General features: G+C 42.5%; 1 protein-coding gene, 1 long non-coding RNA gene, 5 other non-coding genes and 1 pseudogene across 7 annotated transcripts; 1 reads left to right on the top strand and 7 right to left on the bottom strand.

The window, feature by feature from the left end:
• Window positions 1-2,555: 2,555 nt before the first annotated feature.
• TEX14 (testis expressed 14, intercellular bridge forming factor) lies at window positions 2,556-90,405 on the bottom strand. The gene is given in 33 exon segments (XM_038589063.1): window positions 2,556-2,914; window positions 3,356-3,407; window positions 4,984-5,093; window positions 6,994-7,086; window positions 10,343-10,442; window positions 11,179-11,253; window positions 14,117-14,191; window positions 15,632-15,725; window positions 16,788-16,993; window positions 17,596-17,723; window positions 18,228-18,290; window positions 23,134-23,215; window positions 26,268-26,334; window positions 27,977-28,014; window positions 28,017-28,095; window positions 29,997-30,097; window positions 30,929-31,210; window positions 32,323-32,411; window positions 32,587-32,712; window positions 35,199-35,305; window positions 38,118-39,022; window positions 40,220-40,370; window positions 40,932-41,122; window positions 42,873-43,024; window positions 48,044-48,222; window positions 50,482-50,605; window positions 51,636-51,749; window positions 53,101-53,231; window positions 54,321-54,402; window positions 58,467-58,603; window positions 60,081-60,246; window positions 64,681-64,795; window positions 90,270-90,405. Coding segments are annotated over 33 exon segments (4,587 nt in total). The 3' UTR covers window positions 2,556-2,877.
• On the bottom strand, window positions 65,106-65,319 carry LOC119873514. The gene has a single exon (XR_005386897.1). It is a non-coding gene; the product is annotated as a small nucleolar RNA U3 (small nucleolar RNA).
• On the top strand, window positions 65,621-78,538 carry LOC119878438. Its single transcript, XR_005386894.1, has 3 exons — window positions 65,621-65,702; window positions 75,381-75,460; window positions 77,997-78,538. It is a non-coding gene; the product is annotated as an uncharacterized LOC119878438 (long non-coding RNA).
• LOC119873518 lies at window positions 73,343-73,517 on the bottom strand (annotated as a pseudogene).
• LOC119873515 lies at window positions 80,130-80,344 on the bottom strand. The gene has a single exon (XR_005386898.1). It is a non-coding gene; the product is annotated as a small nucleolar RNA U3 (small nucleolar RNA).
• Window positions 85,220-85,434, bottom strand: LOC119873516. Its single transcript, XR_005386899.1, has one exon. It is a non-coding gene; the product is annotated as a small nucleolar RNA U3 (small nucleolar RNA).
• Window positions 90,406-93,603: 3,198 nt separating the features above from the next.
• Window positions 93,604-93,767, bottom strand: LOC119873452. The gene has a single exon (XR_005386895.1). It is a non-coding gene; the product is annotated as a U1 spliceosomal RNA (small nuclear RNA).
• Window positions 93,768-99,464: 5,697 nt separating this feature from the next.
• On the bottom strand, window positions 99,465-99,627 carry LOC119873474. The gene has a single exon (XR_005386896.1). It is a non-coding gene; the product is annotated as a U1 spliceosomal RNA (small nuclear RNA).
• Window positions 99,628-103,649: the final 4,022 nt, after the last annotated feature.

Below are 103,649 nucleotides of genomic sequence, written 5' to 3'. Positions count from 1 at the left end.
CCCCAGGTTTCCATTTTGATGTGAATACCATATTCTGTTAATTATTGCAGCTTTATACTATGCCTTTGTATCTGGTAGGATACACCCTCCTCCTTACTGTACTTTTTCAGGTTATTTCCACATATCTGTTAGGTCACACATTTTTAGAAGGTCCTTTAATTTTACTCCACTATATAATTAATCATATTCAGTAGGAGAGTGAATTTTACTTATATAACTACCAGAAGACCAACGTATTTCTAAGCTCATGGGAGACACCTCACTAAAATCCACTTCTCTTATTTATTTTTATTTTTTTAAAGATTTTATTAATTTATTCATGAGAGACACAGAGAGGCAGAGACATAGGCAGAGGGAGAAGCAGGCTCCATGCAGGGAGCCCGACGCGGGACTCAATCCCGGGACTCTAAGATCACACCCTGGGCCCAAAGGCAGGCACTAAACCGCTGAGCCACCCAAGCATCCCCCACTTCTTCTTTTAAAGTTTATTTATGGGGATCCCTGGGTGGCGCAGCGGTTTAGCGCCTGCCTTTGGCCCAGGGCGCGATCCTGGAGACCCGGGATCGAATCTCACGTCGGGCTCCCGGTGCATGGAGCCTGCTTCTCCCTCTGCCTGTGTCTCTGCCTCTCTCTCTCTGTGTGTGTGTGACTATAATAAATAAATAAAAATTAAAAAAAATAAAAATAAAGTTATTTATGTAAGTAATCTCAGCACCCAATGTGGGGCTCAAACTCAGGACCCTGAGTTCAAGAGTTGTGTTCTCTTCTGACTGATCCAGCCTGGTGCCACTGAAACCCACTTCTAATAGCAACACATACAACAGTACAATTAGCATTCATAAAAAGGCCAAAGGTAGTGTACTTGAAAAAAAACTGAAATATGATCTAGAAATTTCTAATAATCCAATTTTCCAAGGTAACATTTCACTCAATAGTGAACCAACATTAACCATCTACTATGTGTCTGGAACTGTTTACATATTTATTCTCTGCTTCTGCATACTGAGGAAAAGTAAAGGACTCAGTATACTCCAAAAACTCAGCACCAAACCAAAGAACAGATGTGAGGATGGGAACTAAGTTCATAAAGGATATATGACCATCAGTTTTAACCTAAAGTTAGCTCTTGTGGGGACACCTGGGTGGCTCGGTGGTTGAGCATCTGCCTTTGGCTCTGAGGCATGATCCTGGGGTCCTTGGATCGAGTCCCGCATCAGGCTCCCCACAGGAAGCCTGCTTCTCCCTCTGCCTGTGTTTCTGCCTCTCTTTGTCTCCATGAATAAATAAATATTTAAAATCTAAAAATAAAGTTAGCTCTTGGCTCACCTCCACAATCCTTATACTTTGCTCAGGGCACTCTTTAACTACAATCTCAGGGAAAGCTATGTTTTACTGTAAGTATACAAATATGTTGCTCCAGTATGATCTTGGGTAGGTCATGGAACCCTGGCACCTAACCGTTGCTAGTTGTAAACATTATCTACCAACATTATTATTGTTAATGTTGGCCAGTATTACAGTCACTGGCCAGCTATTAGAGTCTATTCTACTAGCATTGTAGACAAAATATTACAATCATATCAGTGGGAGTTTATGTAGGGTTGTAGCCTTTATGAATACTAACAGATAATGCTGTAATATCACAACTCACTATTTATCATGATATGTCTGCTATCAGTCCTTATATTTTTATGTATATTGGCTTTGTCTCACCAATTAAAGGTTTTTTGAGAGGAGGGACTAAATATATCATAAGTCTCTGGTATTCTCCAAGTTTCTTAAAGTTTTATTTATAAAGTAATTTGGTTTTCCTCTGGTTACAGTGACAAGCAACTGTTTTTTGCTTCAAATGGTCAAATAGATTTGTACCTTCCTACTTTATTTGTATGGGGTAAAATTCTGTGGTGCTATTAAGAATAGTATGAATATGACCATCCTCAACAGGAATGATTCAGTTTTCACAAACAAAAGACCTATTATTTATTCGCTAAGAATAAAATGTTAACTGGCTCGTACTGCACAAGAGCACACAGCTTCCAAGAATAGGTTTTTATTCATATGTGAAGGCTCAAATTTGAGAGCGATGAAGGTATCAATCCTCTAAAAACCAGGCTAGACACCTGGTTCTATGCATTGTACCTGGTGTATGCATCTGGCCAGTAGTCAGTAGAGGCTAAATTAGAAAAAAAGGTTGTGATCTTCATCTTATCACAATTTCATTCCTCTAACGCACTAATGATGTGAGATATACAACGTGAAATATACAGAAATGATGTTCACCCTAAAGAGTTTAAAATATCTTGGGCTTTTATTCCTGCCTATATTATCATTATGTAAGTTAATTCTCGCTGGAATGGGAATATGGCAATCCTGGTCCAGAGGAGGTCAGTATTTCTGTTGTAAAATACAAATGAATGGTGCCGGTTTATATTAGAGGTGGTAGCAGCAGCTGCTTATTTGTCAAACTTTAAACAGAAATTGAAGCCCCTAGAGGTGGCAGTTCCTTTCCCAATAACTGAAACACAGAAATATCTCTTACACAGCTAAAACCTAAATGGTATTAAAAGTAAACATTTTATTATATAACAAGAGTTAAAGTTTTCAAAAATCTGAATCAACAAAACCAAAAGCCATTCTGGAAACATTGAGAAAGTTTACAACAAAAGCTACCTTTCACTTTTCAGAAATCTGAACTAAAAACAAATTGTTAAATGTGCTACAAACAGGACCAGTGGTTCTGTCTATTGTGGCAGCTGAACAAAGCATGAGCTACAGAATCACTGCCCTGATGGTGACTGAAGTAGATGAGGAGAGACAGGAGCTCACAAGCAGGATGCTCAAACTCTGGCCAGGAGTCCACCTATGATCCAATTCCCATCAATCTGACAAGTCACTCTGATCCAGCACGATTATCCTGTGTGTGTATATTTAAACAACAACAAAAAAAGGAGTACATGTTGGTGTACATGTTTTTTAAAGATAACAAACAGCAGTTTCTTTATATTCAACTGAATTCAAGGGAAAGGGATTTTGATCTTTATAGTCAAAGGAGATAATAGTGTATCACAGAAACGCACAGTGACTGCAAAAAAATTGATAGGAGCATCTTGTCCTCCCTCTGTCTAAAACTGCTCTTGTGCTAACTCTATTGACTACTTCATCAAAATTAGAATGAATTTCACCTTATATTTTAAATAACTTTAAACATTAACATAAAAAATTGAGTCATCATTTCAATAACTTTATCAATAACTTTATCATTACTGTTTGTTTAGATGCTGGTAAATGTTTAAAGCCTGTTCATGTGGTCTACTGACAGTGAACTCTGACCTACAAGCATACGCCAACTCATTACCTGGATGGTTCAGACCAACCCAGTCGCTTCCAAAAACAGGGTTTTAGTTCCTCTTGATGAAATATAGAAAGAAGAAAACACAACTGGATTACTTTCTGGGTAAAAGGGTACCAGTATTTAGAAGTCACATTAGTGATCTCTCTCTAGTTTAGGATAGACTGTTTTACCAACAGTTTTCTTATACAGAGAGAGACTCTTTCTAAAATCACATTTAATAGGCTTCCCCTCCTAACATTCTACAGCTCCCAGTCACAGCAATGGACACTAATGATGCTAATTCACAAAGTCCCTGCATTATGTTCTCAGTGAATTCAACACTAGCTAAATGTTCACACATTCTGGGCCCTGTGCCAATCAGGGTCCCAGAAGAAATCAAATGCACTTCCCTTTAACACAGTGGCTACTTACATAGGTATAGTTAAGGGAGTTAAGGAAGCCAACAAAGGATGGCAAGGCATCAAGTGACTAGCAGCAGTGGGAAGCCATTATCACTCCTAAGTCTAAAGGGACTGGGGTGGCAGTAGCGTAGAACAGTTACTGGAACCCAGTAAGAGCTGTGCTTCTGGAGGTATACCACTACTATGCAGAGATGAGGTGTTGAAGCATGCAGGCAGGGGAAATATTACTCCAACTACTCTTCTGCCTTCTTTTCACTGACAAATGGAAAGACTGCCGGCCAGGAAGCCCAAGAGATACAGTCCACAAAGCATAATACAGGGCAAAGAAAATAGCAGAATGAGAATGAACCAGGGAAGAAATGCAAGGGATACCAGATATTCTGAAAGAGCTAATATTTCTAACTTTCTAAGTAGGGGGAATTTAAATATAGGGGGTATCTTTTGTGAATGATGCCTAAAGCTCTGTCGAAATAGTTTTGAAATAAGATTACACCTTTCACATTACTTGTAGACTCTACTTAAATTCCAAAGTTTAGGATTTCTTATCAGATTCTACAGCCTCTGTGTGAGCTAAATTTGGAACTCTTTTGAAGACACTAGACAATTAGAAGCAAAATATCTTTCCAGACAGTGTGCAAGATGATGAAGCTGGCCAAAGGCTTGCTTTGCAAATAGAACTGGATGTTTTTACAGGGTTTTTTTTTAAGATTTTATTTATTCAGGAGAGACACAGAGAGAGAGGCAGAGGGAGAAGCAGGCTCCATGTAGGGAGCCCAACGTGGGACTCGATCCTGGGTCTCCAGGATCAGGCCCTGGGCTGAAGGCAGCGCTAAACCGCTGAGCCACTCAGGCGTCCCTTTTTTTTTTTTTTTTTAAATATTTTATTTATTTATTCATGAGAGAGAGAGAGAGAGAGAGAGAGAAGCAGAGACACAGGCAGAGGGAGAAGCAGGCTCCATGCAGGGAGCCCGACATGGGACTTGATCCCAGGTCTCCAGGATCAGGCCCTGGGCCGAAGGCAGGGGCTAAACCGCTGAGCCACCCAGGCTGCCCTTTTTACAGTTTTGTGATGAAGACATGATTGGCAATTAACAGAAAACCTGGACTGAGCTACAGGAGAAAAGCATAGAAGGATTATGTATGGTATCTGGGAAATAATTCTAAATAACTCTGATGCTCATCACAGTCCAAGGACTCCAGGCTACATTATAAACAATCATTCATTCATACCTTCTTCAGAAGTTCCTAAAAAGCTGTCTGACTTCCCTCTCTCTGATTTGATCTTTTCTTCCCCTTTTCTCTTCTTTTCACCAGCTTCTTGATCCTTGATATTTGCCTCCCTTCAATGAAAATGATTTTGAGCAAATCAAACCATATGCGCAATGGCCAGGAGAACAGGACTGCTCCAAAAGAATCATAATAGGTAGCACTAATAGCCAGGCATTGGCTTGTGTGCTACAATGTGCATTAACTCATTTAATCCTTATTACAACCATATGAGGTAGTTACCTTTACCATTACCATCCCCACTAAGTGATAAGGAAACTGAAGCACAGAGAGGTTAAGTTATAGGCCTTGTAAATCCTAGAATTGGGATCTGACCCAAGCAGTCTGTCTCAGACTCTGCTCTCAACCTTCAGGCTATATTATCCACCCTTGCCAACAAAGCATTTCACTTATGTTCTAATTGGTGTCCTTTTTATAACCACCACTTATTTTATTACCTTATTTTATTTCCTGAAACTCTCTCTGAAGTACCTCTAATTGAAGTATCTAATGATTTAAGACCATGTTTGCCAAACTGGTAAGCAGAAAGCATCTCCCCCACTAAACTGTAAGCTCCTTAAGGGAAGAAACATCCTATCCCTTGTTTTTCCAGCATAGCACTTGGCTCACGGTCAGCGCTCAACAGATTCTGGCTCAACCAATTTGACACTGTTTAGAGATTTTTCTTGTTTTCATTTGCTAAATATTCAAAACAAAATATGTAAAACAAGAGAGAAAATAAAGCCAGCTAGAGCAAAAACAACTTTTTTCCTCCTAACCTCTCATCATTAATAGAATCATAGGCTCTAGAATTAAAGGAAGCCTTCAGGGTCTCTTCCACCTCCAACCAAATGCCCAGGCCCAGTGATGTCTAGCCTGTGCTTGAGTGGGAGGAATTATTAGTCAAGTAAGCATAAAGACAGCTATTTTCTCTATCAGATAGCTATGGCTCTTAGAAAGCATGTGCTTTACTGAATAAAAATACCTAGCTCTATGGTTTCTAGTTACCCGCTTTGTTCTTTGGGGCAGAAGAAAGTAAGCAGACTCTCTTCACTTTACAATATATCAGGTATTTGAATGCAGCTATCAAATTCTCCACCCCATCTGTGCTTTTCGGGCTGAGCCTCTCCAGCTCTTTCAGCTGTTCTCATAAGACAGGGTTTCCAGACCTCTGATTGTTCTATGGCCACCCTCTTCTGTTTGTCAACACCTCTTTAAAAATATGGCACCCATTAAGACACCTCACACTGTCCTAGGAGTCCTCTCTCTAGTGTGAGACTCACCTTGCCCTGAACAATACGTCTCTGTTCAGCATTAATGCTGCATTGACCTTTTTATTAGCAACTGCATCAGACTGAGACCTCATGGAGTTGCTATTTATGCCCTCTTCAAGAAAAATTTCTTAAATTCTTAGCATGCCTCAAAATGCATACTAAATGCTAAGCATCTAAGAATAAGACATACTTCCTCCCTTCAACAAAACTACAGTAAGGAGGAGCTTCCAATCAAAAATTCTCCATTAGGTCAGATCCCTCCCATTCTACACATCTAAATGTTTACTTTCATCTTTTAGAGGACTCTAACATTTCTACCTGTCAAGACCATTTGAATCCACAGTCTATCACCTATCACATTAGCATTCATTCTTAGATTTGTGTTATCTAAAAATTTGATAAGCATGCCTTTCCTGATTTAGTTCTAATGGCTAATGAAAATGTTGAAGGTGACAGGGCCAAGGTACAGCAATCTTAGAGGCCTCTCTGTATACTGATATCAATCTGCTAATCAATATCTTGACCACTGTTGGTGGTTGGAGAAGAGAGGCAGACAGAAGTTAAGGCTGGCTTAACAACAGCAATTAAATGACATCACCAGACACTCATTCTTCAAGAAGTTGAGGTGTTTTTTAAATCTGAAATCTAGCCCTCCCTCCTGAAAAAGAAGAAAATGATCCCCCGATGGGAGAACAATAACCTTGTAGAGCCTGTGGGGAGATCTTGTAGCTCCTTGCTGTCCTCAGGTGGCTGTAGCCATCTTTCTAGGTCCTCATCGAGAGTAGAGTGAGCTCTGTCCAAGGGCAAGCAAAGAGAATTGAGACAATTTTTGTCCCATGACAAGAAGGCACAGTATTTGGAGTCAGAAAGGCCCTTCAAACTCGTGCTTTCACTATACACATGAGAAAATGAGAGCTCGGTGAGATCATATCTAGAGTAGCAGAGGTCACCTAGATCTGATTTAAATGCACATCAAAACTCTTCTTTAGCTCCTTGACAAGAAGCCTCAGCACCCATGAGAATAGCTACCTCCCAAAATTCAATGCTAGACTCCATCTCAATTCTAGGTCATTAAGTCAATTTCCAACTGAGGCTAGAACTATACACTCATTCCTTCAACTTTTTTGGATGAAGAACTGCCTCTGAGGCTAAGGGATGCAGAGAATGTTTTTAGAAAGCCTGAAAAGTCTCACTGTGGGCATCTATCTGTGCCCCTCACAGCCAGCCCTTTTGGAAAACAGTAATAATAGCTCACTTTTGATCACAAACAAAGTACTTTATACACCCAAATTCAACTTGGCCTCCTTGAGCTAAGCTTCTTTTGCTTGAATAATGGTGTACATTTTTCCTGAAGGTGTTTTGGGGAAATGGAAGGGCTGGAGTTACATCATACATTATAGAAAAAAGATTTCTAAAACTTTAAAAAGTAGTTATCTTCCTCTCCCTTTGCCTCTTTGTCTTTTCTGTCTCCCCAGGACCTTCCTTGCAGGTCCCAGGGCCCCAGTCTCCTCATCCCCTTCCCAAACCTTCCTTTCCAGGTCTCTTTCTTTTCCTTCTTCATAGAAAATAATTTAGCACTTGAAGAGTGTGACAGAAAGTGGATTCACTACCTAAAAGTTATGCATAGCACTCTTCTCCCTTGCCCTCCTCTTCTACAGCAGGTAAAAACCTACAAACTCAACTTCTGGTCTCCCTTGCAACTGAGGGTGGTCATGCATCACATTTGGCCAGTGAGATATAAGTGGGAATTGGTGGGGAAATTTCTGGGAAAGTTTCTGCTTTCCAGATAAAAAGGGGCAGAGTCCGAATACTCCTTTGCCCCACCCTTTTATTTCTGCCTGGTGTGTGGATAGCAAGCCATCTTGCAACCAGGAGCTGATAATTCTGGAAATAAAGGCCAACATATTAAATAAGGTGGCAAAGTAGGAATATCCAAAGAGTCTAAGTCCCTGGTCGCATCACTGAGTTGCTACACCAGGCATGCCCTGCCAACCAGTGGACTGCCTCTTGATGTGTGAGACAAATTCATCTAAGTACAATAGGGGAGTTTTCTATCGTTATGCAGCTGAAAGAATTCTGCAGGCTACCCTAAGGATCCACAGGACTGGGATTAGGATAAAGTAAGTGGTACAAGGGCAGATGCAGGTCCTCTTTCTCCTCAAAATTTAGAGATTTTGTTCATTGTGGATTTTTTGGCATCAATTTTCATTTTTTAAAATATTGCATTAAAATAATTTATCTTAGGATGCCTGAGTGGCTCAGTGGTTGAGCATCTGCCTTTGGCTCAGGGTGTGATCCCGGAGTCCCGGGATCGAGTCCTGCATCGGGCTTCCTGCATGGAGCCTGCTTCTCCTTCTGCCTATGTCTCTGCCTCTCTGTCTCTCTCATGAATAAATAAATAAAATCTTTACCAAAAAAATTTATCTTGACTCCTGTGTTTTTTGGTGCCTCCTTCAATTTTGTGCCCAAGGAGTGTGTGCATCTCATTCACCTCATACCAGTCCTGGCCCCGAATGACAGTTAGGACAAGGCAAGAGAAGTCAGAAGATACAGGAGGTGAGCTGAAGTGGTTTATCTTATAGCACAAGTCAAAGGAGAGTTCTGAGTCAGGAAGAGAATTGGGTTTCTTGAGGCAAACTTGCATTTTTAGACTCAACTGTCTGGATGATTGCCCCCATTTTTTTAAATTTGGCTACAAATATCTAAAAATTCTCTTCCAAGGCCTTTAATTGAAACATTTTTAAAAGAAGCTGAAACCTATGTTTGCCTCACAAAATGAAGTAAAAACAAACAAAAACAAAAAACTTAGGAAAAATATCCTATTAAAAATGGGCAAAGGACTTGAATAGTTATTTCTCTAAAGAAAATATACAAACGGCCATAGACATATGAAAAGGCGCTCAACATCACTTATCACTGGGGAAATGCAAGTTAAAACCTCAATGAGATATTACCTCATATTCATTCTTTTAGAGTGGCTACTATAAAAAAAAAAAAAAAAAAAAAAAACAGAAAATACCAAGTATTGGCAAGGATATAAAGAAACTGGAGCCTGTGTGCACTGTTGGTAGGAATGTAAAATGGTGCAGCTGCTGTGGAAAACAGTATGGTATTTCCTCAAAAAATTAAAAATAGATTTACCATGTGATCCAGCAATACCACTTCAGGGTACATATCCAAAATAATTTAAAGCAAGATGTCCAGAAGAGATATTTGTATAGAAGCATTATTCACAATAGGAAAAAGGTGGAGTCAACTTAGTGTCTACCACAAAATGAATGAATTGATAAACAAAATGTCACACACACAGGCATGAGCTGGAATTCAGTCTTAAAAAAGAAGGAAATTCTGACATGTTCCATGGATGAACCTCAAGGATATTATGCTAAGTGAAATAAACCAATTACAAAAAGAAAAATACTGTATGACTTCACTTATATGAGGTAACAAGAGGAGTCAAACTCATAGAAACAGAAAGTAGAATAGTGGTTGCTAGGAACTGAGGAAAGGGGGGAATGGGCAGTTGGGGTTTTTCTAATTTTTTTTAAAGATTTTATTTATTTATTAATGAGAGAGAGAGAGAGAGAGAGAGCGTGGCAGAGGGAGAAGCAGGCTCCATGCAGGGAGCCTGACGTGAGACTCTTATCTTGGGTCTCCAGGATCAGGCCCTGGGCTGAAGGCAGCACTAAACCGCTGAGCCACCTGGGCTGCCCATGGGCAGTTGGTTTTTAATGAATATAGAACTTCAGTTTTGTAAGATGAAAAAGTCAGGAGATTGATTGTACAATAATTGAATATACTTAACACTACGGAACTGTACACTGGAAAATTTTATGTTATTATGTATCTTATCACAATTACAATTAAAAAATCTTTTAGGAATAGGGGCTGTTAGGATAATATGAAGAGAGACCTTTTTCCCATCTATTTTGTCAATATCAGAAGAGAAACTAATACAAACTAATACAGTATATTAAATACTTTTAGAAGTCTAGCTTTTTTTTTTTTTTTTTTTTTTTTTTTTTTGAAGTCTAGCTTTTTTATGTTACCTTTCTGTGTCCTCTCCTAGATCCTGAGTTTCTCTGGTCCAAAGCATACTACTATCTTCTTTTTTACTGTTAGCTTCTTGGTCTTCTAAATGCCTTTCATCTAAAAACAGTTGAAAGCCTTAACTTTATTAGAACAACATCAAAAAACAATTGAGAAAGCCTGCCTTAAAATGGAGTGCAAAAATTAACACTAATCAGTAGTCCCTGAAGTATGCATTGTACTACTTCTTCCCAGGAGAGCCAGGGATCAGGTGGCAGTCTCAGGGTTCTTGCATTCACAGCAGCTGCTTGTGGGGTCTTGGGAGCTCTCTGGTGCCAGGTGACAGGAAACCTGACCTGTGCCAAGACTCAAGAGAGACAGAGGAAGCAAAGGAAAGAAAGGGCACATAAAAGAGAAAGCAGGAGACCCTTGAAACAAATTGTACAGGTTTACTTTGGGGGATTACCCTGTTCTCACTTGTTAGAATTTCTAGGTTGGAGCCCCAAGGAAGGAATTTGGGTGGGGAAGGGTAGTACCCTTTAATGTATACCAGGCATTTCATAATGCTATCTCATTTCATCCTGCCAGCAGTCCTATGAAGGGAAGGTCTATTCAATATCTTACAATGTACCAGGCACTGTACACAGAGCTACTGCATACATCAGGAGTTAGGAATTATCCCCATTTTACAGATGAGGATGACTGAGGCTCAGAGACATTAAACAATACAAAAGTGGCAACTGAGGTGGAATTGGGCCTGACTTTAAGGTCCATAGTCCCCTAAATATACCAATGTGCTGCCAAGGACAGTGTTACAGCAAGGACCTGATGAAAAAGATCTGGGTAGTTGGCTTACCATTTGCAGTGATGCCCAGATGACTTGCTGTGTTCTCCCCCAACATTGTGGATGTGGCCTGCTGCTTCAAGTGCTCTGTCACAATAACACAAAAGCAAAAGGCAACTTACTCTTCCTTTACATGTCACACCATTCTCTAGGGCAGTGGTTCTCAAAGAGTAGCCCTTGGATCAGCAACCTCAGTATACTCAGTTATACTCAGATATGCAAATTCTCAGGCCTCATCCCAGACTTATTGAGTCAGAAACTCTGGGGGGAGGGTCCAGCACTCATATTTTACAAGCTCTCCAGGTGACTCTGACAGCTGATAAAGTTTTGAGAACCCTTGGTCCTATGGCGCCAATTCAATCCCCTCCAACTCTAAAAATAAAAATAAAAATGATAACAATGATAGGTCACATTTGCAGAGCCCTAAGTGGCAGGTACTGTTTTTAACTTACACACATTCATTCAAGATTCATGTTTGCAATCTTCACAACAACCTTATAAGATTGATCATATGATTGCCTTTCCTGTTTAGCAGATGAAGAAATGAAGGTAAAGAAAGGTTGAGGACCTTGCCTGGAATCCCACAGAGTCAGATGCAGAACTGGGATTTGAACTCGGGTGGTCCAGCTCTAAGATCTATGCTCTTCCTCTTTATTTTATACTCTCTCAAAAAGTGTGGAATAACATCAAAACAACCTCCAATTTTCCCCATCTCTGTGGTCCATATTTCGTATTTTTTTACCTAGTTTATAAAAAGGCAGAAGCCAAAGAATATCTATAATTTCCAGGTCTTAAAGAATTGACCAAGGGACTAAGACAAGCATCTGCTAAAACCCGCATACTGCTTTGCATTTGTTAGCTGCACAGTATGCTTCAAGTGCTCCCCACAGCAGAGCAGGGAGACAACTGGAAGGCAACGCACACAGGGACCCAGGGTTCCTTGGTGCAGTCCTGCTGTGCACAGGCACAGGGCTCCCTCCTCCTGCAGGCCAGGAAGCAAGCCCTTCCTAGTAGCTCCTGGGCATCATGAGGCCCTATATATTTCAAATAATTTGAAATTTAAAAATCCATTTTTATCCTTGTTAAAAGTAGTCCCTTGTTGATCTCAAAGTATCACCTATATCCTAGGGTTCTAAAGAATCTTTCCCTTTAGGCCCTTTTCAGAAGCCTAGACCTTTGGATGTGGGCCCTCCAAAACAGTAGGTGTCAGCACCAGGTCACTCCCTAAAACTCTCTTGAGGTAGAACAACAGAATGACAACATACAGGAATTATGTGGCAGTGCCCATTATTAGGAGAAACTACCCAAGTGCCATCTCACTTTTGTCTTTCTAGGAAACTACTGACCCATGTCAAAGTACAGACATCACCTAGAAACTTGGTCCAGATAATTCCCATAAGTAAAATGAGGGAGGGTTTCTGCAGTGTGCTGGGATACAGCTGTGCCAGGAGGCTGGAGCCCAGGAGGAAGACTGCTAACAAATGGGGGATCCATATGGTGACAGAGAGACAAGACAGCAGGATCTGGAGGAAGTGTATCACTAAGGTCAAACTTCAAAGGAGCCTACAAATACTGCCTTACATCATGACCAAGGAACAAATGACCCTAAGAATTTACCTGAGCTGGATATGTGTGGGTGACCTCTACTCTCATAAGCAGCAGTTCTCTTGCCGATACTAAGAAGTGCAACTGGAGAGGAGGAATTTGTAAAGACTCCCTGGGGAGTTTTAGAGAAGGAGAGCCAGTTTCAGGATGGGAGCCCTAAGAGTTTAAACCAACAACCCTGTGCCACTGGGGGAGAGGTGTGATGAGGTAAAAAGGACCTATGAGTAAAGAAAAAGAAACTAGGAAGGTTCTGGCAGCTCTGACTGGCTCCACCCTAGTCCTTCAGTCCAACATACAGGGGCTCAGGGTTGTAATAGCTCCATTGAGTCAGATCACATAAATCTTCATTTACCTCCCTCTTCCTGAGGAGACATTAAACGTCAGAGACCCTGAAAACCAGTTGGTGCGTCTCAGGAAATTCTCTAGAGGCCCATACCAAGAACTGATGGAATGATCTGATAAGATGCGTCCTCTCAGGGTAAGGGACTGGTCAGCAGAGAAGAAGAGAACAAGAAGTACAATCAGGTCTTTCCTGGATAAGGGAAACTACCTGGCCCAATGCTTCCATTTACTTCCAGCATTGGCTCTGCTGGGCAGGGCCAGCCAATGCAGCTACAACTAAAACTGAGCTGGTATAGCTGGGTCTCTGCCTGAAATAGAAAATTCTGGTCTCATTAGGTCATGTGCCACTGACATCTCTGCCCCTGGGAAAGTGATTTGTCCATGACGCCAACACCTTTAAAACGTCCTGCTAATGGCTAAAGTGAAACTACAGGATGTCTTGACCTCAGAAGCCAGACTTTAGGCCCCCAAGATGTGGCTGGTTTGGTTCAAAAAGGAAGTGAAATTTTCCTTTAATAAAAAAATTTCATCATAATAAACCACTCAAATGTTGTTATTTATCTTAGAATCATTACCATAGACCCTTTAAGTAACAAAACGACAACAGGGCAGCCCGGGTGGCTCAGCGGTTGAGCGTCTGCCTTCAGCCCAGGGCCTGATCCTGTAGACCCGGGATTGAGTCCCGCATTGGGCTCCCTGCATGGAGCCTGCTTCTCCCTCTGCCTGTGTCTCTGCCTCTCTCTCTGTGTCTCTCATGAATAAATAAATTCTTAAAAAAAAAAAAAAAAGACAACAGACATAAGCTTATTATCCTGGCCAGGTTTCAGTAATAGCATGAGGCCCATTTTATTAGAAAGCTGCTCCTTCCTGATTATGTACATTCATTCAGACCTTCTGAGGGCCTTCTGTACTAGCGCTTACACCTGAGACAAAGAACCATACTGTGGTCAGTAACCATAACTATCAAGGCCATGGAGTGCATTCAGTGTTGAACATCCCTTACCAATCTCGTCAAGCAGCTCCTGAGATGGTGGTGGTAGCTCATCAATGTGACGCTGTGAAATGGCTTCTACTAGTGCTTAAAAAAGATAAAGGGGGAAATGACTTAACACCTTACTGGCCCTGAAATGGATTTTTGCGGCTTCCACATGGGACTTGACTTGGGACTTCTCAACAATAAAACAAACTAAGGCAGGGAGACAGCCTCTCACATTAGCAGTCCTAGTTGAGACGTCCTAACATGTGAATGGTTTTACTCCCCGTTTTACTCTGAACCCTTTGCTACTTTGCCCCTTACCTCAGTGCTGCTTGATCCGTGTCCCTCCCTCCCCAAGAAGATTGGGGTAGGTGAGGTACAAATTCTTACTAAGAGGCTGGGAGCCCAATCTGGACCCGGGCTCCTGGAGGGATACAGAGGCTCCGAACCAGTCAAAATGAAAACAAACAAACCATAAAGTGGAAGGTCTTTCTCTATATAGATTCTCAGGCCAGGGAAATCCAGAAGCAACCATTCTTTGGACCTTCCCCTAAGTGCTCAGTTATAACACCAACCAAAACCCCTCAGCATAATTCATAAAATCTAAGAACTGCACCAAAACATAAGGCATTAAGATTAATATAGCAAAGGCAATATGCCTCAAGAGCTGTTAATATTCTCACACCCTTTGATTTGAAAACCATCTCCTAAGAATCTATCCTAAGAAAGGGATCAGAGCTACAGATAAAGATTCTTATACCAAAAAAAAAAAAAATTCTTATACCAAGAGCAAAAATTAGAAAACAATATAAATTTTCAACATAAGCAACATGGTTAAGCAACATATGTAGAATGGAGTATTATGAAGCCATTACATCTATTTACAATAACTTCCACTAAGAAGAAATCCTCAAAATATAGCATCAAAGAAAAAAAAAAAAGGCCAGAGCTGACACACAGTTATGATCTCAACTATGTTAAAAATATATACATTTTTGTATATTTCTAGAAATATGAAAGAGAGAGGTGCCTGGCTGGTTTAGTCGGTAGAGCATGCAACTCTTAATCTCAGGGTCATGAGTCTGAGCTCCACATTGGGCAGAGTTTACTTTAAAAAAATGAAAAAGATACATACCAAAATAGTACAAGAAGTTAAAAACTGGTGGTGGAATTAAAGGGTAGTTTTTTAAAAAGCTCTTTTTAATTTTCCAAGTTTAATGAGTATGTTTCACTTTTATAATTAGAGGGAAAACAGCATTTTTGTTTGAATCTAATGTAGCATCAAACTTGGCTATTATTTTTTTTTAAGATTTTATTTATTTACTTGAGAGAGAATGAGGGGGTGGGGGTGGTGGGCAAAGGAAGAGACAGAGAGAGAACCAGACTACCTGCTGAGCAGGAAACCCTATGCAGAACTCCATCCCGGACTCCAAGATCATGACCTGAGTCAAAGGCAGACACTTAACCGACTGAGCCACCCAGGCACCCCAGCTTACTATTATTTTGTATTTTGGTTGTATTTTGATATTAGACACAGAGTACCTTTAGGCAAGCTCCTCTGGGTGGCATGGGATGATGTGTCAGGTAACTTAGCAATGCTGGAGGAACTGGCCCCAGTAAATGCAGACCATCTTTTCTACAAGTAATACATAAACATGGTAATTAACACATGTTTTGAGCTCAAAAAGCCCATGCAGTTCAATCATTTCCAAGAGTAAGCCTGTATTTCACTTATGGAAGAGGCCACTTGTTTTGTTGATTGAGGTAAACTCATTCAAATGTCCTCTCCTCTGCAATCCCTTCTCACTCCTCTGCCTCTGCAGTCCCCAGTACTTACTTCTGTGTTGGATCACACCAGCCTCTCTCACTAGATGGGTAGATCCTCTGGGGCAGGGTCTAGGTCTATGTTATTCCTATTTGGATGCCTGGAAGAGGGCCTAGCAGGCTACCTGGCACTTAGAACCTGCCCAATTAACAGATGGTTGAATAAAGCATCTTTATCTCCCTACTTCAAGTAGACCTTCTATAAGTCATATGCCCAAGGAAGATGACAGTTGATTTTTAAGTGAGGGCCAAAGCAAGTAATCAATTTGCCTATAAAATGGTCAACATATTTTTTTTTTGAAAGGTCAACAGATTTTTAATGAGGAGTGTCAAGTAAGCAATTTGTAGTTTTCTTGAAGAGACTATACTATATGAAATATGAGGGAGAGAGGAGAGAAAAAAAGGAGGACAGCAGGGGGAGAAAAAAGAGGAGAGGAGAAGGTAATATGCAAATATGTGTTTTTATCATAGACTATTAGTTCAGGAGTTCAGAGAAGGTGGAGATCCATCAAAACTCTCATGGATTGAAGCAGAGGAGGCATCAAAAAGGAAGCAGAACTCAAGCCTCCTCTAGTAAGCAAATTATGTGTAGACTAAAAGTACAGTGCAGGCGAAGGTAGCATTATAAGCTGTGGTAGTTTGGCTCTTTAAAGAAACTGCCAGACATTGATTGGGTGGGGGGGAGCAGGCATAAAAACCCAAGATCTATCCTACAATATACAGACTCATAGAGACACACCAGGGAGGCCTAGGGAAGATCTAACTTATTTTTTGCTTTCTTTAGAAAATGGATTTGGAGAAATCTTGGCACTTGGGATCCCCAAGGTTTTGGGGCTGACTCCAATAGTATGGAAAGCGGGGTTGATATACTTACAAGACTGGTCAATTTTGAAGGGATAGTTTCAGAGGAAGTAAGAAAGGAATCTAGGCTCTTTGCTTTCTCTCGAACAGTTGTAAATCTATCAGACGAAGTTTGAACAGATTCCTGACTGTTCCAGCATGAGGTAGACCCTGTTTTAATCTGAAATGTGATATTTTCAAGGCAGTCTTTATACCCACTGGCAGGTGAAGAACTTGACCCTGTTGCAGAAAAGAGGGCAATTAGTGTCCAAATTCTTTACGTTATTTAAAAACAAAAACACAGAACTCTGTCTATACCAAGAATTCTCCAAATTGTTAATAACCAAAATAACCGCTGATATGAGACATAGCTCCTCAATATAAAAAAAATGATAGTCTCTAAACTTGGCCATCAAAATAAAAGGAAATTATTTGAACCACAAATATACGAGAACTAAGGACACCAGAGAGAGGCTATTTGATGCTGGCTGTTGGGGTTGCAGGACTGAAAACTATGTATCCTTAAGCACAATAGGTTTTAAGTTACAAACTAGAAAATCCAACATATTTGCACTAAATTCAGTAGCGCTAGAGTATAAAGTAGTTTGTATTTGTGTGTCTCTACCACCAAAGTCAAAAATCTACCTATAGCTGCTTAATAACCACCACCACCAACAACCCCTACTTGGCCCCTCATGGGATTATCTTCATCAGCTCTGGTGCTAAAGAGACAACTCTGTACTATGAAGAAACACCTGCCAGTCTGTTCTCACGGTCTGATTTCCCAAAAGTCAATGGGATAGGAACTGTTCTCTCCAAACACTCCTCCCTGTAGTGATTACCTGGGCTGAGCGGAGTGCTGACACTGGTAGGTGCATGGTTTACTTTGGGTGTTTTACATGAGACTTTCTTAAAAGAACTATCTTGTTCACAGGAGATACTAGACAGGTCTTGAATGTCTGTCAGTGATCTAAGAAATTAAAAACACAAAGTAATTAGGAGATGTCTAGAAAAATCAAACAATATATTCCTGATGGGTGCTTTTAAAGGATGTTCTTGACAACAATCTTTATTTGGCAGTAGGCCAGAATTAAAGACTATCTTAGAATATTTTACGTATCTTAAAGAGAATATTAGAGAATATCCTAAAAAAAGAGATACTAACTTGAAACACAGCAGCTAAAAATAACTATTTCCATGGATGAAAGTATATTTATGTGGAAAACAGATCTCATCTACTTCAAGTTTACACTTATTAATATCATCATCATTACCACTATATTTCCTTGATTACAAGATGCTATTAATTTAGATCACATCATCATAACAGCTTTTTGGTGAAAGAAGAAACAGGCTCACTTTAAATGTATACATAAAAATGGGAAGAAATTATTCTCTTACAAATAAGGAAATACTATTCTCCTAAAACCAAGACTTTACACAACATCCTCAGGCAACCCTTTGGTGGCCCTACATGTCTTTGTCTTTCAGCTCCTTTGGTGATTCCTTTAATGTCTCCTCTTGTTCACCTTCAGTACTGTAAGAGAGAAAGTGAAAAAATTACATGAATCCCCTGTTAGCAGAGTGCACTAATCTAGTACAAGAGACCGGGTAATCAGCCCAGTGTGAGAAGCAGCAGGAAGGGTACTTCCTGAAGCTCAGAAATGTAAAGTAAGGGGATGCTTGGGTGGCTCAGTGGCTAAGCATCTGCCTTTGGCTCAGATCATGATCCCTGGGATTCAGTCCTACATTGGGCTCCCTGCGGAGAGCCTGCTTCTCCCTCTGCCTGTTTCTACCTTGCTCTCTGTGTCTCTCATGAATAATTTATTTTTTTTTAAGATTTTTATTTATTCATGAGAGACTCAGAGAGAGAGGCAGAGACACAGGCAGAGGGAGAAGCAGGCTCCATGCAGGAAGCCCGATGTGGGACTCGATCCCAGGTCTCCAGGATCATACCCTGGGCTGAAGGCAGCACTAAACCACTGGGCCACCAGGGCTGCCCTCTCATGAATAATTTTTTTAAAAAATGGAGAGTAGGGATCCCTGGGTGGCGCAGCGGTTTGGCGCCTGCCTTTGGCCCAGGGCGCGATCCTGGAGACCCGGGATCGAATCCCACGTCGGGCTCCCGGTGCATGGAGCCTGCTTCTCCCTCTGCCTGTGTCTCTGCCCCTCTCTCTCTCTCTGTGTGACTATCATAAATAAATGAAAAAAAAAATTAAAAAAAAAAAATGGAGAGTAGGTTCTGGTCCTGGCTCTGCTAATGACTAGCCACGTATTCTCAGGCATGTCTGGGCCTGGCTCTGGGCCTCAGATTCTTTTCCAGAGATTGAATAAATACCCTCTAAGGGTCAGCCCATCTGAAATCAGCCGGTGATACTATATGACAGTGAGCAAGTTCCTGAGGAAATCAACAGAGCACAGGAAATCTGCCGGAGATGGAGGCTGGGGCAAAGGGCAGAGCCATGGGGCTTTACTACCTGTGAGACAGCTTCCTGCATGGATAATCAGGCAAGGCCAAGAGAGACTTATGCCAAAAAATGAGCAGAAAAGAATACTGAAAACAAACTTGACCTGTTTATATTCTAACCACTATCTAGGATTCAATTTCAATATCTGTTAAATACAAACTACAAGCCAGATCCTATGCTAAATTCTTCCATATGTTTTCATGTTTTTAAGCTTTACAACAATCCTATGAGACCAACGGTACAAAAGGAAGAGCATGGATTTTAGATAGAGTTGTAACTTTATTAATTCTGTTCACTAGAGTATTTGTTTCTCTTCTAAGCATACAGTAGGAGAGCATTTTTTTTTTGGCTCTCCTGGTTTATATAAATGGTTGCATGACTTGTTTTAACTAGTGAAATATAAATGAAAGTGATGTGAGTCACTTTTGGGCAGAAACCTTAAGGACAGTCCACAATTCATGCTCCCTTTTTCCTGCCTCAGCAACCAAGTACAAGGATGGAGTCTCCCTCAGCCTGGCTCTTGGACAGAAGGTAATATAGCACAGAACACTTCTAGCGAACCAACGATGGACATGGAGTCTGAGCAAAAAAAATAATAAATTTTTGCTGTTTTAAGCCACTAAAATCTGGAAGTTGTTATACAGCATAGCCTAGGCTATCCTGACTGACACAGCCACTTACTAACTGCAGCCTTAGAAAAAAATGCTTAACAAAAACAGACACATAGATCAATGGAACAGAATAGAGAACCCAGAAGTGGACCCTGAACTTTATGGTCAACTAATATTCGATAAAGGAGGAAAGACTATCCCCTGGAAGAAAGACAGTCTCTTCTATAAATGGTGCTGGGAAAATTGGACATCCACATGCAGAAGAATGAAACTAGACCACTCTCTTTCACCATATACAAAGATAAACTCAAAATGGATGAAAGATCTAAATGTGAGACAAGATTCCATCAAATTCTAGAGGAGAACACAGGCAACACCCTTTTTGAACTCGGCTACAGTAACTTCTTGCAAGATACATCCACGAAGGCAAAAGAAACAAAAGCAAAAATGAACCATTGGGACTTCATCAAGATAAGAAGCTTTTGCACAGCAAAGGATACAGTCAACAAAACTAAAAGACAACCTACAGAATGGGAGAAGATATTTGCAAATGACGTATCAGATAAAGGGCTAGTTTCCAAGATCTATAAAGAACTTATTAACCTCAACACCAAAGAAACAAACAATCCAATCATGAAATGGGCAAAAGACATGAAGAGAAATCTCACAGAGGAAGACATAGACATGGCCAACACGCACATGAAAAAATGCTGCGCATCACTTGCCATCAGGGAAATACAAATCAAAACCACAATGAGATACCACCTCACACCAGTGAGAATGGGGAGAATTAACAAGGCAGGAAACCACAAATGTTGGAGAGGATGCAGAGAAAAGGGAACCCTCTTACACTGTTGGTGGGAATGTGAACTGGTGCAGCCACTCTGGAGGCTCCACCTCTGTGTGGAGGTTCCTCAAAGAGTTGAAAATAGACCTGCCCTACCACCCAGCAATTGCACTGTTGGGGATTTACCCCAAAGATACAGAGGCAATGAAACGCCAGGACACCTGCACCCCAATGTTTATAGCAGCAATGTCCACAATAGCCAAACTGTGGAAGGAGCCTTGGTGTCCATTGAAAGATGAATGGATAAAGAAGATGTGGTTTATGTATACAATGGAATATTACTCAGCCATTAGAAACGACAAATACCCACCATTTGCTTCAACGTGGATGGAACTGGAGGGTATTATGCTGAATGAAGTAAGTCAATCGGAGAAGGACAAACATTATATGTTCTCATTCATTTGGGGAATATAAATAATAGTGAAAGGGAATATAAGGGAAGGGAGAAGAAATGTGTGGGAAATATCAGAAAGGGAGACAGAACATAAAGACTCCTAACTCTGGGAAACGAACTAGGGGTGGTAGAAGGGGAGGAGGGCGGGGGGGTGGGGGTGAATGGGTGACGGGCATTGAGGGGGGCACTTGACGGGATGAGCACTGGGTGTTATTCTGTATGTTGGTAAATTGAACACCAATAAAAAATAAATTTATTTAAAAAAATGCTTAAACTGTCTGAACTTCACTTGCCTTATTCGCAAGATGGAGATAACAGTATATACCTCAGAGGACTGTTACGTGAATTAAATCTGAGAAAACTGAGTACCTGGTATATGGTAGCTGTTCAGGAAATAGTAGCTATAATTATTATAGATAAAGAAGCTGAGGCCTAGAAAGAGGGAAAGTAAATTGAATGTTATTGTACCAGGCACTTTACATTATAGGGTTTTTTTTAAAGATTGATTGATTGATTTGAGAGAAAGGGAGAGAGAGTGCAAGCAAGTACACAGAGGAAGAGGGAAAAGGAGAAACACTCCCCTCTGATCTTGGGGCCCAAAGAAGCAGGGCTCAATTCCAGGACCCTGAGATCATGACCTGACCCGAAGGCAGACTCTTAACCAAGTGAGCCACCCAGGCACCCCTACTACTAGTTTTTTAAATCAGACTTTTTATTTTGAAGTCACTGCATATTCACATCAAGTTTAAAGAAACATACTTTACCCATGTTTCTCTGAATGGTAACATCTTACAAATCTTTTTTTTTTTTTTAAGATTTTATTTATTTATTCTTGAGAGACAGAGAGAGAGGCAGAGACACAGGCAGAGAAAGAAGCAGGCTCCATGCGGGGAGCCTGATGTGGGACTTGATCCCGGGACTCTAGGATCACGCCCTGGGCTGAAGGCAGGCACTCAACCGCTAAATCACCCAGGCGTCCCACATCTTGCAAATCTATAGAACAATATCACAACCAAGATATCAACATTGATACAGTCAAGATACAAAACATTTCCACCACCACAGGGATCCCTCATGCTGCCCTTTTATAGGCATATCTACTTCTCTCCTACTGCGTACCTCTTCCTTATCCCCTGGAAATCACTCATTTGTTCTTAATTTCTATAATTTCATAATTTTAAGAATGTTATATAAATGAAATCATATAGTAAATAACTGGGGGATTGCTCATTCCACCCAGCACAATTCTCTGGAGATTTATCCAGGTTGTTGCATGTATCAATAATAGTGCATTCTTTTTCATTGCTGAGAAGTATTGCACAGTATGGATGTACCAGTCTGTTAAATCACTGACTCGTTTGATGACATTTGGGTTTCCAATTTCTGGTTATTACAAATAAAGTTGCAAAACTAAAATAAATAAATAAAGTTGCTATAAACATTCATGTATTTGGGTTTTTTTTTTTTTTAAAGATTTATTTATTTATTTATTTGAGAGAGAGTGAGAGAAAGCTTGAGCACAAGCAGGAGAGGCAAAGGGACAGGGAGAGAGAATTCCCAGCAGACTCCAAGCTGAGCGTGGAGCCTGACCAGGGACTCGATCTCAAGATCCTCACAACCTGAGTGGAAAGCAAGAGTCAGATGCTCAATCAACTGCACCACCTAGGTGCCCCTATATATGTGGTTTATATGAACATTTCTCTGCATTAAATGCCAGGAGTTATGTTATTACTTTCAATTTCTATGTCAGCACTCTCTGTAAGTATTCTTGTTCCTGGAATCTTACAAATGGAGAAACAGAAGAGAGGGGTTGAGAAACCTGACCAAGGTTACAGAGATGGAAAGGCAGAGTCAAGATCTGAATACAGATAATGACTCCTTTTCACAATCCTTCACAATCTTGCTGAACAAATCCTAAGAAAGCTATGCTGCCCAAAGCTCATTTTTATGACATGGTAGCTAAGACATTTGAGGACAAGCAATATATAAATATAGGATATTATCATCATTTAACATTACTTCTGTGAGGCTGAAACTACAAATAAAATACTAGCACATACCTTTGTATAGGTTGGAATTGAGACCTAGTCAAAATCTCAGCATTCCTTCCAAGGTTTTTTCTCATTTGGAAATTTTCTTCACCTTAAACAATAAAGTAAATACATTTTTTAACTGAATTTTTGCCAACCCAGATTATTACTTTCATTTCCTAGAATTTCCCTTGGTCTGGTCCAGAATAAGAAATAATCTAGATAAACAAAGTACTTCCTAATTAGGTTTGGATTGAGTGCTGAAGGAGATTGCTCTGAAAGTTTATTTTCCTTGCTCAGAAGGGGTAACTATATTCTGACTCTCAGAATACAATCAAGCCATTTACTGGCTTTTCAGTCATAACCACTCGGTTATTTCTGGAGACAAATGTTGTTTTGTCTTTTCAGGAAGGCAAACTGACCTGGTTCCTGTCAACAGACACCAGGGGGCGTTGAAACCAAGAACTGTTTGTTCATTAAAGATCCAAATAGAAAAGACCATTAGCTGGGCATTCCCAGGATGTTAACTGTGCCTCTTGGCTAACAGACTCCACTTAAGGGGGGCGGGGGGGGGGGGCTATTTCAACTATGCTCTGTTTCCCCTGACATCAAGTGTCTGAAGATATTCCCCACCAGTTCTCAGTAAGATACTTTGCAGACCTTCGGGCAGACAGAGCCACTATCCATTTTCCTTCCCACCACTATACTGCTCTGGTTTATAGAGAAGGGGACAGATAGAGCAGCCTGGCTTCTTGGCAAATGCACATGATCCCTCTGCCATTCCTTAGGAACACATAGTCTGGTGGGCAAAGGGGAGGCCCACCAAAGCAATGTCATCTTTAGCAGGTACCAAGAACATCTGAAACCCCAACAGTAGAGAAAAATTGGGGTTCTTCTTTTCATGACTTTCTTTCAAATATCTAGAAAGCATAAAGGAATTCCTAATAAGCACAATTAGAGCTGGAGGAAAACTTAGAGATTTTAGAGTCTCTCTCCTTTATTTTATACAAAGGAAGAGCAGGGCTCTGGGGTGAAATGACTTGCCCAAGGTAATGCAAGGGAGGTGCGGGAAATCAGTGGCAGAACTGGGTTTGAACCCAGCATGGGTCCAATTGGTACCTGTGGCAACACCTGGTATTGAAGGAGTATATGTTAGAGCCCTAATGGAAAAGGGGGAAAAAGGCTCAAAGCAGGAAATGAGTAAATCAGAGGCTTCTTCATGTATTTCGGATATCTGTATCAAACTTAGCCCTAGGTTTTTTACCTATCTGCCCCATAACTTCTCTATCCTACTCTACCCTCTTCCAAACAGAAGTGAAATGGCTATACATAGGCCAGGTTCACACAGAAAATGATCATGGGCAGAGGTTCCACAGAAGGAAGTGGATAACCTAAGACCCAGGTCTGGGGACTTTTAATACATGTTGTCCTGAGAATTTAACTGTTCATCTAAAAGCTTATTGCTTCTTAAAATGCTCTTGACTGTGACAGGGGCATGAATCAAGTTAGAGGTGGAAGACAGAGCATCCAGCAGGAGGAAGGGAATAAAGTTCAGAACTCAAGCCCACTATGCCTGGGTTCAGAATGCTGAGACATGAAAACAGACAGCTACATGGCTCAATAAGTGGGTAACTCTGGCTTTAAAATAGATGGTTGTATACCTTAAAAGAGTAAAAGTGTACAATTTTTAAAATGTCTATATCAGAACCAGTGGTTCACTTCTATCTTATCTTATGCCACACCCGGGCTATTGATCCAAAGTTAATTTCTGGGCAGCCCTGGTGGCGCAGCAGTTTGGCGCTGCCTGCAGCCTGGGGTGTGATCCTGGAGACCTGGGATCGAGTCCCACGTCGGGTTCCCTGCATGGAGCCTGCTTCTCCCTCTGCCTGTGTCTCTGCCTCTCTCTCTGTGTGTGTGTGTGTGTGTGTGTGTGTGTGTGTCTCTCATGAATAAATAAATAAAATATTTTTAAAAAAAGTTAATTTCTCATGTAACAGAAAGCAGCTGCTGTGTTATATAGAACCCAAGACCTCCCAAGGGAAGGATGTTATGTTGACTATGCTCTATCGGCTGTTATTAACTCTTTGACAAGATGCTAAGCAAGCAAAGGAAAATGCCTTTTGGAGTAGAAAAGGACATGAAGAGCAAGTTCCAGTTTTTGTTGTGCCAATAACCAGTCGTATGGCCTGAGCAAATCCTTCAATTCAGCTCAGTGAAGATAACCAAGCATCTGCTATGTGCCACAAAGGGGTGAGAAATCTAACGAAAGACTAGAGGGAAGAGCAGCCTGGGTGGCTCAGAGGTTCAGCACCACCTTCAGCCCAGGGCCTGATCTGGAGACCCGGGATCAAGTCCCACATCGGGCTCTCTGCAAGGAGCCTGCTTCTCCCTCTGCCTGTGTCTCTGCCTCTCTCTGTGTGTGTCTCTCATGAATAAATAAATAAAATATTTTTTAAAAAGACTAGAGGGGGGAAAAAAAAGAGGAGGAGAGAAAGAAGTGGGAAAGGAGGAGCAGCAGCAGCAACCACTAAACATATGCTCTAAGAATGCAAGGCAAGGGCAGCCTGGGTGGTTCAGCGGTTTTGCGCTGCTTTTAGCCTGGGGCGTGATCTTGGAGACCCGGGATCGAGTCCCACGTCGGGCTCCCTGCATGGAGCCTGTTTCTGTCTCTGCCTCTGTGTGTGTGTGTGTCTCATGAATAAATAAATAAAATCTTAAAAAAAAAAAAAAAAGAATGCAAGGCAAGTACAGATAACATGATATGTGGATGTCAGGAGGCTGGTGAGGGGCAGGAGATTCATTCTAATGAGGGGAAATCCCTGAGCCCTCATCTGTAAAAATCAAAGCCCTGGAGGAGGTTATCTCTAAGGACTGTTCCAGCTCTAAAGATCTGTCATCCAATAGAAAGTGAAAGCAAGTAAAAAGGAATCTGCCTTAAGAGTTTATTACCAGGGCAGCCCGGGTGGCTCGGTGGTTTAGTGCCGGCTTCGGCCCAGGGCGTGATCCTGGAGACCCAGGATCGAGTCCCATGTCAGACTCCCTGCATGGAGCCTGCTTCTCCCTCTGCCTGTGTCTCTGCCCCTCTCTCTCTGTGTCTCTCATGAATAAATAAAAGAAAAAAGCTTGAATTATCTTAAAAAAAAAAAAAAGAAAGAGCTTATTACCAGAGCCTGGAGGTTGGGCAAATACATCTTGTATTCCTTCAAAGTCCTCTTCTATGGGACTGGAGGTCTACATAAGAATAAAAGAGCAAAGAAAGCAGGGTCACTGGAGGCTGACATATAATCAGAAGGTAGAAGGAGAATCTCTTGATGTTCTTAAACCTTGAAAATCCTTGTAAGGTTCTTGCATCTTTTATAGAAAAAGAATAAACCTGTTTCAAAGACACTAAGTACTCATTTGTACTTTATGTTCCTCCTCAACATGGCTTCCCCTGCCTCCCACTGTGAGGAGGAACTATGTGACTTTTCCCTCCTTTATTTCATTATCCCTTCCTCTCCAACCTTCCAACAAAGATGTTTTGATTCCTAGGACCTTCATCAGAAAAGCAAAAAAAGGTTGGGGGGCACTTTGATGGCTCAGTTGTTTACATCTGCCTTCAGCTCAGGTCATGGTCTCAGTGTCCTAGAATCCAGCCCCACATGGAGCTCCCTACTCAGCGGTGAGTCTGCTTCTCCCTCTCCCTTTGCCCCTCCCCCTCTGTGCTCTCCCTTCCTCTCGCTCAAATAAATGAATAAAATCATTAAATAAATTAATTAATTAAATAAGGGGAAAAAAAGAAAAAGAAAAGCCAAAGAAGTTTGGAAAAATGGCCCAGACTGCAAAGTTACTTTCTGGGGTGAGAATTCAAAACACTGGTTCATTTGAGAGGGTGCAGTGACTGGGAGGAGGAGGCCTAGGAGGTCTTCTGGAGGACAGATGACATTCTGCTTCTTGATCTTGGTGCTAGTTACATGAACATGTTCAATCTGTGCAAGTCCATGAGCTGCACACTTAAGAGCTGTGTACTTTTCTCTATGTTACATTTTATATATGTATATATATACATATACATATGTACATAGTATGTGTGTGTATGTGTGTGTGTATATATATATATATACATATACTTTTATCTTTTTATTAAAGATTTTCTTAACATTCCAGTCTGCTCACAGTAAAATCAAGAATAGTTGAAAGATTAATAATGAAAAACTGCTCTGAGTTATCAGAAGTACAGAATAGTGGAAATGATGCTTCTGTTGTATCACTGAATTCTTGTCAGTCAAATGTTGTGTTTGAGACATATAACCCTCCTCCCTTTCCTCCACCCCATCTTCCGTATTGGTAAAAGGTCCAAAAAAGGTGGCAGGTTAGCAGGAAGGTGAGGTAGAAATTCTATAAATAAGGAAATCCAAGCAGCTTCATTTTATAACTGAAAATACTCTGTACAAATAGGTGATTGTCAAAGCTAGGCCAGTTCCTGAGAAAGCCCCATGCACTGCTCAACCTCACAATCATGCTGAGCCCTGGCCTCTGATGCTGGCTCTCCTGCTATTGACGCTTGGCAGGCCAGGGCTAATTCCCTACCACTTCTTCACACAGAGGAATAACAGCAGGCCTTCTTCTCTTCTCCAAAGGAACGATATGTGAATTAGGTAGCATGAAGAAAAGTGTTTTGAAAAAAAGTACAAAGTCCTGTACAAATGCAGGAACCGCAGTGTTGGGAGAAACTGCATATGACCTTCCATTTTCAAAACTCTTTATTTTTCAGATGTCTTTTCAAAACACATGAAAACACTGCTAAGTCAATATTATACACTTAAGCTATTTTAAAAGGAGTAAGGCAATAGAGAAAGCTGAAAAATACTTTACCCTACACTGTGGTTTTTACCTCTAGAGCTAAGTTTTCTTCAGCAGTCGAGGAATAAAATATTCATGTTCTGGAGTTAAAAATTCATCTGTTATGTCCTCAGAAGACTCTGGTGAACAAGTTGATCGCATGGACTGATCCTATTAACAATGCAGGAAATCACTTTTAGGTTGGTGTTCATTGTAAACAAATCCCTTTATAGTTGGATACAGTGTTAATAATGGGGTTATCTAAAATTACCCAGTAGTAAGAGTGATACTCTCTGAGCTGGCCCTTCTTGCCTGCTCAAACATTTGCCTCTGACTTCCTTCCCCAGTGAGCTGTGAAACCTCTGCAGCAAGTGAGGCAAATGACAGTCCTGGGACTCATCATCTTCATCTGCACAGTGGAGGGGGAGGGAGTTGGGTGACCTTTCTGTTCCGAAATACTAAGAAAGGCCCTAGACAACTCAAGCTGGGATGGAGCTTGAACACCCACAGATGCTTTGTCCTCCAGATGAGGAAGCTGAGATCTCTAGCAACTGAAGAGTTCCCTGGGTGCTATAGTTTAAAAGCAAGCGAAGGAACATGATGTTAAAAATAGCAACACAAGGCGCCTGGGTGGCTCAGTCAGTTAGGTATCTGCCTTCAGCTTGGGTCATGATCCCAAGTCCCTGAGATGGAGCTTGCTTCTTCAGGATCTGAGCTCACTGTGGGTATCTGCTAGAGGATTCTCTCTCTCCTTCTCCCCCCCAGCTCATGTCTGCACTCTCCCTCTCTCTCAAGTAAATTTAAAAAAAAGCTTTAAAATAAAAATAACAATGCAATCTCAATAATAAAAATAAAATTTGAAAATTCAAAAGTACCAATTATTTCTTCAACATCTCTGTTCCACCTCTTCCTTTTCTGCTGATTTTTCCACATGCAGGCACTGATTACCACATGGGCAGGCAACTAACTCCTCTTTATACCTTCAGTCATCTCTTTGCAGAGGTTTCGTGATTTATTTCCTTGGATGCTGCTTTTGCAACAAGCCTCCTCTTCCTATGCACTTGGCAGCTGCTCCCTTTTACCTCTCATATCAAATTGAAACTTCTCAGGTAAGCCTGGCCTCACATACTCTCCCCACTCTCCTGACAGACTTGCTTCTCCAGTCAAGCCAGTATACTTAACATGGCCTATCCTTCCAGGTCTCATGTGAGAAAAAGAAAAATGTTACTACAATTGTATTTTTATATTATTTCATTTTCAGTTGCTGTTTATATTCTTTAAGTGACTGTGTCCTCATATCATAATATTGAAAAATTCTGGTCCCTCAGCCTGGCTGGACTGTAGCCCAACTGCATGCTTTAAGGACATGTTAAATCCCTAAAACAGGGCAGCCCTGGTGGCCCAGTGGTTTAGCGCTGCCTTCGGCCCAGGGTGTGATCCTGGGGACCCAGGATCCAGTCCTGAGTCGGGCTCCCCTCATGGAGCCTTCTTCTCCCTCTGCCTGTGTCTCTGCCTCTCTCTGTGTGTCTCTCATGAATAAATAAATAAAATCTTAAAAAAAAAAAAAACCCTAAAACAGGGTTAGAACCTCAATACACTGATCCTGCTGAGGTGCAGTCATCAGGCATGAACACATTCTTTCTGCTGAGAGCTGAATTTGGGTCTTAGAGGACATTCTAGGCAAAGGCACTCTCATCACAACCCTGGCCTTGTTCTTCCTACTCCAATCAAACCTCAGTCACCTGTTGGGCTACAAGCTTTGATACTTGACCTCACACTGGGCTTCCAGAGTTGGTCTCATCTATCCAACCAGACAGGAAGCTCAAGGGCTTCCTGAATCTGACACTTGTCTGTGTTCTGCACAAGCTCCAAGATACACAATGCTCTAAGTTGAATTGACTCAAAAAGTATTTAGGCGGGGAAGAAAAACTTCCTCATTTGTGTCAGACACGTGAGAACACATACTCCCAACAAAAAAGAACTACTATAGACAATATTTCACTGTCGTAGTATATAACAACTCAGTTCTACTTTGTCAGATTCAACCTGGCTCTGCAGGCCATATTACTTACACTGTAAGATTTCTCAATGACCACAGACGCATCAGAACTTGCTTGAAAGACTTCACTATGCTCTGGCTGCTCATTTTTTCTGAGAGACAGGTGCCTGTTACCTAATGATTTTAACACAACCAGGGCCGTAGTCATTCAGTGATATTTAGATGGCATGGAAGGAGAGAAGAGTGGTGTGAGAGAAGAGATGTGGGAATATTCTGCCAAGGGTGGCCATGTCCCATCTGTCAAGTTCAGTCCAGAAAGTGATTTGGCCTGGCCCCAATACATAGTCTTGTATCATCAATCCTTTTGCCCACACATTCTAAAGCAATGCTTAATAAGGAACAGATTCTAAATACTGAAAGAGCCCAAGCCACTAGATTGTCTACCTAAGTGATAATTTTAGATGCATCTTTCTTTGACTGGTAAACAACTATGAAATAATATTCCATGCCCTACTTTCAAACAAATAAACAGGTGGAACCACATGGCTTTCAGTTTAAACCTATAAATTCTATAAAGTGATGACAGTCAATGCCTTTTGTCTCTAGGTTCTTCTGGCATAGAATCTCTGGGAGCCAGTGGAGTTTTTCTGGCTTAAAATGCAATGCAAGGAAATGGGCAGTAGGGAATGGCCATCTATCTACCACTGCACTCAAGTAAGAAAGATTCATTTCCCTGCCAGGTCAGATCCAGGGACAGGATCATTGTATAGAGATTATTCTGCTTCCTTTGAGCAAACAGATCTGCTCCAGTAACAGAAAAACTCACAAATCTTTGGATTTCTTTACCTTCTGGAAGGACAGTAGAATCAAAAGGGTACGCTGCTTTCCCAGGTAATTCAGGGTTCCCAGAGAAAAGGAGAAAAGACCAAGCAAAGGAAATATGCCAGGAGGCTTACTAACAACTTGATAGAGTTCACCTATCCCAATGCCTCCAACTGAACTTACTGATGTAGCTTTGAGGCCCAGGCTGTCTGCCATGCTGATCCCTGTCACAGTCACCGTTGTCCATTTTGTCACATTTGCCATTTCCTCCTGGCTCATCATTTTTCCTGGGATACTCTACAGTGCACTGCCAGCCCAATTTCTCAGGGTCCCTCATCGGGAGCTGTAGCAGGGAATCAGGCTCATTTTTAGCCTCACCCTCTAGAGTCATACTACTCTGAGGATGCCATGGTGGTACCATCAGCTGCCCAGTAGCTGCTCTCTCTGCCATTTCTTTCACCTCCACTGGAGAGAAGAGAAAGCAGCATTTAACATAGAACTGTGAGCACTGGAAACAAAAGCTTTTGCTTCCTAAAGAGCTGCCTTATACTTTTATATTTTATAGCTCATATTGTAAAAAGAATTGCCTTTTTAGAATTGCATCAACCTTAGCTTGGCCCTGTTTGGCTTGAAGGGGAGAAGAGAATTGGTAACAGAGGGAAGGAAAGAATTTCAGTTCATTTCTGAATTCTGGTAATGGAAAGTAGCAGAAAACTTGTAGATAGACATTCTTGCTGTGAAAATTTTATAATAAAATAACATCTATAGCCCCCAGTCTGTAGAGACTAGTGGAAAGGATTCTCTCTGAGTTTGTCTAGCCTCTCTAGACTACAAAGAGCTCATATTTTGGGAGTGTGTGTGTGTATGTGTGTATATGTGTGTGTGTATTTTTTTAATGTGTGTCTGCATGAGCACATCTTCATTCCAAATGTTCTAAACTTTTGTTATTGTTATTTAACACATTAGTATTAAAAAACACAGATACCATATCCTTTTAAACTTATAAGATAAAACTGTTACAAAAGGAAATGCCCACAGGATATGCAAAAGTGACACTGCATGCTCTCTACTTTCATAATGAATGTTACACATTAAATTTCTATACTGTGTATTGTTTTGCTACACTTGTTATATAATATGCATCAACACATATATAATGGAAATGTTTCCTATAAAGTCCAAAAATGAAAAAAGTTTTTCCCAGAAAAATAAATCACTAAACAGAACAGTATACATAGTGGTGGGCTTGACAATCTCTTTTCTTTAGGCTAATAACACAAAACGTATTCATTTAAACAATGTTTAAAAAACTCATCTTAATAAAAGCTTATTTTTCCTGACTAGGTGGTAAACAAAAAAGGAGGAGGAGGAGGAGGAGGAGGAGGAGCAAGAAAAAAGCACTTCCTTTCTGCAATTTATAATCAAAAAGGCCTTGCTTTTAAACTAAAATGATCCAATAGAAGAAAAGAAATGTGGGAGGCTGGTGCAATACGAGCTGTGTACTTAGAGATAAAAACCAGATTAGAAATATACTTTAAATTTCATTGGCCCAACAAAATCTATGACTTTTTACTCACTTTTCCATTTTAAGTGTACATTTCCATCATCTTCATTATTTCTTAACCTCACATTACAGATTTCAGAAGATACAGATTCCAGACTCATCCTAAATTGGGGGAAGGGTGGACACAAATATGCCAGTTTGCTCAAGTTTCTGACACAACCCTGAACCCACAAGCCCACCCAGAGGACAGTCCCCCTACTCTCAGAGCCATTCCTGAAGCTGAATGACTACCACCAGAGAGCGCCAGACTCAATGTTCAGATCACAAAACTCCTTACCTCATAGAGCCCTGGTCAGGGATAGCCAACAGGAGAGGTCCCTTGGGGTGGCTTGACACAGTGACAAGTGCGCTATTAAACTGAGTCAGCCTGGTTCGGGCACTGGACTCTTTAGGCCTTCCATGGCTAAGAAATGAAAGGACTAGGTTAGAAGATCTCTGAAGATTTTTTTCAGTTTCCAAGTTCAGATTTCATGATTCTAAAAGCACTCCTGAGAAATTTTCAGAGGGAGAAGAAATCCACAATTGAAACCCAGTTTCACCAGACAGACTTCTGAGCCCTAGCAGAGCCCCCTAACAATGCCACAGAACACAGGTGATGATACAATTAACTGTTCCTTACCCTTCCATCAGAATCTCCAGTAACAAGCCCACCTGCGTATCAGTGAGAGCACAATAATTAACATTTGCAAAAATGGCCACAAGGCACCAAGGAGTCTAAAGAACATTCAGAGATCTTCAGCCTACTCTCACTAAGTTCAAGACACTACCTGCCACTCACCAGATGCCTGCCTGTGGCATACTTTAACCTTTCAGGACCAAGGTTTCCTCATCTGAAAATTAAGGGAATCTTTCTTCCTCTACATATCCATGATTACATATACATCTCATCGCCTACCAAAGTAACTCCTTGAAAATATGTGACCTGTGGCATATGTATGAATTCCTTGTCATCGTGAATGCCCTACTTCCCTGCTGGATCAGGGAAGACACAGAGACACTGCTGAACTGGAAAGGGCAGATCTGGCTGGCTCCTTTAAAGAGCAATTTGGCAGCAGCTATCAAGAATCTTTAAAATGTTTAAATCCTTTGACCTAGTAACTCTACTTCCATCAATCCATCAAGGACATAACCCAAAGTGTAGAAAAAGCTGCACTACAAGTCACTGCAGCCCTATTCAAAATGGATAAAAGCATGAAACATGCTATAATTCAACAATGGGGGGGGGGATCCAACAAGTTTGAATTTATAGGATGTTTTCTTTTTTTAATCTTTATTTACTTAAGTAAACCCTATATCCAACATGGGGCTCAAATTCACAGAATTTAGGTTGATGAGAGAGATCAAGAGTTGCACACTCTTCCAACTGAGCCAGTCAGGCACCCCCAGCATGTTTTTTAATAATGTGGGATAATGCTCTTGTTCTAATGTTCTAATGTTAAGATGAAAAATCAGGATATGAAAGTACCTATATGGGGGGATCTGGGTGGCCCAATTGGTTAAGCATCTGACTCTTGATCTCAGCTCAGGTCTTTATATCAGGGTTGTGGTTCAAGCCCTGCATTGGGCTCCACACTGGGTGTGGAGCTTACTTAAAAATGAATGAATGAGTGAATAAATAAATAAATGTAACTGTATATAATTACAATTTAAACTTTTAGGGCAGCCCTGGTGGCGCAGCGGTTTAGCGCTGCCTGAAGCCCAGGGTGTGATCCTGGAGACCCTGGATCGAGTCCCACGTCAGGCTCTCTGCATGGAGCCTGCTTCTCCCTCTGCCTGTGTCTCTGCCTCTCATTCTCTCTGTGTTTCTATGAATAAATAAATAAATAAATCTTAAAAAAAAAAAGATTAAACTTTTAAAAGCATACAAAAAAACTAGGTGAATTGGTAGCAAAATGTCAAACTTTCTTTTGTCTGTTTTTTGTTCTTTTGGGGGAACAGGGTGAATGGAGGTAGGGGAGGCCACAACTATGGCTTTGCTTTGTCATCTAATGGCCATACTGTCACCACACCTGCTTCTCTCAATGATGTGAGCTCTAACCCCTTTGAGGCCAGTTAGTTGGTTCTACAGTAATTCCCTTTGTAAAGGTAAAGTACATTGAACTAAAATTTCTGGGCATTTTCCTTGATTCTCCTTTAGTGGGCACATTTACCAATGTGAAGGGAACAGAAAACTCTTGTCATTAGTCTCAGTTACCACTGGGAGAGAAACAAAAAGTTACTTTTTTCCAGGAGAACTGACTTCAAAGCCATGGATTAAAGCTACCATTTAACAACAGAAAAAGGAAAACTAAAATTGATAGACAGTCTTTCTTGAAACACATTTACTGGCCCTTTAATAATTGCCCCTATGCAAAATAAAATTTGTTTTACCTAAATTCTGAAAAACTCAGGGTACACATATGCTCTCCTTCCTAGAATTTGTACTGAAGCTGACTGATTTCATTGATTTGGCTGAAAATCAAAGGCTGCATGGTAACAGTTATACTGGTCAACCCCTCCTCTGGAGTCAGGGATGCTTATTTTGAACAACCCCAGTTTCCAAATAGTTTGGTCTCTGGGGCACTGACAGCTGGAATATTTGGCATTTCTTTTAATAAGAAAAATAATCTGGGAAGCTTTGGAAAGGAAAGGTGCTTTGCTTTTTGACAAATGATGATTTCTGCCTGATTAGCCTGCCAGTTCCTTTACCTTGGATGTTTTCTCCTACAGGTTTCCATTATATGGCTCATCCTACCCACTTGAAATAGAAAACCTGCCAAGATCTATTTCTGTTAGTATTCTTCATCACCCAATCTCTTTGTCACAAGACACATGAAGATCATTTAGTGGTTTTGGGACCACATGGGTGTCTAAAGGCCTGGTGACACAAAGAATAAAATGTTACCCCACCTGCTGGTATTTGGGCTCCTGTTTCTTTCCAAACTGTGCTTGGCTCCTTGAGTGGGCTGTGATTGTTCACAAGGGCTCTGTTTTCCAGGTCCACAAAAAGTTGGCAGCTTAAAAAGTAGTAAATGTGTTTCAGTACTTTGATAAAAGAAATTCCTCTTCACTCTCACATTCTATTTTTCAAGTCATTCTTGCTAAATATACAAAAATAACCAGACTTACGAAGATTATTTCCCTTTGCATGTTTCATATCTAGTAACTCATCTTTTGGCTGGAGGTCCTTATACAGAAATGCTGGCCCCCAGGAAGCCAGTCCAGACTGGGAGCAAGTGAAGAATGAGCAGATAAAACAGACTTCAAAAATCGAGTAACTTTCCCTTATACTATTACTAAGTCAGCAAGCTTTGTGGCAGGAGCTTTGGGTCCTGGGTTCTAGTCTAATCCTTCCTCAGAATAATCTAAGAGAGTCTTCTGCTTCAGCTTTGTCATCAATATAATACAGAAAGTAGTAACCTGAATTCACCAGTTGGGGATGCTATGAAAATAGGACACAGTAAAATAAAAGCTACAATACTTTGGAAATAGAAGTAAATTAAAGCCTGTATATTTTATCCCAAAGAGAAAATTCTGGATCTGCTTATTACAATTTTCACAAACTTAGTTCATCATATTTTCTAACCTGAAGCAAGTTAAGGTAGCAAATGTGGTGCACTGGGATAGCAGCATGATGTCCAAAGGTGAGAGGATGCATAAAAATGGTCATAAGCTCCCTGAAGTATGAGCTCCAGAGGATTTTGCATGGGGGCAAAGATTCCTTAGCAGGAGCTGAAGGCAACAACTTTATCATGGAGCAACAAATAACACATGTCCTAAAAAATGTCAGTCACCAAAGAAAGATTAGAAAATATTGAGAATATATTCAGAATAGGATTTAGGATAACAGGAAGTTTGTAATGTTTCATTTGGCATGATTAAATATTTAATAACTGAGAAATTAAAGGAATGAATTTCAATTATCTGAAAAATCCATTTAGTTGGAAATGCCATATTCCTTTATTATAGTAGAAAGGGCAGACTTTTTAAAGAAAAACTCAATGTGGTATAATTGTTTTATATATAATCAGATGTACTAGTAGATAGTTTTCAATGACACCTGCCATCAATTCCTTCCCTTCTTGTCCACACTGCCACAAAATAGCTGGAATCGACTTCCCTCCCCTTGAATCTGAGTTAGCTTTGTGACTTTGACCTACGGAAAAAAGCAGAAGTGATATTGTCCCCAGGGCTGGGACTAGTTTTTAAGAGGTTTGGCAGCTTCTGCTTTCACTTGGGAAGCCAGCTGTCATGCTATAGAGAAGATGGGGTGAGACTATTTATTGAATGATGAGAAAGTCAAGTGCAGAGAGATGCCACTAGGAGGAGCCCAGTACACTAGGCATATAAATGAGGCCTTGGACCTTCTTGCCCAGCCCAGCCTCCAGCTGAATACAGTCAAGAGAGTGATCCTAGCCCAAGCTACATGGCGTAAAAGAATCACCTGGGTTAGCCCCAACATGGAATTCTGAAAAATAATAAATCAGTTATTTTAAGTCACTAAGTTTCGTTTTTGGTTGTTGTTGTTACTATACAGCAAGAGATAACCAAAACATAATATACAAGAAAAGTTATTTCCAACAATTTTCTAGCAAATCTGAATTTTCAACAGAAATAGAAGTATTAGAGTCTAAGTAAATTCTTTCTGCCTTCTCTTTACACAAAAAACAAATGCCAATGCTTTTCCAAACGTTTTAAGTGAGGACTGGAGTCTCACTGAAATTCAGCAGGGTACAGTGAAAGAACACCAGACTAGGAGTAAAGAAACCAGCCCCTAATCCCCTGTGGGCCTTGGCAGTGGTGCAGTAGGAGGGTGGGGTGAGGGTGGGGGCCATTTGCCTGGTGCAGGGAATAAAGGGATGCACTATAGGTGGAGAATTTTCAAAGTATAATAAAACCCACTAAAAGCTGACCAGCCTTTTATCTCTATAGACCAGCAATTATAAAAAACTTTAGTAATAAAATCCTTCTTCCAATGGGGATGACTTCTCCTACCCCAACACCATCTCTATAACACCTGGACTTTATGAAGTTTAAGTCACTGATCTTGAGCTTCACACTCTCTAAAATGATATGGCTAACCCATCTCTAAAATTCTGATTCCAGGCGTGCCTGGGTGGCTCAGTTGATTAAACATCTGTCTTTGGCTCAGGTCATGATTTCAGGTCCTAGGATCAAGCTTGCGGGCTCCCTGCTGAGCAGGGAGCCTGCTTCTCCCTCTCCCTTTGCCATTCTGCTTGCTTGTGTACTTGCTCTCTCTCTGTGTGTATCAGATAAATAAAATATTTCAAAAATTAATAAAATAAAATTGTGATTCAAGAGGCAGACAGCTTTCTATGTGTGAACTTATTCAAATTAATTCATTTATTCATTCCCTCAATGACCATCTATCAAGTACCTTCTACATGCCAAGTACCCTTGCTAGGGCACAGAATGAGTAAGACCCAGGCTCTGCCCTTAAGGAGTTCATGGAGGAGCCACTCGGCAACCTCACTAAGCCTCAAGATACATCTCCTAGGCCAGTCCCCATGGTGTTTTCTCAGCTCCTTTAAGCTGTCTTCTTTGATGACCAGGCCCCTCTGTCCCACACTGGAACTACTCCTAAGCAGAGCCTGTGGTTCAATCATCATCATATCCCAGGGTCTAATGTACAGCCTCTAGCTCTATAAATGTTTACTGAATGAATGAGTGAATGAATAAACAATTTAGAATGGGGATTAATACCTGACCAAGATACCATATTTAGTAACTCAATCATGTAAAATTGTCAATACTTGAATATTTTGACCTATAGAACATGCTGCCCTATCTCCCACTTCTTAGCTGTACCTGATGGCTCTTCTCTGACTGATCCCCAGTGCTTTCTTCAGAGACTTGGGTGACAGGTTTCCAGCCACAGTCACTTTTTTTCCTGGACTTTTTGCCAAAATGTCCCCCTTGGAAGTCTCTCACTATAGAAGGCCTTGTCAGTGTTAGGCAATTGCCACTGGTGCCCAGCCACTGGCCTCCTGACAGCTGCATGACAGGAGGTACATAGCTGGATGCTGGGGGGCCCACAGCTGAAGGAAAGTCATAGATGTTTGCAAACTCTCTTGAAGAAGCCCACAAAGACCTGCACTCCTCCTGCTCCTTCTGTATCATCTCAAGCTTATCGATTTTCTGTTGGATATTCCTGAGCAAATGGGCATTCTGATGCATTACTGTTTGTGAAATCTTTAGGTTCAGCACACACTTACTGATGTACTCCTCAGTCAAGCGCCTATTGCCCACACTGCCTGTGGCTGCCTCAAGCAGGCTGGGTGAGCTAAGGGAATCATTTTGCCAATCCCAGTCCTCAAAGGAGAGCTCTGTGCCAGCTTCTGAAGAGCTCTCATCCTCATCACAGAAGCAGCATGCCTCTCTCTCCATCTTTTCCAACTCTTCTTCCATGGACTTCAGTTCATCTGCCTGGCTTGGTCCAGCATCCTCAAAAGATGAACCATCTCCTGGGGGTTCCTCCTCTTTGTCATTCCCCCTGTCCAGGCAGCCTGAGTAGATTTCATTGATTTCAAAGCTACAGAGGCTGGTCTGCCCTGGGCTGGGGCTCCTAGCTTCTTCCACCACAGAGCAGGCAGGAGAAGCAGTGTCTTGGTTCTGAGTCTCCTTAGCCATCATACTTGGACCTAGGACCCGAGGATCTGGTGCTGCTTTCCCAGTGGGAGAAGAAGGACCCCTGGGTGACTGAAGCCGACTGCCTGTTGGAAAGAATGGCAACAAGCAACTAATTAAAGTGATCACATGCCGCTAAGTGGCCTTGCCATGCAGCTCGAATGGTGTGAGAATAGAGAAAGCAGCTTTTTATTTTCCCATTCCCTTCATAGGTGTGGAAGACTATCAGATACCCTCACAAAGGGTGAGAGGGTATTTCTAACAAATGAAAATTTCCATTTAGACGTGAGTTGAGTAGAAAATTGGGGAGAGATCAAACCCTGGGGAAAATGTTCTAAGCTTACATCATAGTGTATTTAAAATACACATAACTAAAAAAAAAATACACATAACTGTCAGGACTAGCAGATTACAGACCCCTGAATCCTAAGGACTAAATTCATAGCTTTTTCTTATACACACAGGAGTCTGAATATTCATGTCGGTTAAAGTTATGCTCTTGGTGAGCATCTGATAAAAGTACCAAAACACTGCCGAGAAGACCCTGCATCATGGGAAGGATCAATTCAAAAAATAACACCAGAACTGACCACCCATCACCCCGGTTGATGGTGTACAGCTTGCAGAGAAGAGGATGAAGGAGCTAAAGTAATGAGCTTGGGGGGTCATTCTGGAGGCTTCCAACCCTGTCCAAAGAGAGGCAGAGATAATGGTCATTTGGCCTGGATTCCAGCTCTATTATAAGCCCTGGAGTCCTAAGCAAGCCACAACTTCTCTAGCCCTTAGCTTTTTCATCTGGAATATAAGGATACTAAGCTGGATAGATTGCAAGGTCCTTTTCAGCTCTGAATTCTAAGATTTCTAAATGTTCTAAAAAGCTGTAAGGCTACAGGAAAAGGATGGAGGAAAATATCAAAATATTAATAAATTATTTCTAAGTAGCAGAATTACAATGGTAAGTAACTTTCTTCTCTGTATGATTTCAAGTTTTCTGTAATGAACAGATAATAGTATTGAATTTAAAAACCATTTTTATTTGTGAATTAAATAAATTCCTAAGAATAATCATGCCAGAAATAAACTGGTTGTTACTGCTTAGTGCTGGATCCAGCCAAAGTGTTTATGAAGCCAAAAAAATTTAGCTTAGTAATTTCAAGCATCTTGATTTTTCCCTAAGGCATCACCTTTTCCCAGTGTACAGTTTGGAGGAGTTGATTAGTTGTAGCCAGCAACTCTCATAATACATTCGTATCAAATAATACTTATGTGGGTTAAGGCCATACCCATTTCCTTCAGCTCTTTTATTTCCAAGTTAGGGGTCTCTTTCAGATGTTCTGATGTCAGTCCTAGATAGACATTGACATCAGGATGGAGTTCATATCTCTGCACTTTGGGGCTCTCAGTTGGCTGAGTTCTTTGTGTTCCAAGAAAATCCTATAACAAGAGAAATATCATCAAGGACACATCTATAATCATCTCAATGTCACCGGTTTCTTTTTAAGTTTTATTTCTTTAAGTAATCTCTATACTCAATGTGGTGCTCAAACTCACAATCCTGAGATCAAGAACCTCACACTCTTCCAACTGAGCCAGCCAGGCGTTCCTTCACTAGTGGTTCTGAAACAGATCTAGGTATCAAATAAACTCCCTCAAAAAAAAAACAAAAAAAAAAAAACAAAAAAAAAACTCCCCTACCTCCTGTCAGACTATAATCCAAATTAGCTAATTCATTGTTATTACTAGTATTTTTTAAATAATAACAATAGTTCCCAGTCACTGAATCGCATTATGTGCCGAGCTTCCCCAGCCTCCCTCATCAATTCCCTGCTGCCCTCACCAAGTGAAGCAGCAGTAGCTCCTTTTCTTGGGAGCCCAGAAAAGGTGTGATGAGATCCAAAGCTTCTTACAACTTGATCTCTAGCTTCTTCCTGGTCTCTAACCCCCTACACTGCTGTAATTAGTAAGCAGAAATAAACTAACAGCTTCAGAGCTTACCTTTAAGTCATTCTTCAGAATGTACCGGATATCTTGAAGGTTCATAGTTCGGTCTTTCTGCTTGACCTGGATGCCTGACTTAACGATATCATAGTAAGGTTTTGGAAGCCTGACATCGGCTTCTAAATATTTTCCCAAGACTATGGCTTCTTTAATAACTGAGCCATCTAAGCCATTCCAGGGTATGTTATCTGTTAAGGAAAAAGCCATAGGAATGAGTAGCATTTAAAAATCATGTTTAGGGATCCCTGGGTGGCGCAGCGGTTTGGCGCCTGCCTTTGGCCCAGGGCGCGATCCTGGAGACCCGGGATCGAATCCCACGTCGGGTTCCCGGTGCATGGAGCCTGCTTCTCCCTCTGCCTGTGTCTCTGCCTCTCTCTCTCTCTCTGTGACTATCATAAATAAATAAAAATTTAAAAAAAAAAAAATAAATAAAAATAAAAATAAAAATCATGTTTAAAAAAAAAAAAAAAAGAGGAGGGGCACCTAGGTGGCTCAGTTAGTTAAGAGTCTGGCTTCTGTTCAGGTACGTGATCCTGGGGTTCTGGGATCAAGCTCTGCATTGGGCTCTCTGCTCAGGGGGGAGCCTACTTCTCCATCTCCATCTGCCTACCATTCTGCCTAGTTTGTGTGCGCGCTCTCTCTCTCTCTCACATAAATAAAATCCTAAAAAAAAAAAGAAATCAGGTAAAATTGGGTAATGTTAGTCAAGTCACTCATCCCCTTTAAACATTCATTTCTGGGGTGCTTGGGTGGTTCAGTGGTTGGCTGAGTGTCTACTTTTGGCTCAGGTCATGATCTCAAGGTTCTGGGATGGAGTCCCAATCAGGCTCCCCCCCAAGAAGCCTGCGTCTCCCTCTGCCTATGTCCCTGCTTCTCTCTGTGTGTCTCTCATGAATAAATAAATAAAATCTTTAAAAATAAACATTAATTTATCTTTATAGAAAAAACTACCAATCATAAACAAAACACTGCTTTACCCATTTACCAGAGAAATTCCTGCTACAGAGACAGAAAAAAGTAGTGATGGAATCATGTGCATGTGGGCTCCCTGCTTGCAGGCCTAGACACCACAGGGAATGTTTCATGGCATCAGGATGGGTAGCCCAATGCATTCCTCTCATGGAAGGTGTGGTTTTGCCTCTTAGAAGGTAAACACTGCTAAATAGGAGGGGACTCTCACCCCTCCACTGAATGTGGTTTTACTGTATGTGTGTTCCCCTCTCCTGAAAGATTCCTGTGTCTTCAGATATGTGATCACTTCTTTCACATTAGGGTCTTGCAAGTTTGGAAAAGCTTCCATGTCTTTCACTGAACCCTAGGTGTGTTTGATTTCATAGTTTACTTCTCCAAAGCCAGCCTTTTCCCCTCATTTACAAGTTCTTTTTTTTTTTTTTAATTTTTGAAGATTTTGAGAGTGAGTTTTATAAAATTTGAGATTTTATTTGAGTGCGCCCACACACACACACAAGCAGGGGGTGGGGCAGCGAGAGAGGAAAAGGTAGAAGCAGATGCCCCGCTGAACAGGGAGTCTGTTGATTTAGGGCTTGATCCCAGGACTCCAGGATCATGACCTAAGCTGAACCAACTGAGCCACCCAAGCACCCCTCATTTACAAGTTCTTTTTTTTTTTTTTTAATTTACAAGTTCTTAAGGGGCATCTCATAGAGACCCCTAAGCATTGACAGCAATATTCAGTTTAAAAACTTTGTTTAGGTTAAATGCATTACCACTAATAGGATGATAGGTGGGCTTTGCTGAGTCTCAAAGAACAGGTCAAAAGAGAAAGATTTCTGGGAAATCATTTCATATCTTTCATAAGCACAAAGAAGTCTCCTTGAAGAAATTTCTTTTTCTATGTCCTGCATTTTCATAAAACCAACTCCTGGGGGAGCAGAAATCCAATTAGAGACTCTGGTCACAATGAGCTATTAGATCTACCTGTTAAAATCTCCTGTATGATCATAGAAAAGCTGTAAATGTCTGACTTCGCTGTAGCTGCCTTCTGTAAGATCACCTCTGGGGCAGCCCAGTTGTACAGCTGGATCGGGAGGGGCACTCGAGTCAGGTCCCTGTGTATACGTCCATCCTGGCTACAGAAGGAAACACAAGGTCAGGTTCATATCTTAAAAGATCATCATGAGGGGATCCCTGGGTGGCTCAGCGGTTTAGCGCCTGCCTTTGGCCCAGGGCGTGATCTTGGAGTCCCAGGATCGAGTCCCATGTCAGGTTCCCTGTATGAAGCCTGCTTCTCCCTCTGCTGTGTCTCTGCCTCTACCTCCCTCTCTCTGTGTATCTCATGAATAAATAAATAAAATCTAAAAAAATAAAAAATAAAAGATCATCATGACTGTCATATGGTACATTTGTGAAACATCTGCCTCTAAAGATCGGCAACTCCTTGAGTTTCTAGAAACCCAGCTAGATCCTGAGAGCTAACCCTCTCTGCCTGCTGTTCTCATCTACCTGACTGTGCCCTGCCCACCCTCCTACTGCATCTGACTGTTCTCTCTTGTTCATTCACTCAAGTCATGGGTGGCTCTCTTTGAGTTTCTCCAGTACATCACCTCTTCAGGTCTTTGTAATGCAAACTGGCTTCTTCTGCCTGCTATGCTCTACCCAGAGATCCCAATGTGACTGGATGCTTTTTGTAACAAAGGTATTAGCTCAAAAATTACCTCCTCAGAGAGGCTTTTCCTGACCACCTACAGCCCTATTTCACTGGCTTCAGAGCACTTATTAACTGCTTATTATTATTTCATTGGCTTCAGAACACTTATTTACTGCTTATTATCTTCTCCCCTCTTCTAGAGTCTGCTCCATGAGAAGAGACACCTATTTTTTATAGCATATATATCTAAATTTACACAAGGGCCTCAAAGCCTACTTTTGAATACATGAATCTAAGACTCCTTCAAGATCCCCCTCAAGCCCCATCTGCTTTATCAAAGCCTTGTGGTACTCCTCCAACTCCTTGTGATTGCTTCTCTTCTGAACTCTGGCCTCTTGGGAACAAGTCCTCTCAGTTCAGCACTCAAAGGTTCACTGGCTTAAAAAACTCAACTTCCCAACTAGACTCTTTGAGAACGAAGTCAAAGCATCTTAAATGTCTCGAGTTAACAAGAATCCTCAGGGTGAGGTCAGCACTGACTTTTGTCTACAGCTGTCATGAGCATTTAGTGAAAACTTGCGTGTGGTAACACTCTGAGCTATAACCCACTATACAAGTAACTTATTAATATGAATGTTATGTTAGACATTTGATAAAGACTGAATGCTAGTAGATAATTAATTTTAATTTTTTAAAGATTTATTTTGGAGAGAAAGCACATGCATGGCGGGGAAGGGGGGGGGTGCAGAGGGAAAGGGAGAGAGAATCCCAAGCAGACTCCCTGCTAAGTGTGGAGCCTGACATGGGGTGCGATCTCATGACCATGAGATCATAACTTGAGCTGAAATCGTATGTCAGACACTTAACCGACTGAGCCACCCTGGCACACCAATAACTAAGTTTTTAAAAAGCAAGTAACCAGAAATTCTTTGCTGATCTGGCAAAACATAGATTTGAGGATGGGATGGGCTTTTCAGACTTTGAGCAAACTTCCCTAAATAATACCTCTTCCAGTAGAGTTTTGGGAAGATGGCAATGAGTTCAGGAAGCCATCAAGTTAGAAAAGTCAGTATTGATTTTGTGGTTGTATTGCTGAATAGTTAGGTGTGGTCTGGTATAGTATGAACAGCATAGAGGTATACCAAAATCATATTAGTATCACAGGAAAAGCAATGGAGTGTTTTACCATCAGCGATATACTCTGAGGACCTAGCATGCTTGGCTCTTCACTTTATGGGGTGATTCTTCAAGGGAAACACTCACCTACCTTCTCAGGCCTCTCAGGCTTATCTAAGGCCCTGGTAAGGGACAGGTCACCTACAAATAGCATTTACTTCCACTCACCTTCTTCTTTCACAATCCCCCTTCCTTCTCTATTAAAACTAGCTGTGGGAAGCTTCTTTTCTGGCTGTCATTCTGGGGCAGTTATTTTTCTAGGCTTCAGTTCTGACATTATTAAAATTACATTTGGCTACAGCTATGCAATACCAGTTGCAAAGTCAATTCCAGTTCTAAAGATTCCATTAATAAGGATTTGAAGAATAAGAAAAATGGCTATATCATTTTTATACCACGAGATGGGAGTGTTACCCTTGGCAATAACATTCAACAAACAAACTAGCTCAAATAGGGTGTTACCAAAAATAAATGTGGAATTGAAAGTTAGTCTGGATTCTTAGATCTCAGCTCATGTTATCAGTTTCCAAAGAAGGTATGCTAGGGGATCCCAGGGTGGCTCAGTGGTTTAACGTCTGCCTTTGTCCCAGGGCGTGATCCTGGAGACCTGGGATCGAATCCTACATCAGGCTCCCTGCATGGAGCCTGCTTCTCCCTCTGCCTGTGTCTCTGCCTCTCTCTCTCTCTCTGTCTTTCATGAATAAATAAATAAAATCCTTTAAACACACACACACACACACACACACACACACACACAGAAGGTATGCTGTTGTGGCTGTAATTGCTTGCTGACTGACATTTCTGCCTGAAGTTCCATTCTGAGGTCAACAAACCCAAAAGAAAACACACACCACCTTACCTTCCTACTCAGTTACCTCCCAGCCCCTCACTTGACCAATCTGTGGATCCCAGTTCCTCAATGCATCTCACATTTTTCACTTCTATTCTAATTCCTTGGTCACCATCAGGCCCCACACTGTGGCCTCCTGCCTGGGCTTCCTATCTTCAACCTCCAATCCATTCTGCTCCCAGAGCCAGGGAACATTCTCCTACCACTTGGTTCTAGCCACAGCCAGGTAACTTGAGACCATCTTTTCCCCGCTCTGGGCCTGTTTCCTCACCTGTAAAAGATAAGGCTGGGCTAAGCCATCTCCAAAGTTCTTCTTCACTCTAGGATTCATATTTCTCTTGGAGAGCTCAGGAAGAAGAAACGGTCATGCCTCCATGTCAACAACAGATGGCACTCTATACCCAGCAAATACCTTGGACTCTGCCACAGTTTTCCTGAAAAGCCTGTCTGCTGTTACCAAAGGCAAAAATGCCCAAATTCTTTAGTTTCTCCTGCTTCTGCACACAGCCCAAGTGGTCAATCCCATTCTGAACCATTTTAAGTTTTCCCATCATCTGGACTCGTCTGTTCACTTAATCGACATTCAAACATCTAGACTCTGTTCCCTCATCTGCTCACATTCAATCGAGCACTTACTATGTGGCAGGTCCTGAGCTGAAAATGAACATGCACGGACCCTGCCCTCTCAGAGGTCACCATCTGGTGGGGCAGACACACTAGGCTGCGGAGGAATGTAATACACAAAGTGCTCAGGGACCAGGGCTTCATTATAGGCTTCATGAGTGTGGTGGGACTGTACCTGAGTTTAAGAGGATAAACAGATGAGTACCAACTATTCTAGGTATGGGGAGCAGCACCCAGAAACAGCTTAGACTGAAAGCAGTTTCAGATGCCAGGTAGGGAGCGGGAAGCAATGAGGCTGGCACTGGAGGGGGGGCCCAACCTTAAAGGCTTCCACACCCTGCCAGGTGTCTGGACTTAGTCTTCTAGGTACTGGGGAGACACTGGAAGGTTCAAACTGGAACTGAGAATGGACCAGATCCCAGGCTGAACAGCTTGCCTGGAGACAGTTGTCTGGCCTCTACCAGTACTCACAGGGAAAACTGCTGCCGTCACACCCTAACTGCTCCTCTACCCCTCTCATCCCCTTCTTCACATGTAGAAGCCAGAGTGACCTTTTTAGCCTACCAATCATCCACAACACCATTTTGCTTATTAAAAAAGAAAGAAAGAAAGAAGAGAAAAAGCCCTTCATTACACCCTGGTGTTCTTAGGATAAGAATAATTCAAACTCTTCATGAAGGCCCTTGGAGCCAAATGAGCCAAGCCCCCGACTCTCCTCTGCAGGAAGAAAGGCTAGGGGCACCCATGGTCTGGGAAGTAAGTCTTTCTGTTTCATTCATTTGAAAACATATGCTGAGTACCTACCATGTGAAGGCCTGTTCTATGCATTTGAGATACAGCAGTGGATAAAACAGAAATCCCTGCCCTCACAGAGCTTTTCACATCATGAGAAAAACCTATTACAGAGTATGTGAGAAGCAATGACCAGAGAGACTCTGAAACAAAGCCTCAGTAACCGGACAGTAGGTGGGGACAAAGATTTAACCAAGGTAGGCAGGACTGAGCAAGGCTGAAGCTTCACAGCAGAGCAGAACCAACAATGGGCTGAAGGCTCAGAGCTACGGAAGGCAGCAAGAAGTGCAGGGATCCTCTGCCTAGGGACAAGAGATGGCACATATCCCCCAACTCTCAGGACTTTGACTCCTGCCAAATGGGAAATAAAGCACACCCACCATCCCTTGAATGAGGAGGTTGTTTTTGTCTCTGTCCCCTCACTTCACTGAGCCCCTCAGAGGCAGGGAATGCCCTTAGTGCCCACCTAGCCAAGCACCTGGCCCAGAAGTAGTGCATGTGACCCACTGTGATGCTCATCAGCACCCATCACCTTCTCTCTCCTTCCAGGATTCACAGCTCTGACACTTCCCAGCCTCCCTGCAGCAAGGAAGGAACCACGAAGCAGAAAGCAATGACACAGCCACTTCAGGCTGCCCCCTAAATACCATTTGCCCCTCTATGCCCTCTCTTCACTGATCAGCAATGCAGAGAACAAAGTGGGAGATTGAGGCCTGGGGACAGCAGAACTACAGATGGGAGGAACTTGGAACACAGTGGGTGCTCCCCCTTCAACATACACACTAGGCTGTAATGTACACATCTCGATTGTGTTAAGCCACTGAAAATTTTGAAGTGGATAGTTAGAGCATTTACATATATTGGCTAATATGGGCCCTTGTTTGTTAAATGTTTATTAAAATGAGAATGTCCTGAACAGAAGTAAGTAACCTGAAGTCCCACTAACCTTGGCAGACAGGGCAAGGCATTTAGGAAACCGCTTTCCCCAATGATGAACAGTTTGGCCCACCAACGAGGAAGAGGCCCACCCAGATCAGGCTCTTTCTCTACAGCACCCACCTTTCCATCATGTACTCCAGGTTGGTTAGCCTTGCTTCCCCTGTGGAGATGATGTGGATGGCGTAGGAGCTGAGGGAGCGGTGGATGAAGCCTCGGGAGTGCAAGTATCTCAGGGCATCAGAGATCTGGAGCAGTAGGTGCACAATCACCTCCATGTGCAGCACGGGGAACTGGGACCGCTGGAATTAAGGGATAAAATGGCCAGGAACAAGAGGGACTGGGCTCTAGATGCTGCAGAATGCTTTGCAGTTTCTAAAGTTTTTTCAATTGATCCTCACAGCTACCTAGAGTCCCCATTTTACAAAAGGGGAACCTAAAGCTCAGGGAAATTAGGTGACTGGCCTAAAGTCCCACTGACCTAGTACCCCCTTCCAATCCACCTGGCTCCAAAGATTGACTTTTCCCTAAACGGAGCTGCTTCACACCACAAAAAAACCAAAATGTTCTCAAAGCCTGGTATTCGGGGTGGGCTCACCACCACCACACCACTACCAACAGAGCCAGTCCTGCATCCCCTCACCTAAGCCTGTATTGCTGGAAGAACCCAGATGCTTAAAGGACAGGCCCACCCCTGCCCCAGTCAGATGACTGATCCTAAGAGGAAAGGAATTCATTCACACTAATGTCCCTAGCTGACTAAAGTCTCTCCTCAGAGAAATGGCATTCTTTAAAAAAAAAAAAAATTATTATTGAAGTATGATTGACATACAATGTTGTATTAGTGTCAGATATACAACACAGTAATTCAGTAATTCTATACATTACACAATACCACGATAAGTGTAGTCATCACCTGTCACCACACTTTATTACAGTATTATTTTTTTAATATAACTCTTTTTTTTAAGATTTTATTTATTTATTCATGAGAGACACGGGGAGAGAGAGAGGCAGAGACACAGGCAGAGAGAGAGAGAGGCAGACACCTCTGTGTCTTTCATGAATAAATAAATGAAATCTTTAAAAAAAAGAGAAAAAAGAAACCTCTCTACTATTTTCTGCAATGGATGCACCAATTTATATGCTCATCAACAATGCACAAGGGTTCCTTCTCCACAGTCTCGCCAATATTTGTTTTTTCTTGTCTTTCTAAGTCTAGCCATTCTGACTGGTGTTTTGATTTGCATTTCCCTAATGATGAGTGATGCTGAATATCTTCTCATATGTCTGTTTGCCATCTGCAGGTCTTCTTTGGAAAAATGTTTATCTAGGTCCTCTGCCCATTTTAATGGGATTATTTGGCTTTGTGTGTGTGTGTGTGTGTGTGTGTGTGTGTGTGTGTGGTTGTAGTCAGTTGAATAACTTCTTTATGTATTTTGGATATCATCTTCCATTTAGTCGGATGCCTTTTTGTTTTTTGTTTTTTTGTTTTTTTTTTTTTTGCCTTTTTGTTTTGTTGATGGTTTTTGCTGTTTGTGCAAAAGCTTTTAATTTTGGTGTAGTTCCAATTGTTTACTCTTGCTTTTGCTTCCCTTGCCTGAGGAAACATATTCTTAAATATGTCTTTAAGGTCCATTTCCAAGAGATTACTATGATTTGTTTCAGCAGTTTGTTTGAGGGCTCACATTTAGATCTGTAATCCATTTTATTTTTGTGTATGGTGTAACAAAGTGGTCCAGTTTCATTCTGCTTGTAGCTACCCAGTTTTCCTGAAAACATTTGATAAAGAGATTGTCTTTTCCCCATTATATGTTCTTGCCTCCTTTGCTGCATGTTACCTAACCACATAAGTGTGGGTTTATTTCTGGGCTCTCTATCCTGTTCCCCAGAGAAATGGCATTTTAAGGTAATGCCTTCATCAGATGACAGAAGAGGAAAGGGGAGGGGAAGAGAAATAACACTAATAGGAAGTCCTCAGGCAGGAGGAATGGCTAGCCATTTTGGGGAAGGGCCCTTCCTGGAGGGTCTCTTCTCATTCCTGCCCAGGGTCTTTAGAACAAAGTCATGGAGAAAGAAAAGCAAATGCTTCAGGACCTCTCTAAAGCCACATCTTAGCCCAAAGCACACTTTCTAGGGAGTCTGTGGGCCCTGGAAGATGTTCCCACAAGGAAATTTGCAAAGTGAGAGGGAGTGGTGATACAGGTCTGTATGTAAACAAACCTCTTTCTACAGCAAAGGCCCTGAAAGGCACAAGTGAAAATACAGGTAATTAAAGCCAAGGGCTGTTTGATTATAGTTAGCTAGAAATGCATCTGTGTGTTTCCTGGGTCTGTTGAACTTAGAGGTCTGATGAAGAAACAGGACAACCAGCAATAAAATCACACTAGTTCCAACCAGGTGCGTTATTAGCCTTAAATGGTGCATATATAGTTATAGAAAGTAAAGAATTAGGAGGTTTATCTTCCCCACATACACAGATGGGAACTTCACTGCTGGGGTAGGGAGAAGAGGGCAGTGGGGAGGGCAGCAAGACAAAATATACAGAAACAGCCATTTACCCGTTCATGGAGGACACTGAACAGTGTACCGACAGTGATGCGCTCATACACAAGACGGGTCTTCTCTAGGTCCTGGGATAGGCACACAGCCATCAGCTGCAGCAGGTGGGGGTGCCGGAGCTTGCTACAAAACAAAAGAAGCTTCAAATGAGGAAGAAGGAAGGAAGACGTGAGGAAAAAACTGGGTGCTTTCCTTCCTTCTAGGCCCCTTGAACATACTCTAAACAAATACCATCTGTACACAATGTCTTTCTAAGAAAACAGGATAGGTGGAGAGATAGGAGTATGGGAATCTACGGCCTCTCACTGAAGCCTGAGAGCTTAGAGTCATTAGTAACAACAATTACAATGTCACCAAGAGCTACTGATAAAGACATTTTGTATAAGTCATCTACATCCTAACAACCACTTATAAGAAATATATCATTATACTCATTTTCAAGATAAGGAAACCAAGGTCTGGGAGATGTCAGGAACCTGCCCAAGGTCACACACTCTCAGTCTCATGTCAAAGTCCACACTGTGTATATGCATCCTTCCAGCCTCCTTGGATCCCCTTAGGCTGACTTCCCCAGAAGGAAGAGTCTGGCCTCTGACATAACTCTTGCAGGGGTTGAGTGGCCTGAGTAGAAACCTGATCCATTCACTCAGCACTCCTAGAGTAAAATTCTGAACTAAGATCCTGTCTCAGCAAGACCTGAAGGACTAACCCTGAAAACCTAAGGTATTAAGGTACACTCATGGGCATGTCCTCACAGAGACTCAGCTCCTCAGTTGTGTGAATCTCATGCACAGCCATGAAGATAGGACTATGCATGGCTGTCTTGATGGGCATAAGGCCAAAAAGGGGGAGGCTTCAGGGAAATGGCTGGACTGGAGGCTGGAACACCAGAAACAAGAGTAATGGGAAGTCAATCAGCTAACAGAATTAAGCCCCTCACCACCACCATTCCCACCACTCAGGCTATCCATTAATCCCTCCTTCTCTCTCGGTAGCCCTTGGAAGTCAAATGAACCCACTTCAACAGTCAGGAAATGCTGAGGTTGAGGGGAGCTTGTCTCCACACCCCAGAGACAGCACTGTTTAGCTCTGAACCTGGGTCTATAAAGAGATCTGGACTATAAGATACCAGGCCACTGGACTTCCTTCTTACCTGCTGTGCTCCTGCTCTGCAATTAACAAATCAGCCAGCCTAAGCCTGCTGCAGTGAGGGTGGGTGGGGAGATTCAGCTCCTTCACTGTGACCCTGCTCCCGTTCCACACCAGGCTACAAGGGCAGGAAAAAGTGTCAGCAGCAGGGAATGAGCAGCTCTCCCAGCCAAAGACTAGAGAAGTAACATTACACAGAATCTACAAAGAGCCCCCAACCCTGCACCCTTGAGTCCTCCCTCTTCCTCTTCTTCCCTTCTCCTTCCTCCTCTTCCTCCCTCTATCCCCATATCCTAAAGCACCCTAGGGAACTTTTTTTTCCCCTACGGAACTTATTATAGGTGGCAAGAAGTCACTGAAGTATTCAAGGGAGGGAGTGACTCGATCAGGCACTGATCGCCACCCAGCAGGGACGCCTGGGTGGCTCAGTGGTTGAGCGTCTGCCTTTGGTTCAGGGCATGATTCCAGAGTCCCAGGATCAAGTCCCACATCGGGCTCCCTGCATGGAGCCTGCTTCTCCTTCTGCCTAGGTCTCTGCCTCTCTCTCTCTCTCTATCTCTCATGAATAAATTAATAAAATCTTTAAAAAAAAAAAAGTAGAAAGGCAACAGCATCAGTAGTGTGGGCACTGGTAGGGAGGGGGGTGTCAGGAAAATATAGTCAGAGAATGGGAGGTCGGATAGGAGGCCAGGCTGGGTGAAAGGTACTGATGACTTGGATAAAGACCACAAATCTGTGGCATAGGCAGGAAACAGGGGGTATATCTGTAGGGGACAGAAGGCCTCAGGAGGCTGGTAGAGGCCTTTTTGGAAGGGTGTTTCTAGGCAGGGAAGAAGCATTCAGGTTCAAGAAGAGTAAGAGACCGTGGCCAGGACAATTCTCAGGACCCTGCAGGGGTCAGGTCCCTGGGGACTGAGAACACCCCAGGGACTTCTGTCATAGCCAAATCCCGTTACTGCCACCCCTGCTGAGAGCTGTAGCTGATACTTGTTCTGGTTTCCACTGAGGCCCCAGTCAATACCCTCTGGACTCTCTCAGAAGCCAGACAGTAAGTTGCCTCAAACTCTCCAGAAAACAGAGAAGTTAGAACACCATCATGAGTAATCTTTTAGAGGAGTTGTTCTCAATGGGGTGGGGGAGGAGGGGCTGGAATCTGGCAATGTCTGTAGACACTCTGGTTGTCACAGTCATAACTGTGGGGGAAGGAGGGGAACAGAAACTCTACTGGAATCTAGTGAGTAGTAACCAGAGATGTTCTTAAAATCCTACAATACACAGGACAGCCCCCAACAACAAAGGATACCAGCCCAAATCAACAATGGTGTCCAGGCTGAGAAACTGATTTAGACATATGTTCTTCAGCGTTTCCCTATGTTTGAAGAGAAAGCCTCCACACATAAGGGAGTCACATGAAGCCCACCCTTCCTGCAAGACTACATCAGACCTCCCACAGGCCAGCTTCTACTTACTTGGTCATGACCATGTAGGGGCCACTGAAGAAAGAGAAAGTAGGCTCATCATCAGCTTGAATCACTTCCTTTTCTCCAATTACTGGGAGAGATCCTAGATAGGCCAGCTGCGCTCCCCCCATCAGATAAAACTGAAAGGAGAGCACAGCTTCAAATCAAGGGGAGAAAAGAGGAAAAGTAAAATGCCCCAAGAATCCTGTCAGCGAGCTAAAATAACGATAGCTATACTAACTTGCTGAGCTTGCCTATGCTCTGGACATTTTTAATTTGTATGATTTTTAATCTGCCTAGAAACCCTGCAAGGTTGTAATACTCTTTCCCTTCCAAGCTCATGAAAAGCTCATGAAAAGAGGTCAGATGCCTGCCTGAAGTACCAGGCTCATGAAAAGAGGTCAGATGCCTGCCTGAAGTACCAGGCTGTGGCTCAGAGGCCTCTTATGGCACCCACAGAACCCAGACCCACATGTGGCCAGAGCTGACATTCCTGACCACCCCTCCTCCACAAGGCTGCCTCAGCACAACCAACATACTGCAGGCCTGGAGTCTAAACTATCAGCAAGCAGCAACCAGACACCCAGCTACATTCCCAAATGTCCCTCTTTGATGGGCAGAACCAAGAACCCGAAAGATACTATTTTACCTCAAAATGTTTCTCATTTCAAAATCTCAATTCCTTAAAGGCATTTCAACAAAAATTTATAGAGGGCAAGTCAATCGCAAGTAAGACCCAAGGAAGTGTGGGCGGCCTGGAAGGCTCAGTCAGAGGAGCCTATGACTCTTCATGTCAGGATCCTGAATTCAAGCCCCTGGGTGTAGAGACTACTTAAATAAATACATAAATAAACTTCAAACACACACACACACACACACACACACACACACACACACACACACGACTCCAGGGGTCAGTGTAGCTCTGCTTCTCTTCAAGGAGACAAGTCTGGGACCCTCACAGGGAATTAATTAAAGGATCATTTTCTAAACTCCCCAAACGTAGCCCAAGGTCATTCAAGGAAACCTTCCAGGGCTTTATCCATTTTTCAGTAAGGACAGGAGCACTGAGGGGTCTCTGTCTGGCAGAAGTAGTAAAAGAAGAGAACTACTTCTCTGGAGACGACAAGGAAGAATTGGATAAAGTTGGGGGTAGGAGGCCAGAGTCAGGGCCAGGTGGCTCTCCAGTTGGCCCTGAAAAATGCATGGTGTCAGCAACAACCTCTTACCTTCCCAAAGCCAAAGCTGTAGATATTTTGTGCAGAAATGACTCCAGCTTTAAGCAGTCGGTTAGGAGAGCCATTAGGGTTTCTAGAAATATTTTTAAAAGGGAGAAAAGTAAGAATTAACCACCCATATCCAAAGGAACAATGCTGAGCCAAGCTATGAGAATGTGTAGTTCATTTTGTCATTACTACTTGACTTCTTATCATAGAACTACAGATGACATAATTGGCAGCCTATGAGAGGGCCCTATGATTTCTACCTCCTGGTAATAATCCTGCCTTTGTGAAACCCCTAACAGGTCACAGGGCAGACTTGTTAGCCCAACTGGACACTGAAGCAATGGAGTGGCTGAATTCCAAGGCTAGATCCACCAGGGCTTCCGTTCTGATAACGCTCTGATTACTTGCTTTGAAGGAGGCCAGCTGCCATGTTGTGAGAACACTCTAGTAGCCCTACGGAGAGGCCTAACACCTTGTTCCAAGATGTGAGTATGCCATCTTGGAACTGGATCCTCCAGTCCCAGTCAAACCTTCAGATGATAAAGCCCCACCTGACATCTTGACTACACCTTCATAAGAAACCCTGAACCAGGTCCATACAGCTAAGCCTTTCCCTGAGTCTTGACCCACAGAAATCGTGTGAGACACAAATGTTTATTGCTATTTGAAAGTGCTAAGGTTGGGGGGCTGGGGGTTGGTGTGGATTCATTACGCAGCAATAAATAATGAATTCAAATGGGTCAAAGTTGGAAAGAATCAAAACATATCTTATTCAACTTTTATTTTTATAGATGGGACAAATGAAGCCCAGAGACGAGAAACCTGCTGGCCTAGGGTCATAGAGCAGCAGGAGGGACCAGACCCTGATGCTGCTCATTCCACCACTGCTTTCCCTACATATCCACCCAAACCACCACCTGCACACTGAGACCCTCATTAACAGCAGGTATCTTGAAAGGAGCGGTTTATATTTCTTTCGGTCCCAGAGGCTGACACAGTGCCATGCATACAGGAGGTACTCGGTTAATGCTTTCTGATTGAGTAGTTTAGGCTCAAATTGAAAGACAAAACATTCTGCTACTGCTGGAGCCCTGTTCCCTTCCTTAGCAAGTGGCAAAGGAGTGGCAGGTGTCAGCATGTACTCATCCTCACCTCATGTCAGCTCTGTGAGTCTCTGTATGCTCACTTTTCATGAACAGAGGTAAATTCTTTACTTCTGCTTCTGGAAGTACTTTTAGGCTCTATCTCCTTGGCAACTCAGACCAGGCCGTCCCTTCCTCTCTTTAAGCTTTAAACAGGGGACAGCAACTGTTTCCTGGGTAAGGGAACAGATTTTGAAGTGGCAGCAATGGCAGGCTTCCCCACTGACTCCACTGATAAGGCTCCCCCTTCCCATCTGGGGCCTTCTGGCTGTGTGAGTGGCTCTTCAGAGGATAGAGCTGTTTCAGCAGCAGAACTAGCGGTTCTCCAGCAGGGACCTGGGCAACAATTGCAATAAGACCAACACTTCTTGCTCTTTTACCTCAATTTCTCAGGCCATGTCTATGTAAGTAAACTTAGCTGGGTGGAAGGAAGAAAATGGACTCCAGCTATCTACAACCATAAAGCCATATGTTCTTCTCAATTCAGTGCTTTTATTTTCTTCCCCCCAACCAGGATCTGTGTAAATATGTATCTATGAGGAATCTTATCTGAACATGGCCCCATTCACAGATCTGAGAAGCCAATTCTTATCTCAAGGGTCCATGTGGTTTCTTTCTATTAAAAAAAGGGGATATGTGTACTTCCACTGTACTTCCCATTAAGCACTCTGTGGCCCAACCCATAAAAAAATAATGTTTCATCTAACTATAAAATAAATGCTACATCTAGATTAGTAACTGACTTTTTTAAAGTTTCTCAACACTTCACTTTGATTTTCCTTGAGGCTGGCCCATGTAGCTCCTCACCTTGAACTCAGCCCTACTGCACGACAAACTGTGAAGGGCTGGCAATAAGTGAGACAGTCACAGGCCCTGCCCTCTTGGCACTGTGGAATTATATAAAATTTCTGGACATGAGCAGCCCTGGTGGCTCAGCGGTTTGGAGCTGCCTTCAGCCCAGGGTGTGATCCTGGACACCCCGGATTGAGTCCCACATCGGGCTCCCTGAATGGAGCCTGCTTCTCCCTCTGCCTGTGTCTCTGCCTCTCTCTCTCTGTGTGTCTCTCATGAATAAATAAAATTTTTTAAAAAAATTTCTGGATGTGAGAGATTCCATTTTGAAGCTCCATCTTCCTTTCTAACTAATAAACTCCTGAACTGGGCCTGAAGCAGCAACAGTTTTCCATGTAGTTGCCCATAAAATTCAACAGAACACATGGCATTCACACCATAAAACTTGGTAGGAACGTTAAGACAGAAAAGTTAACTAATGCCTACCAAGAATAGTTTCATTTGATAGCACCAATGTAATAGAGAGTAACCAAAACAACTCAAGCAGTTAACACCAGTTAGCAGAGGTTTTTTTCCCTCTTTTCTTTTTTATCTAAGTTATATAATTACCTCCTCCTTCTTTCTCATAAAAAAAGGCTCACTTTCTCCACTTTTCTGCTTGCTACCAGATTCTGTGCTCTCTGAGTTGCAATTCTGAGACCTCAAAAAAGGCTTTTTTGTCTCTTGTTCAATTTTGCCTCCTTTTCTCAGTTGGCAGTGTTTGGTCTTATTAGAAACAGGCAAGAACACATATAAATATAATCACTACAAACTGGGGCAAGTCTCTCCAAACTCTGAATGAGGGAGCTCCACACAAGGGGAGCTGCAGGGGGAAGCAAGGAGGTGGCGGAGTTGAGCCCAGCAGGGCCTCCAACATGAGATGAGGGATTTGGAAGTTTGTTCTGATAGCTATGGGAAATGCCCTAAAGGGTTTTTAGCAGAGAGTGGCACAACTTGATTTCCATTTTTAAATGGTTGTTCTTTTTTTTTTAATATTTTATTTATTATTCATGAGCGAGACAGACAGAGAGACAGAGACACAGGCAGAAGCAGGCCCCATGCAGGGAGTCTGATGTGGGACTTGATCCCTGGTCTCCAGGATCAGGCCCTGGGCTGAAGGCGGCGCTAAACCGCTGAGCCACCCGGGCTGCCCTAAAAGATTGTTCTAAGGGCCCTCAGTTGGTTAAGCATCTGCCTTCCGCTCTGGTCATGAGCTCAGGGTCCTGGGATGGAGCCCTGAGTCTATGGCTCCCTGCTCAGCGAGGAGCCTGCTTCTTCCCCTCCCTCTGCCTGCCATTCTCCCTGCTTGTGTGCACTCTCTTTCTCTGTCAAATAAATATATAAAATCTTTTAAAAAAATAAATAAAAGGTTGCTTTAGATGCTGACTGGCAAGAGTGGCAGCAGCGGGGGTGGCAGTTAGGAGTAACTAGTCTTCAAGGGAATTAACTCATCTTTCCTGAGAAGCTAGTAGTATCCAGCTTATCAGAAGAGAACCAGGACTTGCTCAGGGAAGGACTGGAAGAGGGAGCCTATGAGAGTGTGACAAGTCTATCAACCCTGATTACAGAAAGTGACACCATCACCATCAGCAGAAAGGATTCTCTGCGTACAAACCCTAAGTCAATAAAGCCCTAAGAGCTAGGTAGTTGAGCATGAAAAGAAGCCTAAGGCCCACCTCCCACAGCTGTGATGGGGTTGCGGAAGGTGGGGGTGGGGGAGCTGCCCACCTAGCTAGCAGCAGATCTCTCACACTAAGTTAAAACAGCTTGAGAAAGTTAACTTAAGCATTTGTGTTCTTTTGCAATCCTAGGAATAAAAGAAGATTCTTTCCATAGTTTGGGAGATGAAAAAAAAAAAGCCAGCTAGCTGTTCTGCTGAGGACTTTTCTGCTGGGCTCCTCAGACCTGAAAAGTTCGTTCTTTGTCAACCACAGGGTGGCTCCCACTAGAGCCCGGAACTTATTTCTCTTGTGTGTTCCTGTATGCAGGGTGGCCAAAGGTGCTCCTCTGGCCACTTCTGCAGCAGTCACATCCTGTCAGCATTCACCAACTTAGAGTAGGCCAGATGCTGGACAGGACCAATGTGGAGGGAACCTTGGTGGACCACACTGTAGGGCTCATACAAGGAAGGCTGGAGTGACACCAAATATCACATTCTACCCAAGGCAGCACTCACCCCTGTATGAGACCGCCAAACCGGGGTAGGCTGCAGATGAGCCGCTGAGGGGAATCAATCTTCTTCAGGAGGTCATACGAGAAACCCTGTATGATGGCCTGCATGTGTGAGGCACAGCGCTGCATGAACTCCACCATCTGCAACACATGGTAAGAAGCGTTCAGTGCTGGGGTGAACTAAGGGCTATGCTGGCCTCCAGCCCAACTGCAACAGCTTGACACGAATGATCTGAGGAGCCAGGAAGCCCTGACAGGGAAATCTCTGGAAAGGGTAGGGCCCAGGTGATTTTTTACAGGTATGGAATGTTTCTAGGGAGATGATTTGGCAATAATTTCCTCCAACTTCCTGATTCCTCAGAAAGTTGAAAATAGAGCTACGACCCAACTATTGCACTACTGGGTATTTACCCCAAAGACATAAAGGTAGTGATCCAAAGGGGCACCTCCATCCCAATGTTTATAGCAGCAATGTCACAATAGCCAAGCTATGGAAAGAGTCCAGATGTCCACTGACAGATGAATGGATGAAGAAAATGCAGTACACACACACACACACACACACACACACACACACACAGTGGAATACTATTCAGCCATCAAAAATAATGAAATCTTGCCATTTGCAACAATGTAGATGGAACTAGAGGGTATTATGCTAAGCGAAATAAGTCAATCAGAGAAAGAGTTATCATAAGATTTCACTCATATGTGGAATTTAAGAAACAAAACAGAGAAGGATCATAGGGGAAGGGAGGGAAAAATAAAACAAGACAAAATCAGAGAGGGAGACAATAGGATAACCACAGGATACAAACTGAGGATTGCTAAAAGGGAGGGGGTAGCAGGATGAGGTGACTGGGTAATGGGCATTAAGGAGGGCATGTGATGTAATGAGCACTGAGTATTGGACACAACTGATGAATCACTAAATTGTACCCCTGAAACTAATAATACACTATATGTTAATTGAATTCAAATAATTTTTTTAAAAAGAAAAAAAATTTCCTCCAACTCTCTCCTTCAGCAGATGAGGAAATTAAGGCAGAAGGAGCAAAATTAGTTGTCCAAGACCAACAGCTAAAGAGGTGGGGAACCAGAGGGAGGGAACAGAACACTCTGCCCACTTCCCTTTTTCCTACATGTGCCCAGTATTGTGCCTGCATGATATTTGTTATGTTATTTAGACCTCATTCAAACAGGTCACATCTGCCAGTGTACAGCCTCAGCAAGTTATAAAATGTCAATTGGCCTCAGTTTCTGCATCTGTAAAATGAGGACAATTATCAGTACCTATATGATAGAGTTGTGAAGATTACATAACTTAACATTTAATGAATTTAATTCAGAACATCTGATGCATAGTAAGTGCTAGTTAATGGTCAAAGTGGCAACTGTTCTCCCTCCTCACTGAATAGATGATCAGAAAGGTTCACCAGACTTGCCTCAAGTTTAATAGCTGGTTAACTTGCTTCAACTCAGGCCTGTGTGTCCAGGGCCAATGTCAAGGCCACTGCAAGCCCTGTGCTGTGCCCAGGATCAGCCCCTACCCCCTGGCTCCTGACTTTCAGCTCAGTGCTCTTGCTTTGGCTGTGGCTACAGAGTGGGCCCACCTTACCGCAGTGCTGTGTTCCTTCCCTGCTGTCAGGGCCCAGGTCTGCGGATTTCGACCCCTCTCGTCATGCAGTCGAAGGTCACCCCCTGCATCCAGCAGTTTGCTGAGAATCCACTGATTGCCTGAAAATGCTGCTGCATGAACAGGAGTGCTTCCATCAAAGCAGCGGCTGGAGGGGGAGGTGTTAGTATCAGTGTCCATAACACTCTTCCCTTCCACAGAGTGAGGTGGGGGGATTCAATGGGTGACATAAGGCTCCCTTTCTACAAAGGCAACCTTTGAGAGGAGGATTATAATACCATTTGTGAGGCTGTGCCAACAGAAGCCTTTTTTTTTTTTTTTTTTTAAGATTTTATCTACTTATTCATGAGAGACACATAGAGAGAGGGAGAAACATAGGCAGAGGGAGAAGCAGGCTCTTCACGGGGAGCCTGAGGCGGGACTCAGTCCCAGGATGGCAGGTTCACACCCTGAGCCGAAGGCAGACACTCAACTGCTGAGCCACCCAGGTGTCCCCCAACAGAAGCTTTATACACATCCTCTTTTTCCACCTGTACTTCCCACCCTTCAAGATGGTATCATGTTCAATTTATCGATGAGGAAACAAAAGGGCAAAGCTGAGATTCAGAGCCAGGTATGAGTCTAGTTCCAAATCTCTGCTCCTTTTCCCATTGTCCCCGGATAGTGGCTGTTTTAAAATAATTTCTTCATGTCTGTAGTGTCCTGGGGTCAGGGTGGTGAAGCACAGCCTAACTAGAGACCATCTCTATCATGTGAGAATATCTTTATCTCCCAAATCCTACAATAGAGACCTGCAAAACCTTGGCATCAGCATCTACAAGTCAGGGGCTCAGAGAGTTAAGCAGCTGCCTTCAGCTCAGGTCATGATCCCAGGGTCCTGAGATGGAGCCCTGAGTCAGGCTCCCCGCCGAGAGGTTCTCCCTCTGCCCCTTCCTCGGCTCATGCATGCTCACTCACTCTCTCTCTTTCTCTCACTCTTAAACAAACAAACAAACAAACAAACAAACAAACAAATGAAATCTTAAAAGAGAAAAAAGAAGAATCTACAACTCAGGGAGGCCTGGCTGGCTCAGATAATAGAGCATGTGACTCTTGATCTCCAAGTTGTGAGCCGAGCCCCAAGTTGAAATGTAGAGATTACTTAAAAAATAAAGCTTTGGGATCCCTGGGTGGATCAGTGGTTTAGTGCCTGCCTTTGGCCCAGGGCGCGATCCTGGAGACCCGGGATCGAATCCCACGTCGGGCTCCCAGTGCCTGGAGCCTGCTTCTCCCTCTGCCTATGTCTCTGCCTCTCTCTCTGTGTGACTATCATAAATAAATAAAAATTAAAAAAAAAAATAAATAAAATAAAATCTTTTAAGAAAAGTCTCCCAGGGATGCTTGGGTGGCTCGGTGGTTGAGCCTTTGGCTCAGGGAGTGATCCTGGAGTCCTGGGATTGAGTCCCATACATTGGGCTCCCCGCATGAAGCCTGCGTCTCCCTCTGCCTATGTCTCTCTGCCTCTGTCTCTCATAAATTAATTAATTAATTAATTGATTTTTTAAAAAGTCTCCCAGTTCCAGACCCCCGGTTCTCTTGGTCAAAGGCAACTACTGTTACATATTTTTGTACGCTTTCAGAAATGTTCTCTGTGTATACGTGTAGGAATAAGAATATGCTATATAGGGACAGCTGGGTGGCTCAGCGGTTGAGCGTCTGCCTTCAGCTCAGGGTGTGATCCTAGAGTCCCAGGATCGAGTCCCACATCAGGCTCCCTGCATGGAGTCTGCTTCTCCCTCTATGTCTCTGCCCCAACATCCCATCTCTCATGAATAAATAAAAATCTTCTTAAAAAAAGAGAGAATATGCTATATAAATTTTTCTGCATTTACATTTTTCCACTTAGTATATCTTGGAGAAATTTCCACAAGACAACATATAAGCCATCGCCATTGTTTTTAACAGCTGTATAGTATTCAAATGTATGTACCATAATTTAGCTAATGAGCCACTGGAATATTTGTCAAAAATACAGACTGTAAGAGTATACCCCAGACTAAATAGAATTGCAAGCATGAGGCCCAGGAATGCGTGCTTTTTACAAGTTCTCCAGGTAATGCCAACAAGGCTGGCCTACACCCTCTTGACATCTCATTGTGAGCTCTGTCCTATTGCTAGGTCAGTCTCCTATCACACACTGCACTATATGAGCCAAAATATCCTCCTAGAAGTTAAAACTAGAGGCCTGCAGAGTGCTTTGGCAACCCAGAGACATGTTTCATTTGGTCTACACAGTGTTTTAAAAAGGAATTTAAAATAATGGACATGAAGCACCTGCATGGCTCAATAGGTTAAGCGTCCAACTCTTGATCTCAGCTTAGATCTTGATCTCAGGGTTGTGAGTTCAAGCCCTGTGTTGGGTTCCATGCTAGATGTGGAGCCTACTTAAAAATAAATAAACAATAAATTAATAACGGATAATATTTAACATTTGGAAGGTTTCACATTAAAAATTGGGATTTTCAGCCTCTTGGAAATTTAGAAGACCTAGCCTTACTGGCTCCCTTTCCTACCCAAGAGCGACAGCCTAACCCTTCTTAGAGCCTGTGCCCATTGACTCCACTTGGTCCTGCAGGCATCTGACTTTGTGAGTTCAACAGGTCCCTGCTGTCACAGAATCTCCTCTGAGCACTTAGTAATACAACCTCCCCCCAGAAATTTCCCTTCATCTTGATCAGAAGATATTTTTTAAGTCACATGAAAATGGTCATTTCACAAAATACAAAACCAAGGGGTTTGCCTTCCTCCCTTTGACAATATCCTTTCATACCACCCCCTGGCATCATTAGGACTTCTAAAAAAAGGTAAATCAAACTGAGTTCTTAAGGCCTGGCTCCTGGTCTCAGCTCTAATCAGTAACGCACCATTATAGACCAGTCACTTAAATTTTCTGGGCCTCGGCTCCCTAACCTGGAATATTAAATGTTTGAATGATTTGACCTTTAAAGAATCCAGCTCTAAGCCTCTACAAAATAGACCTAATTGCAAATGACTAGAAAATACTGTATTTTTTTAAGATTTTATTTATTCATAGAGACACAGAGAGAGAGAGGGGTGGGGGGCAGAGGCACAGGCAGAGGCAGAAGCAGGCTCCACGCAGGGAGCCCGATGTGGGACTCGATCCAGGGTCCCCAGGATCAAACCCCGGGCTGCAGGTGGCGCTAAACCGCTGCGCCACCAGGGCTGCCCGAAAATACTGTATTTTTGCTGAGAATTCCAGGGATTCCCAATGTGGCCTCCTACAACACTGTTACCTACAAACAAGGGTGAGACAACCCTTTCTTTCTGAGCTTTGAAATTAAACATTAATACAGGACAGGAGAGTGTGAGTCTAGAATAAAACAGCAAAATGTTCACTGCATTAATTTATGTCTGGGTTACAGAATTCTAATACCATTTGGTGTTTTTTCTTTATACTTTTGCGAGCTTAAATGTTTCTTCCACTAAGCAAACAACCTTAAAAAAAAAAAACCTCCAAAATCTTCTGACATTAATACTTTTTCTTTTTTAATTTTCTTTTTTAATTTTTATTTATTTGACAGGGAGAGAGAGAGTACACAAGTAAGCAGAGTGGCAGGCAAAGGGAGGAGAAGCAGGCTCCCTGCTGAGCAGAAAGCCCTGGATCCCAGGATCCTGTTGAAGGCAGATGCTTAGCCAACTGAGCCACCCAGGCACCCCAATACCTTTTCTTTTTAAAGTACATTAACAGGGCCTCCTCATGTAAGATGAGAATGCTATTTTATGATTGTATTCTGGAATTCCTGTGAAAATCAGCTAGAATCATGTAAATGTTCAAAACCTATTTCTGGCTCTGTCCAATAGGAACTGTAAAAATATCTGCTCTCCCCTCCTCCAGGAGGTGCTTTTGAGGATCAAGTGAGCTGGTGCCTGGAAAAGCCCTAGGAAAAGCAAAAGTGTTACAGTGTTCCATACTAAAAGTTGGGCCAACTGTTAAACAGATTCTTTTGGACCACAATTACAAGAGCAAGGCAAGTCATCCTCTTTTTTTTTTTTTTTTTAAGATTTTATTTATTTATTTGAGAGTGAGACAGAGAATGAGAGGGCACAATCAGGGGGAGTGGCAGGGGGAGGGGAGAAGCAAGCTCCCTACTGAGCAGGGAGCCCTCCCCCCAATCTCAGGATTATGATCTGAGCCAAAGGCTTAATTTAACGGATTGAGCCACACACAGACCCCAAAGAAAGTCATCCTGAAAAAGTGATGCCCAGTATATTAATGAACTTGGTTGGTGGTTATGTTAAACTGCTTAAGTGAACATGCAAATCATAACTTGGCGTGGAAATATGCAAACTGTACTATTTAAAAAGTAACCAATTAATTAAGCTCCACTTATTACCACTGGGCCTAGTAAAACTCCTCAGAAAACTTTATTAGCAGTTAAAAGTACGTTTCAACATAGCTATGCAACTAGTATTTCATTAAAATAAGTTAGTAAAGGCTCTTTTAATATCTTCTCAAATTATTTTCCAAATGACCCAACTCATTTTAAAAGCAGCATTCTCTAGATACCGATATTATACTTACTGATTTGGATCTGATCCATAATCCACCAGAACATCAACTAATTTCGAAAGGCCTAATAATGCTGCAACAAAAAGTGCAGTCTGGCCCAGGGAATTAACCGCATCAACATAGATTCCTGCAAAACAAATGCAAGAATCAATACGAATATCAAAAGACTTACTGAAAACTAGATAAATTCATATCATAATACAAACTAAAATTCCTACATGCTTAGTACTATAAGCTTTTCCTAAAGGCCTAAAGAACACCTTAGTTAACCCCCAAAAGCATAAACAAGCTGCCGTACAAGCGGGACACAATAACCAACCTTAGTATCTTAAAATGCGAGTACGTTAACCCACCAACAATCCCACCGCACGTCCTGAGAAATTTAAAATACCTCCTCTCCCCTTCAAACTGTTTTTGGGAACGAAGAAAAAGAAGAAACCACTCAGACTGCGTTCTCTCCCTCTTACTCCTCCAATGGAAGAGAAGAACGATCATCAATTGCAATTGGCAGTTGCATAAGCAACACCAAAAGCAGGCTTCACGCTCAGAAGAGAACACTGCGCCTCCTCCTCGTGGTTTCGGGTACCCTACACGTTCAGAGAAACTTCTCTAGTAACAAACTATAGAAATGATCCCTGAAAGTATAGTCTTAACCACACACGCCCCGACTTTCCGAAGTGGAAGAAACTCACACACATTATACTAATGGTGATTTTTCCTAACATCACTAACTTCCCTAAATGTAAATTAGCAAGTGTTTTCCAAAAAAATTGTTCCGTTACCAAAGTTGGACAAAGCGTTTTTTAATATGCTGCGTTTCAAAAGACATTTCAAGTTATCACTTTAATTAACATACTCCTGATAAGCCGCCAATCGCAGGGCATTTTCCCACTCACCCCTCCCACCCTGTTGCCGGGTAGTTCCGCCTCCTCAGGTTTACGTAGACCCTGACGACTACAAAACGCGCCGGAACTTCAGCACAAGCCTCAGTTTAGACCGACGGTGAAAGTGAGGAGTCCTTTCGCGGAAGAAACGTAAGTGGATGATGAAACCGATGACCCAAAGCCAAAGACTTAGATTCACAAAGCACTCCTGGTTTTTAAACTTAATCCCGTGATCTAAATACCAGATTTTTTTAACAAATCAAAGAATTATTTAATAAGTATGTTTAAATAAGCAGAATACATAATTCTGCTTAAAGCTTCAGGAGCCCTCAGCTCTTGGGATAAAGACAAAACTCCCTGTTGGGCTGGCTGAGAGACAGGGGCCCCCAAAATGGCGGACGTCTCAAATTGGGTCAAGATGGCTGACCTTCCCGCCAAAGCAGCCATGACCAGCACGTCATCTCCAGTAAATCGAAGCCTAGATGGGAAACCGAAACTTTCCATCTGGGACTTTCCAGCCAGGGACCACCCCCATCGTCTCGGCCACCTCTCCGAGTCACCTCCGAGTCACGAGTCACGTAACCTCGCCCGGGAGCGCTCCCCATTAAAGCACTCTCGGGCCTACTGCCTGGCCCTGCCGTTTTTATCATCTCTCCCCCGTTCATTTGGGAAAAAAACCTAACACTCCCCATAGCTTACCGGGACGTCCATGGTGTGACCCACACACCTGATAGCTCTCCAGCCTTCTTTTGCACCAAATTCCCTCTCACTTCAGCCATACTGAACTTCCAGCCCTTTTACTCACCACATTCCCTTCTGTCTCAGAGCCTTTGCACAAGCTGTTCCCTTGGCCAGGAATTCTCTCTCAATCCCTTCTCCAACTTAACTTCCACTTCATCATTTTGACATTTGTCCAAGTGTCATTGTCTCAGAGAACCCTTCTCTTACCTTAACCAGATACTCTTCTCTGTGATTATTTGATTAATGCCTGCTCTTTGCATGAGACTAAATCTCGGAAGGGCAGAGACTATGAAATTACCTTGTATACCCACAATATCCCAAACACGTGGTACTAAATGAATGAATCTCCTGTCTTCTGCCTGCCTCCATACACCTGAAGCAAGCTAATTTGTAAAATCGCAGATTATTCATTCTTGACATGAACACCATTTAGGGAAGTTGACTGGTTAATCCCTGGGGCTCACAAAGTAAAAAATTAAGGACTTCCCAAGGCTTAAGGAAACACTTAGGGGGGCAATAAGCAGTAATTTAGAAGATACAGATGGCTGCAGAGAAATTGGTTGAAAAACCCTGTCCCCACAATTTACATAACAGCCTTTCGGTGATTTCCTAGTAGAAAACATTTATTCATTAATTTACTCATTCAAAAAATACTTATTTCAGGGCAGCCCATGGTAGTCATATTGTGACTGATATAAAGGTTATCAATATAAGTCCCCCAAGAAGTGACATAGTACAAAAACTGACTTAAACATAAAGAGGGGATCCCTGGGTGGCTCAGCGGTTTAGCACCTGACTTTGATGCAGAGCGTGGTCCTGGAGTCCTGGGATCAAGTCTCACATCGGGCTCCCTGCATGGAGCCTGCTTCTCCCTCTGCCTGTGTCTCTGCCTATCTCATGAATAAATAAAATCTTAAAAAAAAAAAAAAAAAGTAAAGAGATCAGGGTTCAAGTGTGGAAGTCCTAATAATAACCCTTTTTAGCCTGGAGCCTTCAGATGAGTCAATCACCTAATCTCTAGGTCTCTTAGGAAGCAAGACCTGGTATCGATAATGACGTGTGCCAGGCACTGTTCTAACTTAATCCTCACAACAGTATAGTACAATAGGAGGAAGATACTATTATCACTGTTTTATGGATAGAAAAACCAAGGTGTAGAGAGGATAAGCAATTTGCCAGAGATCACACAACAATCTGGCTCCAGAGTCCCTGCACTACAACAGACTGTCACTGTCTCCCTCTAATACTAATTCCTCAGTCTTGCTGCTCAGAATTGCAGAAGGCTTTAGTAATTAAATAATGCTGTCCACAGCATTAAACACAAAGGGGAGATAAAGTATTAATTTCTGAGAGCAGGAAACCTAGATAGCTGTGGAAGTGGAATGATGGGATGTAAAGGGAATGAGAGGGTAAAACAAATAATGTGTGTTTAGGAAGGATGGGTATTTCACCCTACTCTGCAATATTCAATAAACCAACATAAAATAGTGCCTAAGTTGAAATTGTGGAAAAACATAAACTTGCTTTGAAGCTTGAAAAACAATAAAAAATGAGAAAACACTCAGAGCTGGAGAAGAGGTGGAAAAACAGACACTTTCCTAAATGCAGTTAGGACTGTGAAGTGTTATAATGCTTTTGGAAAGCGATATGGCAATATCTATGAAAAGCTGGACCCAGAAACCCTACTTTGAATATTAAAAACCCATTATGTAGGGGCACCTGGGTGGCTCAGTTGGTTAAGCATCTGTCTCTAGCTCAGGTCATGATCTCAGGTTCCTGGGATCGAGCTCGGCATGGGGCTCCCTGTTCATCGGGAATTGGACTAGAGATGAATAGGATGCACTGTTAAAAAGGAAAAGTAAGAATGTATATAGTAAAGCAGATTTTGTAAAGATAGATTAGTTGTATCTATCCATCTATTTATCTTTGATTCCTCTGGTTAAAATAACCTCATATTACTTTTGTAATAAAACATTTTTAAGTGAGGGATGCAGTCAGCTAAGCAATGACTCTTGGTTTTGGCTCAAGTCGTGGTCTCAGGGTCATGAGATCAGCAGGGAATTTGCTTAAGATTCTCTCTCCGCCCCTCCCCTTCTCTAAAAATAAATATTTTTTTAAAAACACATTTAAAAAATAAAAAAATTTTAAGGGAAAAAATATATTTTAAAGGTCACTCAAAGGAAGCATGTTCTACACATTTCCTGAGACAAAAGGAGTTTCCAGTGTCTTCTAAAAGTCCTGAACTCAGGTGGAACAGTGAGACTAGAAAAGTGATAATCCGGGGCACCTGGATGGCTCAGCTAAGTGTCTGCTTCAGCTCAGGTCATGATCCCAGGATCCTGGGATGGAGCCCTATGTTGGGCTCCCTGCTCAGTGGGGAATCTGTCCCTTTCCCTCTGCCCCTTCCCCTGTTTTGTGCTCTTGCTCTCCCTCTCAAATAAATAAAATAGATTTTTAAAGATTTTATTTATTCATGAGACAGAGAGACAGAGACACAGGCAGAGGGAGAAACAGGCTCCATGCAGGCAGCCCGATGTGAGACTCGATCCCGGAACTTCAGGATCACACCCTGAGCCAAAGGCAGACGCTCAACCGCTGAGCCACCCAGGTGTCCCTCAAATAAATAAAATCTTAAGAAAAAAAGGGTTATAATGCAAATTTTAAGAACAGAGCTGGGCTACTGACAAGTGAAACTGAAAAGAGAAAACAGTGGTTTTACTCGCTGGCATCAGAACTGATGTACAGAATATAATGAAGCAGCAGCATTATACACTAATAATGAAACTAGCCACATCTGTCAGAATGGCTAAAATCAACACAAGAAACAACAGGTGTTGGCAAAGGATGTGGAGAAGGAACCCTTCTGCACTGTTGGTGTTAATGCAAACTGGTGCAGCCACTCTGGAAAATAGTACGGAAGTTCCTCAAAAAGTTTATAAAGGAGCTACTCTACAACCCAGCAATCCCACAACTGGGTATCTACCTAAAGAATACAAAAACATGGGCAGCCTGGGTGGCTCAGCGATTTAGCGCCGCCTTCAGCCCAGAGGATTGAGTCCCATGTCAGGCTCCCTGCATGGAGCCTGCTTCTCCCTCAGCCTGTGTCTTGTCTCTCTCTCTGTGGCTCATGAATGAATAAATAAATACTTAAAAAAAAAAGAATACAAAAACACTAATTAAAAGGGATACATGCACCCCTGTTTATTGCAGCATTAGTTACAATAGCCAAGACATGGAAGCAGCCCAGGTATCCAATGATTGATGAATGGATAAAGAAGATGTGGGGTGTGTGCATATATATATATATGAAATATTATTCATTCATAAAGAAGAATGAAATCTAGAATGCCTGTGGCTGTCGATTAAGTGTCTGCCTTTGGCTCTGGTCATAATCCCAGGGTCCTAGGATCAAGTCCGGAGTCAGGCTCCCTGCTCAGTGGGGAGTCTGCTTTTCCCTTTGCCCCTCCCCCCTGGTTGTGACGTCTCTCTCAAATAAGTAAATAAAATATTTAATTAAAAAAAAAAGGAAATCTTGCCATTTACAACAACTTGGAGTATAATGTTAAGCTAAATAAGCCAGTCAGAAAAATACTAATACCCTATGATTTCACTCACATGCAGGTCCTAGGAAACAAAACAAGTTGGGACCCTGGGCGGCTCAGTAGTTGAGCGTCTGCCTTCAGCTCAGGTCGTGATCCAGGGGTCCTGGGATTGAGTCCTGCATCAGATTCCCCACAGGGAGCCTGCTTCTCCCTCTGCCTCTATGTCTCTACCTCTCTCTCTTTCATGAATAAATAAAAAAACTACAAAGGGGAAAAAAAAAGAGACAAAGAAACAGACTCTTAACTATAGAGAACACACTGATGATCACCAGAAGGGAGGTGGAGGGGGGAATGGTGAAATAGGAGATGGGGATTAAAGAGTGCACTTGTGATGAGCACAGGAGTGAATGGAGTTCTCCGTATCAGTACTGTACTGTACTACTGAAACTAATATGACAATGTATGCTAACTGGAATTAAAATAAATACATTTAAAAAGATATCCTAATTCAGTGCTTAAAGTGAGGAAGCTTACAAGGTAGTAACATGAGAATTTTTTTTCCCATGAAACAAAGAGTGGTGCAAAGCAATAAGCAATAAAATGATCAGTTAAACTATAGAATACACTGCCTAAAGTTTTGGCAATAAAAAAAATTTTATGAAATTTTCAAGGACTTAGAAACATGAGTGTCCTGGTATGCCTGGGTGGCTCAGTGGTTGAGCGTCTTCTGGCTTTGGCTCAGGTCATGAGATTGAGTCCTGCATCAGGGTCCCCACAGGGAGCCTGCTTCTCTCTCTGCCTATGTCTCTGCCTCTCTCTATGTCTCTCATGAATAGATAAATCTTTAAAAAAAACAGCATGAGTGTCCAAGTTCAAAGACCCCACTAGTACACATCACAATAGAGGTAAACAGATTTATGCTGAAGTAATCCCGTGACATTTCAGAAGACCAGGGATAAAGAGAAGAACATTAAATTCTCCAGAGTGAGAAGAAGACCACTTCACATAGAAAAATCAACAATCCTAATAGCATCAGGGTTCTCAATAACAAGATTAAAGCTAAAATACAACAATGATAGGATAGCTTCAAATCCTGGGGGAAATTTATTTCATTTTTTTTTTAATTTTTATTTATTTATGATAGTCACACAGAGAGAGAGAGAGAGAGGCGCAGAGACACAGGCAGAGGGAGAAGCAGGCTCCATGCAACGGGAGCCCGACGTGGGATTCGATCCTGGGTCTTCAGGATCGCGCCCTGGGCCAAAGGCAGGCGCCAAACCGCTGCGCCACCCAGGGATCCCGGGAAAATTTATTTCAACCTAGAATTTTGTGCCTTCCAAATTACCAAGCAGGTATGAGGATGGGGGGGAAAACACTTCAGATTTTCATTTTTTTTTTCATATTTCAAAGTAATTACCTTCAGTGCACCCTTTTTCTTTGTTTCAGTAAAATGTAAGAATGGACTAAGAGGAGTGGAATCTAGAAAAGACGAGTTGCAACCCAAGCTAAGGGAATTCCCAAAATGGTGGCTAAGAGAAAATCATGAGCTCAAGTTGTTTTGGAAAGAGAGGTTCAGCTTGGAGCAGAAGAGTAGAGAAATGGCTTCAATAAAATATCAAAACAAAGAGATTATAAATTTGATACTAAAAAAATGAAAGTGTTCTAAAGAATTATTAGAATGGCAAGAGTTCATTGATTTACATAAAACTAAAAAAGTGTCCATTTTATTTTTTTAGGATATTTTATTTATTTTAAGATTTTATTTATTTATTCATTAGAGACACAGAGAGAGAGAGACAGAGACACAGGCAGAGGGAGAAGCAGGCTCCATGCAGGAAGCCCCACGTGGGACTCGATTCCAGGTCTCCAGGATCACACCCTGGGCTGAAGGCGGCACTAAACCGCTGAGCCACCTGGGCTGCCCAAGGTGTCCATTTTAACTCCAGGTAGTCTGAAACTAGATTTGCCAACTTTGCAGCTCCTGCCAGAAGTCTGTTTCTTAAAGGAGAGATTTTTCAGACTTTGAGCCCAAGACTTTGAGCTCCCAGGGACTGTGGATACCTTTTTCATCTCTAAAGGCAGTAGGTACTCCTGGGTCCTTTCATAGCTGTTAACAGTGGAGGTGCTGCACCAAAGCTTTCAGCTCTCTCCCATAGGGTCTGTAAGCATGAGAACCCTGGATCTGTGGACAAAGTCCAGTGCAATAATGCTGAGATTGGTTGTAAATCATTTTACCTGGAAATAACCAAATTACTTAAGTGGGTATGTGATTATACTCAGATTCATCTGGGCATTCTGTGGAAAGTATAAAAATAAAGATGGAAAAGGAATGGAAATACTGTCAGGAGGAAGACATCTTTAATTCTCATCCCTCCCTTCTTTCATTCATTCAATAACAGAAAAACAACAATGCTGGGAGCACCTGGGTGGCTTATATGGTTAAGGGTCTGCCTTCTGCACAGGTGATGATCTCCAGGTCCTGGGATCCAGCCTAGCAGGGAGCCTGCTTCTCCATCTCCCTCATTCTCTCCCCCTGCTTGTGCTCTCTCAAATGAATAAAAACAAAACAAAACTCTGGGGTGCCTGAGGCCCAGTTGGTTAAGCAAACCAACCCTTGATTTCAGCTCAGGTCTTGAGATAGAGCCCCTCATGTGGAGTCCACTTAAGATTCTCTCCCTACCCTCCTTTAAAAAAAAAAAAAAAAAAAAAAAAAAGCAACTCAAGATTATATCCCATTGCTCAAGATAAACTGAAGAAGGCCCAAACAAGGGCAGTCCCGGTGGCACGGCGGTTTGGTGCCACCTGCAGCCTGGAGTGTGATCCTGGAGACCCTGGATCGAGTCCCACATCAGGCTCTCTGCATGGCGCCTTTTCCCTCTGCCTGTGTCTCTGCCCCTCTCTCTGTGCCAATAAATAAATAAAATCTTAAAAAAAAAAAAAAAAAAAAGGCCCAAACAAGACACAGGGAGTTCCTTGAAGAAAAGAAGAGGGACACCCTGGGTGGCTCAGTGGTTGAGCATCCACCTTTGGCTCAGGTTGTGATCCCGGGGTTCCGGGATCGTGTCCGGCATCCAGCTCCCCACAGGGAGCCTGCTTGTGTCTCTGCCTCTTTCTATCTGTGTGTCTCACGAATAAATAAATGAAATCTTGAAAAGAAAAGAAAAAAGAAAAGAAAAAGCTTCACATGCCAAAAGAAAAAAGGAACAACTATTTTTTAAAAATATTTTTTATTTATTCATAGAGACAGAGAGAGAGGCAGAGACACAGGCAGAAGGAGAAGCAGGCATCATACAGAGAGCCTGATGTGGGACTCGATCCAGGGTCTCCAGGATCACGCCCTGGGCTGCAGGCAGCGCTAAACCACTGCACCACCGGGGCTGCCCAGGAACAACTATTTTTAAAAAGATGTTATTTATTCATGAGAGACACAGAGAGAAAGAGGCAGGCAGAGCTACTTACAGAGCAAGGTTAATAAAATGCCTTCAATTAAACCAAGGGAAAACACAAGCCCCTCAGACAGTGTGTCTCTCTTGTCCCTTAATCCCCCAAAGAGGAAAAGAACTCTCATCAAGGGGAAATGAGCAGCTAGCTTCTCTTCCTCATGGTTTTGGGTACTCAACACATTCAGAGATACTTCTCTAGTAATAAACTATATAGACATGATCCCTGAAAGTATAGTCTACTTTGAACTTGCAGCTTCCGTTGGCAGCCAGAGTCTTTACTAATGAATGGCAAGATAGTTGCCCTATTTCTGATTCTACTGGAAAAAGAGAGAGGTTTTATAATACAATCTTTCAAATACTATCACTTAAAAACACATTATAGTGTTTTAAGTGGAAATTCAAGATTTTAAAAAAATTTATAGTCATGCTCAATTAACATAATACTGAATGACAGCCAATCATAGCCTACATCTTTATTTTTTTTTAATCTCATTAGATTTATTTTTTCAAACAATACTGAATGTAATTTATTTTTTTTTAATTTATTTTTTATTGGTGTTCAATTTACTAACATACAGAATAACCCCCAGTGCCCGTCACCCATTCACCCCCACCCCCCGCCCTCCTCCCCTTCCACCACCCCTAGTTCGTTTCCCAGAGTTAGCAGTCTTTACGTTCTGTCTCCCTTTCTGATATTTCCCACACATTTCTTCTCCCTTCCCTTATATTCCCTTTCACTATTATTTATATTCCCCAAATGAATGAGAACATATAATGTTTGTCCTTCTCCGACTGACTTACTTCACTCAGCAGCCTACATCTTTAAAGTCTAGGAGACATTCCCTCCACAGTTCTAGTAAAGCAGCCTCACCCCTGAAAGCAAAAGGAAGTGACAGGCCTTGGCCTTTGCTAGTGAGAAGCAAGCTGATTCAAGTGATTAATAAACATTAGCAGTTGTGTGAAATGGCTGTCCTAAGAGTTTGGCTTTCAAATGCTGGTAGGGACAGGGCATCATGACTATGGCAGGGAGAGGATCTGGGTGGCTGAGAACCAATGCCTGAAAACAAAGCCTTTGGGATTCTTACCATACTTTTGCAATACCTGTTCACATTTTTTTGAGTAGGTATGTATGTGTGTGTGTGTGTGTGTGTGTGTGTGTATTTTTGAAAGCTCTATGGCCAATGTGGGGCTTGAAACTTGCAACCCTGAGATTAAGAGTTGCATGCTTTACAGACTGAGCCAGCCAGGTACCTCACCTTTCAAGTTTTTTTTTTTTTTTAAGACTTTATTTATTTATTCATTCATAGAGATGCAGAGAGAGAGAGTAGCAGAGACACAGGCAGAGGGAGAAGCAGGCTCCACGCAGAGAGCCCGACGCGGGACTCGATCCAGGGTCTCCAGGATCACGCCCCGGGCTGCAGGCGGCGCTAAACCACTGCGCCACAGGGGCTGCCCATCTTTCAAGTTTTTAAAATAAAACTAGTTGTTCGGTGAAGTTGACATTATTTTGAAAGAGGATTTTGCCTGCCTCCATTTTGACCTCAAACTTTTTTTTTCTAAGATTTTAAAGATTTTAAGTAATCTCTCCACCCAATATGAGGCTCAAACTTACAACCTAGAGATCAAGAATCACATGCTCTGACTGAGCCAGCCACGCACCCATGACCTCAAAGTTCTTTTTTTTTTTTTTTTTTTAATTTTTATTTATTTATGATAGAGAGGGAGAGAGAGGCAGAGACACAGGCAGAGGGAGAAGCAGGCTCCATGCACGGGAGCCCGACGTGGGATTCGATCCCGGGTCTCCAGGATCACGCCCTGGGCCAAAGGCAGGCGCCAAACCGCTGCGCCACCCAGGGATCCCTCTTTTTTTTTTTTTTTGTAGATTTTATTTATTTATTCATGAGAGACAGAGAGAGAGGCAGAGACACAGGCAAAGGGAAAAAAGCAGGCTCCCTGTGAGGAGCCCGATGGCGAGACTCGATCCCAGGACCCCAGGATCACAACCAGAGCCAAAGGCAGACGCTCAACCACTGAGCCACCCAGGCACCGTGACCTGAAACTTTTTAATTAGGTTTTTTGTTTCGGTTTATCTCTTAACTCAGGCAAAAGACCCTGCAGAAAAACATATACCCTGTTGGGAATCAAAACTACTTCCTCAAGCAACAAGGATTGCCCTGAGCCAGTAAGACCCCACCCAGGATTGATTCCACAACAATAATCCATTTAACCTTCACTGCCTACCTGCATGTACCCACCCACCTTTGCCCTCCATTTTCCTTATATAAACCTGGAAGTATTGGGGGCATTTTGGAGATCTTAGACAAGTCTTAGACACTAGTTTGCTGTCTTCCCAGTGTTGGCCTCACTTAAATTCCTTTCTTGTTCTACTACCACTTGTTTCTCTGCCTTTGGGTTTTGTCAGTGACAAGTGGCTGAACCAGGGTCTGTTTGGGACCCCTCACAGCCAGATGTTCTTGCACCCCTCATATCCCTGTGTACTAACTACAACTTGAGTGCCAACTCAACAATATTTACTATTTATTGAGGGCTTGCCAGGTACCAGGTGTTATTCTAAATGTTATTCTAAATTAGATAAGTGCAATTGTTAATCATCCCAGTTTTATGGATGGAGAAACTAAGAGACAGAAAGATTAGGTAACTTGCCAAAGGTCATAAAGCTGTTAGATTGGGACGCCTGGGTGGCTCAGTGGTTGGGCATCTGCCTTTGGCTCAGGGCATGATCCCAGAGTCCTGGGATCGAGTCCCACATCAGGCTTCCTGCATGGAGCTTGCTTCTCCCTCTGCCTATGTCTCTGCCTCTCTCTGTGTGTGTCTCTCATGAATAAACAAATAAAATCTTAAAAAAAAAAAAAAGTTAGATAGCAGAGCTGGTTGGTTACTTAACCATTATCCTACTTCATCCCACTTTGCTATGTTTGCTATTATCCCACTTTGCTATGTACTAGGTACTGGGCATACAGAGGTATGAGGTGAGTAAAGGTCCCCACTCTCACACTGAGCTTACATTCTAGTGAGGGAGAAATATGACAGCAACAAATACTTAAGAGCCAGATAATGAGGCATGCCAAGGACATGTTGAAACAGAGTGAGATTGATGGCTACTTTAGATTTGGGTGGTCAAAGAAGGCCTCTCTTTTGAGATTACATTTTACACAGAGAAAGCTAATGCAAGGGCAGCCCCAGTGGTGCAGTGGTTTAGCGCCGCCTGCAGCCCAGGGTGTGATCCTGGAGACCCGGGATCGAGTCCCACGTCCGGCTCCCTGCTTGGAGCCTGCTACTCCCTCTGCCTGTGTCTCTGCCTCTGTCTCTATGAATAAATTAAAAATCTAAAAAAAAAAAAAAAAACCTAATGCAAATACTTAAAGCAGGGAACAAAGTAGTATGTTCTGGCAACTTGGAGATAGCTGGAGAGTATAAGGGTCTGAGGAAGAAGGGAGGTATAGACAGGGGCCAGATATCTGCGAGTTTTCTAAGCAAGGATGAGGGCAAAGGAGTCTGGATTTTAAGTGTGAAGGGAAGCCACTGAGAGGTTTAAAGCTATGGAAACCAGTTTTGAGGCCACTGCCTTAGGTGTCTGTGGGAGAGATTATGGTGGCTTGCATTGGGTATATGTAGCAAGGAAGAAGGAGAAATTGGGTTATTCTGGAAGTCGAGTCAATAGGTCACACTGATGGACTTGCTGAGGGTGGGTGACGGAAAGAGGTTTCAAAGGTGTTAAGTTGGTTTGTGCCTGGAACAACTCGGTGGACAGTGCTGCTAACAGAAGACTGAAGAAGAAACAGGGATTTCACATCTAAGGGAAGGGCTTTTTCAGAATAGGGAAAGGGAGCATTCAACCACTCTTCTTGTTTTATCTAATTTAACCCTTGCAATAATCCCATGTGTTGATGCTATTCTTTTTTTTTTTAAAGATTTATTTATTATTTATGATAGACATGGAGGGGGGGCAGAGACAGGAGGAGGGAGAAGCAGGCTCCATGCCGGGAGCCTGAGGTGGGACTCGATCCCGGGACTCCAGGATTGTGCCCTGGGCCAAAGGCAGGCGCTAAACCGCTGAGCCACCCAGGGATCCCTGTTGATGTTATTCTTACTACATCTACCTATGTTAGAGGGACAGACTTAGTTAAGAAATGTCCCCAGAACCCACAGCTAGTAAATAGCAAACCAATGAGTCAACTCCAGAGCATACACTTACCTTACAGCCCCCAACCTTTAAAGATGACCAAAAACTAATTTAGGTCTCAAAGTGAAAACCTGGGCAATGTAGATCCAAAAGGAGAAAATCAAGGAAGAAATACATGGTACGTGGTAGCTAGAGTAGAAGAAAGAGAAATTAACTGTGATCTGGGGAGGTACTTCCAAGACCAGGAAGTAATCTCAAGGCTTCAACAGCAGGAAAGGAAAAGAGGGCACACTTTCAAGGGGTGACTTTCTTCTTTCCTTCTCAATTTATTTTCTTTTAGCTTTTATTTATTTAAGCAATCTCTACATCCACTGTGGGCATTCAACTCACAATCCCAAGATCAAGAGCCACATGCTTTTCCGACTGAGCCAGCCAGGCACCCTTTTTAAAATTATTTTTAAATAATCTCTAGACTCACAACCTTGAGATTGACGGACGTATGCTCTACCAACTTAGCCATAGTGGCACCGCTCTTTCCTTCTTTATTCTCATCTCTCCTACCTTTCCTCACCAGCCTCCGTCAGCAATGATTTTGCCTCACACTTGGCACAGAACTAGAAGCTATCAGTTGAAAAACCCTCACTATGGTCTCATTACATGGATGAACTGTCTGCATCTGCACTCTACATCAACTCTGGCAGACTCAAAGACCTGCCCCTGGTGCTGCTCTCTGCTAAATCCCAATTTCCTCTGCTCTACCCAGTCCTTCCATCTGCACTCAGACTTGTTCTCCTATCTTTAATTCTCCCATCTTCCTATCTACATCCCACACCCTCACTCCCTCCCCCAACTCCTCAAATGAATATCTGACTCTATTGTTCATGACAGCTTGATCTTCTGGGAGCTCTTTCCACCCAGTGGCAAGCCCTCATATCCTTTCATTGATCAGCCCAACCCAAACCAGTTTCTGTCTCTACCACAAGACCAATAAAGTTGGGGCTGCGTGGGTGGCTGCATCGGTTGGGCGTTTGCCTTTGGCTCGGGTTGTGGTCCCAGGGTCCCGGGGGGCCTGGGATGAGGCCCCACATTGGGCTCCCTGCTCGGTGGGGAGCCTGATTCTCCTTGTCCCTCTGCAACTCCCCCTTCTTGTGCTCACTCGTTCTCTCAAATAAATAAATAAAATAAAAATTTTAAAAAGACCAATAGGGATCCCTGGGTGGCGCAGTGGTTTGGCGCCTGCCTTTGGCCCAGGGCGCGATCCTGGAGACCCGGGATCGAATCCCACATCAGGCTCCTGGTGCATGGAGCCTGCTTCTCCCTCTGCCTGTGTCTCTGCCTCTCTCTCTCTCTCTGTGACTATCATAAATAAATAAAAAAAAAAAGGAGAATTATTTAAAAAAAAAAAAAAAGACCAATAAAGTCATCACTAAATGCTGTGGATACCTATCTGCATCTTAATCTCTCATATGCTTTTTATACATCTCTCCGTCCCACTTTCCTTCCTTGGCTTTGATCAAGCACATTCCTCTGGTTTCCCTCGTACCTGTCTGGCTGCTGCTTCTCAGTCTGCTTTGGGAATTGCAACTCCTTTTGCCATTCATCCATTAAAGTTCTGAAATCTTTCCTAAATCTGCCCTAAACTGAACTCTACCATCACTTCCCACCCTATTGCCCTACCTAATTCAGTTACTCCTCCATTCTCCCCATTTTAACAAAGGGAACCATTTGCTCAAGTCATAAAATCTGACAATTAGCCTTCAGATAGCCGCTCTCACTCATACCTGTATTGAATCAATCCCCCAAGTCCTGCCAATATTATCTTTCAGATCTAATCAACTTCTCTTTCTCCATCATCACCACCACCTTCCTCCTACCTAGATTAAAGCAGTTGGTGCCTAACCAGGCCTCACATTTTGACACTTCAACCCCTGACCCAATCTAATTGCCACCACAGAGCACATCAAGCCATTCTTTTAGTAATTAGCTTTAGAATAACAAAAACAAAACACAACACCTATCTCCAGTTCTCTATCCGAGTGTTATGACTTCCAGTTATTTAACATTCTATAAAACTAAATGTAAAGTGTGCTATATTCCCTTCCCTGAGTTAAATACAGAGAAGAAAATCTATAAAATAAAGTGGCTTACGTGTATTGGGGGAAAAAAATGACAAAACTTTAAAGGCGCCCAAACAGACCAAACACTTCCGCATTGAACTGAAATATTTCTCCCCAACCCAAATGAATAGACCGCCGATACAGATCTGCTTTTATACACCGTCAAAGACCCGACAAAATAAGAACACTGGGGATCCCTGGGTGGCGCAGCGGTTTGGCGCCTGCCTTTGACCCAGGGCGCGATCCTGGAGACCGGGAATCGAATCCCGCGTCGGGCTCCCGGTGCAAAGAAAAAGGTTAAAGAAAAAAAAAGTAAGAGCACTAAAATAGCAGCCAAAACTTCTTTTAAAAAGGTGTAGTAGGGTAGGCCCTGTGGGGCAGTGGTTTAGCGCCGCCTGCAGCCCAGGATTGAGTCCCTATGTCAGATTTTCCGCATGGAATCAGTTCCTCCCTATACCTGTATTATCTCTACCAACAAGTAAATACAGAGCTTTAAAAATATTTTTTAAAAAAGCATAGTAAATAAAGACCCACACAACACAGTAATAATCCCCACAGCAATCTATCTTTAGGAACGTAGACATATAGAAGCCACTCAGATGGCATCCCTTCCTTCTTGTTCCTCCAAAGGAGAAAAAAGAACGATCATCAAGGACAAAAGGCAGACACCAAAGTGACGCCCAAAGCCAGTTTCACGCTCAGGAAGGAACGCTGCACCTCGTCCTCGTGGTTTCTGGTACCCTACACGTTCAGAGAAACTTCTCTAGTAGCAAACTATAGAAATGATCCCTGAAAGTATAGTCTTGACCTCGATTTTCGAGCCTCCGTTAGGCCTGTAGCAGCCACACACTTTTTGCTAGTGGCGACATCCCCCCCCCATGTTCTTCCCCTTTCAGAAATGTCACATAAACATATTTTCAAAGTGCTATTTTATACACCACCTTTTAAAACATTATGGGTACTCTTAAGAGTCTTTGTCTTTTAGAAATTAAGTCTTCTAGTTCTTAATTAGCCTGTTAAGGACCGACAGCCAATCAGAAGCTCTTGTCGTTCTAACACTTCCGGACTAGTGTAACGGTGTAACGGTGCGCAGAGGGGCGCCAACTAGTGCCCGCATCTCTTGTATTATACGCCCCATCTAAGGGTGGAGTTTTTTTTTTTTTTTTTTTTTTTTTAGTTTTTTTTTTGAGGTTTTTTTTTAAACCTCTAAGATTCTGAATTTCGAAAGCTAATTTAACACTTACTTTGAGACCGGCTGCTGGTTACTTACTTGTGTGGGAACCTAAGGGACACATATTGGATTCACCTGGGTGGCTTTTCAAAACAATGTATCCAGGCCAGTCTTTTTTTTTTTTTTTTTAAGATTTTATTTATTTACTCCTGAGAGACACAGAGAGGCAGAGAGACCGGCAGAAGGAGAAGCAGGCTCTTCGCAGGGAGCCCGATGCCGTACTCGATCCCGAGAACCTCAATCAGGCCCTGAGCCAAAGGCAGATGCTCAACCTCTGAGCCACCCAGGAATCCCATCCAGGCCAGTCTTAAACGGGGAAATGTGGACGTTTTATTTTGAAAAACGATTTTTGGGGCGCCTGGGTGGCTCAGTTGTTTAGGGGTCTGTGTTTGGCTTAGGTCATGATCCCGCACTTCCAGGATCCAGTCCCACATCTGGCTCCCTGCTCCACCAGGCGTCTGCTTCTCTCTGTCCTCCACTCATGCTCTCAGCTTTCCCAAATTAATAAGATAAAAAAAAAAAAAAGAAAAACGATTTTCCCCTGCATTTTTTAAAAAGGATTTTATTTGAAGCGTGCACACAAGCAGGGGGAGGAGCAGAGGGAGAGGTAGAAGCAGACTCCCCATTGAGCAGGGAACCCCAAGACCCTTAGATCATGACTCCCCCTGAAGGCAGATGCTTAACTACTGAGCCACTAAGGCACCCCCACTTACTCTTTTTAATTGGAAAAAGTAACAACTGTAGGGTTGGGGGGGTCTGCTTTAATAGGTAATCATGTATATTTTCGTATTGTTTGTAATTTTTAAATCTTAAATTGTATCACCTTTATATTATTATTTTTTTAAAGATTTATTTATTTATTCATGAGAAACACACACACACTCAGAGGCAGAGACACAGGCAGAGGGAGAAGCAGGCTCCATGCAAGGAGCCGGATGTGGGACCTGATCCCAGGTCTCCAGGATCACATCCTGGGCTGCAGGTGGCATTAAACCGCTACACCACCGGGGCTGCCCATCACCTTTATTTTAAATATCATGAGGCCTATCTAGACAAAGATCAGGATTTTTTTAGTTTTCTTCTCAGTGCTGCTCTGTATTAAATAAAATTCAATCTAAATAAGTCTTATATTATTATTTTTTTTAATAACTTGCCAGGTGAGTCTGACCAGCTGTGCACTTCTACCCTAACCCCCCAAAATACTCGGGACTTAAATGTGATTTCTCTTGTTCATTAAAAGAGAGGCAAAACAAAAAAACAGAAATAAAACCAAAATCCCTATTATTTCTCCAGTACTTTAATATGTTCCAGGCCTTCTACTAAACCCTTTACATAGATCATCCCATTTAATCTTGGAACTAACTAACCCTAAGAGTTTAAGGAAATGAAAACTCAGAATGTTAAGTAGCTCACTCCACAAGGCCACAAGGCCACAAGGCCACAAGGCTGTGTCCTGCCATCTTGAGCACTGACATTACACCTTTCTGTATCTTCTAAGTCCTTATCTCCTTCCATGTAACCTACAGAAAAGGCTCTTTGTGTTTTGCCTAAGTCTAGAACTAGGTAAAACTTAATAAACTGACCTGACTAAAGTAAACCCATAAGGAAAGAAATAGGCAGTAGATGTACTGGTGGCGGCTGGTGGGGGGGAGGGAGAGTGGTGCAGAAGTTGCAAAGGGAGAAAAGGGAATCTGAAGTGTATGGACTGAGGAGCCAAGAGACATCATTTAGGCATTTCTTACAAAGGCTAAGGCGTCAAATCATAGGGCTGCCATTCCTGAGAAAAGATGGCTGGTGATGAACTACTTATTGTTTTGAGTCGGCTTAGCAATCAGAGGTGCTATGAAGAGGAAAAGGCTAAGAATATAGCCTGTATCCTGACTGGAAAGCCCTCTGGCCATTTCTTGACAGACAACAGCCATGTATTTGCCCAATGAACAGCATTCAGCAGACCAAAAAGAAAATCAAAACTCCTGTCCTCAAGATTACTAAAGGAAAAAAAAAAACAAACAAACAAACAAAAAAAAAAGATTACTAAAGGAGCAAGTCACCAACTGGGTATTAAGTGACAAGCTAGGCCTCCCTGAAGGAACCTGAGACTTCGCCCTGCATATCTCACACCCATGTGATGTACACACACATAGAAACACCCTACTTCTGATCAGCAAAAAGAGAATGGGGTAAGGGGGAGGGGAGAGAAACATGATCCTTAATTATAAAATACTGAAATAAGGAATTGGACTAAATAATCTGCTTTGAAAGTCCCTTCTAGGGACGCCTGAGTGGCTCAGCGGTTAAGCATCTGCCTTCAGCCCAGGGCGTGATCCTGGAGTCCTGGATGGAATCCCACATCTGGCTCCTGGCATGGAACCTGCTTCTCCCTCTGCCTGTGTCTCTGCCTCTCAATCTCTGTGTCTCTCATGAATAAATAAATAAAATCTTTTTTTAAAAAAAGTCCCTTCTAGTTTGGATATCTCAAATGACCTTATTCAATATTCATAACACTTCTATGAGGGAGGTTATTATTATTCCTGTTTTACAAAGAAATGGAGGCATAGAGAACTTACACTTCTTTGATCAGAGACAATGCCAAACCAGGTTTCAATCCAATGTCTGATGCTAGCTTGCAGCACATAACAGATGCCAGACCTCAGCTACAAATATGCCTACCTTACATCTAGTTGACTGGTATCTTTTTTTTTTTTTTTTTTTTTAAGATTTATTTATTTATGAGAGAGAGAGGCAGAGACACAGGCAGAGGAAGGAACAGGATCCATGCAGGGAGCCCGACATGGGACTCGATCCGGGGTCTCCAGGATCACGCCCCGGGCCAAAGGCTGGTGCTAAACCGCTGAGCCACACAGGCTGCCCCTAGTTGACTGGTATCTTGAATTGAATATCTCAAAACCACTTTAACTCAACATGTCCAAGCTACTCTTGCCTGCTCCCTAAAACTAGGCTTCTCCCGGTTTCCTACCTCAGTGATGGTACCACTGTCCACCTGTCCAGGAGCACAAACCAGAAAACAAGGGTCATCTCTGACACCTTCCTTCACACCAACCTGTCATAAGTCTGATGATTTATCTCCCACACACCTCTCAAATTCCTCCACCTTCACCTCTACTATCTTCCTGGCTGGTCAAGTGATCATCTTTCAGCTGGACAGAACTTAGCCTTCACTCACCAATGCCCTTCTCCAATTCATTTCCCAAGCTGTAGCCAGGTTCCCTCTCAAACTTTTTTTTTTTTAGATTTTATTTAAGTAATCTAAAAAAAAAAAAAAAAAAGTAATCTCTATACTCACACGGGGCTCAAACTCACAATCAAGAGTTGCCTACTCCTCCAGCTGACCAGCCAGGTGTCCCAGGAAGGGTTCTTTCCTGGTAATTTTTTTAAAAGTAATTTCCACACCCAACATGGGGCTCAAACTCATGACCCTGAGATTGTAAGTCATATGCTCTTCTGACTGAGCCAGCTAGGTACCCTCCACCCTTTCAAACTTTAAATAATTCAATCCATGTCATTTTTGAGAGGCAATTCTCCATAGATCTCACATTTCTGCACATCAGCCCAGAGCATCTTTTCAAGCATGTTTGTATCATAAACAGACTTGAGAGCTAGAGACAGTGTCTCCCTCCAGAGCAAAGAGCAGGTTTGTTTTCTATTCAATATAATAAAGAATATGTCTCCCTCTCGGGAAAATGTCAGGCAGGTGTATGCCCATTAAAAAAGACACAGTTTCCCTGCACTTGGGTTTCTGAAGCCCCTCTTCTGTCACGCAGCGCACTTGTATGCAGGCATCACTCGGCTTTCTTTGCATCACCATCTGGGAACTGGGGCTCCAGTGCAAAAATTACAATACTTTAGCTACTGCTATTGCTGGGAATAATAAACTGTCCTTTATCTCTGACCCAGGAATCTATAATCTTGTGCCAGCATCCACAAAACAGTGAGAGGCTAACTCGGCTTAGGACTGGAGCAATGGCACTCTGGTCTCACACCCCAGCAAAAAATCAAGAGTCCTGTGCTTAACCGACTGAATGTTAATTGTACTTTTTTTTTTTTTAAGATTTATTTATTTATTTATGCTAGGCAGAGAGAGAGAGAGAGAGAGAGAGAGGCAGAGACACAGGCAGAGGGAGAAGCAGGCTCCATGCAACGGGAGCCTGATGTGGGATTCGATCCCGGATCTCCAGGATCACGCCCTGGGCCAAAGGCGCCGACCGCTACACCTCCCAGGGATCCCTAATTTTTCTTTTTGAAGATTTATTTATTCATTCATGTCGAGCCACCCAGAGATTTCAACCAATTACCTCATGGCAGGTGAAAGCTACTAGAGAAACTTCCAAAAATAAAGGTGTAAGAGAAAACACTACCTCCCCAGGGAAAGAAGTAAGAGACGCATGAGCCTAACTAACACGTCTAATCTTAACTCAGATCACTCAAGAAACCACTCAGACGGTATCCCTTCCCTCTAATTCCCCCCGAAGGAGAAAAAAGAACGATCATCAAGAACAATGGGCAACAACAAAGTGATGCCCAAAGCCAGTTTCACGCTCAGGAAGGGATACTACACCTCCTCCTCGTGGTTTCGGGTACCCTACACATTCAGAGAAACTTCTCTAGTAACAAACTATAGAAATGATCCCTGAAAGTATAGTCTTAATCTCGTCCTTGATACCTCTGAAAGGTCTAGGGCAGCCATACACTTTGTACTCATGGCGAAATTTTTATCAATTCATCTGCCTATTCATATACATTTTATTTTATATTTCACAACAATTCGGTCAAATGGCAAAATTTAAAACATTTTTCGCCTGTAACTCTTCCAGCGATACATAAATCATGAACAAGCATTATTAACATGCGGCTTCCTAGCAGCCAATCACACGCTGCATGCCTGACTCCAACTCGAAGGGACCTGTATTGCCCCGCCCACCGCAGCAGGCAACACTTGGGTCCCGGTGGGGTTGCGCCGCCCCACTACAGGCTAAGAAAACGCTGTTCACGCCACTGGTCAGCGTTGGACTGCTTCTGGCTTGCTACAGAAGTCCGCTGACTTGAAGAGACCAAGTTTCCTTTGTCTTAAAAGAGAGGCGGGAGGTGGAGGCAGAGAAGAGACAGATAGGTAACAAGTGGTATTCTTCTAATACCACATAACAATCATCATAGCCGTGATGATTTATTGAATATGCACTTGATGGCAGGCATTTTACTCCGTTTCATTTAATCCTCTAAGCAACTGAAGAAGGGTATCATTACTTCCTCATTCTCACAGATGCAGGCTATAACATCACACAGCTGGGGAAACCACTGTTGGAACCTAGGTATGCCTGGTACTAAATCAAGTCCAGATTCTTTTTTTTTTTTTAAGATTATTTATTTATTTATTCATGAGAGACACACAGAGAGGCAGAGACACAGGCAGAGGGAGAAGCAGGCTCCCTGCAGGGAGCCCGATGTGGGACTCAATCCCCCCAGGCCCTGGGATCACACCCTGAGCAGAAGGTAGATGCTCAACTGCTGAGCCACCCAGACATCCCAAGTCCAAATTCTTTTTGGTAAGCCAAAGTGTCAGGAGGTCTAGTCTCCAAATTAAGTTCTCTAATAAAGCACTAAATAAATATATCATCACTCAAAGTTCAGTCCTGAATGTTTCACCTTCCTGGCTTGTACATCTCAGAAGCAGTCTACTTATTTACCTGTAGCAAAGTTAATCCCGGTTTCTCCTTAAAGAAACATGCATGTGGTTTTCTGAATCAAACACATTTTTCAGTGTTAATACAACCATCAGGTTCATCTCATCTAACCACTTCTAATGCAATCTCCTCAGAGACAGTCAAATGTTCTGTACTTAAATTCCATCAGAAAGGGACAGCGTTTGGGGAGCTTTGGTGGCTCAGTTGGTTAAGCGTCTGCCTTCAGCTCATGTCATTAACGCAGGGTCCTGGGATTCAGGTCAGGTCATTAACCCAGGTTACTGGGATCCAGCCCTGCATCAGGCTACCTGCTCAGCGAGGAGCCTGCTTCTCCCTCTCCTGCCCTCCCCTCCCCCCGCCGCTTGTGTTTTCTGTGAAATAAATAAAATCTTAAGAGGAAAAAAAAAAAGGAAGAAAGAAAAAGAGACAGTGTTTGGGCAATCTGCCCAGGTCTGAGACACATCCCCTGGTGTCAGAGCAGCTCCTAATATCTTGAAGTTATAAAGTGCCTTCCAGGGCAGCCCCGGTGGCACAGCGGTTTAGCGCCGCCTGGAGACCCGGGATCCAGTCCCAACGTTGGGCTCCCTGCATGGAGCCTGCTTCTCCCTCTGCCTGTGTCTCTGCCTCTCTCTCTCTCTCTCTCTGAATAAATAAATAAGTAAATCTTTAAAAAATTAAAAAAAATAATAAAGTGCCTTCCAATCACTTTTACCCAAGAGCCTGGCTGTGGTCTGGATTCTTAACACTTTTCCATTCTCCATTCCTCCAACGTTTCTAGGAACTCCTCAATATCCATGCCATACTGTGCATGTAGACAGACTCTCCAAATGCATGTAATTCTATCACTCCAGCACATCCTGTTTTTGTTTTTTCAATATTTTATTAAGTAATCTCTACACCCAATGTGGGGCTCAAACTCACAACCCTGAGTCACATGCTACACCGAGTAAATCAGCCAGGCGCCCCCAACTCAACTTTTTCTTTGTTAAGGTCCTGACCTAAATATACCTTCCTCTAACAGGTTTCCCTTGATTACTCCCCAGACAAGGAGGCTGAGATGTACCTGCTGTACTTCTTTGCCTCCCACCCTTCTCAGTACTTTAATTACTAACTCATGTCTGCTGCTTCTGCTGGATTACTCTCCTGGAAGGCAAGGACACATCTGTTCTTGGTGTCCCAACCCCAAGACTCAATTAATATATATGTAATAAAAAAATGAATAAAGTCTGGGTTGAGGCTCTGGAACTCAGGAACCCACCTTTAGTTTTAGAATTCATATAATTTATATAACTGGTCTTCTGAATGGGCTGAACCAAGTAGATACAATCAAGAAACATTTCTTCCCTTTTTACTGCCCTCAAGTACACTCTTTTGATTACCTTACCTTTTCCCTCCCTGGAGAGGCATCTCAGGCAGATTCCATAGTATTTAAGTCATTTTGAGGCCCTCAAGCACAGTCATTTCAGGTAATAAATTGTCCAGTCCTGTTAAATCAAAACCTCTCTCTGCTCTTCCAGTTCCCTGACTTCAAGGTTGTTTCTGACAACTCCAGAGCTGGAGGGGAAGGACCAATGAGATAAACAAGGGGCAAGGCCTTCAAACTTAGCTGATCCTCTTTGTAGCTTTTGGCCTCTTCCTAATGTCTGCTCTTCTGTAGGAGAGGTTAGTGGGTCCTTCAGGTATCTCCACTCCATTTCACAGCACTCTAATGCAGGCCAGTGCCCTCTCCTTCTGACCTCTTGCTGTATCTCTAGCCTCTCTGTTGGGATTCTTCCTGCCTTCATAGGTGAGATCCTTTAGATGGCTCAGCTACCTTCTACAGACTCTACCTACCCCAATAACTGGTGGGGGTGTAGCTAATCCAACTGCTGGTCTCTCACATTTACCAAGTCATCAAGAGCTGCTCTAGGAAGGAGGCAGACAGCACTCTTTCCAACCTCTAAATTCCAGGTAACATCCCAGGTTATCTTCACACCACACTGGTGGCAGCTGGTGTAGGCTGACATTTCTACTATTTGGCAGACTGAGACATAGGCTCCCAACTATCCTGATTGCAAATGCTACAATTATCTCCGTGGGTTCACCTGAAGGACCTCTTATTTGGCTTTAAGATGGGAATGTCCTATGAATGTCTTTTAAAGAATCTTTTCCAGGGCTCCTGGGTGGCTCAGTTGGTTAAGTGTGCCCTCAGCTCAGGTTGTGATCCCAGGGTCCTAGGATCAAGTCCCTCCTGCTCAGGAGGGAGTCTGCTTCTCCCTCTCCCTCTGTGTGCTCTCTCAAATAAATAAATCTTTGGGATGTCTGGGTGGCTCAGTGGTTGAGCGTCTGCCTTTGGCTCAGAGCATGACCTCAGGTCTGGGGATCGATTCCTGCATTAGGCTCCCTGCAAGGAGCCTGCTTCTCCCTCTGTCTGTGTCTCTGTCTCTGTATGTCTCTCATGAATAAATAAATAAAATCTTTAAAATAAATAAATCTTTAAAAAAATAATCTTTCCACTGACACCCTCACCACTACTCCACTGCCTTCTCCTAGATAGGCTTGAGGTGGGTGATGGACTTGAAGGTCCAAGGACCATTTTAGCCATCTCCTACTAAGCCCTGCTTTAGACTGTGGGGAAACTTGTCACCCCTTGTTCTCCACTCTGAGGCTTTTGATGAAATTCCCAGACACGGACAAAATCCTGCTTTGAGATCTAGTTACACCTGTCAAGCTCTTCCCTGCTCTAGCTTAGTAGACAGAATTTGAAGATGCAGAACATTCAGATCTCTAAGATATAATAAATATTTGAATACTCTGCTTTTCACACTGGAGAGTTTGAATAGACAGACACTAGAAGTTGTAGCATACCTACTGTAAACATCCATTTTTATGTTAACCCACATATGAATGTGTTATGGAATAAAATGCAAAGTTTTGAGGGTGAAAAAAACCAACAGGATCTTTCAAATAAACTATTGAACTCACTGTCAACTACTTCATCTATAGACTCTAGGAGTAGTACATGGAAACACTTGAGAACTTTCTGAATGAATTATTTTGTGGGATAGTTGGATCCTGCAAAATTGGAATTACCTTTCTGAAGCAAATGGAGAAACACTGCAGATAAATTAGGTCACCCTGACTGTTTCACAAACAGCTGAGAAAAGTTTCATAAACCTCTCCCTCTATACTAAGAAGGGAGAGGGGAAATTCAGCAGGACTTCCAGTTATTCTAAAAAAAAAAAAAAAAAAAAAAAAAAAAAAAAAGCAGGTATGGATCTGCACATCAAGGGTTAAATACCAGCAGAGGTTTTGTCCATGTATGGTTTAGTGTTTGTTCTTTTGAAGATTGCCTAAGCTACATTTGCTATTTCCATCTGCCTTGTAGGCTGAGCTGCCTGTAACATCCAGCAAAAAAAACCCTGGAAACAAAAGCACCAAGTCCCTGGGAGGAGCAAAGGGGAAAGCCATGAAAGCTGGTCTCCTCAATCCACCACAGGCTTCAGAAGACTCAGCAGATGGTGTAGATTAAAGGAGAAACAGGAATCAGGCAGAATTAAGTGGGTGGCTGGGGCCTGTGGAGAAATTTTAGGCGCCTAACAGTTGGAAGACCTTATGGTTCCCTAGCACAAAACAAAACAGTCTCCAAACAACAATTTAAGCCTTTAATGAGCAATGACTGCATTGGTAGGGAACATCTCATCTCTAAATTTAACTTTTAATTTCCCCAAGAACTCATACCTTTATGATGTACCTGATTTTCCTTCCAACACTATTCAGAAATGCAAACCAAGTCACATCTGCAATTTTTAAGTGTTTACCTTTCTTGAGAATCTTCTTCACTTTCACATAGTTCCCTTGTTTGACATATTCATGAAGCTGAGCTTCCAAGGAGTCATTTCTTAAGGAACCAAGCTGAACAGGACACGGGACTGGAAGATGAACAGCCCGAGACATCCTGTTTCAAAAGAAAGCAACATTCTTATTTTAACTCAATCAGAAATGCTATGAAGCAACTTAGATTCTTTCATATTTCTTTCTCTTCCTGTCCACTTTTATTTCTAATGAACAGGATTAGGGGAATAATTACTGAAACTCTACAAGATTAATTTTTGGTTTATTTTTAATATTACTGGTGAAATTGAAAAACTAATAGCATTAATTCTCAGGACTAAAAAGTTATGGCTCCTGGGAAGTAAAATTAGAAATATACATATTAGTTGTATCATTAGGATAACTAGGTACCTATTAGTTTTGAAAGGTTAGTACATAAATGTAGTTACTACATGGTGATATAGACAGTATAGCATAATGGGTGAGGTTCAGTTTAGACTCTGGTCCTGGCCCTATCACCTCTGTAACTGTGACCTTGGAGAAATTTTTTAACCTTGATAGGCCTCAATTTCTTCATCTGTAAATGGAGATAACAATAACCAATAATGAGAGGCTTGAATGAGCTAGTATGTGTAAAGTGCTTAGAACTGTGCCCAGCACCAAGCCAGCTCTGTTAGTATGCACAATCAAATCCATGCAGAGAAATTTTAACTTTTCACATGTGGCATTCATACGTGACCATCACAGAGTCAAGTCAAATGTTTGTGGTATACCTACCATGTGTCCTCAAATGTGACAGGTATTGTTTAAGACACCTAAAATTGGATCCCCGCCATCACAATGGTTGGTCTAGCAGGACAGACAAGAGGTACCATGCCAGTGCTCCACAGACAGGTGATAAGAGAGGGAAGCCCCATCCACATGAATCAACAAACATACAGATCAGGGACATAACTGTTACATGGAGAGAAGAGTGTGAAAAGGGGTGAAGCAAAAGAAAAAGGCAAGAAGGTTAACACATTTAGTAAGTCTTCACCAGCCAGGAAGCTTATGTCAGAATTTCTTTCCTTTTTAAGGATGAGTAATATTTCATTTAAGGTATATACATTTTGCTTATCTATTCATCAATGGACACTTGGGTGGATTCTACCTTTGACTGTTGTAAATAATGCTGCTATGGACATTTTGGTGTACAGTCTCTTCAAATACCTGTTTTCAATTCTTTTGGCTATATACCCAAGAAGCAGGATTCCTGGATCACATGGTAATTCTTTTTTCTTTCTGTTTTTGACAGGGAAGGGCAGAGGGAGAGAGGGAGGGAGAATCCCAAGCAGGCTCCACTCTCTTTGTGGAGCCTGATGCAGGACTTGATCCCACAACCCTGAGATCATGACCTGAGCTGAAACCAAGGTTTGGGTGCTTAACCAACTGAGCTACCCAGGCACCCCTCACATGATAATTCTGTTTAATTTTTTGAGGAATTGCCATACTGTTTTCTGTACTGGCTATACCATTTTGCATTCCCACCACAAGTACACAAGAGTTCCAGTTTTTCCAGATCCTCACCAACACTCATTATTTCCTGTGTTTTTTTGTTTTGTTTTGTTTTTAAGATTTGTTTGAGAGAGAGAGAGAGAGCACCAGTGGGAGGGGTAGAGGGAGAGAGAGAGAGAATCTCAAGGCTCAATCCTGCGACCTGAGATCATGACCTGAGCTGAAACCAAGAGTGGACACTCAACCAACTGCACCACCCAGGTACCCCTGTTTTTTCCCTTAATAATATAGCCTTCTTAATGATTCTTGATCTCTTTATTTTTACTTAATTGTATTTACACAGGGAGACCTGGGTGGCTCAGTGATTGAGCATCTGCCTTCTGCTCAGGTCGTGATCCTGGGGTCCTGGGATCAAGTCCTGAATCAGGCTCCCCGCCAGGAGTGTGCTTCTCCCTCTGCCTATGTCTCTGCTTCTCTCTGTGTGTCTCTCATAAATAAATGAATGAATGAATGAATGAAATCTTAAAAAAAAAAAAAAGTTCAAATAAAGCCAATAAAACCCTGAGACCCACTTAGTGTTTACATGATTACTTTTTCCTAAAGCTCCAGAATACACACATCTCTTGAGGATTGAAGCATAGCTTGTGTTCATTATTTACACATTAATATTCACTCCCTTAGTATTTCTAGTTGTCCTTCTTTTTTCTCAATAATCATCAGAACTTAATTCTTTTTGTTTGTTTAAGATGTTATTTATTCATTTGAGAGATAGAGCATGAGCAGGAGAGGGAGAGGGAGAAACAGATTCCCCTGCTGAGCAGGGAGCCCAATGATGGGCTCCATCCCTACCCGGAGACCATGACCTGAACAGAAAGCAGACACATAATCGCTTAATGGACTAAGCCATCCAGGTGCCCCAATTCTAAGAAACTAATCTTTAAGGAGTAGTGGGCCTCAAAATGTTATCCAGGGTTCACAATCAACACTGCAGAGCAGGGTAAAACAGTTTTTTGTTTTGTTTTGTTTTTAAGATTTTATTTATTTGAGAGAGGGAAGGAGAGAACAGGAGGGCGCACAAGGAGGGGGAGAGGAAGAGGGAGGACCAGTGGACTCCAGTGAGCCAGGAACGGGGGTGGGGTGGGGTGGAGGGGTTGGATGTTGCAGCTAGATCCCAGGACCAGGAGATTATGATCATAGCCAAAGTAGTCTACACTACTGAGCCACCCAGGTGCCCTTAGGTAAAAATATTTAAAACAATCCTTGAGCAGGATCCCTGGGTGGCTCAGCGGTTTAGTGCCTGCCTTCAGCCCAGGGCGTGATCCAGGAGTTCCACATCTGGCTCCCTGCATGGAGCCTACTTCTCTCTCTGCACCCCACCTGACCTCCCTCCCTCCCTCCCTCCCTCCCTCCCTCCCTCCCTCCCTCCCTCCCTCCCTCCCTCCCTCCCTCATAAATAAACAAAACGTTAAAAAAATCTTTGACTTTGCAGCCTCTCTGGAAAATTCTAAATACAAACACATTTCACTAACTTACATGCAGTCCTTTACTCCTCAGTAGAACATTAGTGCCCCAAAAACTAAAAGCTCAATTATCACTCAATTACTTTTACTTTATTAAAAGTTATTTATTTATTCATGAGAGACAGAAAAAAGAGACACAGGCAAGGGAGAAGCAAGCTCCGCATAGGAAGCCCGATGTGGGACACAATCCCTCGACCCTGGGATCAAAGACAGACGTATGATAAGGTGAATATAAGAACACAAAGTAAAACCACAGAAACTACCGCAGAAAAGAACAAGAGACAGCTCTGCCTTTTAGCACAATTAACAGGGGAAAGCGCGAACGCAGTCCCCCACTACCACAAATTATGCAGTCGAGTTTCCCACATTTGGGGAAATCGCAGGGGTCAGCACATCCGGAGTGCAATGGATGAGCCTCGCCCTGGGAAAACCACCTTCGTGATCATGGTATCTCCCCTGCCAGGTAAGTATGAGTTGGGAAGCTTGCCTGGTACTTCACCCTCATCTTCAACACACTATACAGTAACGGTCAATTATATTCCGAGTCCTTTAGGCCTTTGGTTCCAAACTGCAAGGTTATTCAGATGACACTGACCAGGGCACACCAGTGGATATGTAGAGGAAATTCTGCCTCATGAAAAATGAACTCGAACACGCAGTCACCGCGCCCTTCATCTCCATATGCCCGCCCCTTGTCACTCGTCATCATTCTTGACGTCACTTTGTTGGAGAAGGATAAATTCGTTCTAGCTATGCCTCGCAACGATTCAAAAGATGATGCCGGGGGGAAAAAAAAAAAAAGATGATGCCGAACAAGTGTAGCTGGGGAGTTTTTTTAATTCTTTGCTTACCCCAGCGTGGGCAAGTTTGCATTATACAAGTCTGGGAGGCAGTGGCCTGCGGCCAGCGGAGGACGACTACACAGCCTCCATTCCCCTAAATTGTAAAGAAACAATATTGTTTGCCTACCTCACAAGGCTTCTGTGAGGACGGAATAAGAGAATGCAGGTGAAATGCAGGCTCGAGCCCCTCCACTCACAGCCCGGCCACGCTCCAGGACAGGAGTGAGTCTGCAGTTTTTGGCACAAAGGGAAATGGCCTGGATTTGATTACAAACTGAGTGCCCCTCCCTTTTTTTTGGACAACAAAACCAGAGGACACTATTTTCCTTTCTGCCCCTTGCTGGCCAGGTGCTCTAGGCAAAACGACTGTGTGTGCAGCAACTGTAGTATCAAAGGTTTTGATGGTGTAGAGGCAAAATTTTACCTCTGCCCTGTTAGCATCTCTGGCTGGACCTAAGAATTAATTTGGCATCGACAGTGTAGCAGTCTAAAAGGATTAAAAAAAACTTTTTTTTAACAGAAATTTACCTAACACAGAAGCTCTTGAAATGAAGACCTAAAGAAATGGCAAAACTTATGAAAAGCTTTTGTATTAGGTTGAACAAAGAGAGGCAATCGTGTTTTCTTTTTTGTTTTTTGAGGAAATTGTGGAAAAGTAACATATATAATTCATAGACATGAATTCTTTTTAAAAAGGTATGTACAGAATTCTCTCAGGTTTGAATCCCCTTCTCTGGGAACATTTCTTTTCCCCTGTTATAAGGAGGACATCTTCTACATGGGAGTTTTATCTCTTGATCTCAGGAAGAAGAGGGGAGGTCAGAACCTACCCTTATATCTGCTGTTTTTCAAGTGATTTTAGCTCAAAAGAATCCTTATGTCAAAGTGGCCTATTTTGGGGTGGCATATTCTGCTACCCTTCATTGGTATTTCCCTCAGTAATTAGTATATGTGATTTTTTTTTCTTTAGGTCATCTCTGTGCACAACATGGACTTGAACTCATATCCTCAAAACCACAGTTGCATGATCTACCTACCAACTGAGCCAGCCAGGTACCCAGCACATGTGATTAAAAAAAACAAACTTTGCTTTATTTAAATTTTTGAGGATATTTTAAATTACAATATTAATATTGTATATTACAATATTACAATAGTGATAAATGTCCCTTGCAGATAATTTGGAAAAGGCAGAAAAATATTTTTTTTTGAAAATATTTTTAAAACATTAAACCACAATCCTCTACAAAATTACCACTCCACTGTTAATACTTTGATATTCAACATGGTAATTTCAATATGAATATATATTTTAATAGGATTAAACCTCACACTATGTTTTCTATTCCTTTTGGTATATACATTGGATCACAGATAACTATAATCAATATTATATTGCTTCTATTTTATTGCCACTGTTCATATATATGAACAACCTTGTTGATTTATCTTTGTAAGTAACTGATGATTTCTTGGGGTTACTTTTATTTATTTAAATTTTTTTTAATGTGTGGGTTTTTTTTTTTTTTTTAAGATTTGATTTATTTACTCATGAGAGACATAGAGAAAGAGAGGCAGAGACACAGACACAGGCAGAGCGAGAAGCAGTTTCCAGTGGGGAGTCCGATGAGAGAATCTATCCTGACTGTGGCATCATGGAAGGCAGACACTCAACCACTGAGCCACCAAGGCATCCCTAAAAAAAAAACGTGGTTTTATTTTTAAAGATTTTATTTATTTATTACTGAGAGACACAGAGAGAGAGGCAGAGACACAGGCAGAGGGAGAAGCAGGCTCCATGCAGGGAGCCTGATGCGGGCCTTGATCCAGGAACCCTGGGATCATACCCTGAGCTGAAGGGAGATGCTCAACTGCTGAACCACCCAGGCATCCCTAAAAAAATGTTTTTAAGTAAACTGTACACCAATATGGAGCTCCAGCTCACAACCCCGAGGATCAAGAATTGCATGCTCTAATGACTGAGTCTGCTAGGCATCCCTCTTGGGTAATTTCTAGTAATTTTTTCCCTATAATTTTACAATCATCTTAAGAAGTGCCTTAAGTTATTATGTGTGAGTGGGGGCAGAGTAGAGGTGACATATGATACATATTTTCAAATTATTTAAAAACAATTTTTCCCTGATTTATCTTTCAACATCTAGATCTCTAATTTTAGGGTTCATAGTTAATTATAAAAGTAACTTCAAGTTTGTTAAGAATGAGAGGGAAGCCTAAATTGTATAATGTACCATGCCATAAAACCAGCATACAAACTTGAATATATAGTATGATTAAAACTATTTCTGGGACACCTGGTTGGCTCAGTGGTTGAGCGCCTGCCTTTGACTTAGGGTGTGATCCCAGGGCTCCAGGATGGAGGCCTGCATCAGGCTCCCTGCATGGAGCCTGCTTCTCCGTCTGCCTGTGTGTCTCTGCCTCTCTGTGTCTCTCATGAATAAATAAAATCTTAAAAAATAATAATAAAAATTGCGTGACTACATTGATAAGATGAATACATTATTATATGACATTTTCTTTTTTAAAAAAGCAAACTCTGGGACGCCTGAGTGGCTCAGCAGTTAAGCATCTGCCTTTGGCCCAGGGTGTGATCCCGGGATCCAGGATGGAGTCCCACATCAGGTTCCTTTCAGGGAGCCTGCTTCTCCTTCAGCCTGTGTCTCTCTGCCTCTTTCGCGCGCTGTGTCTCTCATGAATAAATAAAAATCTTTAAAAATAAATAAAAATAAAAAGCAGACTCTGCTCCCAACATGGGGCTCTGAACTCTTGAACCCAAGACCCAAAGCTGCATATACTTTGAGCCAGCCAAGCACCCCCTAAGTGACATTTTCTTCCACCTAAAAATTCACTTTTTCTTTGATTTTAAAAATGTTTTAGGTGCCCTACCTACAGTACCTACATGTTTAAGTCAATCCTGAATTCATTGGTAGTTTGCGACACCAGGTGGCTTCACAAAAGAAAATTAAATGTTGAAGTATGCACTCTCCAACTCGGTGAAGAAAAAGCAGTCATTGCAGAAGAATGAGCATGTGAGTTTATGTACGTTAACACAGCAAGGTCTTCGAGGAGCTTAAAAGAACAGGAGAAGCTGGGCAGCCTGGGTGGCTCAGCGGTTTGGCACTGCCTTCGGCCCAGGGTGTGATCCTAGAGACCCAGGATTGAGTCCCACGTCGGGCTCTCTGCATGAAGCCTGCTTCTCCCTCTGCCTGTGTCTCTGCCTCTCTCTCTCTGTCTCTCTCATGAATAAATAAATGAAATCTTAAAAAAGAAAAAGAAAAAAAGAAAAAAAAGAACAAGAGCAGCTTTCCAAAAAATCAAAGCGACGGACACCTGGGTAGAGGCGACTGGGTGGCTCAGTGGTTGAGCAGACTTCTGCCTTCATTCAGCTCAGGGCATGATCCCAGGGTCCTGGGATCAAGTCCCCACACTGGGCTCCCTGCAGGAAGCTTGCTTCTTCCTCTGCCTATGTCTCTGCGTCTTTCTTTCTGTGTCTCTCAAGAATAAATAAAATCTTTAAAAAATAAAAAACAGGGGATCCCTGGGTGGCTCAGCGGTTTGGCGCCTGCCTCTGGCCCAGAGCGTGATGCTTGAGTCCCAGGATCGAGTCCCACGTCGGGCTCCCTGCATGGAGCCTGCTTCTCCATCTGCCGGGGTCTCTGCCTCTCTCTCTCACTCTCGCTCATAAATAAATAAATAAACAAACTTAAAAAAATAAAAAATAAAAAACATAAAGCGAATAAAGTTAGAAAGTGACAAAATGAGATACAAGACAATTTTGGTAACAAGATCTACTTATCCCAAGATGTGCTCTATGTATACAATGGCATATTACTCAGCCATTAGAAATGACAAATATCCACCATTTGCTTCAACGTGGATGGAACTGGAGGGTATTATGCTGAGTGAAGTAAGTCAATCAGAGAAGGACAAACACTATGTGGTCTCATTCATTTGGGGAATATAAAAAATAGTGGAAGGGAATAAAGGGGAAAGAAGAGAAAATGAGTGAAAACATCAGTGAGGGTGACAGAACATGAGAGACTCCTAATTGGGAAACGAACAAGGGGTGGTGGAAGGGGAGGTGGGCAAGGGGTTGGGGTGACTGGGTGATGGGCACTGAGGGGGGGGCACTTGACGGGATGAGCACTGGGTGTTATACTATATATGTTGGCAAATTGAACTCCAATAAAAAAAAAAGAAAGGGGGGATCCCTGGGTGGCGCAGCGGTTTGGCGCCTGCCTTTGGCCCAGGGCGCGATCCTGGAGACCCGGGATCGAATCCCACCATCGGGCTCCCGGTGCATGGAGCCTGCTTCTCCCTCTGCCTGTGTCTCTGCCTCTCTCTCTCTCTGTGACTATCATGAATGAATAAATAAATAAATAAATAAATAAATAAATAAATAAATAAATAAATAAATAAATAAAATCTTAAAAAAAAAAAAAGAAAGGGAAGGAAGGAGAGAGGGAAAGAAGGAAGGAAGGAGGGAAGGAAGGTAGGTTCAAATGACTTACAAAAGATGGGCTGAATATGTCGTATTCGAGTATAGAATGTTGAAAATGACTACAAAGATGTAAAATATGAGGACGCCTGGGTGGCTCAGTGGTTGAGCGCCTGCCTTCGACTGAGGGCATAATCCTGGAGCCCCTGGATAGGATCGAGTCCCACATCGGGCTCCCCACGGTGAGCCTGCTTCTCTCTGTCTCTCTCATAAATAAAATCTTAAAAAAAAAAAAATCTACTTATCCCCAAACAACCAAAGTATTAACAAATCATAACCTGGTGGAGGGGGGGAGTCAGAGCCTGCTTGAGGGCAGCCCAGGTGGCTCAGCAGCTTAGCGCTGCCTTCAGCCCAGAGCCTGATCCTGGAGACCTTTGGATTGAGTCCCAATGCCGGGCTCCCTGCACGGAGCCTGCTTCTCCCTCTGCCTGTGTCTCTGCGTCTATGAATAAATGAATAAAATCTTTATTTTATTTATTTATTTTTCTTTTCTAGTTATTTACGATAGTCAGAAAAGGAGAGAGAGAGAGAGAGAGAGAGAGATAGAGAGCGAGAGAGAGAGAGGCAGGCAGAGACACAGGCAGAAGGAGAAGCAGGCTCCGTGCACCGGGAGCCCAATGTGGGATTCGATCCTAGGTCTCCAGGATCGCCCCTGGGCCAAAGGCAGGTGGCCAAACCGCTATGCCACCCAGAGATCCCTTGAATAAAATTTTCTAGCTTAAAAAAATAAAACAAATGCTGCGTCATACAATCCCTTATCTACTCCGAAAAGACAAATTACCAAATTTCTGCTGGTTCAACAACTTATACAGGGGAGAGCGCGAACGCAGTCCCCACTACCACCAAATTATGCAGTCGAGTTTCCCACATTTGGGGAAATCGCAGGGGTCAGCACATCCGGAGTGCAATGGATGAGCCTCGCCCTGGGAAAACCACCTTCGTGATCATGGTATCTCCCCTGCCAGGTAAGTATGAGGTGAGAAAGAACACAGCAATACCCGCTCCTGCGCACACCACTCTAAGGTTGGGGTCACTCCCGAAACGACTTAATTGGCCTTTATCTACAAGTACTGACATGGAAAACGAGATTTTTGTACTATATATCTTACTATTGGTAACAGCAGATAATCATACACATTTTTCCAGTAAACACGACCCCAAAGGCTCCTTGTCTTAAATCTGCATACTCCACCTCCCGGCATTACATCACGTGCGCTCGACCCGGCAGAGCCGGCAGCTGCTCTCTCAATTTTTGAGGCTGCCTTCGCAGACCAGTTCCTTCCCTTTGCCCCAACCTAATTTTCCTGACGGAAATCCATCCCTCTCCCAACTTTTGGCGTAGCTGAAAGTTTTCAGATCTCCCTGCCTGAAGTACTCTTTGGCAAACGGACACGAATAGCTTCCAACCGCAAGCCAGCTTAGCTTCAGGCTTTCCAGAAATACCAATGCTCCACACCAAACCGGCACCATTTTCTCCTATTGCAGCAGGTGGAGGAGGAAGAGCGTGGAGGAGCAAATGTGGCTACGTGTTAACAGGGTATATTGCAGAGTAAGGCTTTGGGAATTCAAGATTTCTTTCTTTTTTTTTTTAAGGATTTTATTTATTTATTCATGAAAGACGCACACACAGAGAGGCAGAGGCAGAGGCACAGGCAGAGGGAGAAGCAGGCTCCATGCAGGGAGCCGATGTGGGACTTGATCCCAGGTCTCCAGGATCACACCCTGGTTCGAAGGCAACGCTAAACCGCTGAGCCACCCAGCTGCCCCCATATATGATTCCATTTTATATGAAATTTCTAGACAGGGCAAATCTATAAGAGATAGAAAGATCAGTTGTTGCCTATGGCTAGGGTTGAGGCATGGGAACCAGGAATAACTGCAAATGGGCACAAGAGAATTTGGGGGGGTTTCATAAAAATGTTTTAAAAACTGGATTGTGGTATTGGATGGGCAACTATATAAAATACTAATCATTAAACCAAGTAATGAGTGACTGTTATCTGTATATTACACTTCAATAAGTGGCTAATAATGTCAAGAAAAAGAGCCATTATCTTTAGAGATACATACTGAAATAATCATGGCTGAAATACAAGGATATATGGGATTTACTTCAAAAGAGGTTTGGGGGTTTAGGATGTGAAGGTATAGATGAATCAAGATTGGCCTTGCATCGATCATTGCTGAAGCCTAGTATGGTATGGCTAGCTGGGAGAATACTATGTTTATCTCTTTTAGTTTACATGAGAAGTTTTTCATAATAAAAAAAAATACATTTTTCATAATATAAAGAAGGAAACCATCTTTTCCCTCATGATTTTGAGTACCTTGAGATGTTAATACCCTAGCCTTCCCATCTGTGAATAACAATGGATGGAGAAAAGGAGGAGGTACAGCCTCCTGGATTCTACATTTAATAGGTAAAAAAAAAAAAATAAGAAGGTACAGGTCAGATCTAGAGGTCATGTTTTTCCTCCTTTCTTTCCCCTTATATCACACATTCAATCCACAGTAAGTCTTTATCATTTTTCTTAAGAAATAAGAATCTGATCGGGATCCCTGGGTGGCGCAGCGGTTTAGTGCCTGCCTTGGCCCAGGGCGCGATCCTGGAGACCTGGGATCGAATCCCACGTCGGGCTCCGGTGCATGGAGCCTGCTTCTCCCTCTGCCTGGTGTCTCTGCCTCTCTCTCTCTGAGTGTGTGACTATCATAAATAAATAAAAATTAAATTAAAAAAAAGAAATAAGAATCTGATCCCTTCTCACTATTTCTAGTGCTACCACTTGGTACAGCCTTTCAATTGTATTTCTATGTACCTACAATGAACACTTAGAAAAACGAGAATTTTAAGTTAGGTAAAGAAAGACAAAATCCTGTGTGACTTCACTTATATGTAGATCTACAAGACAAAACTTAGATTCACCACTATGAGAAAAGAGATGGATGGTTGATTTTCAGAGGGTACTGGGGGTAGGGGGCATACTGGATGAAGGAAATTAAGAGTACAAACTGCTAGCTATAAAATAAATAAGTCATGGGGATTGTAACGTTCAGTATGGGATTTGGCCAATATATTGTATTAACTTTGTAAGCGACAGATTGTAACTAGACCTATTGGTGAACTTTTTCACAATGTATACAATGTCCAATCCCATGTTTGTACACCTGAAATAACATTGTATGTCATTATACCTGAATAAATAAAAATAAAAGAAAATGAAATTTTCTTCAGAGTGCCAGATACTGCATATTTTCCTACCACTTACATTTCCTCCTGCCTTTTCTTCTATTACTCTACATAGTCTACAATATATGAGTAAATAAATTATTTCTTTTTATGATTGGAAGAGGCAAATCATAACATTTTCCTTTTTATTTTAGGTTTTTAAAAAAATTTTATTTATTTATTCATGAGAGATACAGAGAGAGGAGCAGAGACATAGGTAGAGGAAGAAGCAGGCTCCCCACAGGGAACCTGATGCAGAACTTGATCCCAGAACCCTGGCATCATGAGCCGGGGTTCTGGGATCGTGAGCCACCCAGGTGCCCCATTTTTTAATTTATTTTTTTATTTTATTTTATTTTATTTATTTATTTATTTTTTTAAATTTTTATTTATTTATGATAGTCACACATACATTGAGAGAGAGAGAGAGAGGCAGAGACACAGGCAGAGGGAGAAGCAGGCTCCACGCACCGGGAGCCCGATGTGGGATTCGATCCCGGGTCTCCAGGATCGCGCCCTGGGCCAAAGGCAGGCGCCAAACCGCTGCGCCACCCAGGATCCCTAATTTATTTTTTTAAAGACTATTTATTTATTGTGTGTGTGAGAGAGAGAGAGATCATAAGCAGGGGGAGGGGCAGAGGGAGAAGACAACTGCACTGAGCAGGGAGCCTCATATGGGGATCGATCAACCCCTGAACCCTGGGATCATGACCTGAGCTGAAGGCAGAGGCTCAACTGACTGAGGCACTCAAGTGTCCTCATAACATTTTCTTTTAAAACCCCAAAGCCAGGACTCCTGGGTGGCTCAATGGTTGAGCATCTGCCTTGGCTCAGGGCGTGATCCTGGATCCGGGGATCGAGTCCCATATCGGGCTCCTCACAGGAAGCCTGCTTCTCCCTCTGCCTATGTCTCTGCCTCTCTGTGTCTCTCATGAATAAATTAAAATCTTTTTTTAAAAAAAACAACCTCAACCCAAACCCTTGCTAATATCCTTATCTTTCCAAGTGAGGAGTTAACAAGTAATAAAGAGATGTGATTTAAAATTACCAAGGGGGGCAGCCCTGGTGGCTCAGCAGTTTAGCGCCGCCTTCAGCCCAGGGCCTGATCCTGGAGACCCAGGACAGAGTCTCACATCAGGCTCCCTGTATGGAGCCTGCTTCTCCCTCTGCCTGTGTCTCTGCCTCTCTCTCTCTCTCTGTGTCTCTCATGAATAAATAAGTAAAATCTTAAAAAAAAAAAAAATTACCAAGGGGGCACCTGGATGGCTCAGTTGGTTAAACATCCAACTCTTGGTTTCCGTTCAGGTCATGATCTTGGCTTGAGATCATGGGATTGAGCCCTGTGTTGAGTTCCCCAATCAGCAGGGAGTCTGCTCGAGTTACTTTCCCTCTGCCCCTACTCATGCTCGCTCTCTTTTTCTATCTCTATAATAAATAAATAAATCTGTAAATAAAATAAAATTACCAAGGGAACTGACTGAAGAACTGAAAATTGTTCCCTAAATAAAAGGACAGAGGAAGGAGGGTACTGTTTGGGGGGGGGAATATCAGCCAAATCCTCAGTATAAACAGCAGCACAAACATTATTTACTGAGGTAACCATGATGGAACAGCTATACAAGTTTTACAAGTAGTAGGTCTCCTGGCTGGCTCAGTAGGTAAAGCATGCTAGTCTTCATCTGGACTTGTGAGGTCAAGCCCCATGTTGGGCTTAGAGCTTACTTTAAAAAAAAGAAAGAAAAGAAAAAGAAAAAGCAGTGCTCTGGGGG

The sequence above is a fragment of the Canis lupus genome, unplaced genomic scaffold, assembly GCF_011100685.1.
Source record: "Canis lupus familiaris isolate Mischka breed German Shepherd unplaced genomic scaffold, alternate assembly UU_Cfam_GSD_1.0 chrUn_S1624H1815, whole genome shotgun sequence".
Lineage (NCBI taxonomy): Eukaryota > Metazoa > Chordata > Mammalia > Carnivora > Canidae > Canis > Canis lupus.
The sequence above is the reverse complement of the archived record's forward strand: the minus strand, read 5'-3'. Positions and strand labels throughout refer to the sequence as shown.